The following is a 144,179-nucleotide window of genomic DNA, read 5'->3' on the forward strand; positions in this document are numbered from 1 at the left end:
AGATATTACCCACAGTCTGTTGCTAACAACATGCATATGTCACGAATAGGAGGACACTGCAAGCGTAGGGACCCAATAGAATTTGGTGTTTCTCCGTTCCAGACTTGTGCAGTGAGACTTGCAGGGTGATTGGCCTAATCTTACGATTTTCAACCTATCGGAATGTTTTGAACAATGACATGGGCGGCCACCCTTTGCAAGCCACACAGCAGTGAGCGGACGTTACTAAGCGAGGCTAAATGCTTAAATTTTAAGGTAAACTTTAAAAAATCTATTATTCACTAATGCATATTATACGGACTAAAGTGTCCCTCCTAAATGAATAAAATACTAGGCGTTTTCACACACAGCTGGAGCGATCGGCAAGTTTAGTAACTACTTGAACACAGCTATAATAGTTATAGCATGCATACAATCACAGCATGTATAAATGCATATTCAGACACAACATCAGAACAAAGATCAACATTATTTGAAACTCTAAGAGTGTAAAGGTGCATTTGTTTGGTTTTGTATATTTGCATGCTTTTTTTCAGAACTATGTACCGTAGAGATTCAGGTGTCATTTAATGATTATTTAATTGAATGAAGCTGAAAATTTTGGGGCGTGTGCCCCTGAACCAATGGTAACTCAGATGAGGGTTTTTAAGGCAGTAACTGCCAATCTGTTTTAAGCAGGCTAGGAGTAAGGCAACAGCCGAAACCGGTCAGCCATTGTTCATCTGTTTGTTGGTTCAAACTTTTTTCTTTTTTTGTGTGTTCTTACCCGGGGTATATACCCTTTTGCATTTAATAAAATTTATATTTTTATCACTTCACCTGGTGCTCCTGTTACACATTTTTTCTGCAACTTTAAAACAAACCGTAATAATAATACTGAATAAAATACATTACCAAACGCTGCATCACTAGTTCTGCTACTAATGAGGTTTATTAGCATGTCCATTAAAGTATTTGTTTTTACAGACAAATGTTTTAATAAGAAATAAGCTATGAAAATAAAACTTTAGGCACCAATATCAGAATATATATATATATATATATATATATATATATATATATATATATAGTGTATATGTACATATTTCCCCTTCTATAAATAAAAATTTTGATGCATTGAAATCAACAGCTTTAAGAACTATTAACAAGAACTCAAAAGTTCCATTTCATGCCTCCCAGCCCATTCTTTCTATTGCAGAATTATTTTTTTTTAAAATGAAACAATATTCACCACAGTAATATATATACACACACACACATGTATACAAGAGGGGAGGCAATCAAAATCCCTAAACTCAAAATCCCAAATACCATAAAACAGAATCTTGAAATCCAGAAAGATCATAATCCTGAATGTCTTAAATCCAGAGAATCAAAATGCAGAAAGAACAAAATCCCGAAATTATAATCCCTAAATTTAAAAATACCCTATAGATACCGTGTGCTGTGATGTCCCCATCTTTTTGCCACCCACTTGGGGTGGATGCCAGAGGATTGGCAGGGTGCCCCCTTGAACCCCCCCAGGCAGAAGCTGCTCAGCCAGTCTAACCAGTGATCGCTTTTGGATTGTGGTTTTAAAAGTGTTTTTGTTGTTACGGGATTCTGGTTTTCGGTATTTTACAAGTCAGGGATTTGATTTTTCTGCATTTTAATATTAAAGATTATGTTGTGTCGGCATTTTTAAGTATCGGTATTTAGAACTTCGGGATTGCTGCGTTCTGTCTTGTGTACTTGGGTCTTTTGATATAGACACATACAAGATACCATGCAGTATAAATATTTAAAATCTACATAAAGCTTTTTTTTTTTTTTTTTTTTTATAAAGGTAAAGCTTTATAAAAGCAAAAAGCATGTTTTTTTTTTATTTGTGTAATAGAATTTCATACATTTTACATAGTTAGTATGTAGAACAACAATTATACCCCCCCCCCCGCAAAAAAACACAACAAAATGTGGTTTATTGTTCCCGAACTCTAATTTATGATATATATATATATTGTTTCCAGCTTTTTCACTACAAAATAAACCAAATTCTGTAAAAAAAATGAGTTCTGCTAAACACATACATACTTTACTGACTACTGCCAATTTAAATAAACAATGACATGGTAAAAGACAAGGAAACTAAACAGTGTATGTAATGGTTACAGGCATTTTTTTAACCGCTTTAGGTCACAAGTAAAGTAAATACAAAAGGCAGCTTGGTTCCCACATTTACACCCAAAGGAGAAGAGATATACAGAACATATTGTTTCAAATAAAATAGAGGTGGTGTCCAATTTGTTTCTGTAATTATCACTTTCTATAGATGTTTTATCACTACGTGCTCAAAGGCTCCCACTACCAGTAAGCATCCAGAGGAATTAGCCATTGTGCTATTTTATAACTACAAACCCTACATTGTATAGCTCTCTATACACTCTCCCAGGTACCCATTTAACAAAAGATACAAGTTATTTTGATTGCTTAAATTATATGGCTACACCATTATATACAATATTTTTGTGAAAGATTATTTATATTTCATCATTAAAAGGGACATGAAACCCAAAAATTTTAAACAACTTTCCAATTTATTTCTATTATTTAATTTGCTTCCTTCTCTTGTTATCCTTTGCTGAAAGGTTTATCTAGGCAAGCTCATGAGCAGCAGATAAACTAAGTTCTAGATGTTGATTGGTGGCTGCATTTATATACCGATTGTCATTGACTCACCCATGTGTTCAGTTAGAAACCAGTAGTGCACCAGTAGTGCATTTCTGCTCCTTCATTAAAGCATACCAAGAGGGTAAAACAAATTAGATAATATAAATTATTCTCTATCTGAATCATGAAAGAATGTTTTGGGGTTATTATGTCCCTTTAATGCTTCATTTGTCAATTTATGTTTTATGAAAGCAACACCAGATATTAAAGGGGTGTTCAAGTCGTTATATAACATGCTATTAAATAAAGTATTAGTAGTATCTCAATTTGTTTAAAGGGACAGTAAAATCAAACTTTCATGATTTGTAATGCAATTATAAACAACTTTCCAGGAGTGTGCATGTGTCTTTAGTACTCTACGGCAGTAGTGTTTTGCAGCAAAACTACAAATAATGTTGCAAAAAAACTGCTGCCATAGAATACTAAGGGCACGTGCACACTGCTGAGCTCTTATAAGCCTACCTAGTTTTACTTTTCAATAAAGGATAGCAAAAGAACAAAAACATTTGATAACAGAAGTAAATTGAAAAGTTGTTTAAAATGGCATGCTCTATCTAAATGATGAAAGTTTAATTTTGACTTTACTGTCCCTTTAAATGCTGCATTTTATTATACAGCAAACACAATTTGCAAAAGTATAAGAAAAGTAATCCAGGAGCAACTGGGCACCTAGTATTCTTTGTTTTTCATTTACTTGCAACAGAAAGTGTTTAACCCTTTGAGTGCTAAGCACTTTCCCACCTGGGTGCTAAGCCCCCTTTCCCTATACTTGTTATTGTAATTTTTAAATAAAGTTTAAATAAAGTTGTACAGTGACGTCATCACGTCATTGCACGTGACATCACTGTGCAAAATATATACAGGCCCGATCACCGGGGTAGGAGCGCGTGGAAGCCCCCAGATCTCCCTAAAGCTCTCTAGGTGTTAAGTAAATTGGATATTTGTAACAGTGGTCAATAAAGCTTAAACATTTTACAATTCATAGGGAGAATGTGTCTATTCATCCTACAAAGATATATATAGTAAAATATACAACTAATGTGTACAAAAGTGTTTTCTTATGTATGGAGATTCAGCCTTTATGAACATACAGATAACAGTAACAAGGTTTAATTAACTGTTCACCAGGTTATATTTTCATGGCTATTAAATCAAATAAAAACAATTTATACAGCAGTTCCTCTTTCCAGGTTCTGTTTGATTTCGGCTGTGTATTTTCCATAAAACCGCTCTGCCTTCTTGTTGAATTTTGCATTCCTCTCATTGATGTAATCGATATCGGCATCATCATTGTAAGCTCGTCTTCGGCTATATTTCTCACGCTTTTCAATCCTGTAATAAAAGGCTTATGATGAGGAAATCTTAAAAGTAAAAACGGCGCAAACCAAATACAGACAGCTAAAAGTCTAAGTGTACTATAAACCTGTTTTAGTAGCTTTGGTTAAAAAATATAAAAAAAAATTTTTTTTAATGAGAATTACCTATGCTAAAAATTGTAGAATGTATGAAGATTATGTGCTCTAAATATTATAAAAAAAAGAAACTGGACATAAAATTATTTTTCAGAAGAGCATTCACAGTGCAATTCCCAAAATCTTTTAAGATAAATGTCACAATGTGTAGTAAGGTGCAGGGCCTAAGACACAAAAAACAGAATTTATGTTTACCTGATAAATTTCTTTCTCCAACGGTGTGTCCGGTCCACGGCGTCATCCTTACTTGTGGGATATTCTCTTCCCCAACAGGAAATGGCAAAGAGCCCAGCAAAGCTGGTCACATGATCCCTCCTAGGCTCCGCCTACCCCAGTCATTCGACCGACGTAAAGGAGGAATATTTGCATAGGAGAAACCATATGATACCGTGGTGACTGTAGTTAAAGAAAATAAATTATCAGACCTGATTAAAAAACCAGGGCGGGCCGTGGACCGGACACACCGTTGGAGAAAGTAATTTATCAGGTAAACATAAATTCTGTTTTCTCCAACATAGGTGTGTCCGGTCCACGGCGTCATCCTTACTTGTGGGAACCAATACCAAAGCTTTAGGACACGGATGAAGGGAGGGAGCAAATCAGGTCACCTAAATGGAAGGCACCACGGTTTGCAAAACCTTTCTCCCAAAAATAGCCTCAGAAGAAGCAAAAGTATCAAACTTGTAAAATTTGGTAAAAGTGTGCAGTGAAGACCAAGTCGCTGCCCTACATATCTGATCAACAGAAGCCTCGTTCTTGAAGGCCCATATGGAAGCCACAGCCCTAGTGGAATGAGCTGTGATTCTTTCAGGAGGCTGCCGTCCGGCAGTCTCATAAGCCAATCTGATGATGCTTTTAATCCAAAAAGAGAGAGAGGTAGAAGTTGCTTTTTGACCTCTCCTTTTACCAGAATAAACAACAAACAAGGAAGATGTTTGTCTAAAATCCTTTGTAGCATCTAAATAGAATTTTAGAGCGCGAACAACATCCAAATTGTGCAACAAACGTTCCTTCTTTGAAACTGGTTGAGAAGGCACGACTATCTCCTGGTTAATGTTTTTGTTAGAAACAACTTTCGGAAGAAAACCAGGTTTAGTACGTAAAACCACCTTATCTGCATGGAAAACCAGATAAGGAGGAGAACACTGCAGAGCAGATAATTCTGAAACTCTTCTAGCAGAAGAAATTGCAACCAAAAACAAAACTTTCCAAGATAATAACTTAATATCAATGGAATGCAAGGGTTCAAACGGAACCCCCTGAAGAACTGAAAGAACTAAGTTGAGACTCCAAGGAGGAGTCAAAGGTTTGTAAACAGGCTTGATTCTAACCAGAGCCTGAACAAAGGCTTGAACATCTGGCACAGCTGCCAGCTTTTTGTGAAGTAACACAGACAAGGCAGAAATCTGTCCCTTCAAGGAACTTGCCGATAATCCTTTCTCCAATCCTTCTTGAAGAAAGGATAGAATCTTAGGAATCTTTACCTTGTTCCAAGGGAATCCTTTAGATTCACACCAACAGATATATTTTTTCCATATTTTGTGGTAAATTTTTCTAGTTACAGGCTTTCTGGCCTGAACAAGAGTATCAATAACAGAATCTGAGAACCCTCGCTTTGATAAGATCAAGCGTTCAATCTCCAAGCAGTCAGCTGGAGTAGGACCAGATTCGGATGTTCGAACGGACCTTGAACAAGAAGGTCTCATCTCAAAGGTAGCTTCCATGGTGAAGCCGATGACATATTCACCAGATCTGCCTACCAAGTCCTGCGTGGTTACGCAGGAGCTATCAAGATCACCTACGTCCTCTCCTGATTGATCCTGGCTACCAGCCTGGGGATGAGAGGAAACGGCGGGAATACATAAGCTAGTTTGAAGGTCCAAGGTGCTACTAGTGCATCTACTAGAGTCGCCTTGGGATCCCTGGATCTGGACCCGTAGCAAGGAACCTTGAAGTTCTGACGAGAGGCCATCAGATCCATGTCTGGAATGCCCCACAATTGAGTAATTTGGGCAAAGATTTCCGGATGGAGTTCCCACTCCCCCGGATGTAATGTCTGACGACTCAGAAAATCCGCTTCCCAATTTTCCAGTCCTGGAATGTGGATTGCAGACAGGTGGCAGGAGTGAGTCTCCGCCCATTGAATGATTTTGGTCACTTCTTCCATCGCCAGGGAACTCCTTGTTCCCCCCTGATGGTTGATGTACGCAACAGTCGTCATGTTGTCTGATTGAAACCGTATGAACTTGGCCTTTGCTAGCTGAGGCCAAGCCTTGAGAGCATTGAATATCGCTCTCAGTTCCAGAATATTTATCGGTAGAAGAGATTCTTCCCGAGACCAAAGACCCTGAGCTTTCAGGGGTCCCCAGACCGCGCCCCAGCCCATCAGACTGGCGTCGGTCGTGACAATGACCCACTCTGGTCTGCGGAAGGTCATCCCTTGTGACAGGTTGTCCAGGGACAGCCACCAACGGAGTGAGTCTCTGGTCCTCTGATTTACTTGAATCGTCGGAGACAAGTCTGTATAGTCCCCATTCCACTGACTGAGCATGCACAGTTGTAATGGTCTTAGATGAATGCGCGCAAAAGGAACTATGTCCATTGCCGCTACCATCAAACCTATTACTTCCATGCACTGCGCTATGGAAGGAAGAGGAACGGAGTGAAGTGTTTGACAAGAGTTTAGAAGTTTTGTTTTTCTGGCCTCTGTCAGAAAAATCCTCATTTCTAAGGAGTCTATTATTGTTCCCAAGAAGGGAACCCTTGTTGACGGAGATAGAGAACTCTTTTCTATGTTCACTTTCCATCCGTGAGATCTGAGAAAGGCCAGGACTATGTCAGTGTGAGCCTTTGCTTGAGGAAGGGACGACGCTTGAATCAGAATGTCGTCCAAGTAAGGTACTACTGCAATGCCCCTTGGTCTTAGTACCGCTAGAAGGGACCCTAGTACCTTTGTGAAAATCCTTGGAGCAGTGGCTAATCCGAAAGGAAGTGCCACGAACTGGTAATGCTTGTCCAGGAATGCGAACCTTAGGAACCGATGATGTTCCTTGTGGATAGGAATATGTAGATACGCATCCTTTAAATCCACCGTGGTCATGAATTGACCTTCCTGGATGGAAGGAAGAATTGTTCGAATAGTTTCCATTTTGAACGATGGAACCTTGAGAAACTTGTTTAGGATCTTGAGATCCAAGATTGGTCTGAACGTTCCCTCTTTTTTGGGAACTACGAACAGATTGGAGTAGAACCCCATCCCTTGTTCTCCTAATGGAACAGGATGAATCACTCCCATTTTTAACAGGTCTTCTACAAAATGTAAGAATGCCTGTCTCTTTATGTGGTCTGAAGACAATTGAGACCTGTGGAACCTCCCCCTTGGGGGAAGCCCCTTGAATTCCAGAAGATAACCTTGGGAGACTATTTCTAGTGCCCAAGGATCCAGAACATCTCTTGCCCAAGCCTGAGCGAAGAGAGAGAGTCTGCCCCCCACCAGATCCGGTCCCGGATCGGGGGCCAACATTTCATGCTGTCTTGGTAGCAGTGGCAGGTTTCTTGGCCTGCTTTCCCTTGTTCCAGCCTTGCATTGGTCTCCAGGCTGGCTTGGCTTGAGAAGTATTACCCTCTTGCTTAGAGGACGTAGCACTTGGGGCTGGTCCGTTTCTACGAAAGGGACGAAAATTAGGTTTATTTTTGGCCTTGAAAGACCTATCCTGAGGAAGGGCGTGGCCCTTACCCCCAGTGATATCAGAGATAATCTCTTTCAAGTCAGGGCCAAACAGCGTTTTCCCCTTGAAAGGAATGTTAAGCAATTTGTTCTTGGAAGACGCATCCGCTGACCAAGATTTCAACCAAAGCGCTCTGCGCGCCACAATAGCAAACCCAGAATTTTTTGCCGCTAACCTAGCCAATTGCAAAGTGGCGTCTAGGGTGAAAGAATTAGCCAATTTGAGAGCACGGATTCTGTCCATAATCTCCTCATAAGGAGGAGAATCACTATCGATCGCCTTTTCTAGCTCATCGAACCAGAAACACGCGGCTGTAGTGACAGGGACAATGCATGAAATTGGTTGTAGAAGGTAACCTTGCTGAACAAACATCTTTTTAAGCAAACCTTCTAATTTTTTATCCATAGGATCTTTGAAAGCACAACTATCTTCTATGGGTATAGTGGTGCGTTTGTTTAAAGTAGAAACCGCCCCCTCGACCTTGGGGACTGTCTGCCATAAGTCCTTTCTGGGGTCGACCATGGGAAACAATTTTTTAAATATGGGGGAAGGGACGAAAGGTATACCGGGCCTTTCCCATTCTTTATTTACAATGTCCGCCACCCGCTTGGGTATAGGAAAAGCTTCTGGGGGCCCCGGGACCTCTAGGAACTTGTCCATTTTACATAGTTTCTCTGGGATGATCAAATTCTCACAATCATCCAGAGTGGATAACACCTCCTTAAGCAGAGCGCGGAGATGTTCCAACTTAAATTTAAATGTAATCACATCGGGTTCAGCTTGTTGAGAAATTTTCCCTGAATCTGAAATTTCTCCCTCAGACAAAACCTCCCTGGCCCCCTCAGCCTGGTATAGGGGCATATCAGAACCATTATCATCAGCGTCCTCATGCTCTTCAGTATCTAAAACAGAGCAGTCGCGCTTACGCTGATAAGTGGGCATTTTGGCTAAAATGTTTTTGATAGAATTATCCATTACAGCCGTTAATTGTTGCATAGTAAGGAGTATTGGCGCGCTAGATGTACTAGGGGCCTCCTGAGTGGGCAAGACTGGTGTAGACGAAGGAGGGAATGATGCAGTACCATGCTTACTCCCCTCACTTGAGGAATCATCTTGGGCATCATTTTCAGTGTCACATAAATCACATCTATTTAAATGAGAAGGAACCTTGGCTTCCCCACATTCAGAACACAGTCTATCTGGTAGTTCAGACATGTTAAACAGGCATAAACTTGATAACAAAGTACAAAAAACGTTTTAAAATAAAACCGTTACTGTCACTTTAAATTTTAAACTGAACACACTTTATTACTGCAATTGCGAAAAAGTATGAAGGAATTGTTCAAAATTCACCAAAATTTCACCACAGTGTCTTAAAGCCTTAAAAGTATTGCACACCAAATTTGGAAGCTTTAACCCTTAAAATAACGGAACCGGAGCCGTTTTTATCTTTAACCCCTTTACAGTCCCTGGTATCTGCTTTGCTGAGACCCAACCAAGCCCAAAGGGGAATACGATACCAAATGACGCCTTCAGAAAGTCTTTTTTATGTATCAGAGCTCCTCACACATGCGACTGCATGTCATGCTTCTCAAAAACAAGTGCGCAATACCGGCGCGAAAATGAGGCTCTGTCTATGATTCGGGAAAGCCCCTAGAGAATAAGGTGTCTAAAACAGTGCCTGCCGATATTATTTTACAAAAATACCCAGATTAAATGATTCCTCAAGGCTAAATATGTTTATATATGAATCGATTTAGCCCAGAAAATGTCTACAGTCTTAACAAGCCCTTGTGAAGCCCTTATTTACTCTGTAATAAAAATGGCTTACCGGATCCCATAGGGAAAATGACAGCTTCCAGCATTACATCGTCTTGTTAGAATGTGTCATACCTCAAGCAGCAAAAGTCTGCTCACTGTTCCCCCAACTGAAGTTAATTCCTCTCAACAGTCCTGTGTGGAACAGCCATCGATTTTAGTAACGGTTGCTAAAATCATTTTCCTCTTACAAACAGAAATCTTCATCTCTTTTCTGTTTCAGAGTAAATAGTACATACCAGCACTATTTTAAAATAACAAACTCTTGATTGAATAATAAAAACTACAGTTAAACACTAAAAAACTCTAAGCCATCTCCGTGGAGATGTTGCCTGTACAACGGCAAAGAGAATGACTGGGGTAGGCGGAGCCTAGGAGGGATCATGTGACCAGCTTTGCTGGGCTCTTTGCCATTTCCTGTTGGGGAAGAGAATATCCCACAAGTAAGGATGACGCCGTGGACCGGACACACCTATGTTGGAGAAATAGGGAGTTGACACCACAAATCTTACTGCAAATATGTTTAAATTCCATTATTTTAAAAGGGACAGTCAAGTCCAATATAAACTTTCATGATTCAGATATGGCATGAAATTTTAAACAACTTTTAAATGTGCTTTTATCACCAATTTTGCTTTGTTCTCTTGGTATTCTTAGTTGAAAGCTAAACCTAGGCAGGCTCATATTCTAATTTCTTAGACCTTGAAGGCAGCCTCTAATCTGAGTGCATTTTGACAATTTTCATCACTAGAGGGTATTGGTTCATGTGTGTCATATACATAACACTACGCTCACGGACATGATATTACCTAGGAATCAGCATGGATTGGCTAGAATGCAAATCTGACAAAAGAACTGAAATAAGAGGGCAGTTTGCAGAAGCTTAGATACAAGGTAATCACAGAGGTAAAACATTATTATAACTGTGTTTGTTATGCAAAACTAGGGAATGAGTAATAATGGGATTATCTATCTTTTAAAACAATAAGAATTCTGGTGTAGCCTGTCCCTTTAAACAACTGTCCCTTTAAGTACGAGAGAATATGTGGAACTTCGCTAAATGACCAGTCGTCAAAACATTTGGTTAACACAGAAATTCCTTAAGATAACATGGAAGCCAAAATTAAAATTAAAACTCATGCAACCTACCTAGGTATGATTTTATTGAATGGAGCTATGTTTCAATAAAGGATACCAAGAGAAAGAAGTAAAAATTGACAACAGAAATAAACTGGAATTTATTTTTTTTTAAATTGTACGCTCTTACATAAAATTTTGATTTTGACTTCCATGTCCCTTAAAGGCATCAAGAGAAATAAAAATATAGATCCAAAAACCACCCAAGACATCTTGTAAAATCAGGAATAAATAACTGTTAAACATAGGAAAGGTAAAGAAAACTTACTGTTTATCAAGATCTGCAACCATTCTGTCAACCCCCTCTTTGGAAGGTACATGAGTACCATGGTACAAACTGTTTGATGTTGGGTAGAAATTTTCACCACTAGAAATATATATGCAGGAAATAAAAATAAATTAAAAAAAGTGTTATAAATATGTGTTTACTAAGAGAAGCAAACTATTACAGTTATAATTTACATATTTATAAAACAAAAGTACAATTTACAATCAAGACTATATATATATATATATATATATATATATATATATATATATATATATATATATATATATATATATATATATATATATATATATATATATATATATATATATATACACACAAGGGAGATTACTTTTTATTTGTAATCTCCCTTGGTTCTTGCACCCATTCCGGACTGGGGTTAACTGCCTGTGGCTCTGGTGACATCACAGCTTTTTTGGAGTGCTATTTAGCACCCAGGGCTGGATGTTGCCGAGTCACAGGATGTGTACCTGATCCGGTCTTGGAGTGCAGTTCCCTTCCATGTTTTGTATTTTCTATGGGTGATTACAGCCACCTGTGCACCCTTTCTTTGTTCTCAGTTTGTTTGGCTCTGTGAGCTCGCATGATGGTGTGCCTGTGTTAGGGACTCAGGCTATGGAAAGGACCTTGACGTGGTGCCTGAGCTTTCCCATTTGGCCAGATGCGGTGACTAACCTTTCCAGTTGTGATTTTATCTTAGCTGTGAGCTAGCTGGTGAGTGCTGGGTGTTTCTATGTGTTGTATTACTTTTTATTTGTAATCTCCCTTGGTTCTTGCACCCATTCCGGACTGGGGTTAACTGCCTGTGGCTCTGGTGACATCACAGCTCTTTTGGAGTGCTATTTAGCACCCAAGGCTGGATGTTGCTGAGTCACAGGATGTGTACCTGATCCGGTCTTGGAGTGCAGTTCCCTTCCATGTTTTATATATATATATATAGATATCAAAATAACAAGAGTATTGCATTGAGCAATGATACTTTTTTTATTGGACTAACTATACATTTATAAGATGACAAGCTTTCGGAAGAGTTCCTTCCTTTATCAAGTCTGAAGCAATACTAACCAATTCAATGGAATTTACAGATTGTATCTTAAAACACAGAATAGCTAAGAAGACAGTGCAGGGAGAGGAGGAGGTGTCGTAAAAATCATGAGGGGGGCTTAGGTAACAGACAGACAGTGTCCAGTGTAGGAGAACAGACAGGGGAAATATATAGCTTTACATAGAGCATATACTGACATAAAGTTATATATCAACATTGAATCAATATCTATAGAGATGTGAAATTGTATATACAGGGGGAATACAAAAGTTAAGAAAAGACAAAAGTGTGGACATAGGCTTACCTGTGTACCTATGTATAAAGAATGTGGAATATACAATGTAATGGACTAAATGAAAGTACATTACAAAAAATTTTGATAATGTGTTAAGAATCCAGAGTCCACATTTAGTCCAGAATTAAACAGGTTGAAGTGCATTATCATTTTCATTTCAAAGGTTTTTCTTTCCATGGTGTTATTGAAGTTGCCTCTGAGAATTTTGATTTTGAGGTTTCCAACTGTACTCAGACTTAGAAGAATTCTTCAGGAGATTGCGGCTAAAAGAATTCTTCTATGACAAAGAAAATACCAGCACTATGGAGGACTACAATGGAAGAAAAAAGAACACAATCTTTACACCTGCACCAGGACGCAACACAAAATTGGACAGCTATATTGAAAGCTTCCGGTTGAGAACTGCATCTCTGCTCAACACACAGCAGAAAAATATAATGTATAACCTCTCACACTTAGAAAAAAACGCTATAAAAAACTTAAGAAATAATGAAAACATTACCATTAAGCCTGCGGACAAGGGAGGAGCAGTGGTGATCATGAATACACAGGACTACATCACAGAGGGAAATAGACAATTATCAGATCAAACTTATTACAAAAAACTGGAAAAGGACCCCACCCAGGAATACACTTTGCAACTTAGAAAACTAATTAAAACATTCCCTAAACACACGCAACATAAACTGGACAAACTGGTGCCCTCTAACCCAAGCATAGGGACATTCTACATGCTCCCAAAAATCCACAAACCAGGGAACCCAGGAAGACCAATAATAACAGGCATGGACACTCTGACTGAGCAACTATCGGGCATAGTGGAGAATATTCTTAAGCCCTTAGTTATTAACACCACTAGCTTTATAAAAGACACCACTGATTTTCTTAACAAAATCAGCCAGATAACAGAATTGCCAGAGGATACTATAATTGTGACAATGGATGTGGAATCCCTGTACAGCAATATTCCACATAAAGATGGTATTGATGCCTGCTTAAACTTTCTTTCCTGCAACAGCCTTAACCAGACATATAGTGCTTCTACAGTCAGTAAACTTACAGAATTTATACTTACTCACAATTATTTCATCTTCAACCACTCCATCTACTTACAAATCATGGGAACAGCCATGGGCACCAAAATGGCACCACAGTACGCAAACCTCTTCATGGCTGACTTAGAACAGAGATTCCTAGCCACTCACCCTCACAAACCATTCAAATACTTTCGCTACATCGATGATATTTTCATCATATGGACAGAAGGAGAAAAAAACCTTGAACATTTTCATAAATCATTTAATCTATTTCATGCATCAATCAAGCTTAAAATGAACTTTTCTAGAGACTGTGTCAGCTTCCTGGATACAACAATATCCATCACAAATGGCAAACTGCACTCATCTGTATACAGGAAACCAACAGATAGATGCAGCTACCTCCACAGCTCCAGCTCCCACCCCAATCACATTAAAAAAATCCATAATCTACAGTCAGGCTACAAGATACCACAGAATTTGTTCAGATACCAAGGACCGTGACAAACACCTCATCACATTGTCCCAATCATTCAGAGAAAAGGGTTACAAAACAAGGATTATAAATAAAAAAATTAACTCTGCCCTCAATACCCCACGTGAACACTTACTACAATACAGGGAGAAGAAAAACATATCACGTATACCACTAGTAGTCAAATACAACCCTGCTGTGGAAGGGATACGAAAAATCATAAAAGACTTACAGCCACTACTCTTAGAGGATCCCACACTCAAAAAAATCTTTCCAAAACCCCCAATCCTGGCATACAGACAAGCACCTAACCTAAAGCAGAAACTGGTACATAGGAAGCTACCCCTTGAGAAAAAGAACACTCAGAATGGAACCAAGTGCTGCTATAAAGCTCGCTGCAAACTGTGTCAACACGTTTGTGAAAGCAGCACAGCAAATCACAATAATAAATCTTACAACATTAAAGGGGCATATTCATGTATATCTGCAAATGTGGTATACATGATACATTGCACTGCATGTGAAATGGGATGCTATATTGGAGAAACAAGCCAAAAACTGCACCTTCGAATGAACTTACACAGACACTCAATCAAAAACCACTGTGAATCAAAATACTGCACCCCTGTTGGTCACCATTTCACCCAACCTGACCACTCCATCCAAAACCTAAAAATCAAAATTCTCAGAGGCAACTTCAATAACACCATGGAAAGAAAAACCTTTGAAATGAAAATGATAATGCACTTCAACCTGTTTAATTCTGGACTAAATGTGGACTCTGGATTCTTAACACATTATCAAAATTTTTTGTAATGTACTTTCATTTAGTCAATTACATTGTATATTCCACATTCTTTATACATAGGTACACAGGTAAGCCTATGTCCACACTTTTGTCTTTTCTTAACTTTTGTATTCCCCCTGTATATACAATTTCACATCTCTATAGATATTGATTCAATGTTGATATATAACTTTATGTCAGTATATACTCTATGTAAAGCTATATATTTCCCCTGTCTGTTCTCCTACACTGGACACTGTCTGTCTGTTACCTAAGCCCCCCTCATGATTTTTACGACACCTCCTCCTCTCCCTGCACTGTCTTCTTAGCTATTCTGTGTTTTAAGATACAATCTGTAAATTCCATTGAATTGGTTAGTATTGCTTCAGACTTGATAAAGGAAGGAACTCTTCCGAAAGCTTGTCATCTTATAAATGTATAGTTAGTCCAATAAAAAAAAAGTATCATTGCTCAATGCAATACTCTTGTTATTTTGATATCTAAATCTCTGGACTAACATGGCTACTCCAATCAACATACATATATATATATATATATATATATATATTTTTTTTTATTATCTGAGGAAGTGGTGAAAACCTTGAAACGTCATGGAATAAAGCTTGTTGAATTTATAAATCCAGAGAGTGCATTTTCTTCATTTATCTATATTACTGCACCCTGGCATTAACACTATTGAAAATTTGTGAGAGTGCTGCATCTTCCAACTAAAAAAATAAAAATTATATATAGACCATCACCCTTGAGGCTGCGAATGCCATAGAAATCAATGGGAGACTGAAAACCCAGAAAGGTTATGTTAGATGCTGCAAGAGAATGAAGCTTATTACATATTTATGTAAATTAGAAAGTTGATTACAATTGTATACACTTTCTAAATCACACAGACAACAAAGATGCATGCTCAGTATCTAAATAATATGTTAAATAATATTATAATAACATGTAATTTCAAGGGACAAATTTATTTCAAAAGTAGTTTTAATGACAGGTAATGTCTGTCTGGCAGCAGGACTAGTATATATAGGGATAAAAACGAAATAAATACATTACATACTATAGATAACTTCCTTTTTTGATCAATCTAATTTCACCATGTTTAACACATGTAATACAAGTCCCACTGCATTTCGCAACAAATTTGATGCAATACGCGAACTCCTAAACAACCCACAAACTAGTGACATTCTCTACCATTTGATTCGGAAATGCATAATCACATGATATCTGCCAACCTGATTTAAATATATATTTTATACTATCACTAATGAATCAAATTGCTCGATACTTGTGTCATTGATCACTCAATCAACAGTGCCATTTGTTACATTGTGTATTATACTTTGAAAGTATGTATATGTGAAATTAGTATTAAAGTTAAACATTGATGATAACATTAGGACACCCAGTGTACTATTTTTGACAATGATTTTAAAAATCGAATGATGTTTGATTCAATATAATCTTAAGCTCAAAGGGATAGTCCACCTAACATTAAACTGCCATGAATAATATACAGCAGAAATAAAAATCACCTATTTACTGTCATGATATTTTCAGTGTTTTTCTTCCTTCTCTTGAATTTCATTTTCATTAAGAAATGTCATTTTATATGCCAGCCCCCTTTTTAACACCTGTGTGGGGGTGGTGTTTAAAACTAGACTGCAATCAGGAAGGGTTACACAGGTGCAGAGAGCAAACTGTCCCAGCTCTTAAAATATCCATTGTTTGCAAATAAATGCCTACGATACTCTGATTACATGTGATATTCCCAATTATTCTTCCTCAGAATAATAATTTACACTATATATATATATATATATATATATATATATATATATATATATATATATATATATATATATATATATATATATATATATATATATATATACATACACACACATACATACAGTGGATATACAAAGTCTACACACCCCTGTTAAAATGTCAGGTTTCTGTGATGTAAAAAAAAAAAATGACACAAAGATAAATCATTTCAGAACTTTTTCCAACTTTAATGTGACCTATAAACTGTACAACTCAATTGAAAAACAAACTGAAATCTTTTAGGTAAAGGGAAATAAAAATAAACTAAAATAATAATATGGTTGCATAAGTGTGAACACCCTTAAACTAATACTTTATTGAAGCACCTTTTGATTTTATTACAGCACTCAGCCTTTTTGGGTATGAGTTTTTGGGCATGGCACATCTCGACTTGGCAAGATTTGCCCACTCTTCTTTGCAAAAACACTCTAAATCTGTCAGAATGCGAGGGCATCTCCTGTGCACAGCCCTCTTCAGATCACCCCACAGATTTTGAATTGGATTCAGGTCTGGGCTCTGGCTGGGCCATCCCAAAACTTTAATCTTCTTCTGGTGAAGCCATTCCTTTGTTGATTTGGATGTATGCTTTGGGTCGTTGTCATGCTGAAAGATGAAGTTCCTCTTCATGTTCAGCTTTCTAGCAGAAGCCTGAAGGTTTTGTGCCAATATTGTCTGGTATTTGGAACTGTTCATTATTCCCTCTACCTTGACTAAGGCCCCAGTTCCAGCTGAAGAAAAACAGCCCCAAAGCATGATGATGCCACCACCATGCTGTGGGTATGGTGTTCTTTTGGTGATATGCAGTGTTGTTTTTGCGCCAAACATATCTTTTGGAATTATGGCCATAATGGTCTCTTTTTTTTACATCACAGAAACCTGACATTTTAACAGGAGTGTGTAGACTTTTTATATTATATATATATATATATATATATATATATATATATATATATATATATATATATATATATATATATATATATATATATATATATATATATATATATATATATATATACAAGTTGTGAAGGATCCAAACGGATGGGTTCCGTATCCAGCAAAAACTTCACACAGCAGGCACAGAAGGAAAAATAAATTCTGTTTAATGTGTAAATAACCAAACGTTTCAGCCCTCACATGGGCTTTTGTCAATGGTAAAAATAAGCCAGGACAGACATGTCTGTCCTGGCTTATGTTTACCATTGACAAAAGCCCATGTGAGGGCTGAAACATTTGGTTATTTACACATTAAACAGATTAAATATTCCTGCTGTGCGAAGTTTTTGCTGGATACGGAACCCATCCGTTTGGATCCTTCACAACTTGCTATTGTTTGTTTATTTAGCAGTGCACCAGGTTGTTGCTGTTCTGAGGAGTGCCGTTTCCACTACGATAGATATATATATATATATATAGAGATATATATATATATATATATATATATATATATATATATATATATATATATATATATATATATATACATACACACACATACATACACACACAGAGAGATATGAAAAGACAACATTGTTTAAAACAAAATCAAATTTAGGGACATGTAAATATGTTTGGAAAAGATTTCTGATATGAGAAAAGCGCCAACCGGCATGAAACGCGTCAGATGACGTCACTCCTTCCCTTGTCTTCCAGATATCCGTGAGTGTGTATGTACACAGATTCTGTGTGAACTTTTTAATGCATAATATCCAAATAAATTTTCTACAATTGTTTTACCAAGGTGCTTGTGCATAGTGCTTCATCTCAGCCAACACTGTGTGTTACAATTTTGACATTCAAGGCTAATGATACTTATACTTGTGGGAGTTTTTCCTGATATATATGTTTAGAGCGGACTGCTCAGAGTGGAAATCCTCACGCTGCGTTTCGGATCCCGGATGCACAACAGCGTCTAAACCCCCAAGCTAAGTAAACAAGTAACTGTACCTTGCCAAAATTGTTTTTTGTATGTGTGTATGTGTGTATATATATATATATATATATATATATATATATATATATATATATATATATATATAGGGACAGATATCTGCTCTGTCTATCCTGTTACACAAGCGTCTGGCAGCTGTACCAGATGTTCAGGTGTTTGCGCAGGCCTTAGTTAGAATCAAGCCTGTTTACAAACCAGTGGCTCCTCCATGGAGTCTAAACTTAGTTCTTTCAGTTCTTCAAGGGGTTCCGTTTGAACCTTTACATTCCATAGATATTAAGTTATTATCTTGGAAAGTTTTGTTTTTGGTAGCTATTTCTTCTGCTCGAAGAGTTTCAGAATTGTCTGCTTTGCAGTGTAATTCACCCTATCTGGTGTTCCATGCAGATAAGGTTGTTTTGCGTACCAAACCTGGTTTCCTTCCAAAAGTGGTTTCTAATAAGAATATTAACCAGGAAATTATTGTTCCTTCTCTGTGTCCTAATCCAGTTTCTAAGAAGGAACGACTGTTACACAATCTTGATGTGGTTCGGGCCTTAAAATTCTATTTAAAGGCAACTAAAGATTTCAGACAAACATCATCTTTGTTTGTTGTCTATTCTGGTAAGAGGAGAGGTCAGAAAGCGACTGCTACCTCTCTTTCCTTCTGGCTGAAAAGCATCATCCGATTGGCTTATGAGACTGCTGGACAGCAGCCTCCTGAACGAATTACAGCTCATTCCACTAGGGCTGTGGCTTCCACATGGGCTTTCAAGAATGAGGCTTCTGTTGAACAGATTTGTAAGGCAGCGACTTGGTCTTCACTGCATACATTTGCCAAATTTTACAAATTCGATACTTTTGCTTCTTCGGAGGCTATTTTTGGGAGAAAGGTTTTGCAAGCAGTGGTGCCTTCCGTTTAGGTTACCTGACTTGTTCCCTCCCTTCATCCGCGTCCTAAAGCTTTGGTATTGGTATCCCACAAGTAAGGATGAATCCGTGGACTGGATACACCATGTAAGAGAAAACAGAATTTATGCTTACCTGATAAATTACTTTCTCTTACGGTGTATCCAGTCCACGGCCCGCCCTGGCAATTAAGTCAGATTCAAATTTATTTTTGTAAAACTACAGTCACCACTGCACCCTATAGTTTCTCCTTTTTCTCCTAACCGTCGGTCGAATGACTGGGGGGGTGGAGCCTGAGGGGAGCTATATGGACAGCTCTGCTGCGTGCTCTCTTTGCCACTTCCTATATCCTATCCCTCGGTTTACGCCGGTTCATTTTGCGCCGTTTCAGAATAACAACCTTTTTTTCCAGTCATGTGACTACTATTGAAAAGCGTTGGAAAGCAAAACTGCAGTAATTAAAATAGCCAGTAGGTGGAGCTGTCCGCTTGTTTTGCAGCAAAGTTTTGCAACTTAACAGCCTGAAATTGATCTGATGTGTCTGATCTACACAGAGCAGACATCTGCTATCGAGCAACAAGATTTAGCAGGCACTTCCCTATTATCTTCCTGTCCAGCTGCTTGAGATGAGGGTGCCTAACTGCTTAATCACTGCAGATTGAAATGCATAGAATAGGTGCGGAGCCAATATTATCTAACATGCTAACAATGCAGAGAACTGATTGCAGAAAAATGCAAGTAAATGTAAATTTATGCTTACCTGATAAATTGATTTCTTCTATGATACGACGAGTCCACGGATTCATCCTTTACTTGTGGGATATTATCCTCCTGCTAACAGGAAGTGGCAAAGAGCGCCACAGCAGAGCTGTCTATATAGCTCCTCTCTTGACTCCACCCCCCAGTCATTCAACGAAGGTACAGGAAGAAAAAGGAGAAACTAAAAGGTGCAGAGGTGACTGAAGTTTTAAATAAAAAAAATATAATCTGTCTTAAATTGACAGGGCGGGCCGTGGGCTTGTCGTATAATAGAAGAAATCAATTTATCAGGTAAGCATAAATTTACTTTTCTTCTATAAGATACGAGTCCACAGATTCATCCTTTACTTGTGGGATACAATACCAAAGCTACAGGACACGGATGAACGGGAGGGACAAGATAGATGGCTAAACAGAAGGCACCACTGCTTGAAGAACTTTTCTCCAAAAAATAGCCTCCGAAGAAGCAAAAGTATCAAATGTGTAAAATTTGGAAAAGGTATTAAGTAAATACCAAGTCGCAGCCTTACAAATCTGTTTAACTGTTCAGGAGGCTGCTGTCCAGGAGTCTTGTATGCCAAACGGATGATGCTTTTCAGCCAAAAAGAAAGAGAGAGGTAGCCGTAGCTTTTTGACCTCTACGTTTTCCAGAATAGAGAACAAACAGAGAAGATGTTTGACGGAAATCTTTGGTCGCTTGCAAGTAAAACTTCAAAGCACGAACCACATCCAAGTTGTGCAACAGACGCTCCTTCTTAGAGGAAGGATTAGGACACAGGGAAGGAACAACAATTTCCTGATTAATATTCTTATTAGTAACAACCTTAGGAAGGAATCCAGGTTTGGTACGCAACACCACCTTATCAGCATGGAAAACAAGATAAGGCGAGTCGAATTGCAATGCAGATAGTTCAGAAACTCTTCGAGCCGAAGAGATAGCAACCAAAAACAGAACTTTCCAAGATAGAAGCGTAATATCTATGGAATGCATAGGTTCAAACGGAACCCCTTGAAGAACTTTAAGAACTAAAATCAAACTCCATGGCGGAGCAACAGGTTTAAACACAGGCTTGATTCTAACTAAAGCCTGACAGAACGACTGAACGTCTGGAACATCTGCCAGACGTTTGTGCAGTAAAATTGATAAAAGCAGATATCTGTCCCTTTAGGGAACTAGCTGATTGCCCCTTCTCCAATCCTTCTTGGAGAAAGGAAAAAATCCTAGGAATCCTGATCTTACTCCATGAGTAGCCTTTGGATTCGCACCAATAAAGATATTTACGCCATATCTTATGATAAATTTTCCTAGCGACAGGCTTTCGAGCCTGAATCAAGGTATCTATGACCGACTCAGAGAATCCCCGCTTGGATAAAATCAAGCGTTCAATCTCCAGGCAGTCAGCCACAGAGAAACTAGATTTGGATGCTGAAACGGACCTTGAATAAGAAGGTCCTGTCTCAGTGGCAGAGTCCACGGTGGTAGAGATGACATGTCCACCAGGTCTGCATACCAAGTCCTGCGTGGCCACGCAGGTGCTATCAAAATCACAGAAGCTCTCTCCTGTTTGATTCTGGTAATCAGACGAGGAAGGAGAGGAAATGGTGGAAACACATAAGCCAGGTTGAATGACCAAGGTACTGTTAGAGCATCTATGAGTACTGCTTGAGGATCCCTTGATCTGGACCAGTAACAAGGAAGTTTGGCATTCTGACGAGATGTCATCAGATCCAATTCTGGTTTGCCCCATTGATGAATCAATTGTGCAAACACCTCCGGATGGAGTTCCCACTCCCCGGATGAAAAGTCTGACGACTTAGAAAATCCGCTTCCCAGTTCTCCACTCCTGGGATATATATTGCTGATAGATGGCAAGAGTGAGTCTCTGCCCATCGAATTATTTTGGAAACCTCTATCATCGCTAGAGAACTCTTTGCTCCCCCCTGATGATTGATATATGCTACAGTCGTGATATTGTCCGACTGGAATCTTATGAATCTGGCCAAAGCCAGCTGAGGCCATGCCTGAAGCGCGTTGCATATCGCTCTCAGTTCTAGAATATTTATCGGGAGGAGAGCCTCCTCCTGAGTCCACACACCCTGTGCTTTCAGGGAATTCCAGACTGCACCCCAGCCTAATAGGCTGGCGTCCGTCGTCACTATGACCCATGCTGGCCTGCAGAAACACATTCCCTGGGACAGATGATCCTGTGACAACCACCAAAGAAGAGAGTCTCTGGTCTCTTGATCCAGATTTATCCGAGGAGATAAATTTGCATAGTCCCCATTCTACCGTCTGAGCATGCATAGTTGCAGTGGTCCGAGATGCAAGCGAGCAAACTGAACTATGTCCATTGCCGCTACCATTAGTCCAATTACCTCCATACACTGAGCCACTGACGGCCGAGGAATGGAATGAAGTGCTCGGCAGGTGGTTAAGATCTTTGATTTTCTGACCTCTGTCAGAAAAATTCTCATGTCTACCGAGTCTATCAGAGTTCCCAGAAATGGAACTCTTGGGAGAGGGACAAGTGAACTCTTCTTTATGTTCACCTTCCACCCGTGAGATCTTAGAAAAGCCAACACGATGTCAGTGTGAGATTTGGCTAGTTGGTAAGTTGACACCTGAATCAGGATATCGTCCAGATAGGGCGCCACTGCTATGCCCCGCGGCCTTAGAACCGCCAGAAGGGACCCTAGCACCTTTGTGAAAATTCTGGGAGCTGTGGCCAACCCGAAGGGAAGAGCCACAAACTGGTAATGCTTGTCCAGAAAGGCGAACCTGAGGAACTGGTAATGATCTTTGTAGATAGGGATGTGTAGATAGATATCCTTTAAATCCACGGTGGTCATATATTGACCCTCCTGGATCATTGGTAAAATAGTCCGAATGGTCTCCATCTTGAAGGATGGGACTCTGAGGAATTTGTTTAGGATCTTGAGATCTAAAATTGGTCTGAAGGTTCCCTCTTTTTTGGGAACCACAAACAGATTGGAGTAAAAGCCCTACCCCTGTTCTGCTTTTGGAACTGGGCAGATTACACCCATGGTATATAGGTCTTCTACACAGCGCAAGAACGCCTCTCTTTTTGTTTGGTTTACAGACAATCGAAAAAGATGGAATCTCCCCCTTGGAGGAGAATCTTTGAAGTCTAGAAGATACCCCGGGTCACGATTTCTAAAGCCCAGGAGTCCTGAACGTCTTTTGCCCAAGCATGAGCAAAGAGAGAAAGTCTGCCCGGATCGGGGGCTGCCCCTTCATGCTGTCTTGGTGGAAGCAGCGGGTTTCTTGGCCGGTTTACCCTTATTCCAAGTCTGGTAAGATCTCCAGACTGACTTGGATTGAGCAAAATTCCCCTCCTGCTTAGCAGCAGGGGAGGAGGTAGAGGGACCACCTTTGAAGTTTCGAAAGGAACGAAAATTATTTTGTTTGGTCCTCATCTTATTTGTCTTATCCTGAGGAAGGGCATGGCCTTTTCCTCCAGTGATGTCTGAAATGATCTCTTTCAGTTCAGGCCCGAATAGGGTCTTACCCTTGAAAGGAATGGCTAAAAGCTTAGATTTTGATGACACGTCAGCAGACCAGAACTTAAGCCATAACTCTCTACGCGCTAAAATGGCAAAACCTGAACTCTTTGCCGCTAATTTAGCCAGTTGAAAAGCGGCATCTGTAATAAAAGAATTAGCTAGCTTGAGAGCCCTAATTCTATCCAGAATATCATCTAATGGGGTCTCAACCTTAAGAGCCTCCTCTAGAGCATCAAACCAAAAAGCAGCTACAGTAGTTACAGGAACAATGCACGCTATAGGTTGCAGAAGAAAACCCTGATGAATAAAAAATTTCTTTAGAAGCCCTTCTAATTTTTTATCCATAGGATCTTTGAAAGCACAACTGTCCTCAATAGGTATAGTTGTACGCTTAGCCAGGGTAGAAATAGCTCCCTCTACCTTAGGGACCATCTGCCACGAATCCCGAATGGGGTCTGATATGGGAAACATTTTCTTAAAAGTAGGAGGGGGAGAGAACGGACTACCTGGTCTATCCAACTCCTTAGTAACAATGTCCGAAATCCTCTTAGGGACCGGAAAAACATTAGTGTAAGCAGGAACCTCTAGATATCTATCTATTTTACACAATTTCTCTGGTGGAATTACAATAGGGTCACAATCATCCAGAGTTGCTAAAACAAGGATGAATCCGTGGACTCGTCGTATCTTATAGAAGAAAAAAACGTTTGTTTATCTGTTGTGTGATTATTTAAATAGGTGCTGTAAGCAAATGTTTTTGTTCATTAAACAGTTTGATGATGATACAATCTATATTATTAGGTTTATAATGCTGTTTAGCATTTAAAGTCTTCATTTCAAAGCTTTAAAAATAATGTATTAGGCGTTACTTATGACAATTTTGAGAGGGGCCTGAAACCTAACCCCCTCACTTCCCATTGACTTACATTATAAACTGGATTTCAATTTACAACCATTCCTCCTGGAACCTAACCCCGTTGAAAACTGAGGGTGTTGTTATGTTAAGGTATGTATGTATGTATGTATGTATGTATGTATGTATGTATGTATGTATGTATATATATATATATATATATATATATATATATATATATATATATATATATATATATATATATATATATATATATATATACACACACACACACACACACAAAGTATGTGCAAAGATATATGTACAAATTCTAGCATTAATAATCATTTAAAAAAAAAAAAAAAATCATGATAGTCATATCATGATTTCTAGAAACACAAATACACATTAATTTATGTGAAAATATCAATCAATATGAATTTTTGTATAACAAATACATTTAAAAATTACTCAAGATATTCTTGTTTGGTTAGGTATAAATATAGCTATTTCTTGGACATTAACAGATAAAAAATAAAAGATTAGCTTTAGAGAAATGTGCTTTTTCATGGACAGTAATGATATGGTATAAATAAAGTTGTAAAAAACAGAATATCCGCAACATCGATAAGTCTTATTTATCAACAGACTGATGCTCATCGCTCCATACTTGACAGACTTTTTAATAAATAAGGGTGTCGTATGTGGATTCGTGGCAGCGATGTCTGGCGAGCATATTGACTCCAGCGAATGCACCAAGATTGATGCTTTGATAAATAACACCTTTACTACCCATTCCCCAGCTTTGCACAACCAACATTGTTATATTAATATACTTTATAACATTCAAAACTTCAAATGTCTGCCTGTTTCTAAGACACTATAGGCAGCCTCTTATCACATGCTTTTTTATTAGCTTTTCACAAGAGACTGCTATGGTGGGCCATATAGATAACATTGTGCTCACGCCCGTGGGTTCTGCACAACAGCTAAAATGCAACTCAATAGATAATAAATAAAAAGTCATGTGATCAAGGGGCTGTCAGAAGAGGCTTAGATACAAGGTAATCACAGAGGTTAAAAGTATATTAATATAACCATGTTGGCTGTACAAAACTGGGGAATGGGCAATAAAGGGATTATCTATCTTTATAAACAATAACACATTTTGACTGTCTCTTTAATACTAATAATCACTAACCCCACCACCATAAAGTGTGTTCCAGTGTACTGACACTGTATAATGGCAGCAGTGCAAACCTAGTTGGTCATTACGATAAAGCATAAAATATATAACATACTGAACAATGCAGTACATGGTGACTGGTCATTATTCAGTATAAATGCAGCATACAAATTGTATGAATGCGGAAGAAAAACTGTACACACACATAACCTAGCATATTTTAGAGAAAATTGTAGCTTAAAACATAAGCTACAACCAATGTGGATCATCAGTTGGATAAGAGAAGGATATTTTAGGTCATCTGACACTGGGATATTCGGTATATATCTAATAGGAAGAAAGGGGTAGGCAAGTGCTAAGCTCATATTTACTTTTAAGATAAACTATACAAATATTATATATACAAATCAGTACATTTTTTAAATTAAAAATCCCGTTATGTACATATAATGCCCATCATTGTGTGCTATAATATTGCTTTGTCAGAGTTCTAGGGCGTGATATAAAGAACAATTAATTGCATAGGTCATGTTAATAACAGCAATAACTACACCTGCCATCAAATGCAGTTCGCTTAATATGAGGAAGGAAACTGACACACATAAAACAAAAAGCATCTTACTTACTGTTGTTCTTTCTGCGTCTCATATTCCTCCATGTCTGGTTTAATTTGTCTAGTCAGTCTCTGGTACTGACGCAGTTGTGCAGCTGCATAATCTTTAAAACAATAATGAAAATTTTTGACATTTTGCATTACATTTTATTGAACTGTTAGAAATTCAATTTAAGCTTTTTAGAGGATAAAGTAGTACTAAACTAAAAAAAAAATGTATATTATCTATATAAAACAACATCATTTAAACAGGTTTATAAATATAACTGCCTTATAGGCTGATGTAAACACTGTCTAAACTGAAACTAATACAACAGCATCAGTTGCTATCATATTGACTCTTACAGCATAAAGTGTATTGCTACATGTGCACTGAAAAATTGTAGTGATATTGTGCTCCCAAGTTTCATGATTTAAAGGAAAAGTCAAAATTAAAAAATCATAATTCAAATAGAGCACACAATCTTAAACAACTTTCCAGTTTACTTCCATTATCTAAATGTGTACAATCTCTTTATATGCACACTTTCAGAGGCACCAGCTACTACTGAGCATGTGTAAGATTTACAGGAAATACATATATGCATTTCGTAATTGGCTAATGGCTGTCACATGGTGTATTAGGAAGGAAAATTTAACTAACATTTGCCAAAATATATTTTACTAATTTGAAAATAAAACTAAGGCTTTTGAATTTTCTTTATTTAGTTTAGTAGCCTCTAATACAGGAAACCTTAATATTTAAAGGAATACTAAAATCAAAATTAAAAATGTAATGATTCAGATAGAGCATGCAATAAATAAAAGTAAAGTTTCAATTTACTTTTATTGTTAAATTGTACACAAACTTTTGATATGCAGACTTTTTGAAGCATCAGTTCCTACTGAGCATGTGCAAGGGTTTACAATGTATATATGTATAAATCTGCCATAAACTGATGGCTGTCACATGATACAGGGTTCAGGGAAATAGTAAATATTTTGAAATTTGTCAGAAATAAAAAAAATAAATAAAAAAAATAAAAAATCTACGGCTCATTACTGCATTGCAATGGTCCTTTAAAAAGGGCGAAAAAGTCTGAATACAAATAATGGACCTGTTTTTATTACTTGTAAATAGATAAAATGAAGATGTCTGGGATTCATGTGCACCATCTAAATCGGAGTGAAGATGTTATGACCATATAGTGAGGGTTAAATGACATGACAGTAAAAATATAAGCTGGAATGAAAAGAATGTGCTTGCATGTTTTGTATACTATTAAAGTGATGGTAAATGTAACTATACTTGGCGTTAATATTTTGGAAGTATTACTCAATATAAGCACAGTGATGCTTTTTGTTTTCTTTAAACAAACGTTTTTTCTTAAAAAATATCTTCATTTATAATTTTGCTCCGTTACTTGCTCCCCGACTGCCTCCCTGTGAGAATTTCAGAAATCTCTTTTTGATTGGCAGGTGCATCATCCAATCGGGACTGCACCATACGCCCTATGTAAATCTGTTATTAGCACGCTCCCCTGCTCAGCATTTTAAATGGCATCAGCAGAACTTCAACTGCGCAAGCACAGTTGCAGCCACGATCTCGCCGCTGCTTATAGTAAACAGTGAATTTCCCTGTCACTGTTTACAGCAGTGGTGAAAAAGGCGCGGTAATAATTTTTTAAGTATAAGCACATATGCCACTACTTGGATTATAAGCATGTTTGGGGAGGGGGGTGGCGGCCCATGGGGTGATTCTTTAGCACTGTCTTCTGTGCTGCTGTCAACAGTGAATTGCTACTGACAGGGAAGTTCACTGTTTACTAAGGCTGCAACTAACGATTATTTTCATAATCGATTAATCGGCCGATTATCTATTCGATTAATCGAATAAAACATTTTTATTTTTTCGATATTTAAAATACTGAGTGTTATAAATATAAACTTCCGACTAAAACTTTGCATTAAAACAACTGTTGGTCCAATTTTTTAAGCAGCAGAACACATTTTTATAATTAAGCAAAACAAAACCAAAAACTGTTTGAAAGGAGGTAGAACTAGTAATAGGTAGACTACCACTGTTTATAACATTCTGTTATTCACTCTTTCAGAAACTTTGCATTCAAATGCAAAAATTTAAACATGTCCACATGTTCCTGGCTGAGGCTAGCTCTCTTTTTTGCAAGCTATTTTGCCTGCAGCAGAGAAGAGGCGCTCAGATGGTGTTGAGGTGCCTGAGATGCATAAATAGGGTTTTGCCAATTTCACCAAGGTGGGCTATTTATCTTTGTTAGTTCTCCACCAATGCAAGGGGCCTCTCAACAAAGTAAGCCTGGACTTCATTTTAACATAAAAATATCTTGAATATCTTTATGCAGTGGTAAATAACCATCTATAAGGTTAGGGGGAAAAATATCTAGTCCACTCTTAAAATAGCAGATATATACTTACAGTGGTTGAATTTGGTACATATTCCAATTAATTAAAAATAGAAAAAAAAGGCAAAGGGACTAAAGACTATAAATATATCTGTAAAAGGACACAGCCTTGCACATTTATCTATAGAGTACATATATCAGCAATAGCAAGGAATCTGCTAAAAATGACATTCATATAACAAATGTCATCAATCTAGGGCTAGGTGTAAATAACAAGCTCGGCACTATATCATGCAAAGCATAGCCCCAAATCACCTGATTTAATATAAATACAAATTATGACTCCTATTTTATTTCTTTTGTGCATAAGACAGGGGTAGCTGTAAACTTAAAAAGAAACTTATAGTGTCCTAAAAAGGTGAAAAGTAAATGTCTGTAGACGTCCTTTAGGCCAAGGGCATAACCATAAAACACAATACCATGTGCAGGAGCTCATTGGAGTAAAGCAGCTGGTGCTGTTCACAGACCAACTAATTGCCAACCAACCAATCGATTATGAGATTCTTTGACAACTATTTTCATAATCAATTATTATCGATTATGCCGATTAGTTGTTGCAGCTCTACTGTTGACTATAAGCAGTGACTAGATCGTGGCTGCAACTGCGCTTGCGCAGTTGAAGTTCTGCTGATGCCACTTAAAACTCTCAGCACGGGAGCGTGCTAATAACAGATTTACATAGGGCGTATGGTGCAGTCCCGATTGGATGATGCACCTGTCAATCAAATAGAGATTTCTGAAATTCTCACAGGGAGGCAGTCGGGGAGCAGATAAGGGAGCAAATTTATAAATGAAGATTTTGTAAGAAAAAACGTTTATTTAAAAAAAACAAAAAAGCATCACTGTGCTTATATTGAGCAATGCTTCCAAAATATAAACTCAAGTATAGTTACATTTACCATCACTTTAAATCAAGAAAACACTAAGAAAAGAAAACACAAAAAAGGTATATGAATATATATCATTTATTTAAAAAATGCAAACTACATACCTGAGAATCCTAGATCAGGGTTCTTTCTTTTCTTTTTCCTCTCCCATCTTTCTGCATCTTCAGCACTTATTTCAAGTAACTTTGCTCTGTGGTAATCGATTCCTTTTGCGGCACATTCCTAAAACAAATATTAAGTAGTCAAGATCCATTCACAAACAATACAGAGAAGTGGAACTTCAAAAACATAAAAAAAACAAAACAATGGATCTATTATTCTTACCTTTTTCTTTTCCTCTTCCTTTAGCTCCCACTCTAAACGAGCTTTTCGAGCTTCCCAGTTTGACGGTAGCTTCTGCCGTTTGTCTTCTTCCACTACTTCTTGGTGATTTAATTTGCGAGCTTCATTCTATGAAAGATGTGTGGCAAGAATCTTTAATTTATTCAATCAGAAATTTAAAAGGACACTAAACACAAATTGTAAACTACATGATTATAAACCTTCCTATATGAGAATAATTTTGCAACGAAAACTGCAGCGTTATTTTGTAAAATGGAGTATATTATTTTAGGTTTATTCTTTTCACTGATTTCCCTGTCCCCGAGAACAAAAGAATCCCTGCTAACCAATCAAAATATAATATTCAGATATAGCACAAACTCTGTTTGCACATGTGCAGACTAGGGTAGTCTTCACGCTTGTATTTGTTTAACCCCTTAAGAAACAAGGACGTACAGGATACGTCCTACAAAAATGTCACTTAAAGGGACACTGTACCCAAATTTTTTCTTTTGTAATTCAGAAAGAGCATGCAATTTTAAGCATCTTTCTAATTTACTCCTATTATCAATTTGTCGTCGATCTCTTACTATCATTATTTCAAAAAGAAGGCATCTAAGCTTTTTTTGTTTAAGTACTCTGGACAGCACTTTATTATTGGTGGATGAATTTATCCACCAATCAGCAAGGACAACCCAGGTTGTTCAACAAAAATGGGCCGGCATCTAAACTTACATTTCAAATAAAGATACCAAGAGAATGAAGACAATTTGATAATAGGAGTAAATTAGAAAGTTGCTTAAAATTTCATGCTCAATGTGAATCATGAAAGAAAATTTTTGGGTATAGTGTCCCTTTAACCCCTTAATGACCACAGCACTTTTCCATTTTCTGTCCGTTTGGGACCAAGGCTATTTTTACATTTCTGTGGTGTTTGTGTTTAGCTGTAATTTTCCTCTTACTCATTTACTGTACCCACACATATTATATACCGTTTTTCTCGCCATTAAATGGACTTTCTAAAGATACCATTATTTTCATCATATCTTATAATTTACTATAAAATTTTTTATAAAATATGAGGAAAAAATTGAAAAAAAAAAAAAAACACACTTTTTCTAACTATGACCCCCAAAATCTGTTACACATCTACAACTACCAAAAAACACCCATGCTAAATAGTTTCTAAATTTTGTCCTGAGTTTAGAAATACCCATTGTTAACATGTTCTTTGCTTTTTTGTAAGTTATAGGGCCATAAATACAAGTAGCACTTTGCTATTTCCAAACCATTATTTTTCAAAATTAGCGCTAGTTACATTAGAACACTAATATCTTTCAGGAATCTCTGAATATCCATTGACATGTATATATTTTTTTTTTTTAGTAGACATCCCAAAGTATTCATCTAGGCCCATTTTGGTATATTTCATGCCACCATTTCACCGCCAAATGCGATTAAATACAAAAAATCGTTCACTTTTTTACTAATTTTTTCACAAACTTTTGGTTTCTCACTGAAATTATTTACAAACAGCTTGTGTAATTATGGCTTAAATGGTTGTAAATGCTTCTCTGGGATCCCCTTTGTTCAGAAATAGCAGACATAGATGGCTTTGGCGTTGCTTTTTAGTAATTAGAAGGCTGCTAAATGCCACTGCGCACTACACATGTATTATGCCCAGCAGTGAAGGGGTTAATTATGGAGCATGTAGGGAGCTTTTAGGGATAATTTTAGCTTTAGTGTAGTGTAGTAGACAACCCCAAGTATTGATCTAGGCCCATTTTGGTATATTTCATGCCACCATTTCACCGCCAAATGCGATCAAATTAAAAAAAAAACGTTAAATTTTTCACAATTTTAGGTTTCTCACTGAAATTATTTACAAACAGCTTATGCAATTATGGCACAAATGGTTGTAAATGCTTCTCTGGGATCCCCTTTGTTCAGAAATAGCAGACATATATGGCTTTGGCGTTGCTTTTTGGTAATTAGAAGGCCGCCAAATGCCGCTGAATTTCACACGTGTATTATGGCTAGCAGTGAAGGGGTTAATTATGTAGCTTGTAGGGAGCTTGCAGGGTTAATTTTAGCTTTAGTGTAGAGCTCAGCCTCCCACCTGAAACATGAGACCCCCTGATCCCTCCCAAACAGCTCTCTTCCCTCCCCCACCCCACAATTGTCCGCCATCTTAAGTACTGGCAGAAACTCTGCCAGTACTAAAATAAAAGCTATATTTGGGCTTTTTTTGTGTGTTTTTTTTAGCATATTTACATATGCTGCTGTGTAGGATCCCCCTTAGCTCCCCCTCTGCCTTAATGGGCGCCATCTTGGGTACTGGCAGCTGTCTGCCAGTACCCAGTTTAGTAAAAAAATGTGCCTTTTTATTAAAAAAAATGCCCTTTTCTGTAGTGTAGCTTCCTCCCCCCCCCCCCCAAGATCAACCCCCCACCCCTTCCAGGTCCCTTAGCTGTTTATTTACAGCTTTTAAAACTTTTTTTTTTTTACTTTTCCCAGTTTATTTTTCTGTATTGCAGCGGTTCCCTCCCGCTCCGTGCACGCACCCGCCCGCCGCCCCCCGTGCACGCGCGCGCTCCCATGCACGCTCCCGCCCCCCTCCACTCCATTCGGCACATCGATGGCCGCCCACCCGCCTCCCAGACTTACTCCCACCCACCAACGTTACCGGCCACCGATGTCCGGTGCAGAGAGGGCCACAGAGTGGCTCTCTCTGCATCGGATGGCCAAGGGGGGTTATTGCAGGATGCCTCGATATCGAGGCATCACTGCAATAACCGGAAAGCAGCTGGAAGCGTGAAGGATCGCTTCCAGCTGCTTTCCAGACCAAGGACGTACGCCACACGTCCTCTGTCATTAACTGTATTTTTTTTGAGGACGTGTGGCGTACGTCCTTGGTCATTAAGGGGTTAAGGACCAAGCACGTACCCTGTACATCCTCAGGGGTTTCAAGCAATGGAAGCGATCATGATCGCTTCCAGCTGCTTTCATGTTATTGCAGCGATGCCTCGATATTGAGGCATCCTGCAAAAACATTTTTTAAGCATCCGATGCAGAGAGAGCCACTCTGTGGACCTCTCTGCATTGGCCAGCGATGGTGCCGATCGTTGGTGGGTGAGAGCCATAGCAGGGAGGCGGCCCATCGCTGTTGTCTTCTCCAGATCCTGAGTGTCCGGTATTGCGCGGGAGGCGAGGCTCGCACAGACGCAAACTATTACAGTGTGTAAGGAGGGAGTGGGGGAGCGGGAGGGTGAATAAAACATTTGTAAATGGATCAGGGAGAGCTACACTACAGAAAATGGGGTGTTTGCTAAAAAAATTGCATTTTTTCTCTAAAACTGGGTACTGGCAGACAGCGGCCATTAGGTCAAGGGGGGGAGGCTGAGAGAGCTGTTTGGGGGGGGGGGGGGATGGGGGATCCCACACACATACATATCTCTCTCTCATATATATATATATATATATATATATATATATATATAAAAAAAAAATTTAAATAAAAAAGCACCTTCATTTTTATACTGGCAGACTTTCTGTCAGTACTTAAGATGGCGGTTACAATTGTGGAGTGGGGGAGGGAAGGCAGCTTTTTGAGGGGGGTTAGGGGGTGGGATGCGTCAGGTGGGAGGATGATCACTACACTAAAGCTAAAATTAACCCCTGCTGGGCATAATACATGTGTGGTGCGCACAGCATTTTGCAGCCTTCTAATTACCAAAAAGTAATGCCAAAGCCATATACACCTGCTATTTCTGAACAAAGGGAATCCTAGAGAATAATGTACAACCTAAAATTGTGAAAAAGGTTATCTATATTTCTTTTATTTGATCACATTTGGCGGTATGAAATATACCAAAATGGGCCTAGATCAATACTTTGGGTTGTCTACTAAAAATAAAATATATACATGTCAAGGGATATTCAGGGATTCCTGACAGATATCAGTGTTCCAATGTAACTATCGCTAATTTTGAAACAAAATGGTTTGAAAAAAAGCAAAGTGCTACTTGTATTTATTGCCCTATAACTTGCACAAAAAGCAAAGAACATGTAAACATTGAGCATTTCTAAACTCGGGACAAAATTTAGAAACTATTTTGCATGGGTGTTTTTTGGTGGTTGTAGATGTGCAACAGATTTTGGGGGGTCAAAGTTAGAAAAAGTGTGTTTTTTCCATTTTTTCCTCATATTTTATAATTTTTTAATAGTAAATTATAAAATATGATGAGAATAATGGTATGTTTAGAAAGTCCATTTAATGGCGAAAAAACTGTATATAATGTGTAGGTACAGTAAATGAGTAAGAGGAAAATTATAGCTAAACACAAAAACACTAAAGAAATGTAAAAATAGCCCTGGTCCCAAATGGTCAACAAATGAAAAAGTGGTCTGGTCACAAAAGGGTTAAGGTGGTTTAACACTGATTAAACTTGGTTACTATTGCAAAGAATGATTTGACTATCATGACTGTTGATGCAAAACTGATAATCCACCTTTTAACCCTTTCCGCCCTTAGGACGCTCTATGCCGTTTAAACCGCACTGGGCTTTAACGCCCTTTAGGACGGCATAGAACATCCTAGCCTTTTGGCTATATTGAAGCCAAAGGTGCTTCCTGAATGGGATTGCGGGCTGGAGGGCATGTCATGTGTCACAGTCACTCCCTTCCAGACACGATCCCATCATTGAAATCACAGGATTTCACTTTTTAACTTGTTTACATCAGAACTTTGTTCTGATGTAGACAAATAAGTCCGGGAGGGATGGGGTTAAAAGCATGCAACACTATAGAAGCTTAGGGAGGTAGGGTAAAGTTAAAAAAAAGGCTTGCATAAATTGCCTTAAAGTGAAGGTAAACTTTGGTGAATGAAAGCCCGTTTTTAAAAAATACTATTAAAAACAGGGGCACTTTCATTCATCAAAGTTTACAAAGCAGCTGAGCTTCCCCCTCCTGGAAATCCTCTCTTCACACGTCAGCAATGACTAATCCGGCTTCCTCCAATCACAGCATGGCCTCAGGCAATGACTATCCTGGGGTGAAAGCCGTGATTGGAGGAAGCCGGATTAGTCATTGCTGACTTGTGAAGAGAGGAATTCCAAGTGGGGGGAAGCTGCTCTGGCTGTGAAAAAAAAAAAAAAAAAAAAAAAAAAAGGTAAGTTTTTAATCAAAATGGCTGATTTGTAAACGATGAATGAAAGTCCCCTGTTTTTAATAGTATTTTTTAAAAAACGGTTTTTCATTCACCAGTTTACCTTCACTTTAATGTATTAACCAAAGCCTCACTGGGAGAATGTGAAACAAACACATTGATATAAAGAATGTACATCGCAATATTACTTCACTTGAAATAACAAAACATTTTATGCGTTGATATGTCAAGTTTAATGGTCCTTAAAAGAGCCATATAAATGATTTTATTCTATGGTGATCTATAGCGATTCTATTGCAATGCCCAACTTTTCTTTCACGGTTCAGATAGAGCATACAATATTTACCCCTTGCGCCAAACGGATGCAGGTACTATATCAGACAGTACTGTTCACATAGTATCTACATCCAACACAGAAGTGCATACTGCAGGTTAAACCGGTTTCTTGCATGTTTTGTAAACTAGAATTTTTACCTTCATTCTATTGGTGTCTTATGTTGAAGTAGCAGCAATGTACTACTGGGAGCTTACTGAAAACACCTGCTAAGCCAATGACAAGAGGCATATGTGTGTAGCCACCAATCAGAAGCTAGCTTTCAGTAGTGCATTGATGCTCTGGAGCCTACCTAGGTAAGCTTTTCAAAGGATATCAAGATAGATAACGAAGCAAATTAGATAATAGAAGTGAACTGGAAAGGTGTTTAAAATTGTATGTCCTATCTGAATTGTGAGTTTCATTTTTACTTTAAAGGGACAGTCTACTCCAAAATTGTTATTGTTTAAAAACAAAGATAATCCCTTTATTACCCATTCCACAGTTTTGCATAACCAACACAGATATATTAATATAATTTTAACCTCTGATAACCTTGTATCTAAGCCCCCTGATCACATGGCTAGTTATTATCTATTGACTTGCATTTTAGCCAAATAGTGCTGTGTCCTGCACAACTCCATGTGAGTGAGCACAATGTTATCTATATGGCCCACATGAACTAGCAGTCTTGTTGTGAAAATCTAATAAATCATGTGATAAGAGGCTGCATGTGGTGACTTAGAAACAGGCAAAAATGTAGAGGTTTAAATGTTATAAAGTTTATTAATATAACAATGTTGGCTGTGTAAAGCTAGGGAATGGGTGGTAAAGGCATTATCTATCTTTTTAAACCATAACAATTTTGGTGTTTACTGTCCCTTTAAGAAATAAACACGCAAGATTAGTAATTAAAATATTTTGAAACTGTAGACTTGCGCAAAGCTTTAGTCACTTTATTCCTGCAATATTTTTTAATTTACCCTTGGTCATTTCTTGAGTTTTCTTCTAGCACAACTATTATCAACAATGGCATTACTTTTCTGTTAGAAAGGAGGGGCGACCTCAAGTTTTCATTAGAACTATGGGAAAGATTACATTCCAGTTTAAAGTCCAAGGAATTTTTTTTTAGATGAATACCAATTCACAAAGTTTGCAACTACAATGTAAACTAGCCCCAAGACTGTCAGACACTTATGGTGACACAAAGCAGTACGTAAATCTATCCTAGATGGAAAAAAGCAATATTTATAGAAAACATCCAGAACAAAATGTAAGTATTTTAAAGGAAGCCTAAGCTGCCTTAGTTGTCAAATTAGTGATAATATAGATATAACCAAATAAAACAAGATGCATTTTCATTGTTGGAAAGTAAAATTAAAACAACTGAATAATTCACATCTGTTGGAAATAATATCCAGTTAATTGTGTAACCCAACTCAAAATGTCTTTAGAACAGGAATCAAAAACAGATGTCCTATTCGGAGTTATGAAGCATTTGAAAATAATAAACATATAGAATTATTTTTCAAAAATTATCACTAATGCTTCTGATGTAAGGTGTATAATTCCACAATGTTTTAACGCAAATGAACATAACCATGAAAGAAGATTAACTGAAAAGAAAAAACGTACTAGATTAATTAAATGTGTCAATAAAAAAAAGATACCCAACGCTGAGCTTGATAAACCCACTGGTCAGTATCACCGTATTACACACATGTTTTGCAGCTGCCATCAAACTCATTTGTGCACAGCATGATGGCAATTGTAGTTCCCTTGCCCTGCATAAGACAACAGCTGGCACAGAATAACACACTGCCCTGTGCAGCTACAATCTGAATGAAGTAGATTTTGAACAAAATGTGTCAAAGTCCTAACCTAATGAATATTTTAACATTAAAAATTATAAATAAAATGCAACAATTTTAATGCTTTGTCCGTACTGCAGTAACTGAACACACTAACTTATATGGGCCTGCTCAACTGAAATATTGTGATTAGTGAGCAGTTCCTGGCCAGATTAGGTATGGCAAAATAACAGAAGCCACAAAACTACATATTCTAGATTTTTTCCATTGGATCATACTTTATTATTATAATTCTACATTTATCTATACAGAAACATTGTCTGGCTATATTGCTACATTAGTAAATATATTTTGTTGTACGATATCATGAACAAAGTAAGGGTGGTGTTTTATATTGCTCAGTTTTCAGGATTCTATGGAATGTAATGCTTTTAATGCCCAGTAATGTTTACTAGGAATGTGCATATTTTCAGAATTCATTTGAAAAACAAATGCCAAATATGGCTGTGGGCAGCAATGTTCAGCACCAGATATACTAGTGTTAAAGTGCAACAAACAAATATCTGTGCAAATACAGATATTTGTGTGTTGCACTTTAAAAGGGATAAGAAAATTAAACTAAAACTTGCATGATTCAGATAGAGCATGTAATTTTAAGCCACTTTGAAACACTTGTATTTTTCAAATCCGCTTCGTTCTCTTTGTATCCCTTGCTGAAAAAGAATACGCACATATCGTACACTAGTGGGAACTATCTGCTGATTGGTGCCTGCATATATTTGTCTCTTGTGATTAAATAACTAGATGTTTCCAGCTAGCTGCCACTAGTGCAATGCTGTTCCTTCAGCAAAGGATAAGAAGATAATTAAGCAAAATTGATAATAGAAGCAAATTGAAAAAGTTGTTTAAAATTCTACGTACTATCACAATCATGAAAGAAAATTGAGATTTCCCATCTCTTTAATGCTGATATATCTGACACAGAAAATAGGGAAATGCCACTGCCCACGGCTATATTCGACATTCATTTGTCAAATGCATGCCAAATTCCAAATGTATGCTCATGCCAAATGTTTACATCTCTTTTTAGGATGTGATAGGTCTATGGTTTTGTCATTTTCATCAACTTGTTTCTTCTTAAACAGAATACATTATTCATATTAATGCTTTAAATTATACAGATAGAAAACAGTGTAGTTACACACTGCTGATCACTTTTAAATTGTATTTGCCTCAGCAAAGCACATGAATAATCTCACAAATATTTTAGCCCTTCATGACGTTGTCAGTTTGCACACATTCACCAAAGATTATTTATGAAAAAGAAAAAAAGGATGTGTGAAAAGGCATTTATCAACTGCAATTTTTAGTGGTAAATAGACACTAACATCAAAACTAAACTTCATAATACAGACAGAGCAGGACATTTAAAAAGAACTTTCACATTTATTTCCATTATCAAATTGTGTACAGTCTTTATAAATGCACACGTTCTGAGGAACCAGTACTATGTGTAAGAATTCACACAAACATGAGTCTATGATTGGCTGATAACTGTCAGAAGATACAGGGACAGAGAAAAAATAAAAATTATATATATATATATATATATATATATATATATATATATATATATATATCTATCTCACATCTGAAATTCAAAACTATTTGTTATTGGATTGTCTTTTTATTATGCATCTGCTGATTGTGACATTTTAATGGTCCTTATATAATACCTAGTTTAGAAAGAGTAACTGATTAGAACTTAGAATTTGTTAGATCATAAACAGCTGGTTATCAATGACAGCAAAATAACCAGATAAAGGGGTCTTTCTTTACAGAGTTATTGTGATGGTTAAACAATTAATAATAAAACATAATGAATAAAACAATGATTGTCGTCTCTTACCCTTTTCAAGTGGAGTTCTCTAAATTTCCTTAATCGTTCCTCTCTTTTTTGTGCTGCCGAATCCTCTGCAGAGACAGAAGACTCTTCTTCTGAGGACACCTAAGCCAATACATTTTACATCAGCATTTGTCTCACGTTATTTTATTGCTAAATGGTCTGCAATTGGTTGTCTCCAGCAAAGAAAAGACAGCATGTATTACCATTTTTATTTTTTTTTGTAAAAAAATAAATCCATACTTTAACAAAGAGCCTTTTTTCCTTGGGTGTGTAAAAAATAAATACCACAGGAACACAAAATTATAGTCCATACTGAGAAAACATCCAAAAAAAAAAAGGTTTTTGTTATTTTAAAGAAGACAAAATCTCTATAAACTCATCAGTGTAAAAGCTCTCTTCAGTATGAACTAACACAGTGGTGCAATACTGCTAATTCTGCAGTGGTGTTGTATCATCAGAAGAAGGCTATTTATATAAAGGGACATTGGACACTAGATTTTTATTTGATTTGCATAAATGCTTTGTAGAATAGATTATCTATTTATAAAGCCCATCTGGGAGTGTTTTTGTAACAATGTATAGTTTTGCTTATTTTTTTTTTTTAATAACATTGTGATGATTTTTTTCAGACTCCTAACCAAGCCATACAGAGTCAGATGTAGACAGAGGTCTACAGATTTATCCTGCTCTTATTTATGTTATATGTCTTTTCATATGCAGCAAAGGGGGTCTGCTCTTCCTGCTTTCCCAGCTCCTTTCACTTGGTGTCCCAGTCTAACCTCATCAACATTGCTAAATTGGGAGCTTCTAAGGAAGATTTAAAAAGGTTTATACTGGATTTATAGAGCAGTAGTAGTATCTGTGTGCATACACTTATTTATAGTAGTGTCTATTACATGCAGTTATATAAAATTGCTGTAAAGTGTCCCTTTAATTAGATGGGGGTACAGCACAGTTAAAATAGCCATATAATCCACTCTGTAGGTTGGGCTGGGACAGTGGGTCATACTGGTATGTAACAGCTTCACAGGCAGATTTATAGTCAATCACACCCTGCTCTTTCTCTACATGTAACAGAAGAGCAATGGGTCGATCGTTCTATTGATAGTGTTTAGCATTGCAGCCAATCATCGCAATATGCTGTTTAGTATGTCCCCATTCCAGTTGCTGACACAATTAACAAGTTCCATAAGTGAGTGGGTGATACAAATACTTAATTTAGTACAGAAATAAACAGTTAAAACAATTCCACTATGTGTTAATGCTTTATGTTTACAATCAATGAAGATAAACCCTTGAAAGCCTAAACCAAAGGAAATGGATACTGCATAAATAAAAGAGGGGGCCTCACATTAACCAACGCTGGCATCTAATAATCATGTTAATAGTAAAATGTGACCTTTCATGTCATAAAACAATACAGAATCCATTTTAAAGAAGAACAACACCGAACATAATACCCATCTCACCTCTTCGTCGTCCTCTATATTCCCTACTGAGTCTTTAATTTCAGTCGCCATCTTCAAAAGCAAAACTTCCGCCCTCAGTAACTCCAGCTACCTCAGCAACCCTTATTGCGTGTGACGTAATTTTGCGAGTAACCCGGAAATATTACCTTTGTTTAGATTTTCAGTGCACGAGCAGCCAGTTGCTACAGATGCACGCACTGAAGTTGTGCGCCTGCCTGCGGCCGCGCGTCCCAGTGGTCTCCTAGCAACAGAGGAAGCTAAGATGGCGGCCACTGTGAGTAATGAAGTCTTTATATGGCATATAAGTCATTATTATTATTACACGGATCTCTAAACGTGGGTTTAGCTATAATCTGTTTTTACAGAGGGGCTCTCACACATTTTTTTGTTACAAATTACCTTCATTATTATTATTAGTCATGCCACCATCATTAATTTTATGGGGCTGTCCCTCTCCCTATTTTAAGGGCAACCTATTTGCCTCCTTCAATTCGATCTGTTATTAACCCCTTCGCTTCTAAGCTCCTATGCTAAGCCTATTTTGAGTTTTTGGTGCTTACATTTAAACAGTATTTTTAAGACATAATTGTGACCCACAAAAAATGTATATTCCTTTTAAGCTGACCCAGTCCCCTCAAAATATGCTATTATTATATTTATATTTTATGACATGTCAGAAGACTGCAACAAAAATGTAACAATCTTTCGCCTAGATTTAGAGTTCTGCTGCCAAAGGGGTGCGTTAGCTACGCATGCTTTCCCCCCGCACCTTTTAAATACCGCTGGTATTTAGAGTTCACAGAAGGGCTGCGTTAGGCTCCAAAAAGGGAGCGTATAGCATAATTTACCGCCACTGCAACTCTCAATACCAGCGTGCTTACGGACATGACCAGCTTCAAAAACGTGCACGATTCCCCCATAGGAAACAATGGGGCCGTTTGAGCTTAAAAAAAACCTAACACCTGCAAAAAAGCAGCGTTCAGCTCCTAACGCAGCCCCATTGTTTCCTATGGGGAAACGCTTCCTAAGTCTGCACCTAACACCCTAAAATGTACCCCGAGTCTAAACACCCCTAACCTTACACTTATTAACCCCTAATCTGCCGCCCCCGCTATCGCTGACCCCTGCATATTATTATTAACCCCTAATCTGCCGCTCCATACACCGCCGCAACCTACGTTATCCCTATTTACCCCTAATCTGCTGCCCCTAACACCGCCGACCCCTATATTATATTTATTAACCCCTAATCTGCTGCCCCCAACGTCGCCGCCACCTACCTACACTTATTAACCCCTAATCTGCCGACCGGACCTCACCGCTACTATAATAAAGTTATTAACCCCTAATCCGCCTCACTCTTGCCTCAAAAACCCTATAATAAATAGTATTAACCCCTAATCTGCCCTCCCTAACATCACCAACACCTAACTTCAAGTATTAACCCCTAATCTGCCGACCAGACCTCGCCGCTAATCTAATAAATGTATTAACCCCTAAAGCTAAGTCTAACCCTAACACCCCCCTAAATATAATTTTTATCTAACAAAATAAATTATTTCTTATTAAATAAATTATTCCTATTTAAAGCTAAATACTTACCTGTAAAATAAACCCTAATATAGCTACAATATAAATTATAATTATATTGTAGCTATTTTAGGATTAATATTTATTTTACAGGCAACTTTGTATTTATTTTAACCAGGTACAATAGCTATTAAATAGTTAATAACTATTTAATAGCTACCTAGTTAAAATAATTACAAAATTACCTGTAAAATAAATCCTAACCTAAGTTACAATTAAACCTAACACTACACTATCAATAAATAAATTAAATAAACTACCTACAATTATCTACAATTAAACCTAACACTACACTATCAATAAATTAATTACATACAAATACCTACAAATAAATACAATTAAATAAACTAACTAAAGTACAAAAAATAAAAAAAGAACTAAGTTACAAAAAATAAAAAAATAATTTACAAACATTATAAAAATATTACAACAATTTTAAGCTAATTACACCTACTCTAAGCCCCCTAATAAAATAACAAAGCCCCCCAAAATAAAAAAATGCCCTACCCTATTCTAAAATAAAAATTTAACAGCTCTTTTACCTTACCAGCCCTTAAAAGGGCCTTTTGCGGGGCATGCCCCAAAGAATTCTGCTCTTTTGCCTGTAAAAAAAAACATACAATACACCCCCCAACATTACAACCCACCACCCACATACCCCTAATCTAACCCAACCCCTTAAATAAACCTAACACTAAGCCCCTGAAGATCTCCCTACCTTGTCTTCACCACGCCGGGTATCGCCGATCCGTCCAGAAGAGGGTCCGAAGTCTTCATCCAAGCCCAAGCGGGGGCTGAAGAGGTCCATCATCCGGCTGAAGTCTTGATCCAAGCGGGGGCTGAAGAGGTCCATCGTCCGGCTGAAGTCTTGATCCAAGCAGGGGCTGAAGAGGTCCATCATCCGGCTGAAGTCTTCTATCAAGCAGCATCTTCAATCTTCTTTCTTCCGGCTCCATCTTCATCCCGCCAATGCGGAACATCCATCCTGGCCGACGACTTCCCGACGAATGACGGTTCCTTTAAGGGACGTCATCCAAGATGGCGTCCATCGAATTCCGATTGGCTGATAGGATTCTATCAGCCAATCGGAATTAAGGTAGGAAAATTCTGATTGGCTGATGGAATCAGCCAATCAGATTCAAGTTCAATCCGATTGGCTGATCCAATCAGCCAATCAGATTGAGCTCACATTCTATTGGCTGTTCCGGATTGAACTTGAATCCAGCGGTAGCCCAAAACCAGCGTTAGAAGCCCCTAACGCTGGTTTTGACGGCTAACGCAGAACTCTAAATCTAGGCGTTTGTAAATAACATTGAAAATAGGCAGGTGACTACTGTTGCTGCCTACTGTGATCTCCATACTAAATTGCCATTAAAGGCTTTTGGGGATTATAATGAATTTGAGGGGCCCCTTTGTGCCCTTGTAGAAATAAAAGTGCATTTTTTTATTTTGTCAGATGATCACTGTTACAACCGTGAAAGTTCACTGAAAAATACAAAATTGCAATAGACAGAAAATTTTAAATACTGATGTCCTTGTGCTGAAATAAAAAAAATTAGTGTGACTGGATTAGTGCACCTATTACAAGTTGAATGTAAAAAGTTAACCTGATAGCGAAAGATTCAAGTGTGCTAACTTCAGGATCGCAACTGCACTAACTCCCTTTTCCATAGACTTCTATGGGGCATTACTAGACATTGTGCTAGATCAACTGTGCTAAAGCCGAAGGTGCATTAGTAATACTTTAAATTCCTATGTTCAATAGAAGAAAATGTTCTTTTTATTCTTAAATATATATTTCTATATACATCTGAATATGTTTTTGTAAAATATATACAGTATCTATAGTCTATACCTTTATATCTTGATGTATGAATGTCCACAGCACATAAAATGATCAATTTCTTTTATTAGGACATCAAAGTTGTGCTTTAATGTTAGCTCAGTTCAGCGATATTGTTTATTGCATCCCGCGCTATCATTTGCACGCCATTTGTAATCTGACCAATGCTGTCAAGCTACTTCTGTAAAGAGCAATCTGTCTGTAGGTATGAGTTATGTTTCCGTATAGTTTCAAGCCCATTTTAAAATAACTAAACCTTTTTTTTAATGCAAAATATTTTTACATGTTTAAATAGAGTTGTTTGGTATTCATGCAGTTGTGTCCCTTTAATCAACACCAATAAAATAGATGATTTTGTTGCTGGCGTTGCCAAACAATAGCAAAAAACAGTTAGCTGTGATAAGTGCTATGTATTTGTAAGTAGTCAAAACGTGTTTAACTGGGAAATGACCTTATATGCGAAATGTATTGACACAGGCAATAGAAAGACAGCTTCAGAAATGTGGCTACAAGACAGATTCTGATGTATGTGAACTTTACCTTGGTAGAAAGTAAGTATATGGGTTACTTGCATAGAGAAATACTGCCATTTGTTCTGTTCATTGTTGAGTACTTCTATGTTTCTGTATTAAATATTCCTATTTTCTGTAATGAAATAAGGTAAAACATGTACTGCAAGCACAAAATAAAATGTGTATATACATACTGTATATAAAATTATATATATATATTTATTTAATTACTTTGTCTGTTGATATACCCATCCAAAGCAGCTCAAGTAGTTGCTTTTACATATAGAACATACAACAGAAAAGGAAAAAAACAACAAAAGTAATTCAAATCCACAAACATTGATATGAACTCAGAATTGAACCAGCAATCATTGATTCTTTCTGTCACCTACTAAGGGATTAGCAAAACTTTTTTCCAAGTATAAATAGCAGGGAAATAAATGAGTGTTAGTAGGATAATTGGCAGATATAAAATACTGACTAATACAGGGCCAGATTATTTGCGCTCCACTCAGTTATACCAGCATTTGCATTGCATGAAAGCTTTGCGCTCACAAGATCGCGCTTCCATAGGTTCTAATGGGAGCTTCATTCTCATGATGGAAGACACGGCATGAGAACTTAGCGCAGCGAAGGGGGAAAGTCACGCAGCGATAGGCAGCACAGTGTAAATATATATGACTATGTACATATATATTTATGTGTTTATATGTGTATATACACATATTAACGCATAAATATATATGTATATAAGCATATACACATATATTTACACGGAACACACAGTCCCTATACACCGCTATGTAAAGACACTTTTCAGTGTGTTTTCTTTCTTCTAACACGTCACATTTCCTAACTTTAACCCCTAAAAACTGCTTTGTGCAGTCATTTAAACCATAATCCCTTGGAGTGCTAAGCTGGATTTCATTTTTTTCCTATTTAAAAAAAAAAAAATTTGACCCCCCCAGATCCCCAAAACTTATACCGTTAGAAAGGTTAGACAATTACCTTTCCAATTACAGAGTGATGTCACCTCACGTAACGGGAAGCCCCGGCGAAAAGGTGGTTGAGTGCTAGTGACGGCTCTGAGCCTTCGTTAGCATTTAAGGGGTTTGCTCATATCAGGAGCCATGCAGTTTATTTTGGGGGCAATTTGGGGACATTTTTAAAATTAACCAGAGATCTGATCTCTTGTGAGAACCTGCAGTCGTAGGCAGGCAAAGCCTTTGATAAATCAATCCCTTAATCAACTCCCTCTAGGAGTACAAGACAACACATTGCTAAACACTCTTTTAAATGATGCATTAAAACAAATGAAATGTATGTTACATATTCAATGTCAGTGTTTATTCAATATGTCGTTCTAAAAAGACAAGAGCAGAGTAAGAGGTGCCATATGTGGGTATCAGTAGCAAAATACCATGGGAAGGAGCAGTTGAGTTCAGGGTACTTACATGTAAAATTACACCTATAGAGAGTATATCCCCCAGCCTATGCCACAACAGATACACCAAATTGAGACAACGTGAGATCTATTAGATTTATAGATTTCAATCTCTATTTCCTTTAGGTTTCAATGAAGTTATTGACTCTGCTGTGTTTAGTTAGTAGTCCGTTTTTGCTGTTGAATTACATTATGCTTATATTATGGTATATTAGCATTTTATCTGTGTATATGTTGTATAGATTGTTTGTAGATGTAACCCTCCAATACCCTCCAATTAAGTTTTTATAATGTTTTTAATAGGGGCTTACTTTTAATATTTTATGTCTTATTTTTGTAAACCCCCCCTCTTATTTTTATTATGGTGCATATTAGCATTTCACTATGTTTCAATAACATAGTAGTTATCCCCCTCAAGGACCTTAACACTTTCATTCACGTTCACACATTATTTTCCTATGTGCTATATAGCACTGATTCACATTCTTTTCTGTTTGTTCTTTGACATTACTTTTTGATATAACATTAGTATATCCCAATTACTCAAGTTTTAAAAAGCTATCACTTTTATCTGCAAATAATCTATTTATAGTCCAGTTCTTGTTAGTTACATTATATATTACTTTTTATTTTTAGTGATACATCTTAAATGTTTTTTTCTTATATATTAGCACTTTGGCTAACACTTGACAGCCATTTGGTCTTTGGTATTCACTTATTTACTATCGTTACCATTCCATTCTTATATTCTTTTCCCTTTTCCATCTTAATATGGGAAGAGTCCACAGCTGCATTCCTTACTTGTGAAAAATACTGAACCTGGCCACCAGGAGGAGGCAAAGACACCCCAGCCAAAGGCTTAAATACCCCTCCCCCACTTCCTCATAACCCCAGTTATTCTTTGCCTTTTATTACAGGAGGTTGGCAGAGAAGTGTTAGAAGATTTCAGGAGTAGTCTCTTATGGAGGTTGAAGTGCCATGTTCCTGTTCCACGGCGTAGATACTGGTAAGATCGTTTCATTTTTTATACATGTATGATAACGCAAGGGTTAATATCTCCTTAGGGGGATTATTTAGCAGGGGGGAATAATCTTATATGTTTATTTGATTTTATGCTGCTTTTATGTGTGAGATGTTATGGGCTCATAGGCTGTTATAGAATATACAGGTTTCACTTTCACTTTGAGAGCCATGCAGCTTACAAGCTTGGCACGCTTTCTCATAGCAGGGATGGTCCTGCATTGTGCACCATGTGATTCATTCCCTTTTTCCTGACCGAGTGTCTATCAGAGAGGAGTCATAAATCTCAGTACTGTCTGGGTCATAGGAGGTGGTGAGTGCCCCAGCCATCAGGGTATAAGGGTGCTGTTTTTTTGAATAAAATAAGATGTTTTATTTCTCTAGTCCGGTTATTGCACTAGCAATGGAGGATTCTGTTACTTTAGAGGGCACTCCCCTATTCCTAATGAGTAATTCGTGTTTTATATGGTGAGGAGGCATTAGTTCCGCCCTCTCAATTATGTTCCATATGCCTTGATAATGTGATAATATCAAATATGTTTGATACCACAGAGCCATCCACCTCTGAGGAGTTGTCATCCAGTGATTTGCGTACCCTACATTCTTATATCTCTACACAGTTTTCCCGTAGCATTGCTGATCCTCCATCTGGAGGGGGCCTTTTTTCACCAGACGTTACTGCGCAGTTCAGACGGCCTTTAATGCTCTACCTCGCCCTGCTAAGCGCAAGCGAAAGGTTACATATTGCACTCTTTCCTAGAGTACATCAGATAATTTATTGGATTTAACTGAGTGTTATCTGTGGATGAAGTTCTTTCTGAGACTTCAGAGTATGAACATTCTGGGTCAGAGTCTACTGCCTCTAAACCTCCTGCTGTGGAGGAACCAGACTTTAGTTTAGGAATTTGCGCTTTCTTCTAAAGGAAGTTTTTGGCGAATTCAGAGGTCCCAGAGGCCAAAATGCCTGATGAACCTTTAATTCCTAAATTGGATAGAGTCTGAGGACAGGGTGGTACCTTATCCTTCCCTGCTCCTGTTAGATGGCGAACATTATTATGAATGAATGGGACAGGATTGGATTCCTTTCCCCCCTTTTCTGCCTTTAACAAATTGTCCCTGGTCCTGGACTCTCAACAGAGTTGTGAGGTTCCGTCCCTAAATGGGATGGCATTATCTTCACCCTTGCCAAACGTACTACTATCCCGCTTGAGGATAGTTCTTCATTTGAAGAGCTCTTGGATAAAAGATGGAAACTCTCTTAAGAAGGATGTTTCAACATATGGAATATTTGTTTCAACCGGCGGCGGTTGTTGCCGCGGTTACTGCAGAAACTACCTTCAGGCGTGACTCCAAATAGGATTGATCGGGGTGGAGGGTCCCCTCGACGTTACTCAGAAAATATTTAAGGCCTTGAGGGTTGTTAATTTTTTTATCTGTGCTGCTATTAGGCAGTTTATTCACTTGAATGATATGGATTCAGCTTTTCCTGTTCAGGCCCATCAGGCTCTGGCTGGAGTCATGGTCTGTGGATATGACTTCTAAGTCTAGACTTCTTCCCTCTCTTTAAAGGAATGATTTTGTCTGGTCCAGGCCTGGACTCAATTATCTCAATGGTCTCAGGGGACAAGGGTGCCCTTCTACCGCAAGAGTATATGAACTAATCTAAGGGACAATTTTCGTTCTTTTTTGTTCTGATAAAGCCCATGTCAGCAGTCCTCCGCTAAGCCGGAGCAAACCAAGAGCTCTTGGAAGCCGGCTCAGTCCTGGAATAAATCCAAGCAGAGCAAGAAGTCCGCTGAGTCGACGTCAGCATGAATGGACGGTCCCTGGTCATCTTCTGCATCGTGTAGGGGGCAGTATGTCACTCTTTTCAGTCGCTTGGTTCAGGGACGTGCAGGATCCATGGGTCCTGGAGGTCATAGCTAAGGGTTACAAGATAGGTTTTAAGTCTCAGCCACCCAAGGGCAGATTCCTCCTGTCTTCCTAACCAGAAAGGAGGGAAGCCTTTCTGGGGTGTGTACGGGATCTGTCCTTTAGGAGTTATTGTCCCGGTGCCTATCGCAGTGAGAGGTTTGGGATACTATTCAAACCATTTGTGGTCCCTAAGAAGGAGGGAACTTTCTGTCCGATTCTGGACCTAAAGTGCCTAAGCAAGTTTTTCAATGTCCCCTCGTTTAAGATGGAGACAATAAGTTCCAGTCTTCCCCTCATTTGAGAGGGGTAGTTTATGACCACGATAGATCTGAAGGATGCTCCCTTCACGTACCAATCCTCAAGGACCACTTCCAGTTCCTAAGGTTTGCATTCCTGGACCAACACTTCCAGTTTATTGCCCTTCCGTTTGGTCTAGCTAAAGAAATTTTTCGAAGAGTGGACCATTCAAAATATCTCCTCTGCCTTCTTCGATTCCATGAATGGCAGATAATCTAGAGAGTTCTCTTGTATCAAGTACCAGGGTAGAATTCTCGGTTACTATAATAGGCTCCATAGACATGAGAATATTTCTAACAGACCAGAGATGTTGCAAGCTAGCTTCAACATGTCTTGCCCTCCAGATCTCCTTAAGGCCATCTGTGGCTCTGTCAGGGTGCCAAGAATTAGACTGAGACGAGAAATGCAAAAATAATCACACCTTTATTAATAACAAAAAAATAATAAAAAGTCCACAAGTCAAACAACAAGCCAGGAGTCAAAGCCAGAGCTGGAAGTCAGGCGAGCCGAGTTGGAGCCAATGCGAATAGTCAGACGAGCCGAGTCAGGAGCCAAAGCGAGTAGTCAGACGAGCCGGAATCAGGAACAAGGAGAACAGCAGAGTCAGGAACAAGCCAGGGATCAGGAACCAGGAGGGACGTCAGACAGCCAGGTAATACACAGGAACTGGAACTCACAAACAGGTCTGAGACAACGCAAGAGCAAAGCATACTAAACAGAGGCCCTTTAAATAATAAGTGATGACATCACAATTCTGAGACTGCAACCTGTCTCACATGGATGATGTACACCAGTCTGGCCATAAGAGTGCGTGCAGGAAATTAGCAGCATCACACACTCTGCACCAGACTCAGCAAGAGGGGTGAGTAAAATGGCTGCCAGTAGCACGTGGCAAATAAACAGGAAAAAAAAAACTGACAGTCTCGGTGTATGGAGGTGATTGTTCTCATGGTGTCTAGCTTGGACATCACAAGTAGTGGAACGGCGATCATTCGGATCTGTCTCAACAGATTTCTCTGGACAACCAATCGGGATAATCGCTCTCTTGATGGTTTTGTCCGGACCACTTGTCCTGAGGGACGTCTGTCTCAAGACCATCCTGGGTGATTGTGACTTTGGTTGCGAGTCTGTCAGGATGGGGGGCTGTTTGGGGTGCCAGGAAGGCACAGGTCCTCTGGTTTCAGAAGGTAAAGCATTTTGGATCTTTGGGCAATATAGAATGCTCTGAAGGCTTGGCCTCTGCTGGGTTTGTCCCAGTTAATCAGATTCCAATCAAGCAATATATCCTCAGTGGCTTACATCAACCATCAGGAGGGAACGAGAAGCTCCCTAGTGTTGAGGGAAGTATCTCGGATTATGGTGTGGGGGAGACCCGCATTTGTTCGCTGTCAGCGACCCACATTCCGGGTGTGGACAACTGGGAAGCGGATTTCCTCAGCAGACAATCCTTCCATCAGGGAGAATGGTCTCTCCATCCCAAGTGTTGCAGAGATTTGCAAGAGGAAGATCTTATAACGTCTCAATACCAAGCTACCCAGATAGGGGTCGAGGTACAGGGATCCTAGGGCGGAGCTAACAGATGCATTAGCGGTGCCTTGGAGGTTCAATCTGATTTATCCTTTCCAACCATTACCATTACTTCCTAGTGTAGTGGCTCGAGTCAAGCAGGCGTCAGTGATACTGACCGCTCCGCCTTTGCCACAAAGGATATGGTTCGCGGATCTAGTGGGGATGTCATCATCTCCTCTATGGAAGTTACCTTGTCGCAGTGATCTGCTGACCAAGGTCTCTTTGTTCATCAATGTCTAGATTCTCTGAGGCTGACTGCGTGGAGATTAAACGCTTAGTCCTAGCCAAGAGAGGGTTTTCTGAGAGAGTTATTATTACTCTCATTCAAGCTTGTAAGCTGGTTGCTTGTTGCATCTATCAATAAGGTGTGGAGGACCTACTTATTCTGTTCTCCAGGATGAACTGGAGAAGGGCTTTTCTGCTAAGTCCCCTGAAGGGACAGTTTTCGGCCCTGTCTGTGTTACTGCACAAGAGGTTTGCAGAGCTTCCAGATGTGCAGTCATTTGTTGAGGCTCTGCTGGGATCAGACCTGTGTTTAGATCTAAGGCTCCTCCTTGGAGTTGAAATCTTGTCCTTAAGGTTTTGCAAAAGGGTTCAGTTGGAGCCTATGCATGAAGTGGACATTAAATTGTTGTCTTGGAAGGTTCCTTTTCTACTGGCTATTGCTTCTGCTCGCAGAGTATCTGTGATTGCTGCCTTGCAATGCATCCTTCCTTATCTGGCTTTTCATGCCGATAAGGCTGTTCTACAAACCAAGTTAGGTTTTTTCCTAAGGTTGTGTCAATTCGCAACATCAATCAAGAGATTGTGGTTTCTTTCTTATGTCCTAATCCTTCTTCGTCGAAGGAACGTTTACAATGTATTCTGGATGTAGTTTATGCCTTGAAGTTCTATCTTTGGGCCACAAAGGAATTTAGATAAACCTCTTTCTCTGTTTGTTCTCCTTTCTGGGAAGCATAGGGGTCGAGGGCCTCTTCGACTTCCTTATCTTTTTGTCTGATGGCTGTCATCCGTTTAGCATAGAAACGTCGGGACATAAGCCTCCTCTGAGGATTATGGCTCATTCTACGAGAGCAGTGGTTTCCTCTTGGGCCTTCAAAAATGAGGCCTCTATGGATCAGATTTGTAAGTCGACTATCTGGTTCTCCTTACATACTTTTTCCAAAAATTTTCCAAGTTTGATGTTTTTGTTTCTGCTGAAGCAGCCTTCGGGAGAAAGGTTTTGCAGGCTGTGGTGCCCTCAGAATAGGGTCCGCCTCTCTTTTTTCCCTCCCATTAGCATCCCGTGTACTCTATAGCTTGGGTATATGTTTCCCACAACTAAGGAATGTTCTCCGATGGGCGGCCCTAAATTTTAACTTTTTTCTTCTGGCACCTTTTTCACCCGGATATTTCTCCTACTGTTCTTTGTTCCCTCGGCAGAATGACCGGGGTTATTATGAAGTGGGGGAGGTATTTAAGCCTTTGGCTTGGGGTGTCTTTGCCTTCTCCTGGTGGCCAGGTTCAGTATTTCCCACAAGTAAGGAATGTAGCTGTGGACTCTTCCCATACAGATGGAAATTAAATTATCAGGTATAAGCATAATTTATGTTTTTTTGTTATACATTTGCACAGATCTACTTGTCATACTTCTTTTTATTACACAGAAGCGCCTGGTTGTGCTCAGTACCTTGGCATAGTTACGCCCACCACATTATCTTATTCCATGCCATTGGTTGGGGATCCATGGGATTTAGCGCCTACCATTATAGACACGTAAACTCCAATATTATTGACTTTAGACACACGCAACGTCATAGAACTCACGCTCACTTACTCGGACGCCTCAAACTAAAGATCAACATTGAGTAAGATACAATAGCAGTTTTAATGAGGTTACAAGTCCGCTTTATAGTAAGTACTGCTTTATGTATAACATATCCTAAATGAGTCTTATTCGATACAACATATCACTACACTAGACCCATGAATAAAATCACAGTAGTGAATGTTTGTGTCTGAGAGGTTGGGTCACAATCTGACATACTCTTGATATTATGTCTGTGTTTGCATGTGTCAAACTTCCTTTGGTAACAACAATTTGTTTTATATATAAAAGGAAATTTGATACATATTCAACGTTCCTATGGGTACTAATAGACTTCAGATGTACACATTATTTACCTATAGAGACAAAGGGCTGGGTTTGGCCTTCTTAGTCATGTGTTGAGGGGAGGAGTTTTCTCTACTTACAGGTAGCATAGCCTTATTTAAGGATGTACTTTGTATCAGTTAGATATGCCTTATGAAACAGCCCTAGAGCTAAGAAACGCGTCGCATATTGTCCCATTATTGGAGGTCTGCACACTCAGATGGTACTCTTTGTGTTTTTATACTTTTTTTTTATCTTGCTGTTTGAATTTTGTTTTTTAATAAACACCTTAAGATTTTTTATATATACATATTGGAGCCACTGTGTGGATTTTTTGTTGTTGAGTCGGCGCTACCTGGCTTAGTCCTTTTACCTATATCCTGAGACATCATAGAAGATTCGCCATTTGCTCAGTCAGAGCTCAGCGAGCTGGGCTGCTGTCAAAGGCCCAGCCTGCCCTACTTGGCACATTTTGAGTGCCGCCATCTTTGTGAGTATCCTGTACTTGTATACTTCTTATATAATCTACTTGATTGATACACACATGTGGCGTTTGTTTTTGTGTTTCCTCCTTATTATATTTATATTTGGCATAGGAAGATTGGGAGCACACCTCACAAGTAATCAGCGAGCTGGGCTGCTGTTAAAGGTCCAGCCTGCATCTATTGGCACATTAGGGTGCCTCTGGCACATGTGAGTACCCTGCACTCAACTGCTCCTTCCCATGGTATTTTGCTACTTATACACACATATGGCGCCTTTTTCTCTGCTCTTGTCGTTTTAGAACCACCTGTTTTCCTGTGTCTAAAGAGTGCTGCCTTTCGGTGTTTTTGGCCATCTGCTATTCATTACAAGGAACCTGTTTTGAAATTCCACGAAGATTTTGCAACACCATAATTGGAGACATTTTATATTTAAGATTGGGACTTTCTAATATTTTGGACATTTAAGTATTATATTTATCTTATTTTTTGATTCCTGTTTTCACTGAGAATAGAACCCTTATGCATGACTACTTGACCTTATCTACTCAGTATATCATATTTTCTTTTTGCATTTGAACACTTTTTATTATTTTGTTTTCGTATAGCGCCTCCATTTGTTTATTCAATATGTTATGTGTTATCCACAAAATGCTGCTTACGTCTAAATAAACTTCTGGGGAGCATATATTTTGAAAACGCTTAATAACTAATAGACCTATTTAATCTGATTTGTTCTGTCTAGATCAAAGATTTTGTTGCAACTTTGTTGTACAGTAAAATTTATGCCAGGAATTCTTAAAGGGCCATTATAGTTTTATAATTACACGCTCTAATTTTCTATAGCATATTATTCTATCCCTTGCAACACTGCAAACGGTATATGTTAACATAACCTCAAAATAGTTAAACACATAGTTAAAGTACTGCTCGAAAGCCACAGATCACTGCTGGTCCAGAGCGGAAATTGCCTCAGGCCCAAACAGCAGCATTAGTCGCACAGCTGGGTTGTGCGACTAGTGTTGCTGATTGGATCAGCTGCAGGTTCCTATTGGGACCCGCAGTGCTCTGCAGCTCCTGAGCAGTACTTTAACTAAGTGGTTAACCCCTTTGTAGAGGTTTAACACATAGCATTATAATTAGAGCATGTCATTTTATCTCTATAATTTCGCTTTAACCATAGTGCACTTGTTATTCTAAGTAATATGTGTAATCTTCCAATGAAAACATTTTGTAGTGAAACAGCTATACTGTTAAATTATTTATTGACTTTGTTTAATATTACATTTTCTCTTTCATTTGGAACAAACCTAATAGTTAAACTATATAGCATTATAAACATGAATTAATGATGTGCCTGTAACACCCTCTCCTATAAATGAGAGAGAAATCATAACATCACTATTATTTAGCTTAATGAGAAAAACTGTACAATGTGATATCCAATGAATTAAATCTTTTGTGGCTGAAAATGAAGTTATCTATTTATTCTGCTGTATTTACTATATCAGATATCAAATATAATATCAAATATAATGCACAAATAAACAGATGTTTTCTCCTCACATAGAGGACTGGAAGAAGTCACTGAGCTATCAAGGTTTCGAATGCTAAAATATTTATGGCTTAACCACAACAAGGTAACACAAAATCACTTCACTAAATATTACCTAAAATTATATTAACATTAGACTTACCTTTTGCTTTATGTTGCAAATTTATTTTGGCCCAAAATATTAAATGGACAGTGTACTGTATATATTTCTCCCCTTTAATGTGTTCACAAATATCTATTTTACTTGCTGGAGTGTATTAAAATGTTTACTCCTTTTCAGAAAAGCTGTGTACACAAGAGGGTTTAGATTAAATCATGCTCCACACAATGAGGGGTGATCTGACATAGAGGCACTAAAATGATCTAAAGCTCTCCACTCAGGCAAGATGATCTAAGAAGTATCATTAGTACTGTTAGATCCCTTTGTCGTGGTTAAATACATAACTTTGTTGATGAATTAGAGCATTTAATTATATCTCTATTAATAACCCTTTTACACAAGATTGTCATTTTAAAATCATTTTAATAGAGAGCAATATTGAACTATTTACATCCCACTTTTGGAATGCAAATATACCAAAGAGCTGTAAATATTATTAATTTAAAATCAGTACCAAATAATTAGCCATACTAAAATTAGATATGGGCAAGATTTATCATCATTGCAGGTAGACAGGTTCGCAAGCAGTGAACCTCTCCACCTGCAATCGCCACTTGTGATGCAGCATCGCATAGCTAAATTTAACATTCAGTCAAGAGGTTTCTCTTGTAATGCTGCCCTCTGCTGCACAAGAGGTTTCTTGTGCAATGCTGCCCCCTGCTCTTGCACAACCAATTGCACAAGAGCAGGGCATGACAACCACCCAGAATGAGTGAGTGTTGGGGTGACTGATCTTGCCCCATTTGAGGTGGTGGAGAAAAAGAAGCAGTTTTTGCTATCTGTGGCTGAAGGCTCACTCAAATAGCCTCAAAAGCTGCAAATACAGCTTTATAAATGTACCCCTATAGATAGCTTTTGCTATATGTCTGTCTGTCAGTATATCTATCTATCTGTCTATCACATTGTATTTAAGGAATCATTTTAAATAAACTGTTTGCTTTTTTAAAACACCCTGAAACAGTTATGGGAACTTTGCTTTCTTTTGTTTCAGATCACAAGAGTAACATTTTTAACCAATAATTACAGATTATCTGAACTATATCTTAACAACAATGAAATTGGCGACATAACAGGTAATAATTAGCTTGCTACTAATACGTTTAGTTGCACATCTTACAGTCCATTTAAAGGCACATGGAAGTCAAAGTAAAATGTTCATGATTTAGACAACAAAAAATAAAACTTCAGTTATTAAATTGAACCCTGGGTGAAAACTTGTCTCCTTTTTTTAAGGCACAGTGAAGAAGGCTCTGGCTTTTTCTTGTATCTAGAGCACCATGGAGCAGCAGTGTGTGGCGATTTTATGCAAGCAACCTGTAGAGGGAGCCTGCAGCAGGTTGTGCTGAGTGACAGCGGGAAATCCCCACATTTCTCTCTTCACTGTGCTTGCACACAGTGTTTAAATTGCATCTTTCCAAAGATATACGCCCCCTTAGTTTGTGTTCAGTCTTCTTTATTAAATGGTCCTTCTAGCTATTTAAGCACTAGTTTAGTTGATACAAATGTTTCTGCCACATAGCACTCCAGATATGCTTCTGAGCCTACTTCATTATAATTCCGATTATCTAGCTTTGTGAAGGAATAATCTAGATTTTATTAAAGAGACAGAGACAAGTATTTTGCTATATATCTTTTCACTTTACTGCAGACAGCATTTTAAAGAACAGTAAACTTACATAAAAACAAAGATAACAAAGAATATAACATAGAAACCAATGAAAATAAGGCTTTAGATGTTATAGAGAAAAATGACCAATGAGAGAAGTCCAAGAATCCATAAAATGACCAGTAACTGTAAACTCCTCCTCTTTGATCTTTGATGTGAAAAAGGCCGGAGATATTCCACGAACAATAAAGTAAAAGTCCCAAAAACATCAAAATGAAGAAATACAGCTGAACTGAAGTAAACAAATCTTGATTGGAGAAAAACAATCTTTTGCAACTTGAAAAAGATGAAAACTTGCTTGAAGATGATTTAAGACCTGAAGAACTTGATTGAAGAACACTAATGGACTCAAAAGGTTCCTTGAAATCCTGAAGAGGAATTTTGCACTACAAAAAAATAAAACATGAAAGATTAGTAATTGAATAAAATACATTAAAAAATAGGGAGGGTAAAAAACATAATAAAACAATATGTGGGGGGAAAATACTCGTCTCTGTCTCTTTAATAAAATATAAATTATTCCTTCACAAACCTTGGATAATCGGAATTTTATTACAAGGACAGAGACTCCTATTTTGCTAGTTCAAAGCAACAAATTATGAAACTAAATTAAATGGAATAGAATGAATAGGTTTAAAATTGTCTAAAAACTTTATCTGAAGACCAATCGGCAGCATTAAGGATGTCTTGAAGAGAGGCCGATTTAGAAAATGCTTTAGAAGCAGAAGATCCTCTAATACAGGGGTGTCAAACTCAAATTCATCGGGGGCCGCATCAGCAGTTTGGTCACCCTCAAAGGGCCTGCTGCCCCCCCCCCCCCCCAACCCCCCACCCCCTTTGTTTTTAGGCTGTTTTTCAGCCACAATAATTTTTGGTCATGGTATAATGTGACTTTTTTAAGATTAGGACACAAGGAAGGAACAATTATTTCTAATGTTGTTAAAGTTCACAACTTTTTCACATTCACACACATATGTACGCACACACACAAACATACATTCACACATTTACACACACACAAAAAACATACATTCACACTGTCACATTAACACACACACACACACACATACACATATTTTCACACACAAACATACCTTTACACACAAACACACATATTTACACACACAGACATATAAATTCACAGATACACACACAAACATACATTCACACATTTACACACAAACATACATTCACACATTTACACACACACACACACACAAACATACATTCACAGATTTACACACAAACATACATTCACACATTTACACACAAACACACATTTACACACAAACACACATACACATATTTACACACACATACTTACACACACAAACATACATTTACACACACACAAAAACTTTATTACTGCTCTGATTTAGGTGGGCAATAAACTAATGATAATGCAGTGTGAATATGTTTTCCCATGCATGCAAGCATAACAGGCAGGGATAAAGTTAATAAAATCTGTGCAGACTACAAATCAGTCACAGACAGTACAAGTGTAGGAGCAGACTCCCGAGATAAAGATTTGATTTATTACCTGGGGAAGGCTGAGAGCAGAATAAGACAATCTGCAGAGACAGAGCCTCAGAACGGCTGTTTACTTAGAATTGTCCTGCTGACATATTATTTAAAAAAAACATGTTTTCCTTACCAGCCTCGCTGTGTGCCTGCTGCTGCCTCTCTGGTCTCTGCTGCTAGCCCTTTTCCCGCACGTGCAGATACATAGGGAAGCTGGGAGGAAGTGATGAGGGAGCAGGAGGTCAGTGTCTTGTTCTCACTCAGTCACTTCCTCCCAGCCATAAGTTTTCCATAAGTTTTCCATAAGGTAAATATGTATGTGAAGGCTGGCGGCCGGCGGCGGCTACACGGGCCACATGACGAGGTCTGGTGGGCCGGATTCGGCCCGCGGGCCTTGTGTTTGACACCCGTGCTCTAATAGAATGGGAAGAGAAAACACTATCCACACCTGCTTGGCTCTTAATTTATTTAACCCATCTACTAATGGTAGGTGAAGAAACAGGTAAGTGGGGAAAAGCATAAGAAATTAGAAGTTGTTTATGAGAAGATGATCTAAAAGATAAGGTTCTTTGTTCATATTCTTTAAGACAAAGAACTACACAAAGTTTAAGGTGATCAGAAAAATAAGGATAAAAAATAGAAGATGATAATGTTTTGGTTCTACGAGAAATAGAGAAAATTACTCCTTGGGGAGAAAAACATTTAGAATCAAAGTCAATAGCTTTGACGTCCGAAACTCATTTACAAAATAAAATACATAAAAGAGTAGCTAATTTAACAGTAAGCTGTTTGAGAGAAAGGTAACGTTTAAGACAAATAGATTTTAAGAGTCTACAAATAGTAGGATGTTGACCTACAGGAACATTATTAAGTAATTCATGTCCAGCAGAAATAGCTGATCTAGCTACATTAATAGACCTGTAAGCCAAGCCAGCTTGAAAGAGAGAAGACACAAAATTTATACCTTCACTCAAAGGAGCTGAAACGGGATCCAGGTGTCTAGGACTGCACCAGCCAGACCATTTAAGCCAGGCAGATAAATAACATTTCTTGGTTCCAGGGGACCAAGAGTCTTGAAGGAGGAGTCTAGCTTCTTCCGATAATCCCTCGCCAGACCAAGATCCCCTGAAACCATCCAAGCAACAAGTTGTAATTTGTCTTGAAGCACTAGAGGATTTAATTGACCTGAAGGGTCTGTTAGAAGATCCAATTGAGATGGTAATAGAATTGGATGAAGGAATGACAATTCCAGAAGAAGAGGGTACCAAACCTGAGACTGCCAAAACGGAGTTATTATTAGAAGGGAAATCTGTTGATGTTTGACAAAAAGAAGAGTTTGAAGAATCATCGAAAATGGAGGGAATGCATATGCTCCCGAAATTGGCCACTGTTGAAGAAAAGCATCTATTGCTAGAGCTTGAGGATCCGGTCTCCAACTGAAATAGGGAAAAATCTGATGATTCAGACGAGAGGCAAACAGATCTATTGAAAAGGGACCCCTTAGAGATTGGATTCTCATAAAAATTTATGAATTCAACTTTCAATTGCTGAAGTCTGTGAGGTATCTTGAACCCCAATCTGCCATCTGATTGTTTAGTCCCGGAATATATTCTGCTTGAATAGATATATTCTGAGATAAACAATCGTGAATAAAAAATTTTGTTAAATCTGATAACATTTTTGTTAATTCTGATATGGAGATGTCTTTCCGAAAATAAATAAATGAAACCTAAAATAAAAATAAAATGAAACCTAAAATGAATAAAATAAAATTAATAAAATAATATGACAAAGAAACTAAACCAATTAAAATAAACTAAAATAGAGATCAAATAATAATACAAATAAAATAGAATTAAAATAATAAAATACAATATAAAACTCAAATATCAATTTATTAAAATATATCATATACAGTACTTAACTCTGAGAGCAGCAAATAGAAACGAGGAGGAGTTTACAGTTACTGGTCATTTTATGGATTTTTGGACTTCTCTCATTGGTCATTTTTCTCTATAACATCTCAAGCATTATTTTCATTGGTTTCTATGTTATATTCTTTGTTATCTTTGTTTTTTATGTAAGTTTACTGTTCCTTAAACAAAGGTGATTAAGAAAAAAACAGCACATTTTATATCATAAGTGGATTGGAAAGTTTATTTTTATTTTTAATTGTACTCTCTATTTACAGCCTTTTTTTTAAAAAATTACCTTCTGAAATAGCTGATAGGGCATCCCTGCGTATCTGTTTTCCATGTGCATCCATAGCCAATATAGAGATATATGGGTGTAGTGCACAAGAGTGCAAAACAAACAAGGATGTGTGTATTTTTTTTAAGATTAAACTGTTATATTCTTTTTGTTGCCTTTTAAGTTCAATATAGGCTTTTATGTTTCTTTAATGTGTGGTATATTTATTTTATGATAAAAGAGACCCACTGTGAGTAGATGTTGCTTTAAGATTCATTTTAATTGGTGTTAAATCACAAAAAAATCAGAACATGTTTTATGTTGAATCTTTACATTGTATAATGAGGAGAGTTCATGTGTGTCCATAACATGTGGGATATACTTCCTGCCAGCAGGTGGAGGTCAAGAACCCTCACAAGAGCTTTCAATCCCTCCCAAGTCTACTCCTCTCCAGTTAGTTCTTGGCCTCTGCGGTGAGAGGTTGTGTGAAGTGTTGTTAGTATCATTATCTATCTTTATCATCTACCTTATGCCATTATCGATATTTTAACAGTAATTTTTTACACCATAATACATATATATATAAAATCATTTTTTACATCCTGCATCCTTATATTACCATCCCTTGATAGTATCTTAGATATTAGCGGTACTAATCCACTTTTAGACTTATCTGAGCACCCTTCCTGCTAGGATAATCAGTTATAGGCGCAACCACGCTTCCTTCTTTTTCGAAGTGTTCTGCAATCAAGATTTTATTATTTTCTCATTTATCTGGTAGCTCAGCCCTGACTTGAGACCCTATCCCCCTCTTTCAGTTTCTCTAAGAAGATTGAAAATATATACTGAAACAGGAGTTGAGGATTACCCCTCTTATGGCATTGTCAGTACCCTCACGGGTAAATCTCTCAGCCATTACTGCCCTTTGGCGTCACAAGGACCCTGTCCCTCAGCCTCCGCCAAAGGATTTACAGGTATATCCGATTATATCCTCTGCTGTAGAGAAGTAGAGTTGGGAAGGATTGAAGCTCTTGTGAGGGTTCTTGACGTCCACTGGACACCCATGGACTCTCCTCATACTGAAATAAATAAATTTATTGGCAAGTATAAATTCTGTTTTTCAGGTGGCGGCCTTGGGTGTTTTAATTGTATACTAGAATTTAATTAATTTATTTTATTGTGATGTGCAGCATATCAGTGACACATATAATGTGTAATAATATACAATGTGTATGTTAATTTGCAGGTTTACTGAAGCATTTAACATCTTTGCACACATTGCTGCTAAATAATAACCAACTCGCAAAGCTGCAAGCAACTGTAAAGGAGCTGAAGGCAATGACTAATCTTCGAATTTTAAGTAATTTTTATAGCACTAATTATACAAATGATCAGTTTATATCTGTGTGTAATAAATTCTCCGTCAGTGATTAGACACAACAAAATGTATGCTTACCTGATACATTTCTTTCATGGTGTTGATAGTCCACAAGCCATTACATATGGGATTAAACTCCACTGTACTAGGAGGCAGGCAAAAATTACATAACACAACCAGATCTTTAACCCCTTCCACTTCCTGATTCCCCTCAGTCTACCGTATAGCCAAACAAAAGGAGAAAACCAGAAAATAGGGGGCGGAGCTAGCTACCAAAGGAGTCAGACGTGCATGGCAAGAGTTCCTGGCTTCAATATGCTATAAATGATGTTAATCCACATTTAAAACAATTCTTTTTATTCTGCCTGGGGTCTCATCTTTACTCAGCACCTCCAAAGATAGCCTTTTCTAACCCTGTGACAAAAGCAGAGGATTTGCCATGTCGGAGGCCCTGGATGAATGGGGGTTAGCTGTGACGCAGCTCCTGAATAATCATTATGCCAGCCTAACACTATTATTGATTGAATGTTGCTCTGGTGCAGTGGTAGCTGATGTCAAGCCTATGCAACCAGCAGATCAACATATTGCTTGCAGTGAGCTCCTAACTTCCGCTTTCATTCACCAGGGTAACCTTATTGATGTTCCAGTTCTTGTGTCTGCGCACTGCCATCTTGACCCCACGCAGCAGGGAGATGCTTATACTTACCGGTCTAGTGGAGTGACGGACTATGCTGCTGGAGATGGGAGCGGTGTTGTTGCAGAGCCTGGTGTGGGATCGCAGGCGAGATCGTTGTGTTGTGCAGGAGGTCAGATCCAGTCACAGGCGTTTCCTTTGAGCGCTGGGCGTGCGGCCTCTGTTGATGCCTGCAAGGTTGTGGCCGTTCTCCCTTTGCTGCGTGATACTGGTGTTGGGCCGGGTGTGACAAGGGCACAAACGCTAGTGGTTATTATACTGCTGTGTGGACGCAGCGCTCTTTATCCCTGTTGGGGCATTTGTATTCAAGCTCCTGGTTCTTGGTGCAGCACACTTTTGTCTCTTACTTGGGACCCAGGAGGTATACTTTTATTAGTGGTGCCACAATCTAGGCAGCCTTACAATCTGACATGAGTCTCCTAACCCAAGAACACTATCTTGTTAACCAAGGTGGATTTAACACTTCATCACTTAAGGGTCTTGGCTAGTCATATCTGACTAAAAGGATGCTATTACGGTGGGAGCTACTGCAACTATGAATCCCTCTATTAGATCTCAGGACTCAAAAACACCTATGCCGAGGTTGAACACACCAACATGTCACAAAGGAAATTTTGATTGGGACTCTAGAGGTGCGTTTTTACTCGTGGAGATATTTTTCAGCCGCTTTATAACTAGAACTGGGACCCTTATTTTGAGTTTTCAGTGTATTGCCCTGAGCTTTCAGTGTATTTTCTTGATAAACGAAGTGGGCTAAATACCTCCCTGCTCAGGTGACTCTGCTGGCCCTGTAAGACTGTTGCTGCGACACATACCGACACCATGTTTCTTTAACTATTCTCATGGGACTTAACTATTCCAAGATGTATGCAGGACTTATTGTGCTTTTCACTACAAGAACTGAAGGGGTGCCAGAATCCCTGAATTACTATTAGCTTTGCTTAAGCTACTGGCAGTTCATTTTGCTTGCACTGTGTTTTATATTCTTTGTATGACCTCCTAGTAATAAGTATACAGTCTCTGAATATTATTGCTGAAATAGCACTGGGTTAAACGGCTTCTGTTTTTTTGTGAGTCTAGATAGGTTTGAAGGTTATGTGGTCTAGAGGTTTACATTACAGATATATATTACATTAGGTACACCTATCTAACATGAGCTACTTCAATAATACCCACTCATACTGTAGGAAGTGGCTTTAAAGTAATATTTATTGATAGATGATGTAAATGTCATTCCCCACTACTACAATATTTTGATGTACATGTATAAGTCAAAAGTGCCTCTCTTATAGTATTATATATAGGGATTCTGGCTTGTTCAAGGCTCAAGACTACATAAAGCTACTCATATTTTATTCAAAAGAAGCTATGTTTGTGCGGTTTCCTAAATATAACTAAACATATATAGTTTTTGCACCAGGGGAACCTTCAGCGTAACAAACACGGTTTCACATGTCAGCACTGCAATAAACCCACTTTATGTGTAGTAGATGGATATTTACATCTTTTAGTGTGAGTGTGCTCTACCCTTATTGTAACGCCCTGGATATTTGGATGCAGACGAGATTATACTGAGGCCTATTGTCTCAACCTTTTTGTCCTTTTCAGGTTATAGCTGGGACTGTGTACACTTTTCTGCATCTCTTGATTAGCCAGGAGTCACAGGTGTCATAGCATTTTACGCATTAGATTCCACTAAAGTAACTCTTATGGTACTCTTGTGCTAGCTATAGGGCCCATACCTGGCCAACGGGATCTGCCTAGAATTATGATTCTTCCTATTTCAGTAAAGATGCTTATATCTTTTGTCCCTAGCTAACAAAGGTCATATATTAATTATTTTATTATAGAAACAGTTTTAGCTTTAAAGTACACTTCTGGGACATCTTTATTTTGGGTTGTCTGCACTAGTTATTGGGCGGTGTCACACTTAACATACTGAAACTATGGGCAATCTTGGTTGCTTATAAATGTGATTTTAATTCCCACTTCTTAATATCTACTAATATTTGTGTATGCTGTTAGCTTTTTGTAATCCCGGTGGTGATGGTTTAGTAGAGGGCTAACTGTTTCCATATCTGGTGATTCTCTTATGTGTTTAGCTACACTCCCACCAATAAATTAATGACCCCTATTCTTTCAGTAACTATAGGAAAGATACTGCTCTGCCGTGGGAGCGGCCTCTGCCTCCCCCCCCCCCTAAAGTATTCTGGTGTTCTCCAGAAGTTCTTTTTGCGGTTTCCCTTGATATATACTGCATTTACCTATGTATACTAAATTACTACATTTATATATATTTTCAGAATTTATTACCTAAATTACTACATTTTATACATAGTTTCAGAATTTATTACAGTACCTCCTATGTTTCATTATTCTTTTTAGATATCCTTTTCCAGAAGGCCTTGAAGTTTACAGTTGTGTATTTGACGGTTCCTTTTTACCATAAGCCTTAATTTGATATTTGTTATTTGTGTTTTTTTTTTCTTTTAGTTATATTCTTACTCTTGTTGAACATTTGAATTGGAGGTTACCTATATATATATATTTATCTATATTCTGTGTTCTTTATGCAATAAAATAGAAAACGTGAGGTTTATTTTTACCACTATATCTGTGATGTAACAGGATTGTTTATTTTATGAATGATATGCTCTCCCTTAAAAGTTGCATATGACTTTTGCAGCTCAGTTGTGTCTAGATTTAGGTCTGACGGTTTCTTTCTTTCTGTTATGAGGCCTCAATTCAACACTTATGCTCTATAGTATTTTAAGCTAATTTTTATTCCCTATGCAATAAGACTGCATGCGTGAGGTTTCTCTTTACTATTTTGGCACATCTGTGTTGCAACAGAACTGTTCATTTTGTGAGCGATATGGTTTTTTTTCTTCATGTCTGTATATGATTCTTGCAATTTATTTTGTCTGTTACTTTATTTTTTACCTCAATAAAAATTATTCAAAAAAAAAAAAAACCCAGAAAATAAAGAACAAGCAGGGTTAATTAGGTATATGTGAAGTGGTAGAAGAAAGAAGGTGCCAAAATAGTGCAATATCAATGATGTTTAAACTTCATGCACATAATAAATTGTACTTACTAAAAGCAGGGCACTTGAGAAGTGCCACAAAAGCACTCTGGACTATTAATAGCTGTCCAGATAGCTATCCTCTCGCTGCAAAGGTTCCAAAGTCAGGATCACGATGATATATCCCAATACAGCATAAGGAAGCCAAATAATGAGGTGGAAAATACACAATTTGATAGTGTGTTCCCAACGATTCCAAAAGTGAATTAACTCTCCTTAGAATACATAAAAGTCGTGATGAACAGTTTTAAAAACAACTGGGGTTTTATTTAAAACAAAAGAAAGCACACAACACGTTTCCCGGTCCACTGACCGCTTCATCAGGTGTGTGTGAATTAGGTATATGCTAGAACCGTCAAGTAATATGTCTCAACAATAATAGTAAGGGTTTCATGGACACTTACCACCATGAAAAAAATGAATTTATCTGGTAAGCATAAATTTTGTTTTCTTTCATAAGGTGTGAGAGTCCATGAGCTATAACATATGGGATCTAATACCCAAGCTGTGGAGTCCACAATACTATAAAAAGATAAAAACTTGTAAAAGAATGAAAAGAAGACCAACAAGAAACCTTGCAAATTTGTTAAATTGAAACCTTATTTTGAAAAGCCCTAATACATTGAGCCGAAGTATTAGGTGTAGGAGATTGTTCTGCCAACAAGAAAGTCTTGTGAAATAATTGCTATAGCCAAGAAGGCAAGGAACTGCAGTAGTCTTAACCGCAATGTAGACCAGTAAAAAAGAACAAACAAAGCCGAAGAATTATGGAACTCCTTATTGGCTTTGAGATAAAACTTCAAAACCCTTACTACATGCAAGTTATGTCTAAGTCTGTCCTTATTATTCTTTAGAGAAGGACACGCAAAAAGGAATGTTAACTTAAATAGAAAATAAGTTTCTGAATCCTGTTTCAAGAAGTATTCTTGATCCTAGGTCAAAATTTCCCCCTCTGAAGAAGGATCCGAGTTAGAAGTATCTGACACACTAGGAGCTGTAAAATTATTTTCTTTTTTAGCAATCCAGAAGAAGGATCTGCTACTGCAGAAACATTACTCTCTGGTATTATTAATTAAAAAAAATATGTATTTAATATTTACATAACGCACCTTAAGATAACTAATTCTTCATGTGCGATAACTCGGCACCGCGTTAGACCTAAATGATGAAACCTGAAGCCTTACGCATAATTTTCATTCCAATTTTCAATATGCATGCAAATTAATGTTCCCACGATATTCTGATATTGCTCGTGTGCAAACATTAGTGCGCCACTTGTAACCTATCCCATAATGTTTAACTCTAACTTATATAAACATTGCATTCAGAGATAGGCCAAGCTCTTGTAGTTTTAAGAACAATATTTTTACCTACTCAATTCACTTATTTTATTTAATGCCTTTCATTTTTAGGTCTGTATCATAACCCTCTGGCTCAAGATTCAGTTTATCGTTTTTATGTAATATTCCATCTTCCGTCAGTGCAACACCTTGATCTAAAATGTACGTATTTAAGGTTTACATTTATATATATTTCAGACACTCAGCACAGACAAGGAAAAACAGGCAAAATAAATAATGAAAGTATATTTCAAAGTGTTTTTAATATGCATAATTAAACATGTTGACTGGATTACAAGTGGAGAGCAAAAATGTTAGTGGTATTGTGCATTAAGATTGATTGAGCGCAATCTATACCACTTCCATTTTTACACTCATATTACAAGTCTATAGTTTGATTTTTTATTACTCGAGTGCTAATCTAGTGCACGCTTACGTCTGTATTTCTGATAGTTTGGGAACATTAAATCCCTTACATAATAGACATCTATGGAGCACTCCTTAAATATACAGTATATATACGCACACTCATACATCTTTGACCCCTTGTTATATACCATATCCCTTTAATTCTGCCACAAAACCTTTTTACATTAATAAATCTTGTTTCCAAAATATTGTCTAAATATAACTTAAATAATTTATTTTCATAACATTTTTAGGTGTTTTGTTATGCAAACTAGCACATGATAATTGTTTACTTTAGGTCTCAAAAAGCGCTACATTTTAAACCTGCTGTGATTTGAGATTTCATTCCAGAAAATGCAGCATGTCTGCAGAAAGAATGTGACACATGCAGTAACTGTTACGGGTAGATTACGAGTTTTGTCGGTAAAGCTGTGCGGGGGTAAAAGTGAGCGGAGAGCAAAATTTAGCTCCACATCTCACCTCAATACCAGCGCTGCTTACGGTAGCGGTGAGTTGGCTAAACATGCTCGTGCACGATTTCCCCATAGGAATCAATTGGGGAGAGCCGGCTGAAAAAAAAACTAACACCTGCAAAAAAGCAGCGTTCAGCTCCATTGATTCCTATGGGGAAATACATTTTATGTCTAAACCTAACACCCTAACATGAACCCCGAGTCTAAACACCCCTAATCTTACACTTATTAACCCCTAATCTGCCGCCCCGACATTGCCGACACCTGCATTATATTATTAACCCCTAATCAGCCGCTCCGGACATCGCCGCCACCTACATTATACTTATGAACCCCTAATCTGCTTCCCCTAACATCGCCGACACCTACATTATATTTATTAACCCCTAATCTGCCGCCCCCAATGTCGCCGTAACCTAACTACATTTATTAACCCCTAATCTGCCGCCCAGAACGTTGCCACCACTATAATAAAGTTATTAACCCCTAAATCTAAGTCTAACCCTAACCCCCCCTAACTTGAATATAATTTAAATAAATCTAAATAAAATAACTACAATTAACTAAATTATTCCTATTTAAAACTAAATACTTACCTATAAAATAAACCCTAAAATAGCTACAATTTAACTAATAGTTACATTGTAGCTAGCTTAGGTTTTATTTTTATTTTACAGGCAACTTTGTATTTATTTTAACTAGGTACAATAGTTATTAAATAGTTATTAAGTATTTAATAGCTACCTAGTTAAAATAAAGACAAATTTACCTGTAAAATAAAACTCAACCTAAGTTACAATTACACCTAACACTACACTATAATTAAATAAATTCCCTAAACTAAATACAATTAATTACAATTCAATAAAATTATGTAAAGTACGAACCCCTCCACACTAAATTACAGAAAATAATAAAATAATTACAAGTTTTTTTAAACTAATTACACCTAATCTAATCCCCCTAATAAAATAAAAAGCCCCCCAAAATAATAAAAAGCCCTACCTTATACTAAATTAAAAATAGCCCTTAAAAGGGCTTTTTGCGGGGCATTGCCCCAAAGTAATCAGCTCTTTTACCTGTAAAAAAAAGTACAATACCCCCCTCCCAACATTAAAACCCACCACCCACTCACCCAACCCTACTCTAAAACCCACCCAATCCCCCCTTAATAAAACCTAACACTAACCCCTTGAAGATCAGCCTACCTTGAGAAGTCTTCACCCAACCGGGCTGAAGTCCTCAACGAAGCCGGGCAAAGTGGTCCTCCAGACGGGCAGAAGTCTTCATCCAGGCGGCATCTTCTATCTTCATCCATCCGGCGCGGAGCGGCTCCATCTTCAAGACATCCGACACGGAGCATCCTCTTCAAACGACGTCCAACTGAAGAATGAAGGTTCCTTTAAATTACGTCATCCAAAATGGCGTCCTTTCAATTCCGATTGGCTGGTAGAATTCTATCAGCCAATCGGAATTAAGGTAGAAAAAATCCTATTGGCTGATGCAATCAGCCAATAGGATTGAAGTTCAATCCTATTGGCTGATCCAATCAGCCAACAGGATTGAGCTGGCATTCTATTGGCTGATTGAATCAGCCAATAGAATGCGAGCTCAATCCTATTGCTGATTGCATCAGCCAATAGGATATTTGGATGACGTCATTTTAAAGAACCTTCATTCTTCAATTGGACGTCGTTTGAAGAGGATGCTCCGCGTCGGATGTCTTGAAGATGGAGCCGCTCCGCGCCAGATGGATGAAGATAGAAGATGCCGTCTGGATGAAGACTTCTGCCTGTCTGGAGGACCTCTTCTTCCCGGCTTGGATGAAGACTTCTGCCTGTCTGGAGGACCACTTCGCCCGGCTTCGTTGAGGACTTCGGCCCGGTTGGGTGAAGACTTCTTAAGGTAGGGTGATCTTCAAGGGGTTAGTGTTAGGTTTTATTAAGGGGGGATTGGGTGGGTTTTAGAGTAGGGTTGGGTGTGTGGGTGGTGGGTTTTAATGTTGGGGGGGTATTGTACTTTTTTCTTACAGGCAAAAGAGCTGATTACTTTGGGGCAATGCCCCGCAAAAAGCCCTTTTAAGGGCTATTTGTAATTTAGTGTAGGGTAGGGCTTTTTATTATTTTGGGGGCTTTTTTATTTTATTAGGGGGATAGGGTGTAATTAGTTTAAAAATCTTGTAATTATTTTATTATTTTCTGTAATTTAGTGTTTGTTTTTTTCGTAATTTAGATAATTTTATTTAATTATATTTAATTGTAGTTAATTTAGGGAATTAATTTAGGTTAGGTTTTATTTTACAGGTAAATTTGTATTTATTTTAACTAGGTAGCTATTAAATAGTTAATAACTATTTAATAACTATTGTACCTAGTTAAAATAAATACAAAGTTGCCTGTAAAATAAAAATAAATCCTAAACTAGCTACAATGTAACTATTAGTTATATTGTAGCTATCTTAGGGTTTATTTTATAGGTAAGTATTTAGTTTTAAATAGGAATAATTTAGTTAATGATAGTAATTTTATTTAGATTTATTTAAATTATATTTAAGAGTTAGGGGGGTGTTAGGGTTAGACTTAGGTTTAGTGGTTAATACATTTAATATAGTGGCGGCGACATTGAGGGTGGCAGATTAGGGGTTAATAAATGTAGGTAGGTGGCGGCGATGTTAGGGACAGCAGATTAGGGGTTAATAAAATGTAACTAGTGTATTCGAGGCGGGAGTGCAGCGGTTTAGGGATTAATATATTTATTAAAGTGGCGGCGATGTCAGGTTCGGCAGATTAGGGGTTAAATTTTTTATTTAACTGTCTATGATGTGGGGGGGGCCTCAGTTTATGGGTTAATAGGTAGTTTATGGGTGTTAGTGTACTTTTTAGCACTTTAGTTAAGAGTTTTATACTACGGCATTAGCCCATAAAACTCTTAACTACTGACTTTCAAATGCGTTAGGGATCTTGGAGGTAAAGGGTGTACCGCTCACTTTTAGGAAGACTTGTAATACCGGCATTAGGAAAATCCCATTAAAAACATAGGATACGCAATTGACGTAAGTGGATTTGCGGTATTTTCGAGTCTGGCCAAAAAAGTGAGAGGTACACCTGTACCTGCAAGACTCATAATACCAGCGGGCGTTAAAAATCAGCGTTGGGACCTCTCAACGTTGCTTTTTAACCCTAACGCAAGACTCGTAATCTAGCCGTTAGTGTTTTTCACTTTACAGTGCTGCTCCACATCAGGCTTTTTCAGCAAACATCACTGTACCCTGGCTGCATTGTGTAAGTTTGCCTTAACATAGTTCAGTCTGAGTGAAGCTCTGATTGAAGAGAACAATCAAATACCGAGCAGTCATACAAAGTGGTGGCACATTCATTGAAGACTGACTCTCAGAGATTCTTTCAACCCCGCCCCCTAGCCTTTCCTGGCCTGCCAAGCTGTGACACGTGTGAGCAATGCACCTTTATTAAAAGCTAGCATCAAGGCCAGAGCACAAGCAGAATTAACAGGAAAAGTAAAAAGTACACTGGAGAATAGCTTTGCAGCTAAGAGTGTAGAGGTGACAGCAAGATTAAAATTGCTCTGTTATCCCACCCCCCCCTAGAATTTTACTTTGTACATACAAAAGATATGCATCCACTTGAGTCATTTTTTTATGCTAGTGAACCACCATTTTATTTTTATTTTATTTTTTTGCCCCCCCCCCCCTTTATTGTGTAAATAACAACCAGCAATGAAGATGTCTATGACCTTTTTTTTTTTTTTTTTTTTGGGGGGGGGGGATGTTTTAAGGTTCCAATAGAGTAATTAAGACACCAAGAGTGAGTTTAAGTACAAACATGCAAAGGTCTTGTCCTCCTATGGATCAGGTTGTAGTTTTTCTCAGCAGCCTCCTGGATTGGGAGGGGCAGGAGTTTTAGACTTCCTATGTCACCTGGTAACTAGTGATCATACAAAGATCAAGCATACTTTTTGTGAGGTTTTGCATCTGATCTAAAGTTATATTTCATAGATGTGTGGATTTATTTGTCAAATCTATGTCTCTCATATATATATATATGTATCATTTTTTTTTTATATCTGAGCTACTAGGGTCGTATAAAGTTTGTACATTTCTCACACTTGATAAAGATGTTCAGTATTCCCTGCTACTGGCTAAAATTAAAAATTCTGTAAATAGTAATTTGAGTAATTTAGTGTTTACATAATGGTATCCCAGTCATTATTACTTTTGTGCAAGTCATTCTTTTAGATGTGACGCTATACTTAGCTTCAGTCAGCAAATCAGTCTGTGTTAATTTCAAATACAGTATTATCTAATAACATAGGGTTATATGAGCTTTGTTTGAATTTGTTTGCCTTAATTGTACTTTCCTCTTTACCATGTCAAAGTATGTTGCTTGGGATTGTATTGATGATACCATTTGGATATTTACTCCTGGCCTGTTTCTAGGATTTTGACAGTTTTGGCACAGTATTGTATGGCAAACTCAGATAAAATCTCTATCATACATGCGTGTCCACTCCCATTTCTTATTAGTCTAGGACTATAGTGTATATATATCCTAAGAACTAGGTAAGCTTATACTTTTAGGAAATATTGGGCAGACTTGTTTGGGCCTATGGTTCTTATCTGCTGTCAAAATCTATGTTTATATATATATATATATATATATATATATATATATATATATATATATATATACACTATATTTTTCTAAAGTTGCAGTTCAAAATATTCAAAATTTGTTAAATACAATTTAACTTTACAGAATTAATTCAAAGTTACATATTATGCCAGTACTACTTGCATCTCATGTACAAGTATATAAAATAACACACACAACAGATAATATTAATTTACACTATTAGAACATTTATGGCATTTTAAACAAATTGTCTCGCAGGTGTTAAACAGAGAGAAAGAGAAGATGCCTTTAAGCTATTCAACCATGAAAGGACTGCTGTGATGCAATCATTAGGATTTGGCAGAAGAACAGATTCGGTGGTTGCTTCTAGAAGACCATGTGTACCTCACTCTACAGAAAATAGAAGCTCAATAAGCTCAAGTATGTATAAGTCTAATGTTCCTTTCAAATACTTAGAGAAAAAAATGTAACAAAGCTTTGTTTTTGTTGTTATTTAGTCTTGGAAGAGTGCCCAGATAGTATTTATTGCAGAAGATCCTTTTAAGCGCATTTTCTCTTTTGCAGCCCAATATTAAACAAATAATAGTGGTGTATAAAATCACTCAACACTTGGAGAGATAAAGATATTCTGCTTCTCTCAGTACAGAATCCTTATTACTACAAGATTCCAAATCTACAACTGACATCAGGGTTGCTTGTGGACATTTTTGTCTCACCGTGCAGACCCTGCAGATGTGTGAGAAGGCTGTCTGGGGATACCCCCAGGGATAAATAGACTGTAGTAATGATTTGAAGGGTTCACACTATTTATAGCTAACTGGTTTTCAGCACAACCTTGGAAGATCATGTTGGGGAGGATCTATGGATTGTGATATTTTCAGCCCAACATGATCTAAAACAGCGGTCGCCAACCAGTGGTCCATGGATGTTGGTGGTCCTTGACACCATCAAGCAGGAATTAATCTCCTCTGATGGTGTCACCCCTGTTGTGCCACAACTCCCTACAGTGCCTGGCTGGACATCAGTGAAAACCGATGGAGGAGTCAAATTACAATCTCCCTACGCACATTGCGTAGTACTGCGCAACTTGCGTAGCTAGATTGTATTTTTAACTTCTTCCACCCGGCACGCTGTTCAGAGGAAGATACTTCCATTCTAAAGCCAGCAGAGGTTGGTATAGTCTTGGCTTGAAATAGTGGAATTAAAGTATATAAAAAAAGAAAATACTACTTTTTTTTTCTTCATATTTCATTTATTTTCTTCCCTGAGTCCCAAAAGGTTGGCGACCCCTGCACTAAATAATGCGGTGGAAATTGAGCAATGCGAGCTAATTCGACACCGCTATGTTGCACGGAGGGGAAAGACAACTAACTGAAAATGTGCAAACAGTCCAGGCACGCTATCTAAAAAACACATGTGCACAAAGAAACTAAACAGGCAAGATGCATAAGCAAGAAAAATCCTAAAGCATATGCTCTACAACATATAAAGACTGAACAGAAAGTCAGGAGGAGGCTAGGGACCAATCGCCGCAACACCTATAGCAGGCCTGTGACTAACTCCCACTGGGTGTAATTGTGCCACTACCAAATACTCCATAAATCCCCTCTGTACAGGCAGTAGCTCTCTGAGGGGAATATGGGCCTCAGATTTGTCTGAGAACCCCTCTGTTATGTGATTCTTTTTTCAGGATATGATGTTATCATATATCACTTTTCAGCAAGGAAATGACTGACACATTACACAGGTTTTCACAATCTTATAATAACAATGATGGTTTATTCTGCAACATAATCATGGAAACAAAATACCACAAACCACTATTCAATTCCTTATAACACTCTATGCAATTGCAATGCTTATATAAACAATTCTAGATACAATTATCTATACAGTTTTCAGTTACATTTAGTTGCCTGCGCAACGACTGATAACAATCTTATGTTGTATTACCACTAAAACAAGTCTAGCTAGTTTTAAACAATCAAATTAATACATCACCGTGATCTCTGGTTGCTTCATCCTATCCTGCCGCTTCTGGGGCGCAATGGGAGGGGACATCTGGGCAATCTTTGGAACAGGAGACAAACAGGCGATCAGCGGGAAACAACACTGAAGATGCGTCCATCCACAGGTCCCAAAAAATACACTCAAATACACACACCAAAAATACACAGACACTCGGACACTCAGACTCTCAGACTCAGACATCAGACATGATCAGATTGCCTAGATGTACCCCTCTTTATACTGTTCACTTGTGTAACAGTTTTGGCGCAACTCCACAGATCCTGAGACCCCTCCCTCTGAGGTTGGCTATGGCCCAAGACATCTGGCCAGTCTGTCTTAGCCTCAACCAAGCTTATCAGGGCATGCCCAGGTACTATCTCTGACGTATTACTAAACTGCGATGCCGTCATCTTTAGTTTCAAACAAACATGTTTTTCTGCTTAACATTATATATCTGATTATGTGGTCTTATGCAGTTACTTCTGTCAAATACATCAATAATAGTTTTAACAATCTTTCCATAGATATAATTAATAGCTAAACATCATAATGACTTTATTACTTAGCCTATTGCAATTGATATTACTCAGCCTATTGCAATTAATAATAATTCATCGTTTAACAATATTACTAGGCATTAGCCCCTATACCAATGTGTTATCAAGATGTTCCTGAATGTCAGTAAGTAACTCCTGCCAAGGTTGCACCCTTGTTCTGTCTGGGTTTTGACTTCTTATCATCAGCCTCCATCGGTTGTTTACCACTTGTAGAATGACTTAGCGAAATTCACTGTCATCTACTTGAAGTTGATTAATGTCTTTTACTCTGTTAAAGGCACACTCTCTTAAAGGCAAAGTCACACAAGTTAGTGCAAGTGTTTTATGCTTTCACTCTCTTAAAGGCAAAGTCACACAAGTTTAAGCAAGTGTTATATGAGCAATTACTGCAACCACTTTCCTTACATTCCACCCCTTGGTCATGTGACACCTTGCTTGTTTCTAAACACATACCTTAATAATTAAAACACTCAAGTAATATTGTCTTTTGGTTTAAAACACATCCTACCTAATGTATTACAGAAACATCCAAACATTTTTACTATAATGAATATCCCACACAAGCAAGCCAGACTTATTAATAGCCATTTAACTATAGTTTTGCCTAAGCTTCCAAGCCATCCCCCCAGTCCAAAAGTCCAGTCAAAGTCTTTAAGCCATTTGCTAAATGAATCATCATGTACCTCACGTATGTGCTTTTGCACTTCTTCTAGTCTGTGTAGGTCATGTTTGATTTTACCTGTATTGTCTTCTATGTACACACAGCATTGCTGGTGGATTCTTTGGCAAACTCCTCCTTCTGCAGCTAGGAGGTAGTCTAGAGCCATTCTATTCTGTAATGCCACCATCCTAATTTGTTCCTGTTCCAATGCTAAAAGCTTTATTGCATCCCCAGTTACGTTAAAAGCTTCATCTACTAAATCAGCTAGCGTGTTTAATCTAGTGAGGGCTGTAGCAGCCCCATAATGAGGGACAAATATTGCAAGCAGGCGCATACCTTCACTAATTTTAACTCCATTGTGTATTTTGTCCAGGTCAAGGTATCTTCGTGTTCTATGCAATATAGGTGGTGGAAGCGTGGTGGTTATGTTAAAAGCAGGGAATATATATCCTAAAAAGCATGGGCCATAATGGGTGCAAGGTATTACCTTTACCGCCCACCTCCCACACAACCAATAATATCCCACTGGCAGTTTAACAAAAGGAGGACATATCCTATTCAGTCGCTTCCTCCCATCCTTAGTCCGTGTGTTACCTGCTAGTGTTTCCCTATTGAGTTGGTACCAGTCTTTAATAAGGTCTCTGGGCTCACCAAACTTAGTCTTCCATTTCTCATGGGCATATGTCAAATATGAGAAGTCATAGAATTTCAGTTTAATGTTGAATACCCCTGTCCTATTTTTAACTAGCCGTCCTATGTTATACATTAACATTATCATGTCAGGTAGCTGGGTTAGGTTATTAGTACTATATATATCCCAATCTAGATTTTGAAACATAATAGCACCTGCAGTCACATTATTAGCTAGATGCAACTTATCCAGCAAGTCATCCCTGCCTGGTGTGTTAAGACCTGTAAAATTCCACACAGTCTTATTCCCAATCATATCGGCAAGCATACTCATGGTTAAAGGTACACCTAGATAAGGGTAACCCCTAGTCTGCCCGTGAGGCACAAACCCACATACCCAACATGGTCCCTGAAAATTTGTCACATTAAACACATCTTTGGCAGTTTTTACAAAGGTATTATCAAGTTCCCATGAGGAGGCATGCAGGGAGCCTAAATGGCGCCGTGCATGGTCCCTTTTTCCCTTGTGTCGGTTGTTTAATAATTTCCCATCCATTAAAGGTCTCCTGATATACATTAAAAGAGGTTCAGATGACTCTTTTCCTGTATATTTACACACATATGTCAGTCCCTCTGGTTCCCCATCAGTGTATGATATGTTTAACATTACAGCACGAACCTGTGTATCAATGGATGTTTTACAACCTAAAATGCGTTCCTGAATCCCCACTGTTAGTTTTGGGGAAGTGGAAGGCATACTGGGATTTTCACAAATCAACCCAACCCCCTCTTGCAGTTCAAATATTAAGTTCTCATCCTGTAAAACAATTGTCCAGCTCTCATCCTCCTTAGACTCCTTACAGTCTTCCCTGGTCACTGCAGCAGAACAAAAATCTTTAGTTACACAATGTACAGTGGAGGAAGGGATGTCACAGGTAATTGTCTCTTCTTCTGATAGTTCAAATACCACCCTTTCCCGCTTGGTAAGGAACATCCAACTTCCATATTCATTTTTGGTCAAACAGGTTACGTCGTCATCAAAGGTAAATGGGATGGAGCAGGATGCCCATGTTGTGCAATACGGAACGGTCATGCTTCCCTCATAGAAGGTGTGATAGCTGGCACCGGACACCTCACGTTTCATCCTCTGGCTCATCAGTGCTTGGCTTACGCATGCGGCCAAAAGGAGTCCCAACAGAGCACCGGTTACAATAGCAGCCATGCCAACAAGAATCTAGGCAGGAAACATACTTCAAATGAATTCCGTAAATAGAACTTGCCCGCAGGCACATGCAGCCAATCATTGCTCCCTATCCTTGACTTCATTCACTACATTGTAACTTCCCTTTTAATACATCTATGCTAATTAAATACTCTGGGATGGGTACAATTAAAACAAAAAATCACTGCTTAGGGAGACTTCCTACTTTCAATGCCACCCCTGCTTGTTTTTCCTCTATAGTCTCCCCCCCCCTAATAAATCTAAGTTGCCTCCACTTCAGTATCAATCAAAGCCTGCTTAAAATAGACCATACTGATACTGGGAGCTTGGCCTGTTTCGTATGGGCCCTGGAAATATTACTCCAGGTCCTCCAACGAAAGCAAGTCCAACCCTGGCCCTGGGGCTTCAGGGGCACTGGCCCTTTTTGTCCCATCCAGGTATTGGTATCCTTTTCCAGTGGACTTTGTTTGGGAATCAACTAGGGACATTTTCCCCTCAGGGCTAGTTTCCCAAAACGTTACCACAGCATGTTGAGCATGATGCTCAATGTACTCCTGTGTGCCTATCATTCTGGACAGTGAGATTTCACTGTCAGTGATGGATCTGTCATTCAGTACATTTACTGCTTTTCCCAAATGGACCTTCCATTTCTGCAAAGTTTTATCCCACCCCCCAGGGTCCCATCTGGCCCTGCTCTGTAATACTGATTGTAACTTACTTTTGCTCAACCTACCACCCTTCCGCTTTACTTTGGCCCTGGCTACCTTAACCACAGCCTGTTGAGCTACATCTCCATAACACTGGCTCTTTTTTAATAGCAATTTATTCTGACTCTTCAGGCACACCGTCTGCTCTACAGCTTCCTCTAACTGCTCGTGTGTCTTTCTGTATGCCTGTAATAACACCCATAATTTCTTATGTAACCTTTCTGTGTCTGAATCTGTCTTAACTTTTACATTCTGTAATTTATTCAACACTTCACAAGGTTCTGTTTTGTCAAAAAATTCAGCGTTATCTATGAGGTCAGTCCCAGACAAGACTTCCCCTGCTAATTCCTGATATGGGGTCCCCTCCCAAGCCGCAATATTTTGAGGCCGTGAAGGGGGAACCGTTTGTGCTTTCTTCCTAAACATTTTCATAATACCTTCAATTATTGCTCACATCAATCAATAAATTCACCATAACAGTAACAATATACGTTAATATGTATATACCTGTGCAATATCAATTAATTTCATTCCAAGGTGACAATTGTGACTATGTCCATGAAATATCTGTTTATTTACACAGCTTTCATGGCTCATTTGAGGAATTAACAATTCAATTCTAACTAATCCAGAAACATATATATTTATACTCCTGACCGTGCAAGATACAACTATATATTTTTCTGGCTTATTATTTTATCTACAAAGGGGTTTCACTTTCGCTCGGAGCTGCGTCTATCAGCTCTGCACATTCAGTAAGAAAACTGTCAGTTTTCTTTGCTCAAGTGATAAACAATTATGCATCCTGCCGACCGACTACGCCAATAATGTTATGTGATTCTTTTTTCAGGATATGATGTTATCATATATCACTTTTCAGCAAGGAAATGACTGACACATTACACAGGTTTTCACAATCTTATAATAACAATGATGGTTTATTCTGCAACATAATCATGGAAACAAAATACCACAAACCACTATTCAATTCCTTATAACACTCTATGCAATTGCAATGCTTATATAAACAATTCTAGATACAATTATCTATACAGTTTTCAGTTACATTTAGTTGCCTGCGCAACGACTGATAACAATCTTATGTTGTATTACCACTAAAACAAGTCTAGCTAGTTTTAAACAATCAAATTAATACATCACCGTGATCTCTGGTTGCATCATCCTATCCTGCCGCTTCTGGGGCGCAATGGGAGGGGACATCTGGGCAATCTTTGGAACAGGAGACAAACAGGCGATCAGCGGGAAACAACACTGAAGATGCGTCCATCCACAGGTCCCAAAAAATACACTCAAATACACACACCAAAAATACACAGACACTCGGACACTCAGACTCTCAGACTCAGACATCAGACATGATCAGATTGCCTAGATGTACCCCTCTTTATACTGTTCACTTGTGTAACAGTTTTGGCACAACTCCACAGATCCTGAGACCCCTCCCTCTGAGGTTGGCTATGGCCCAAGACATCTGGCCAGTCTGTCTTAGCCTCAACCAAGCTTATCAGGGCATGCCCAGGTACTATCTCTGACGTATTACTAAACTGCGATGCCGTCATCTTTAGTTTCAAACAAACATGTTTTTCTGCTTAACATTATATATCTGATTATGTGGTCTTATGCAGTTACTTCTGTCAAATACATCAATAATAGTTTTAACAATCTTTCCATAGATATAATTAATAGCTAAACATCATAATGGCTTTATTACTTAGCCTATTGCAATTGATATTACTCAGCCTATTGCAATTAATAATAATTCATCGTTTAACAATATTACTAGGCATTAGCCCCTATACCAATGTGTTATCAAGATGTTCCTGAATGTCAGTAAGTAACCCCTGCCAAGGTTGCACCCTTGTTCTGTCTGGGTTTTGACTTCTTATCATCAGCCTCCATCGGTTGTTTACCACTTGTAGCATGACTTAGCGAAATTCACTGTCATCTACTTGAAGTTGATTAATGTCTTTTACTCTGTTAAAGGCACACTCTCTTAAAGGCAAAGTCACACAAGTTAGTGCAAGTGTCTTATGCTTTCACTCTCTTAAAGGCAAAGTCACACAAGTTTAAGCAAGTGTTATATGAGCAATTACTGCAACCACTTTCCTTACACCCTCTCACAGAACTCCTGGAGCACCTCACTTCTTCACCTTCCTCTTGTGGAGGCAAAGATAAGACTGGTTTACCAGTGAGGTGTGAGGGTTTTAAAGGGTTTTTGGAATCTTTGCCTTCTACTAGTGGCCAGGAATGGAATTCCCAGGAGTAATGTGTTTGTGGACTCTCATGACCTTTATGAAAGAAAACAAATTAAAGGTGAAACCCTTTTAAACTGATGAATACTATATATTGCAATGTTGCCTATTAAGTATATCTCACGAACATCTAAAAGAGAACAACTCCAATTTAGCAAATAGCACCTTCAAATTAGATGGAAATGTGACCCCTCATTCGCAAGAAGACAATCCCCTTTTTCAAATGAAAGGCCTCATCCTCCTCTAATTACAGGCTAGATTACGAGTGTAGTAGCGCACCTCGTGGTCAGTAGGGCAGTATTTATAATTCTGATTACATCTATCCATAAGGGGTCACATGCTAATAAGGGACATTTTACCCTTTAGTGCTAACAGGGCCAAGATAATGGCTCAATAACAGAATCTTCCGCGTCAGCTAATGCAGCATTTTAACTACTACTCATGTGATTACATTTACTGTATTACAGCAATCATCTGCATTATACAGGGGCATGAGACCTCTCATTTTTAAATGATAGGTCTTTTTGTCTCAAGTTTTTTTCTTTATAGTCTCTGTACGTTACCCTAAAAATTATGCTTTTTGAATGTAAGAAAAGCACCTTGTGGTTCCAAAAGTAAGAGAACAAGTTAATTTAGACAAATATGTTATTTTTTGGTCAGGCAGCAAACAAGCAAACAGTAATTATAAGTGCTGCACAGGCTGGCAATAACTAGCTCATAGTTTTTTTTTCTTTACGCACTTTAAAAATATTATCCTGAATTTTTCTTCCTGAGGCAGCTATTCCAAAGTATCCACTACCACCAATGGAATGTAAATTCATTATAAAAAGTGGTAGGAAAGCACACAAAGCGAGAGAGAAAGAGAAAAGCATCTGATAATGTAGCATATCTTAATAAAGTGTGATAGACACTCAGTCCCTTCAAATCTCACCTTATTATATCACAGATATAAGGTATAGAAAGCATATGTTGGAGATATACAGTATATTTGTTGTACAGGTGTCACTCGGTCAGTGTTAGAGAAAGGCCTCCACTTGAAAATACCCCCTGGCTTAACCCCTTAAGGAACTAGGCATTTCTGACTAAGACTTGCCCAAAACACCAGAGCATTTTAGCATTTTTGCCATTACTACATTTAAACAGAAATAGAGCCATGTTTTTTTTATTTCCCTATCAAAACTATATATTTTTTTTTAGTAGACAACTCAAAGTATTGATCTAGGCTCATTTATATTTCATGCCACCATTTTACCACCAATTGCGATCAAATAAAAAAAATCGTTACATTTTTCACAATCTTTGGGTTTCTCACTGAAATTATTTATATACCGCCTGTGCAATCATGGCACAAATGGTTATAAAAGTTTCTCTGGGATCCCCTTTGTTCAGAATTAGCAGACATATATGGCTTTGCCATTGCTTTTTGGTAATTAGAAGGCCGCTAATTGCAGCTGCGTGCCACATTTCTATTATTCCCGGCAGTGAAGGGGTAAATCAGGTGTCGTAAAAGGTTAATTTTAGCTTTAGTGTAGAGATTAGCCTCCCACCTCACACTTCCCACCCCCTGATCCCTACCTGATCTCTCTCAAGCAGATCTCTTTCCTTCCCCACCCCCCACTGGTCATCCCCATCTTATGTACTGGCAGATAGTCTGCCAAAAAAAAAAAAAAAAACAACCTCCCTGATCCCCCACCCCCCAAATAGCTCTCTTACCCTCCCCCTTCTAACTATTGCCGTCATCTTAGGTAATGGCAGCTTTCTGCCAGTACCAATAAACCTGTTTTTTAATTTATTACAATTTTTCTGTAGTGTAGATGCCCCCCCTCTTAGATCGATATCCCCCTCCACTATAGGAGCCACTCTCTCCCTCCCTGCCTCTCTCCGGAGATATTCTCAGTAGTGTAGCGGTTAGGGTTGCCACCTCTGCCATGTTTTCCTGGACACTTATAAGTTACACATGCTGCAGGGTGTGCAGGGAGAAACATGTATTCCTCCCTGCGCACCCTGCTGCATGTGTAACTTATAAGTGTTTTGTATTTTAAAACAGGTGGCAACCCTAGTAGCGGTCCAACCCGCTCCAGCTCCCACCCCCCTTCAGCGATGGGCCGCCCACCCGCCTCCCTCCTAACCCTCCCACGCCACCAACGATCGGCACCACCGATGCAAAGAGGGCCATAGAGTGGCCCTCTCTGCATCAGTAACTCTATAACTCTATTTCTGTAGCGCTCCACTCGTGGGGCATGCAGAAATAGCGCAATCTTGCTAATTTTAGCGAGATCGCAGCAGAGAGAAGCCCAGTACTGCAGCGTCATACAGGGTACGACGCTGGTCCCTAAGGGCTTAACGACCAGCATCGTACAGGGTATGGCGCTGGTTGTTAAGGGGTTAAAGGGATATGAAACCCACATTTTTTTCTTCCATGATTCAGACAGAGCATGCAATGTTAAGCAACTTTCTAATTTACTCCTATTATCAATTTGTATTCTTTCTCTTGGTATCTTTATTTGAAAAGCAGGAATGTAAGCTTAGGAGCTGTTCCATTTTTGGTTCATTTAGCCACCAATCAGCAAGCGCCACCCAGGTACCGAACCAAAAGTGGTTTCCAAATAAAGATACGAAGAGATCGAAGAAAAGTTGATGATAGGAGTACATTAGAAAGTTGCTTAAAATTGCATGCTCTATCTGAATCATGAAAGAAAAAGTTTGGGTTTCATATCCCTTTAATGTGAGAGTAGTTTGTTGGGGTTAATTTTTATAGTATAAAAACAAAATTTATGCTTACCTGATAAATGTATTTCTTTCCAGATATGGAGAGTCCACAACGTCATTCAATTACTAGCGGGAATATCACTCCTGGCCAGCAGTAGGAGGCAAAGAGCACCACAGCAAAGCTGTTGAGTGTTACTCCCCTACCCATAAACCCCAGTCATTCGACCTAAGGGAAATGGAAAAAGAACAACACAAAGGTGTAGAGGTGCCTGAGGTTTAGTGAAAAATAACTGTCTTAATAAAGGGTGGGGTCATGGACTCTCCATATCTGGAAAGAAAGAAATTTATCAGGTAAGCATACATTTTGTTTTCTTTCCTAAAATATGGAGAGTCCACAGTGTCATTCAATTACTAGTGGGAACCAATACCCAAGCTAGAGGACACAGAATGAAAAGGGAGGGAGAACAAGACAGGCAGACCTAAACAGAAGGCACCACCGCTTGAAGAACCTTTCTCCCAAAAGAGACCTCAGCCGAGGCAAAAGTATCAAATTTGGAAAAAGTATGCAGAGAGGACCAAGTTGCAGCCTGGCAAAGCTGTTCCACAGAAGCTTCATCTTTGAAAGCCCAAGAAGAGGAGACAGCCCTAGTGAAATGAGCTGTAATTCTCTCAGGAGGCTGCTGTCCAGCAGTCTCATAAGCAAAACAAATCATACTTCTCAACCAGAGGGAAAGAGAAGTAGAAGTAGCCTTCTGATCCTTACACTTTCCTGAGAAACCAACAATCAGGGCAGAAGACTGGCGAAAATCCTTAGTCACCTGTATGTAGAATTTTAGAGGACGCACAACATCCAAGTTGTGCAACAGACGTTCTTTATAAAAAGAAGAATTGGGACATAGAGAAGGAACAACAATTTCCTGATTAATATTTCTATTCGAAACCACTTTAGGAAGAAACCTCAATTTAGTATGAAGAACCGCCTTATCCCCATGAAAGATAAGGTAAGGCGAATCACACTGCAAAGCCAAGAGTTCCGAGCAGAAGAGTTAGCAATAAGAAACAAAACGTTCCAAGATAGCAACTTAATATATATGGGGTGCATTGGCTCAAACGGAGCCTGCTGCAAAAAATTAAGAACAAGATTAAGGCTCCAAGGAGAAGCAACAGGTTTAAACACAGGCCTGATTCTGACCAGGGCCTGACAAAAAGATTGAACATCTGGCACATCCGCCAGACGCTTGTGTAACAAAATAGATAATGCAGAAATCTGACTTTTCAGAGAACTGATTGACAACCCTTTCTCCAGAACTTCCTGGAAAAAAGACAAAATTCTAGGAATCCTGACCCTACTCCAAGAGTAGCCCTTAGATTCACACCAATAAAGGTATTTACGCCATACCTTATGGTAAATTTTTCGAGTAACAGGCTTGCGAGCCTGGATCATGGTTTCAATGACCGACTCAGAAAATCCACGCTTAGACAGAACTAAGGGTTCAATCTCCAAGCAGTGAGCTTCAGAGAAACGAGATTTGGATGGAGGAATGGACCCTGAGTGTCAGGAACCTGTTTCGTCACTTATGTAAATATGCTTCCCCTTTAAGTATCATCACATGTGACTGCAACAAGCTATTTAAGCATTTCTCACCCTCCTACCTTTGATAGGTAATTTGATCCTTTGGGATATCCTCTGAGCTTCTCATTGCTCTCTTAGCCAGAATTGCAGCAATTACCAAGGAGATTCATTTGGAACTCGAAACCTGTGTACCTCTCATTATATGCCTGCCTGTTTGTCTTCTTACAGGACTTTCTTACTAAGAATCGGCTACCTCCACACAACTGTATTCCCTAGCTACCAAGTACACGCCGGAGCGTGTGATGTCACTCGGGAGAGCGACGGCTGCTATCCACACACGGAGCCCAACAGCGTGTGTAACCATCAGCAGCCCACGGAGCCTTTGGGATTGTAGACACTGCAGTCAGTTAAAGTACGGTACGGTGTCTAATCCTTGTTATACACCATCCTGAAATGACTTGTTTGTTTTTGCATGCTAAAAGTCTATACGCTGTGCTCTTGTAAAAATAATTTGAACTGCCTATGTGTCACGCACTATTATAGAAGGCTCACAGTGCAGTTACTTCAGCCTTAAATTTGCTAATCTCCCGGAAGCATACTCTGCTATGTGAGATCTATCTTGAGCATACTAGTCCTTATTTCTACTATTGGATGAGACCCTATCAGAGATAACTGCATGTTATTAACTACAGTATTCTACAGACTGAAGACTAAGCTTTAATTAACAGGTTCTACATTTAATTCTGAACTGACTAAACTAGATCCATTTCTAACCTACACAGGCTTATTCTAAATAAAACCCAGTCCGGGTTCTCATGTTATATTTGTTTATTTAATTGACCTGTTTAAGGTCACCCTCAGTTCTATGAGCAAACCAGGGTTTGTCATACAAGACATTACCCGCAGTGGGGTGTGAGACTGAGTGGAAAATATATATATATACTAGGGTATCCATATAATATCCTTACATATTACCTAGCCGAAAAACCTACATATATATTTCAGATTGAAATGGATATAACTGAATTGACCAATGGTGTCGGAGCCCTGGCTCAAAATATGGATCTCATGATCCAGGTCATAAAGCTGCATTATCAGACATCCCTGCACCTGAACCTCAAATATGCCCTCCAGAAAAGTTCTCTGGGGACAGGTCACAATTTCGTGAATTTAAAAATTCATGTACTCATTATTTTTCACTTAAACCACGTAGTTACCCAAACGAAAGAATAAAAGTCCTACCGGTCATCTCTTATCTAAGAGGTGAGCCTAAATGTTGGGCCAATGCTTATTATGAAAATGACGACCCCATATTGAATTCACTTGATTCATTCTTCAGTGCCATGTCGCTGCTATATGAGGATCATGACAAGCAGAATACCGCTGAGACAGCTATCAGATCCCTCAAACAAGCAAGACGTCCAGTGGAGGAGTACATCACTGAGTTCAAAAGATGGGCACCAGACACTCTGTGGAATACCCCAGCTCTCAGAAACCAGTTTCGTATCGGCTTATCCTATTCCCTGAAGGACGGGCTTGCACGTACTGAGATCCCTGAGAATCTGGAGACCCTGATGACACTAACGATATCCATAGACCGCCGCCTCAGGGAGAGGAAACATGAAAGAGGAGTGACTGACCACATATATAAAAAAAAACTATACTTCTAGTGCATCCTTCCCTACCAAGTCCCAGGATTAGCCTATGGACATAGCCTTTGTACGTGGTCCACTCAAACCTGAGGAAAGAACTTGGCGAAGATTGAACAACCTCTGTCTCTATTGTGCCGCCAAGGAACATACTGTAAAAGAATGTCCTAGTCTGCTCAAATCAAAGAGGGGTAAGCAACATAAGTTTTTGCATGATAAACAACCTACCATCCAAACTTTCTCACATTTTATCCTCTCTGTTTCTCTACAGTGGGACCATCAACAAGTGTCCACGTAAGTCGTGATTGACTCAGGAGCCACGAACAATTTAATCGATTCCACTTTTGCTCACATTTATAAGCTACCTCTAATAAAAAAGCACGTTTCACTAGCAATTTGTGTAGTGGATGGTTCTTTAATTATTTCCGGACCTATAACGCACCACACAGCTCCTATAGGATTATACTTTCCAAGTGGTCACTTTGAGATCTGTACCTTATCTGTCATACACTCCCCTCTATTCCCTATTATTCTTGGGTTTATCTGGTTAAAACAGCATCAGCCCACTATACAATGGCACCAGGGTTCTATTTCTTTTGACAAAGACTATTGTTCCGCAAATTGTATACCCACACGTTCCCTTTTACACATTAACAGCATATCCCCGACACATACTCTGATTTCACAGACGTGTTTGATAAAAAACAGGCACAATCTTTACCCCCTCATAGGCCATTTGATTGCCCTATAGATCTCATACCTGGTTCAAAAATACCATTTGGACATGTTTACCCTTTGTCTGAACCCAAACTCACTCACCTCAAACAATACCTTGACGAAAACCTGGAAAAGGGTTTCATTCGTCCTTCCACCTCACCAGCTGGTGCTGGTATCTTTTTTGTCAGGAATAAAGACAATACTCTCAGACCAATTATTGACTATAGAGAGCTGAACAAATGTACGATCAAAAACAGGTATCCCCTGCCTCTTATACCGGAATTAATCGAACGCCTACAGGGCGCTAAGATTTATACTAAGCTAGATTTGAGAGGCGCATATAATCTTATAAGAATCAGGGAAGGGGATGAGTGGCTCACGGCATTTCGCACCCGCTATGGCCTCTATGAATCTTTTGTGATGCCATTCGGGTTATGCAATGCCCCAGCCACCTTTCAGTACTTTATCAATAACCTGTTTAGTGATCTTCTTGACTCATGCATCGTCATTTATCTAGATGACATCCTCATTTATTCTGATACCATGGATAATCATATCAGACATGTAAGAAAAATCTTGCTAAGACTTAGACAGAACCACTTATATGCCAAACCAGAAAAATTTATTTTTCATACAGAATCAGAATCTCATTTCTTGGTTATCATATTTCCCCCTTGGGTATTGGTATGGAAACCAATAAAGTAGAAGCCATAACCAATTGGCCTATACCTACTTCTAAAAAAGATGTACAGAGGTTCCTAGGCTTTTCGAATTTCTACAGTAAATTTCTACAGGACTTTTCAACCATAGTCAAACCGCTTTTCTGTCTTACTAGGAAGTCAACCAAATTCGATTGGTCTTCACAAGCCAACCATTCTTTCAACATCCTTAAACAAATGTTCGTCACTGCTCCTATTCTGACCCTAATAAACAGTTTTTCCTTGAGGTTGATGCCTCCGACTACGCTCTTGGAGCTGTACTCTCACAGAAAAAGTCTGCCGATGAACTCCTCCACCCAGTAGCTTATTTCTCCAAAACTATGAATTCAGCCGAACTCACTTATCTTATAGGAGAAAAGGGGTTACTAGCCATCAAGGCAGCTCTCGAATTTTGGAGACACCTCTTAGAAGGTGCAAAACACCCAATCATCATTTACACTGACCACAGAAATTTACAGTACCTGAAGACCAACAAATCATTATCAGCTCGACAAGTGCGCTGGAGTCTTTTCTTTACTAGATTTGATTTCATAATCACTTACCGTCCAGCCTCAAAAAACATAAAAGCCGATGCCTTATCCAGATACGGACCCAGGCCCCATCATAGACCTGTTTTGGATACTGTTATACCACCTCATAAATTTATTGGTCTCACGGTTGATAAAACAACACTCTTCTGTAACCATCAAGCGAATGATCCTGTAGTTAAAGACCTAAAATTTAAAAAAAAAGGTCAAATGGTCTATTCTACTTCGGAAATAAGTTATATGTCCCTATTACTCTCAGAGATTAGATACTCCGTAATGCTCATGATTCACCCTTATCTGGACATCCAGGATTTCATAAAACTCTACATCTCATACAAAGGGTTTACTGGTGGCCCAGTCTAGCACACAGTGTTAGACAATATATACAAACCTGTTCTTGTCAGGTTAGGAAATATACAGAAGTAGACCCAAATGCAAGGGCGAACTTAAACAACACCCTTGCACTCTGAGTTTAATCCAGGACGTGACCCCACGACAACCTCCAAAAAACAAAGTACTCACGATATGGAGCAGGGTTAGCCTGTGCCAAAGTAATTCATGATATCAGCCAGATAGACTTCTGAATAAGGAACTGGTTTCAGGAAATGCCTTCCACAGAATCAGGAGAGCAGGGAAAGTCACTTATACTCAGACAGAAGAAGGGTAAAACAGGAAACAGTTAATAATGCAGGAGTAGGTCATTTGTTATCAGGCAGTCTGAAGGTTAACACTGTGTAGACAGTCTTTGCAGAGTATGCAACAGGTAATCAGGCAGTTTGAGGGTTAACACTGAGTAGACAGTCTTTGCAGAGTATGCAACAGGTAATCAGGCAGTTTGAGAGTTAACACTGAGTAGACAGTCTTTGCAGAGTATGCAACAGGTAATCAGGCAGTTTGAGAGTTAACACTGTGTAGACAGTCTTTGCAGAGTATGCAACAGGTAATCAGGCAGTTTGAGGGTAAACACTGTGTAGTCAGAACTTGCAGAATTAACAACATGTAATCAGGTAGTTTGAAGGTTAACACTGTGTTGTCAGAACTTGCAGTGATAGCAACAGGTAAGCTGGTAGTTTGAAGGTTAACACAGATTAATCAGTACTTGTGGAGACTGGCAACAGGATATCAAGCAGTTTGAAGGTTTACACTGAATAATTGTATTTGCAGAGTTTAGAAACAGGTAAACATGCAGATTGAAGGATTCACAGAAATAACAGTATTTGAATAGTTTGCACTACACAGAGTAGTCTGAATATGCAGGGATTGCAGCAGGTAAACAGGAAGATTGAAAGTTTCACAAAACAAACAGTACTTGCATTGTTTGGAGACAGGTATTCAGGAGGTTGAAGGTTAATCCAGCATAGTAAGTCCTTGAAGAGATTGGCAACAGAAAAGCAGCAGTTAGAGAGATTCCTCAGCGAAATCCTAACAGAAGCCTCAAAGTTAACAAACAAACGGACACTGGAGAAACAGGAAGCCAGAATAAAAAGCCTGGTTGTGACATCATCAGAAAGGGGTGGCTCAGACACCTGTCAATCAAGCACACAGAGAGGACTGCAGAGCTTCCCAGCAGCTGAGCGTGACAGTTCTACTTGTGCCACATGCAAGTCTTCTCATTCTCACCCTTATGGTTATCTCCTTTCCCTTCCTATTGCTGATAGACCTTGGCGACACCATCCTCGTCAAACAACAATACTATATTAGTTGTTGTAGATCAATTCTCCAAAATGGCTCACTTTATACCGCACCATGGTCTCCCGAACGCTTCAGAAACAGCTGATCTATTCTTGAAAAACATTGTGCACCTACATGGACTTCCTGACTCCATTACAACCAATATGGGTTCCCAGTTTACCTCTAAGTTTTGGGTCCAACTCTGCAAAAGTTTGAGTATTGAAAGACATCTATCCTCAGCATACCAAACTCAGTCTAATGGGCAGACTGAGAGGACGAACCAAACATTGGAACAGTATCTACGTTGCTTTTGCAACTACCAGCAAGATAATTAGGATACCCTTCTTCCTACTGCAGAATTCTCCTTCAATAATACTGTAAATACCTCAACTAATTTAACACCCTTTTTTGTAAATTACGGATACCACCCCTCTTATCATCTCCTACAAAGAGATGACTGCGTTTCACCTCTAGTAACTGATACTGCCAACACTCTCAGCCAAACTTTCACACTACTTCAAGATATCCTAAGGACAGCACAGGCTAAGCAAAAACATTACTATGATCTGAGAAGATCTAAGCCCCCAGATTACAAACCTGGGGATTCGATGTGGCTTTCATCAAAGCATCTCAGACTTCAGATTCCGAGTAAAAAACTTGGCAGTCTATTCATCGGTCCATTCAAGATCCTCAGGATCGTAAACACCAACGCTGTTACTCTGGATCTGCCGCCTTCATATCGAATACATCCCACCTTCCATGTATCCTTACTCAAGCCATTTCGCAAAGTCAGACCCTCATCAGACTCAAAATCGGCTCCCGTACCACTACCAGATGATACTAGTTTTGAGGTCGCTGACATCCTTGATTCTAGGATCTACCGGCGAATCTTACAATACCTCGTCCGCTGGAAAGGCTATGGACCTGAGGAGGACTATTGGGAACCTTTTTCTAATATATCGGCTCCCAGATTAGTGATTAGTCTCCTTATTCCATCATCGGCAACCCGGACCGACCTAATCCCTGAACAAGAGGGAAGGCCTTTTGGAGGGGGTATACTGTCAGGAACCTGTTTTGTCACTTATGCATATCTCACCCTCCTACCTTTGCTAGGTAATTTGATCCTTTGGGATATCCTCTGAGCTTCTCATTGCTCTCTTAGCCAGAATTGCAGCAATTACCAAGGAGATTCATATGGAACTCGATACCTGTGTACCTCTCATTATATGCCTGCCTGTTTGTCTTCTTACAGGACTTTCTTACTAAGAATCGGCTACCTCCGCACAACTGTATTCCCTAGCTACCAAGTACACGCCGGAGCGTGTGAAGTCATCCGGGAGAGCGACGGCTGCTATTCACACACGGAGCCCAACAGCGTGTGTAACCATCAGCAGCCCACGGAGCCTTTGGGATTGTAGACACCGCGGTCAGTTAAAGTACGGTACTGTGTCTAATCCTTGTTATACACCATCCTGAAATTACTTGTTTGTTTTTGCATGCTAAAAGTCTATACGCTGTGCTCTTATAAAAATCATTTGAACTGCCTATGTGTCACGCACTATTATACAAGGCACACAGTGCAGTTACTTCAGCCTTAAGTTTGCTAATCTCCCGGAAGCATACTCTGCTATGTGAGATCTATCTTGAGCATACTAGTCCTTACTTCTACTATTGGATGAGACCCTATCAGAGATAACTGCATGTTATGAACTACAGTATTCTACAGACTGAAGACTAAGCTTTAATTAACAGGTTCTACATTTAATTCTGAACTGACTAAACTAGATCCATTTCTAGCCTACACAGGCTTATTCTAAATAAAACCAAGTCCGGGTTCTCATGTTATATTTGTTTATTTAATTGACCTATTTAAGGTCACCCTCAGTTCTATGAGCAAACCAGGGTTTGTCAAACAAGACATTACCCACAGTGGGGTGTGAAACTGAGTGGAATATATATATATATATATATATATATATATATACTAGGGTATCCATATAATATCCTTACACTTAGTTAGAAGGTCCTTCCTCAAAGGCAACCTCCAAGGCGGCCGAGAAGGCATCTTCACTAGGTCTGCATACCAGATCCTGCGAGACCATGCAGAGCTATTAGAATTACCAATGCTCTCTCTTGTTTGATACGAGCAATAACTCATGGAAGGAACGCAAATGGAGGAAACAGGTATGCTAGACCGAAATCTCAAGGAACTGCCAGAGCATCTATCAGAGTGGCCTGAGGATCTCTTGACCTTGAACCGTACCTTAGAAGCTTGGTGTTCTGTCGAGACACCATCATATCCAATTCCGGCACCCCCCATTTGAGAGTTAACTTGGAGAACACCTCTGGATGGAGAGCTCACTCCCCGGGATGAAATGTCTGTCTGCTCAGGAAATCCGCTTCCCAGTTGGCCACTTCAGGATTGTGGATGGGAGATGGACAACAATTGTGAGCTTCCACCCACTGAATAATTCATGCCACCTCCTTCATGGCTAAGGAACTCCGAGTTCCTCACTGGTGGTTGATGTTAGCCACTGAGGTGATGTTGTCCGACTGAAAACTGATAAACCGGGCTAAGGACAATTGAGGCCAAGCCATCAGAGCATTGTAAATCTCTCTCAACTTTAAGATGTTTATGGGGAGAGCAGACTCCGTTTATGGGGAGAGCAGACCATAGTCCCTGTGCCTTTAACGAGTCCCAGACTGCTCCCCAGCCTTGCAGGCTGGCGCCTGTGGTCACAATCACCCAGGAAGGTCTCCGGAAGCATGTGCCCTGAGAAAGATGGTCCTGTGAAAGCCACCATGGGAGAGAGTCTCTTGTCGACTGGTCTAGATCTATCCTCTGAGACAGATCCAAATGCATAATTGCAGAGCTCTCAAATGGAATCTAGCAAAGGGAATTATGTCCATGGAAGCGAACATCAGACCAATTACCTCCATACATTGAGGCACTGATGGCCGAACAGTAGCTTGAAGAGAGAGGCAAGAGGAGAGAATTTTGGATTTTCTGACCTCCATCAGAAACATTTTCATAGATAGGGAAACCAGGGGCATATTAACGCATAGGCCATCAAGGCTGGTGCCTAGAGTGACATATTTTGGGGGGCGGCACTTGGCCGCTGCTGCACTGAATATGTGGGGCCAGGCTTTAAAAAAAAATTAATTTTTTTTTACAAGGCACATTATTTTATATTTAAAAAAATAAGGTATTTTTTTTTGACCCGGGAACTTTTCTGGGGGGCGGGGCAGGTGCGCGCTCAAATGTGCAGTACTGTGGAGGGCTGGAGATATGAGTGGTGAGTGCTCTGTCCGCAGATACAGAGAGACAGTCAGTTATGAAGTGGAACTTGTCTTAATTGAAGGTAACATAACGTGGCCGTGCACTTTAGCAATCCAGCCTGGGGTTGTTTAGCTCTGACTGCAGTACAGTAATCAGCACACACAGTGAAGGAGCCTGCTGTGGAGTTGTTTTTTTAAAATTCCCCTCCCGGAATGCCTCTTCTTATCCAGCCTCTGTCTGCTTGTAGTTGCCAGCCACATAACTTTCATTATGTGTGTGTGCTGTGTTAGTTAAACTTTTTACGGCACAGCCACCACCGCTATCTAACTAATAAATCAAGTGCTGCAGAGACACTGGCAGCTGCAATTTACATTCTCCCTGCTACGGGAACTTAATCCTACAAGCTCTGCACATAAAACAACATGCAGAGCTTTTAGGGTTAAGTTGACTGAACAGAGAGTATAAATTGCAGCTGCCAGTGTCACAGTACAGCATCTGATTTATTACTAGTTAATAGCCGAGTGGAAGCAAAGATGTTTTGTACAAAGAATTTTGTGGTATCAAACTGTAAAATTAAAATGCTTTTTCAGTAATTAATTTAACTTTTGATTTCCTATGAAACTTTTTATTTTGATTCCTTACTCTCCTCCCTTTATTTTTTTAAAAACAATTTTAAATTGAAGTGTTCTAGCTAAGCATGTAGCACAGAATTGCATAGGCAAGTCTTGCAGTCTTGGTTCATGTCCATAATACTAAATAAAAAATTCCCCAAATTGTAGAATTTTTTTATATACACTGTCACTTTTTTAATACCTTTGGCTGCCAGAAGTCTCTAAAACGATTGTATAGTAGATCGACACTGAAGAGACTGAAATTCAATGATGCTGCTCCGCTCTGTGAATATCCGACAGCAGAGAGAAGTCACATGACCGGCAGAGAGAAGAAATTATGTAGCAAGTAAAAGGCACGCGTTTCCCTCTGCCTACAACATAAGATGCAAGTAGCTGCGGCTGGTTTCAAACTCAAGCAGTTTGTCAGTTAGCCTGTTCTAGCTAAGCAAGCAAAGAAAACCAACTGCCAAATTTTAAGTTTATACATAAATCCCTGTATAAAACATAAGCCACACACACACTTATAAAGTATTTCAACAAAATTAGCCCAAAGAGGAAAAATGTGCCAATAAACGGAAGATTAACCTGCCCACTGCCAATATAAAGGATTTTAAAAATGTCCCCATCTACTGCATAGACCTATAAGACAAAAGCACTTACCTTTAGTCTAGCTGTCCGGCAGGAAGACAGCTCACAAGGCATGAAAGGACACATACTCCTTACAGAGACCTGTAGAAAAAGAAAGAACAGAGTAACCATGCGGTATAAACAAAAAAGCGGGTCTCAGGTGGAAGAAACAAAAAAGCACCTTTATTGTGGTCAAACATGGAAAGACATAAAAAATTAATAAAACAAACTACATGTAGAGAGGAATTGTCCGACGCGTTTCGGCTCACGCCTTCATCTGTAACCTGTGTACAATATATTACTAAACATGTATATACCCTAAGGGCAAAGCTGATAGGATGATCCATTGATTGGACAATTCCTGACAGGTTGTAAATGTTCTCCCTCTAAATCTTTAACCCCTACTGAGATAAACTAAAAGGGGTTAACATGTTGATAGGAGTTAGATATAAATTCTGAACCTTCTAAAAAAGAAAAAAATATAATAATAATAAGTAATGACAAAAAACAGTATAACTATAAACTAATTAGAATTACCTTTAACTGTATACATATTATAGCTTTGATTTGTGTTTTTATCACGAAAAACAACAAAGAGAAGTAAAAGAAAGATAAACAGACAAATATTCTATATCCAGGTGTTTTGTAAAGAAAAACTTTCTGATTCAAAGCTCTTGTTACACTGTGTGGGGAAGGGGGAAAGCTAGGTCCCAATATTTTAATGAAGTGACAATGAAACAGACAATCAAATATTGTACTGAACATTGCCTCATAATCTATAACAAAATTTAGACTTTTAAAGCAGCCCCCCCCCCTTCTCCAAAAAACAGCCAAGAATCTTGAAACAAAACTAAGAATATATATATATTACCTGTTGTTCCTAAACCAACATATACTAGGTGAAATCTCTATGTTATAATTATGTAACATGAATTTATCTAAACAGTAAAACCTTATTTATTTATAAGGCTGTCAACTTATGATGTTTCTAAAAGAAAAAAAGGGGAAAAAGAAAAGAAAGCAATTATCTAATGATATGAACTAATTATAATGATGTCAATCCAATAATTTTAATAATGTTGTCAATGTACTCTAAGTCCAAACATTGATAATATCAGAATCAATGTTGAAACCTGAAAGTACCCTTGTTCTCAACACAAAAATCCAAAAGGCTTCCCTCTTGGAAAGGATAACATCCAAATTGCCTCCTCTCTGAGGACGGCGGATTTGCTCAATGACAAGCCATTTAAATGTATCCACCTTACAGTCATGTTTTTCAATAAAATGTTCTGCTAAAGCTGAACAGGGAATGATGTTGGAAATATCGTTTAGGTGTTCCCTGATCCTCACACGGACTTTCCTAGTGGTCATACCTACATATTGTAGGTTACAAGATTGACACGTGACCAGATAAACAACATATTTATTCCTACAATTTGAAAAATGTTCCAAATTATACATTCTTTGTGTGACATAAGATTGAAACTGCCTAGTGACCATAGCATGACCGCAAGCCTTGCAATTGGTTTTACCACATTTAAAGTGACCTTTGGTCATCAACCAATTGTCTTTTTGGACCCGGTTGCGGATCATGCTTGGTGATAAGCGGTTTCCTAACGTTTAATTGCGTCGTGAGATGAAGCGAAAGCCCCTTTTAACAATGGGATTCAAAATTTCGCCTCCCAAAAGTATAGGTAAGTTTTGTTTAACAATTTTAATTATGGAATCATCTTGTCTGCTAAACTTTGTACTAAAGATTATTTTATCCTCTTTAGTAGTATCTTTGTTAAACCCAGGTTTATCTTTCAAGAGGGCTAATCTGTCCAAGCCTTGTACCTGTGATATCGCTTTTACAATCGTAGACATGTCATATCCTCATTCAATAAATTTTTGTTTAAAGAGACAGTATACACTCATTTTCATATAACTGCATGTAAAAGACACTACTATAAAGAATAAGATGCACAGATACTGATATAAAAATCCAGTATAAAACTGTTTCTAAACTTACTTAGAAGCTGTCAGTTTAGCTCTGTTGAAAAGGTAGCTGGAAAGCCCACTGCAAGTGGGAAATAAGACCCTCCCCCTTCTTTTGCATATGAAAAGACCCTTTACACAAACAGGAACAATCTGGAGAAGGTAGCTGATGGTATTCACATAAAACTTAGGGGCTTGGTAAGGAGTCTGAAAATCAGAGCAATGTTATTTAAAAATAGGCAAAACTATACATTTAAAAAAAAAAAAAAAAACTTTGTGGGCTATATAAATAGATCATCTACAAAACATTTATGCAAAGAAAATATGAGTGTATAATGTCCCTTTAAGCAAGACACCTTCTGAAAAGAAGGTGTCCTTACTAGAACAATTTCGTTTTAACCTAATGAATTCCCCCTTTATCATACCAAAACCTGTACTCTTCGGATGCAAGCTTTTTGCATGCAAAAGAGTATTAGATTTAATTGGTTTGGAATAGAGCTCAGTAATGATGGTATTGTTGCATGAATCACCTATCAGTGTAAGATCAAGAATAGGGTATTTTAAAGGAATCACAAACATGTGTGAGTCTCAAACCACAGCTATTTACATTGAGTGATGCAACAAACTCATCTGCTTCTTGAGCTATACCTATCCAAATAAAGAGTAAATCGTTGATATAACGTCTGTAAAATGTAATGTGTTGACGAAAAGAGTTTTCTTGTCCATAAACGTGGAACAGCTCCCACCAACCCATGTAGAGGTTGGCGTAGGAGGGGGCAAATTTTGCCCCCATAGCTGTTCTACGTTTCTGGATAAAAAACTCGTTTTCAAAAAATAAATAATTGTGATTGAGTAAAAACTCTATCACATCAATAACATATCTCTTGAACTCCATTGAATAATTACTAAACTTGTCTAGGAAAAATCTTATAGATTGTAGGCCTGAATCATGAGGAATGGCTGAATATAGCCCCACAACATCCACAGTAAGCCACATGTTATCTTGAGACCAGTTTTCTTTATCCAATAGATTCAAGAGATGTTTGGTATCTTTAAGGAAGCTTGGGACAAGTTGAACTAGGGGCTGGAGGATACTGTCAATCCATCTCTGGCTTTCTGTACCATGGGCAGCAATGTGTTAGGAAACAAAGTAAAGACTACCTCACAACTTTCTAACTGCTTAAAAGCCACCACTACTCTACTGAAGAGATTAACGTGGACTCAGCTAAATCCAAATCCTTGCTTGCAGGGAAAAGTACCCGAAAAAGGAATTCATTTCTTCAGACACCAAACTTCACCTCCTCTATTGACAGAGCCAAAGAGAATGACTGGGGATTATGGGTAGGGGAGTGACACTTAACAGCTTTGCTGTGGTGCTCTTTGCCTTCTCCGGCTGGCCAGGAGTGATATCCCCACTAGTAATTGAATGACGTTGTGGATTCTACATATCTTAGGTAAAAAACTTCTCTTTTCCAAACTTTAATGGTTATTGCCACTTCATTATCAAAAGAAATATTTAGAACACAGACTATTTTGTTTCCATGCAAATCCTTAGTGTAACATTATTCGCATAATGTATATCATTAGCAAATCTTCAGTGCTCAGGTCAGTAAAATCAAAGTCCTTACAACTGTTTCTGATTTAAGGCAACATTTTGTAAAGTCACATAAACTTTGAAGTTTTCATAAAATAAAATGGGGGGGAAAAGAATGGTGCTTTTAGACAAAGGCTGATAGATGTGATTTTGAATATAAAATTCTGGTTGATTTCTTAAAGACAACTAGTTTACTTGAATACCTCCATGTTAACTGTGATAATCCAAAATTATTTAGTCATACAGGGAGTGCAGAATTATTAGGCAAGTTGTATTTTTGAGGATTAATTTTATTATTGAACAACAACCATGTTCTCAATGAACCCCAAAAACTCATTAATATCAAAGCTGAATAGTTTTGGAAGTAGTTTTTAGTTTGTTTTTAGTTATAGCTATTTTAGGGGGATATCTGTGTGTGCAGGTGACTATTACTGTGCATAATTATTAGGCAACTTAACAAAAAACAAATATATACCCATTTCAATTATTTATTTTTACCAGTGAAACCAATATAACATCTCAACATTCACAAATATACATTTCTGACATTCAAAAACAAAACAAAAACAAATCAGTGACCAATATAGCCACCTTTCTTTGCAAGGACACTCAAAAGCCTGCCATCCATGGATTCTGTCAGTGTTTTGATCTGTTCACCATCAACATTGCGGGCAGCAGCAACCACAGCCTCCCAGACACTGTTCAGAGAGGTGTACTGTTTTCCCTCCTTGTAAATCTCACATTTGATGATGGACCACAGGTTCTCAATGGGGTTCAGATCAGGTGAACAAGGAGGCCATGTCATTAGATTTTCTTCTTTTATACCCTGTCTTGCCAGCCACGCTGTGGAGTACTTGGACGCGTGTGATGGAGCATTGTCCTGCATGAAAATCATGTTTTTCTTGAAGGATGCAGACTTCTTCCTGTACCACTGCTTGAAGAAGGTGTCTTCCAGAAACTGGCAGTAGGACTGGGAGTTGAGCTTGACTCCATCCTCAACCCGAAAAGGCCCCACAAGCTCATCTTTGATGATACCAGCCCAAACCAGTACTCCACCTCCACCTTGCTGGCATCTGAGTCGGACTGGAGCTCTCTGCCCTTTACCAATCCAGCCACGGGCCCATCCATCTGGCCCATCAAGACTCACTCTCATTTCATCAGTCCATAAAACTTTAGAAAAATCAGTCTTGAGATATTTCTTGGCCCAGTCTTGACGTTTCAGCTTGTGTGTCTTGTTCAGTGGTGGTCGTCTTTCAGCCTTTCTTACCTTGGCCATGTCTCTGAGTATTGCACACCTTGTGCTTTTGGGCACTCCAGTGATGTTGCAGCTCTGAAATATGGCCAAACTGGTGGCAAGTGGCATCTTGGCAGCTGCACGCTTGACTTTTCTCAGTTCATGGGCAGTTATTTTGCGCCTTGGTTTTTCCACACGCTTCTTGCAACCCTGTTGACTATTTTGAATGAAACGATTGATTGTTCGATGATCACGCTTCAGAAGCTTTGCAATTTTAAGAGTGCTGCATCCCTCTGCAAGATATCTCACTATTTTTGACTTTTCTGAGCCCGTCAAGTCCTTCTTTTGACCCATTTTGCCAAAGAAAGGAAGTTGCCTAATAATTATGCACACCTGATATAGGGTGTTGATGTCATTAGACCACACCCCTTCTCATTACAGAGATGCACATCACCTAATATGCTTAATTGGTAGTAGGCTTTCGAGCCTATACAGCTTGGAGTAAGACAACATGCATAAAGAGGATGATGTGGTCAAAATACTCATTTGCCTAATAATTCTGCACTCCCTGTATTTGATTTTAGAGTTAGGCGGTCATATGATATTAAAGCTAATAAGAGAAGCTTATTGTGACCAATAATAGCAAGTAAATATTGCTTGTCCTGGATGTATTTTTTATTTTTTTATTAAATTTTTATTGAGAACATAAGAAAATACATACAGATAAGCAGCGAGGATACATGTTACACTTTACAACAATATGTTAGCTCTGATACAAACCCTCAGAAATAATAAAGTCCTCATTTTTCTCCCCAAAATATAACAGTATTGGTCGCTCTTGGACCAGAGATAAATTCAATACACAAACATTGGGGTATTATGGAGAACAAACAAAAGAAAAAAAAGAAGGGTAACAAAAAGCTGTAACAATCTGAGTGGTATGAGAGTTTATTACCCTTGGCCCTAATTGTACTGGGTATTGTTTAGCTAGGTAAAACACATTTAGCACAATATACTTGATATAAATTATGTAGATCTAGTGGTCGTCTATGGGGAATATCAAAAATGGAAAAAAGAAAAAGTGTACATGGGATTATAAAATTAAATCTAAAGTTGTGAGGTCAGGGTAGTATAATTAATCTCCGGGTCATTGCGGGATAGGTAGCATGCTTTACTAAATTGATATACTTGTCTTACTGTTATGCTGAAGGAGAAATGTACATATATGGATTTGGAAAGAGTATGCCTGTGTTAGTGACCTAGAAACAGAGCAGGCCAACTATTACTTGTCTGTGTCCCATCCGAAGTCCCGGCCGTTAGACCCAGGGAGGGAACCCACAATATATCCTGATTCTACACACTGTATTTCCATCAGTTTAGTAATCGCTATGGTATTCTAGAAGATATGAGGTAACTCTCTAGGGCCCTATATATCCTCCCTTTGAATTATAAAAATGCAATATGAAACAAACAATATATTTACAGTAAAAAGGCACGTATCAATTGCATACCTCTAATGATCAAATTAATAAAGTTAATATAAGTGGGAAAAGGTGTTTGTGGTATGCCTAGTCAGATAGAGCCATCCACGTTTACTTTTTTATTATTTCTGTCCCGGTATTGTGGGGTCACTCCTTATACCGCTATGCTTAATTTGGCTAAAAGCGTGCATTAACATACAGGCACACTATTTCAATAGGTTACATTGCTTTCTCTAACTAATACAGAGTAAATGAAACTGTGTCACCACTTTTCTTCAGGCTATGAAGCGTTATTAACTCAATGGGGACATCTTATTGAACAGGTGAACAGACGTTATCATACAACAATATTAAACCCATCAACTCAAAAAGCAAACAAACTGTCTCAACTGGGGTTTACCGCCATCCGTATTCATTTGGCAATGGCTATAGGAAACATTAATCAGTCCCCTGGTCTTTTCGGTCGACGAGCGGAAGCCATGAAAAACTCCAGAGAATTACTTTTTTGTGATTGAGTATGGCTAGAAAATTGAGGTAATAGTCTTACTTGCGAGTCCATTTGCCATATGACTCTGTTACTCCCATCCGTTAGCATACCGTGTGCAATGGAGTGATCACTGCCATGGGTATCCAGCAGCCTGGAAGTGTCCTTCTTTTTATCGCCTTTCAGAGCAGTGATCGTAGCCATTCGGGACTCAGAGCTCCCACCTATCTCCCCCATAAGCGCAGCTTGTTCTGGGGTCTGGTCTGGATTTGGTGGCCAGGCTGAAGTTGTCGTTGGTGCCGGTAAGTGAGTGGCGTTGATCATCGGGTGACTTTTTCCCTTATCAAAGCATTTAAGGGCTATGCTGCTTATTGCTGTGTCCAGCGTATTACCCTGGTCCGGTATAATTGCTTTTGTGTGCCATAACTTTCCGTGTGCTTGGATGCTGCTCTGCTGCTTTACAGGGATCTTAGGATTTCCATCCTCTGTTATATACGTCATAGGATTGGCGCCATTTTGCATGCAGGGATCTGTAGATTCTTCCCGGAGAGGGCAAAACATCTTGCTGGCACAAAGTTTGTTCATCAGGTAATCAAATGGGGCTTTTTCCATTAGTTTCTCTAACAGTCTCTCTATTTTCTCAAGTGGTGATGTAGAGTGATTTTGCCGCTCAATTTCTACCATGTCTCGCTATTAGGTGCTCAATCCCACAAATAGTTGTCCCCCTTTTCAAGCGTAGACTTCTTAGTATATGCTAGTTAGGTAGGTATGGGTGCTATGACCTGTTGTCTTTCTGGGATATACAATTAGGGCTGAATACCTTGGCGCACCGAGGGGGGGGTGCGCTACCTGCGTGATAGCCATCGCTGCAGGTCTTCTTAGTCTGATCTCGAGCAAAAACTTCAAGAATACAGTTCAAATTTTGATATAGTTTGCACTGCAGAGCTCTGCAATTGTATAACAAGCAGAGTCTGTGATAAAACTGTAGAAAGCCTCCTGATTTTGGAGGTATATCCAGAGATCAGTTAGAGCTCTTGAGAGTTGTGACCGCTCAGGATCGCTGTATGGACACGCCCCCCTGGATGTATTTTTTAGGGCCTGATCCATAACAGATTTTGTTTATCCTTTTGTGAACATAGTTGAGTTAGAGTCTCAGGCACTTAGAGAGACGTTAAAAATCTAATTAGCCTTCAACCCTAGGATATAAAAGATGGACAACCCTGCGCATGTCTACTACTAGCTCAAACATTTGAAGGCACTCATTACTGCACATGTATTAGTTTCGGTGCTAAGGAACTCACTTAGGCGGGGCCAACTGCCGAAGCAACAAGATGTGCTGACTTGGAGCTCCTACAATCTGACTACCAAAACACTCCTTTGCGACACCCTAAGGCTTTATATATTTTCATATTCGACTTTTATCACACCCTGGGATATGGTTCACAAAGATTGGGACTAAAACTGACATGGATTGACAAAATAATGGTGCTGAGGCCTATTAGCCAGCTGAGACCGTTACAAAGCTCCTGCCATCATATCTGAAACTACCCACGCACTGCTCCAACGGATGGAAATATATTATTATACTAATTATACTTATACTGGTAGTATAATAATGGAGCAACAACTTCATCTAACGATTCACTCTTTAATGCGCTCCATGGACTTACACCAGCAAGCTCTAGTTGCTAAATTGAGAGCTGTGATGGACCCATTGAAAAACACAACAATGGCTAGAGAAGAGAGGGCGGAGGTAGACCGTCAGGAACCACGCCTGACACAAAACCACATAGATCTGTCCCAGGACAATGCCGACTTGTTTACAGTTAATCAGAGGGAGCAAGAGCCGAGGTCAACGACACTGCCTGAAATCCCTTTTATCTCGCAGCACTCCCTCACAGGGCTCGGGTGACAGCATGCTCCATACCTTGAGACGTTGCAGACTCCGCCGCTCAGAGTGACCGGAGTATGCAGTCCCCAGCTGACGCTTCATAATTCCTGTGGGCCTGAGGCAGCTGATTCATCTGGAGCTCCCGCTGCCGACGTTCAGAAACAGTGCGGTCTGTGGAGCTCTCCCTTGCAGGCGACCCGATCCTCTGGTGAGGATTGCTCAGAAGCCCTTAACTACTCTACCTATCTTAAAGCTCTCATCCAGGGGGATCGTGGATTGTCTGACCATCTGATTCCAAGTAAGGATGATTCAGGGATACTCGTCTTCACCTCAGCTCTGCTCACTCAAAGTACATTGCCATTTGGATTACACAGAGTGGATGCCATACATCGCATCAATTTATTGAAAGGCTCCTTTGATCCGGGAGGCCACATTCAGTCCCTGTCAGTTTGACCTGCATAGCTCAATAGGAGGTCTATAACACAGTCGGACTGTTTTTCTCACTGCAGTCAGCGTTATTATAGAGATGGCTTGGAACTCTGTGTTTTGCTACTAATTAACTCTCCCCATTTAGCCTATCAGAAGCTGGGAATAGGCTAAGGCCGAGTATTAATAGTATCAACTGGGACATTACCTAGGTTAAAAGTTGTCTGTTTGTATACAGCATATTGTTCCTATTTTGAGTATGCAGATATATATACATCGGAATACATATTGTTTTTATATAAAATGTCTTGAATAACATTAGTGCATAGTTTATTTTGATGCTCAGTTTTACATGTTATCTTACCTAATGAAGATTGGTCTCTCCTGCTATCTCTCACATACTTGTCGTTTTGTCTGAGGTCATATTCACTGTTCCGGACAACCCCTCAACTAGAATTTTTAAGTATATACTTTGCTCCTGTCATTATACCTATTTGAAGCAGACAAAGCCTCTGCAGATATTGAGGGTCCTGGAAGATATTTATGATGGCTACAACGCCAGATACTTTACTCTTCCCAGACAGCTTGAGACTTTTATGTTGAAATGACAGAGTCAGCATTAAATTAGGAATGAACGATGTGCCGATGTAAACGGACAACTAAGCAGTATCTTCTGGCTAACCATTTCTAGGTTTTACAAAAACTAGTTTGATGCTGCTCGTATAATACATTATAAGTTTTCAGTTTCGATTATACATAGGCATAGGGTAACACACTGTCAGGTTAGGAAATATCCAGAAGTAGACCCAAATGCAAGGGCGAACTTAAACAACACCCTTGCACTCTCAGTTTAATCCAGGACGTGACCCCACGAAAACCTCCAAAAAACAAAGTACTCACGATATGGAGCAGGGTTAGCCTGTGCCAAAGTAATTCATGATATCAGCCAGATAGACTTCTGAATAAGGAACTGGTTTCAAGAAATGCCTTCCACAGAATCAGGAGAGCAGGGATAGTCACTTATACTCAGACAGAAGAAGGGTAAAACAGGAAACAGTTAATAATGCAGGAGTAGGTCATTTGTTATCAGGCAGTCTGAAGGTTAACACTGTGTAGACAGTCTTTGCAGAATATGCAACAGGTAATCAGGCAGTTTGAGGGTTAACACTGAGTAGACAGTCTTTGCAGAGTATGCAACAGGTAATCAGGCAGTTTGAGAGTTAACACTGTGTAGACAGTCTTTGCAGAGTATGCAACAGGTAATCAGGCAGTTTGAGAGTTAACACTGTGTAGACAGTCTTTGCAGAGTATGCAACAGGTAATCAGGCAGTTTGAGGGTAAACACTGTGTAGTCAGAACTTGCAGAATTAATAACATGTAATCAGGTAGTTTGAAGGTTAACACTGTGTTGTCAGAACTTGCAGTGATAGCAACAGGTAAGCTGGTAGTTTGAAGGTTAACACAGATAATCAGTACTTGTGGAGATTGGCAACAGGATATCCAGCAGTTTGAAGGTTTACACTGAATAATAGTATTTGCAGAGTTTGGAAACAGGTAAACATGCAGATTGAAGGATTCACAGAAATAACAGTATTTGAATAGTTTGCACTACACAGAGTAGTCTGAATATGCAGGGTTTGCAGCAGGTAAACAGGAAGTTTGAAAGTTTCACAAAACAAACAGTACTTGCATTGTTTGGAGACAGGTATTCATGAGGTTGAAGGTTAATCCAGCATAGTAAATCCTTGAAGAGATTGGCAACAGAAAAGCAGCAGTTAGAGAGATTCCTCAGCGAAATCCTAACAGAAGCCTCAAAGTTAACAAACAAACGGACACTGGAGAAACAGGAAGCCAGAATAAAAAGCCTGGTTGTGACATCATCAGGAAGGGGTGGCTCAGACACCTGTCAATCAAGCACACAGAGAGGACTGCAGAGCTTCCCAGCAGCTGAGCGTGACACACACATGTTTTGTTTTCAGCTAACAACTGTTACTGAGCATCAAGAAGGTTTGTAATACATTACCATGTTCTGACCATATTTTTGATTTTAATTTCTAATTAACTTTAAGATATAGGTTTGCTTCCTAATGCTATCACCTTCTCACATTGTTTTCCTATTCACTCCATATAGAATAATATACAATGAAGACAGTTCATTATCGTAAAGTTCTCATACTGCTCCCTGGAGATATCACATTAGCTAGTCTGTAGTTGAAATATTGCTCCTCCTTATAAATACCTAGAAACCACAATCACTTGACTGCAGGCTGAAAATTATGTTTAGGAGCTCAAGTATTATCTCAAGTCCTAGTTAAACTAGACTGTTATTCCACCCAGCTGGCCTGGTTCCTAGCTTAAAAAATATATGTTTCTAGAATACTCTAGCTACAAATGTTTAAATAATGTCCTCTTTTGTATATACTGCTGGAACCCCTTATTTGTCCATCTATGGTCTAATAGAAGCAATATCTAGCCCTATGGTTGAATGCATCTGTTTGATTAGAGGTGGTCCTTGTATTCTACTATGATGCTCTGTTATAGATATTCATCTGACTTATATGCAGGTTCTACCATGATATGTAATTTATTCTCTTAGTTCTCTTGCTCCCCACAGTTATTATGTATGTAGGAGTCTCCTTATGCTAGAACAGATTTCTCTAAGTAACTAGGAAATTCTTATATATGCTGAGCTATGTATATATTATAGCGTAATAGTGCAATTCTACACTACCATTTTATCTATGTTTCCCTGTAGGACTGTATTCATGCGAGAATGTTTGGTATCACAGTGATTGTTGCACACCTCCTTGTTACAGAAGCAGTAGGATAATTATAAATTTAATTAATTACACTCCCGGAGTGGAAATAATTGGACAAATTACTAGTCCTTGTTGAGTCCCTCTTCTCCCTTTCCCGCCGGTACTTGTTGCCTGCGGGTCATATCCATTTTCCTTTTACCTACATCGTGGCATTTCCCCCAGGAGAGGGACTCATTCAGTAACCCCCTACATCGTATTATATATATCTTTCGTAAAATAGTCTACCACTGTAATCGCACAATTTTTTTTTTTTATACAGTCTTCACTGCTACCTTTCATATGGCTGTAAGCAGCCTATACCCTATTATTTAGTATATTCAAATTGCTTTATATTTACGTTGCATAAGTGAGACTCCTGCCCCCCCAGGACTAGTTTAATGTTGCCAAAATGGTACCTCTTCATGACAGTTAGCCCAGGGGTACGTTCCCCCGTTTTGCATAGGTACTGACCCCAACACTCTTAACATTAAACCGCCATCTTGGAGCTCTGTACTCTATAAAATTAAATAGCCCTGTAGTCCGTTCCTTCCTAACATCCTACCTGGCTCCGCCCTCCCCTCTCCCCTTTCCCCTCCATTACAAGCGGCTCTTGCCTGCTGCATCCCCCCCCCTCCCATATACTTAGGCCTACGGGAGGCCTGACAAAAGCCAACTCCCCACCTCTCACTATTTTCAGTTTATAGAGCATCTCTTATCTCGAGGTAGGGACCATTAGCTATTTATTTAAAAAATCGAGGTTTCACTCCTTTATGTTCCAGTCACACATGTTTTGTGCATACAGTTTTACATTTTATATTTATAGTTTCAAAGGCGATACTATAGCTTATGTCAACTGTTTTTTTGTTGTTGCTGTTATTGATCTAGCCGTATTCCATGACACTGGCCCTTATTTCTATATAAATACTACACTATTATGGATCAGATATTAAGCTAACAAATGCTGTATTAGAGCACCAATTTTCTAATCCATGTATACTTTTCATATGTGACATGTATAAGTGTCTTTGTTCCTCATGTTCCGTGTCGGGACACATCCTCTGTTGTATTGTTTTTTTACTCAATGCCTCAATAAAAAATTTATTTTAAAAGGAACTCACTTAGGGCCCAATGATCTAAAGCGCTCCTCTCTGGTGAGATTATCTCATTACTGCTGTGAGGTCCCTCAAATAAATTTAGAAAGGCAAACTTTAGCTTGAGAACTGTTTATCTAGCTATGTAGAGTTCTAGATGTGAAGGAGAGACACCTCTAACACAATTTAATGGTCAAAAAATCTCCCAAAGATTTTGCGAGCTTTCTCTGTATACCGACGGCGAGTTTGTGATCATCAGTCCCTAAATCACTTTTAACCTGCTTTCTTACTGTATTGCAAAAAACACCTTGCCAGAGCTTTAATGTAAAGCCTATAGTACAGCATCATCTACTGTATCCTTCCTTGCAAAGTCACACAGTATAATACCAGTATTCAGCTTCAACATGTATAATGTCCATCTACTCAAATCTCCAGCTTCACTGCCTGGGGGTCAAGTCCAAAGCTATATCTAGAAGTTATTGTTGCTGTAATTCTATCGTAGTGTCTGGGATCAACTCTAGGACTGACAATAACTTCTGCTGATTTTCGATAAGTCACTGAGATTTATCTGACATTTATCAGCGACTGTGATTCCAACGCACAAATACAACCTTGCAATGGCTGAATATGCCGCTTCTTTAACTGTTCCTCAGATTTCAGTATTACATATTTGTTTTATTTAAACTTATATTTAAAAATTGTATCACCTGTTTTTTTTATATATAGTTTATACTAAAACAGCTGTAGAAATTAAGAGGATATGAAATATCTTTCTTAACTCTTATGATAGGACATGCAATTTTTTACAACTTTCCACTACAGTTCATTATAAAATTGTCTTCATTTATTTGGGTATTCTTTATTGAAGGAGCAGGAAAGCACTACTGGGATGTAGCTAAGTACACCAGGTGAGCCAGTTTTCGAGAGGCGTATATGTGCTGCCATTAATCAGCAAAGGTTGTGAAGAGAACAAAACAAATTAGATAATATAAGTAAATTGCATGCTCTGTGCAAATCATGAAAGTTTAGTTTTGACTTAACTGTCTCTTTAAAATGTGTAATTGCTCAAAGTCATAACTCTCAAGCCATATGTTAATATATCCTGTGTAACTATATACGTATAGCGGATATTTTTGAATAAGATGAATGTAATAACTAAATGATTTTATGTATTGCAGGAAAACATGCGGCTGGACACAATATAGATAGGTAAATAATAATAGTACCAATTTCAGAGCCTATTTAAATTATTATACATTTAAAGGGGCATGAAACCAAAATATTTGTTTTATGATTCAGATAAAGCACGTTTGTAAATAACTTTCCAATTTACTTTTATTATCTCATTATCTTCATTCTCTCACTTAAACCTGACCACTAAAGTCTCTTCTATACTTATGTAGTCAATACCCATTTATGTATATATTTATTTACAGAATGCATTTTTTTGGAGTAGAAGATGCTGTTTTACTGAGAAACTCACAAAGATCCGTTATGCAGTTTTCAGTTCTGGACTGGAACAAGATACCATCCTCTCAACAAAAACGTATTGACCATCAGCCTTTTGATCCACCTCAGTTAAAAACCTTTTTGTTCAGGTAGTTTCATCATGTGTCCAATTAAGATGGGTCATCCTGTCATTTCATCTTATGCATGTTATGTTGCAGTGTATTGTCTTTTGCTTTTGTGTTACACATACCTGAACATTATCTTTTTAATTAAATCTAAATAAATATATTTTAAGGAAAGCCTGTATTGTCTGAGTTATTTAACATAAGCAAATTAAGAGCATTCTTGTTTTTAAAGTCCTGAAGTATGGTTCCTTAGTTGGCTTTTTGGCTTCTTGTTGAGGGCTGATGCTGGATCCTTTGAAGATATATACGTAATACAGTAAATACTGGAGATAAAACAGAGCTTGTGGCACCACACACACCAGCATTTTTGTTGTTTAAAAAGAAAGATAATCCCTTTATTACCCATTCCCCAGTTTTGCATAACCAACACTGTTATAATAATACACATTTTCTTCTTAAATGGAAAGAGTCCACAGCTGCATGCATTACGTTTGGGAAATAAGAACCTAGCCACCAGGAGGTGGCGAAGACACCCCAGCCAAAGGCTTAAATACTCCTCCCACTTCCCTCATCCCCCAGTCATTCTTTGCCTTTCGTCCCAGGAGGTTGGCAGAGAAGTGTCAGAAGTTTGTTTTGTCTCTTATAGAGGGTAGTACTCTTCGACAAGAGACAGGAGTTTTAAGTAATACTGTCAGTCTCTCAGTGAGGGCCTGGATGAAAGTTAGAGTCTGGAGATGCAGGAAGAGTCTTTCTGCGAAACCATCCAGACTCATTTTAACAGCTCCACAACCAATCGGCTTTGTCGAACTTCGCTTTGCTGCCGGCTTTCTTCTCTCAAGTTCGTGGCGGAGGTGATGCTGCTATCTGTCACACTTGAAGGGCTGTGTTCCTGTTTCCATGGAATAGATTCCGGTAAGATTGTTTCATTTGACTTCTTCATGAGTGTACTGTCCTACAAATGTTTCCGGTGAGGTGCCTACCTTGCAGGATTTACTAGACTTTAGGGTCTCAGTGGGACTCCTTTTGTATCTTGGAATCAAGGGTTAATATCTCCTGAGGGGGATTATTTAACAGGGTTTTTTTTAATCATGTTTATTATGCGATTCAATCTGCTTATGTGTAGTGTTAACTGGGCTCATGGCTTGGAACATAAAGGCCCTTGGAAGTGACGCGGACTCATGGTTGGGCGCACTTTTTTTGACTGTAGGGTTCACCTTGTGACTGGGCGTGATTATGTTCTGGTCTCCATTTCCGCATTCCTGACCGTGTGGCGACAGAGAAATTCTGGTCCGCAGGGGTCTGGTTCATAGGAGTTGGTGAGTGCCCCAGCCATCGTGGGTGTCAGGTGTCGTTTAGTTTTTGTTTTTCTTATAGTCTATATTTGCATATTTTGATTCTGATGCTGAGACTGTTCAAATTTCAGATTCAGATTCTTCGTCCTGTCAACAAGTTCAGCTAAGCATTCTAGAGGAACTGTGGGTCCGTGTGGCAGGAAGGATTGTTTCAGTCCTTATTAGCCCTCAATCTGGTTGACTGGATCAGTGGCGTTTCGCTGCTTCACTCTCTCTTGCATCTGATATAATCGGGACCTAGACTTTCCTCCCCCATTTTGCGGAGGGTTGGAGGGCTTAGCGCCCTCTTGCCGCCGATTTGGGTGGTTTGGCCTTCTGAGGCTCTGGGATTGTCCTTTTTGGACTGGGTCCTTCAGCAGCTAGTAGCCTTATGGGTAGCTTAGCTGCCTAGCTGCGGAGGGTTTGCAAACTGTAACCAGCTGCGGCTATTTGCACATGGACTGTGTAATATCAAGCTGTTTTCATGAGACCTTTTTGGTTCTCCGCTTTCTCCATGTGGGTTAAGTCTCCTTTTAGGGACCTGGTTTTCCCTCTGGGAGATGGTAGTTCCCTTTTTAGGGACTCTGGGCGTGGTCTCCTTTGGGCTCTGCTTAGGGTTCTTTCCCGGAGCTGGGGATGCTCTGCATCCTTTTCTCTCTGTGATCCTCTGATTGTATGGAGGTGATGTGGAGACCAGCCTTTGCTCGAGTGTTTTTGGCCTTGAGGTATCCCCTTGCTTGTGGTCCTGTGGCTGTTTGAGCGTTTATGGGCTCTAGTGTTGTTGTACGACTTTTTTTTTTTTTTTTTTTTTTGTAAATAAATTTTTTATTGAAGTTGGAGTAAAGAGTAACAAACAAGATTCACCTTTGAGACAATATTACATTAAAGAAAGTCTTACATTGTCTATAAGCTAAAGTTAGTGACACAACAGTATTCACATGTAATAAGAGAGTTACGTATCAAGTTTTAACATGGTGCTAGACAAAAGTTTAGGCGAAATGAAATAGAACTTCATTTTATATTATAATACTGGCAAGTGATCTCCACAACATAATAGAAAACACTTCATAACATATCTGAATCAGGGTATCAGCCTGTGGAGAGTTAGCATATGTGTCGGACACTCTTGGACCGACGTATATAGGGGGGAAGGGGATATCAGCGGGCAAGAGCCACTCAGATAGAAGGGGGGAAAATGGAGGGGCGGAGCCTTCTAACCAATGTGGTAGGACTTATAATATAATTAAGTATGGGTTGGTTTCCTCGTCAGTTAAGTAGAAACTAAAAATAATACTCAGGTTATTAAATTCCTATTTCGGAAACGTCGGCCAAACTTCTCTCTGCCTGTGTAGAGTAAGATTATATACCGTAGTGTGATGGCATATTAGGGGATTAGCATATTGTGTAGTTATACAGCCTATAGGCCAAATAAAAGTCAAATACAGCACCTATAAGCATAAATATGTTTAACCCATTAGGGGTACCCAGAGTATAGATGATCATATTTATGCGCAAACAAGGGAGTCATAAGGTTTACTTATAATACATCATATGTCCCTATATGGGGCTTATAGTTAAGGCTTCTATTCCACTGTTTGGATACTAAGTTAATATGTTAATGACTCTGAGAGTATGGTGGCTTAGTGGGTGTACCACTATATTAGTACTTCCTCTGACAGGGCTCATTGAAGGAAAAACCCTCTATATCTCCTAATGATTAGGTCTGAAGATATAAGACAGATAAGTAATAATGCTGGCCTCTGCCCATAGTAGATAAGGAGGTCAATAAAACATTACAAAATTTGCTATAATAATTTAACCTAGATCGTGGAGCTGTTTGGGGAGAAGATAAGCTATAGTAATGCCATATTAAACAATCCTAGAATACTCACATATTAAAATCGTTGGAAGCCAAAGCATATATTATGCGAAATAATGAAAGCATTTTATAGGGGCGTCGACAGCTAAGGTGATTATTGAATATTATGTGGAGAGGAGGACAATAGAATGTTTGGAGCAGAGGGGATTTCTGGACGAGCCCCTCTCCTAGGGGAGTGCCACCTATAGGCGATGTGGGAGAGGGAGAAGGGATATGACCCGCAGGCATTAAGCACCGGCGGGAAAGGGAGGAGAGAGGCTTAACAGGGACAGTTAATATTTACTAATAAGGTGGACAAAACTATAGAGAAGCTAGGGATGACAGTCCTATAGTCACAAATAATGATAGCAGATAACATATGGTATTAAAATAACCCAATATCTAGGTAACATTAACAAATACTTAAACAATTGAATATCTGTATATATCGGCTCATTATAAATAAGCTTAGAGACAAATAGGGTGCGTTGGCATGATAGGCATTAGGTGTCTATAGAAATCTACATAAGAGTATATTGAGGTGTGCCACTGGTCCTAACCTAGCTAATTCTAGAGTGTCTAAAGGCAAATCAACCAACCTCTATAAAGATCAGAGGGGGTTGAGATAGATATAAAAGAATTCCACTATAGGGGTATTTTCCTAGATGCACAAAGAGGGTATTGATCTGAAGGGGCTATATATCACATAAGAGCAAGCGTACGAAACACCAGTAGAGACCTAAAATATCTAACAGTAATTAGGATAGATTGTAGTAGTAGGTTTAGCCCTAATATATAGTGTAGATAGGAGCGAATATAACTTCCATAGTAGCAACATACATAAAAGCATAAAATACATATGAGCTATACAAGCAGATACACATATCCCACAATCCTTACACTAAACTTTCCATACCGTCCACAGGGGGCACATCTATATAAACGCTGGGTACAGCAGAGTACAAAAGGAATATATGATTGATGAGAGAATGTATTCCACTGTTTGAGGATCAAACTGTATCAGTCAAGCTAAGTAACCTTTAATGTAATATAACAACTCCTAGCTAAAACAGAAACCTGTAAATAATATCTATGATTAGTGATTAAATAGAACATTACTGCATAAGTATTTAGAACACAGGAGGGAGAGGGATGCAGCTATACATAAACTTGGCGACCCAGAGAAGGGGTGGATCCCTCTCTAAGAGGGGCTGAATAAGGAACTTAGTAATATACAGAGGTCTGTGGGTTTAGTCACTGCAGGGGCATTAATAACAGGAAAAAGAAAAAATGAATAAGTAAAACATGTCTAGCCAGTAGGACACATAAGTTACAGAATTATCATAAATGCTTAACCCAATTAACAAACTTTGAAAAGAAAAGAAAAAGGTTGCCAAGGTTAAACAAAGCTTGGTCAGCACAAAACCGTTAAACTTAAATGTACATATGCATGGAGGAAAATATCAGGTTTAACTTAACAGAAATGGAGTAAATAGCATGGGTAATTCTAGGACTAGTCACAGAAGTGCCATAGGTGTTATAGTGTCGTGTGGCCACTTATCGAACATTAAATGGGTTCCCTTATAAAAGGGAGCAGAGGGAGCAGGGTACTCTGAAGTAGGGACACTCTGAGGCTAACCTCCACAAAGTCAGCTATAACATAAACATTGCAACCTCCTTAAATAGAGGGACAAACAAAATTAAACAGAGAGGGAGTGAACATTACAGGTTATTAAATTGTTGAGCAACTTGAGTGTTTCATGTTTAACCCATAACTCTAAAGAACGAAGGCATAGTGATACACGTGTGCAGGGGATTCTTACTGTGGGCTGCAAGTAAAGCTAACTTGACTGATAATGATAGCCATTAAAAAGATTAACTAAAATTGGGGGACAGAGAGCTATAAAGCAGGACTATTGATATAATCCTCAAATAAAACATTTGTGCCACTAACTGCGCATCAAGCACATGAACTGTTGCATGGAGCATAAGGAAAGTGGTAAAGAGGCCTATAAATCAAAGGGTTTTCTCTGTGTTGAAAAAAAAAAAGAAAAAAAAAAAAAGGAAAGAAAATAAATAAATAAGTAAATAAATAATAAACACAATCAATGAGCACAAACATAGTAATTCCATAAAAAACAAACTTAATATAAGACTAACTCAGTCTCCAATACCTCTGCACTAGTATTTATACATAGACATAAAACATAGGTCCAAGGTGCATATCTGGGTTATCAGGTATGTTGATCTCTAAACAGATTGTAGCTCTATCTTGGAGTATTATAGCACCTCTGACTAACTAAAGAGGTGGAAAATTGGAATAATATAACCATGAAAACAGGGTTGCTAAAGAGGGTATGTGTGGCCATAACATAAACAGAGCACTTAGACACGTAACTTCAGATAACCATAGCCTAGTAACTTAGAATTGCTTATTCACCCTGCTGGATGGATTCAGTCTAAAGACCCAATATTTATTTAAAGCTGTCCATAAGGTTGCTTAAGTCTCATAGCTGTAACTTCAGAAGCAGTGTGATATTAACCCACCCTGGGTCTGAGCGGAGGCAATATGGTAGCAGATTCATGAAAGTTAGCAATCCTGGCAGCATTCCAGCCATAAAGTCACAGAAACAATGTACAGTAATATCATGTGTCCCTGTACAGTACATATGACTCTTGACCGCGTGTAATAGGTTTCAATGACATGCTTTAAGGTAACGCAATAGGTGCGGGTGTGTGTAGCGATCTAGTTGTGTGGCATCAAAAGCGTGATCGCAGCATACACAAAGAGGTCACAGCACGTAAGCCCTCAAACTCATTCTATGCTGTCAACCATTGTTTTGTACTTTAACCAATGCCCGCAGCCGGTTCAACTCCCACTCTGGACGGACTTACTGTTGTGAGGAACTCATAGAGCCTGCAACCAAAGGTCCAGATTGCGCTCCTATTATGCAGGCTAGAGAGGTAGTGGATATCCCTCTCTACATGTGATAGTAGACCGAGGGCAGCTCCGTGGGTCAGTTGGTGTAGATTCGCTCCCCTGGATCCATCCGCGTAATCGTTCCGCTTGTCTTCTGTAGATAAGTCCGGTAAGGCAGGCTGGAACTTCGGCATACTTATATTGGTGTAGGGCTTTTCAACATCTGGGTCACAGTAGAGCTCGTATAGACCTGTCGGTGCGGGACTCTCCGGAACTCTCAGAGGTTGCGACCCAGTCTCCAAACAGAATTCAAGTCGGTAGTTGCCATCTTGTCTGTCATGCAGGGCACAGCACTGCTCACGGAATTGCGCCAGTAGCCGGCCCATTGTGGAAAAATGATCCTCCAGGATTCTAGAGGCATTATCTTCAAATCTGTGCAATGCTGCCTCCAGGTCCATCTTAGAATGCAAAAGTAGGAGAGAGCTCCACAAACGTTAGGAGGGGTCCTAATCTCGTTGCCTAGTTATACAGGGAAGGCCCCAGAACGTGGTGCTCCTTCAATAATTTCACAGCTCAAAGTTCAAAGTTTTGCTTCTCCCAGGGCTAGCAGATGTAGAGGTCATTAATTTCTGTATATTTTAAGCAATAAATCTGGTCCAGGATAGATATTTGTAAACCTTTAATCAGATATAGCAGGAGAGCTCCTAGCTTACACACTTCTGCTCCCTTTGGTGTCAGGCTTCGCCCCTGTTGTACGACTTTTAACGCCTTAGTTCCTTTGGAGCGTCGGACTTCGGCAAGGGGTGGTCTATTCCTTGGGTCGGGACTTGTGAGTTATTCTCGTTATCTGGGTTGATCTGGATATTGCATTGATATCTCCCTGTGGGTCTGTTTTTTATTTCAGATGGGATGTTAAGTTCTCGGTTATTGTTTGTTTAAACAATTGGGGGCTCGGACCTATCTTCACACTGGTGCTTCCGGGTGCTGAGGCTTCACTCAGCGTTTTCCCTTGTGCACCCGTTGCAGGTGTTACTGGACTTTTAGGCTCTAGGGCTGGTTCGGGGTTCCCCAGTTCTAGGGAACTTGGGCTTTGACCTTTACTCTGACTAATTGACCTGGTCATGGTTGGCCAGGTTTTCTGATTGCCAATGCCCACTGGGCTTGACTTTATGGTCATTTTCTCTTGGTCAGCTTGTAGTAACCTTATGGATTCACTGCTCTGCAGGTGAATGGGTTTGCAGTGTCTCGGCTGCAACTATTGCACATTGGATGTGTGTTAGCAAGCTACATTTTTTAGGGGGATTCCTTCCATGTTCGTTTGCATTGGAGATTTGATCTCTCCTTTAACCTGTGGCTTCGGGTCTTGTGGGCAGGTGCTCTGCCTATCTGGCACTATTCCTTTTCTTAGGGTGGGGGCTTATTCTCCTTCTTATGGAGGTGTGGTTCCCTTCTTAGGGCTTCTCCTGGACTCAGGAGGTTGGAACTGAGAGTTAACATTTCAGAGAGGGGTAGTCTCTCTGGGTTGTTACGTTCCATCTGGAGTCTTGCTGGCTCCGTGTCGAGACTATGTTGGGCCCTTTGCTAGATTCCTTTGGGTCTACAGCCTTGTCGTCTGTTCCTAACGAGTCGGGTTGGCACCCGTGCTCTGTTGGGATGGCTGTGGCCATTCTTCCACTCGTTTTTGAGCTGGTGTTGGGGTTCTTCTGTTCCCCTGTTCAGACTGCTGACACTTGGGCTGGACCGGCAGGGAGTAGGTTCTGAGATGCGTTGTCATCTTCAGGATCTAGGTTCTCATAGTGGCTAGCTCCCTGGGCTTGCAAGCAGAAGGTCCAGGGTTCCAATCCACCTTCTTCTACTTCTGGTTGTAACCTCATCTTGGGGGTGCAGTGGGCCTTGTTAAGGTTAGGGGCTTCCCCCTTTTGGAGACCTATGTGTAGGTCTGGCAGCTTAGATTGCCTAGAGTGTGCTCTCTGGGAGGTTTTTTTTGCAATCTGTTCTATTGCTGGCCACTTTTTACTTCTCAGCAAGTATTCTTCTGTGTCATCCTGATAATGGCTGCGTGTTCTTGACTCAGGATTTTTCGTCTGGGTCTGTTACACGTTTTTTGTGTCGGAATACTTCAGTATTCTATGTTCGGACGATGTGAGGACTCCGTCTTCAGTTGTCTTTCGGTGCTTTGCACGATGTTGAGAGAAAAGTTTCTCTGTTCCGATGCCTGGTTCAAAACCTCTGGTTTCTGCTTGGTCTGGGGGTAGCCTCCCTTTGTTTGTCAGGACCCATTTGGGTCTTTGTGAGCTGAGCTCGCTATTGGGGGTTTTCCTCCTATGAATTTTGTGGTGACCTTTCGGTTTCCCTTCGGTTCTTCATTGCCCTATCCATTTGGGAGTTTAGGCTGGTGTTCCCTTTGTTAGTGAGGGGTGAGTGGTGAGGGACCGACTCTTGGGCGACGGTGTTTCCTGGAGGACTGTTGGCTCAGTTGAGTCCGATTTTGCGGTCTCTAGCTAGGCTTCTGGACTATATGCGGGTCAGTGTACTTGGGGCTTTTTCCTTTTCAAGGTTTTCTCGGCTTCGGACGAAGCAGGGTTTTTGTTGGGTAGTGGTTCAGGCCTGGTGCCCTCAGAATGGGCTGCCTATGTTCCCGCCCAGCTTGGCATTCAGTGTCCTCTGTGGCTTGGATATTGTTTTCCCAAAAGTAATGAATGCAGCTGTGGACTCTTTCCATTTAAGAAGAAAAACTTAAATTACGCTTACCTTTTCTTCTGATGGAAAGGGTCCACAGCTCCCCACCCGTATTTTTTATGTGGGGCATCATATTTATTCTTCTGGCACCTTTCACCCTGATATTTCTTCTACTTCTCCTTGTTCCTCGGCAGAATAACTGGGGGATGAGGGAAGTGGGAGGAGTATTTAAGCCTTTTGCTGGGGTGTCTTTGCCTCCTCCTGGTGGCCAGGTTCTTATTTCCCAAAAGTAATGAATGCTGCTGTGGACTCTTTCCATCAGAAGAAAAGAAAATGATCAGGTAAGCATAATTTAAGTTTTTACCTCTGTAATTACCTTGTATCTAAGCTTCTGCTGACTGCCCCCTTATTTCAGTTCTTTTAACAGACTTGCATTTTAGTGCTCGCTCCTAGGTCACTTTACGTGCATGAGCTCAATGCTATTTATATAAAACACATGAACTAATGCCCTCTAGTGGTCAAAATGCCTTTAGATTAGAGGCAGTCTCTAAGGTCTAAGAAATTAGCATATTAACCTCCTAGGTTTAACTTTTAACTAAGAATACCAAGAGAACAAAGCAAAATTGGTGATAAAAGTAAATTGGGAAGTTTTTTTAAATTACATGAAAGTTTTTTTTGGACTTGACTGTCCCTTTAATCAATATGTCCTCTAGTATTTAATGGAGTAACACAGGATAGAATCTGCCCGCTCTAACCACGTATTTAGAGATAAACTACAGATGTTCCAGGTTTTTCTTCTTAATTCCTGTTTTTGTTAAAGGTACAGTACACCTTATAATTATTAGATTTCTTTCCACTTTTGCAATAAACCAACACACTGGGGAAGCTTGACTTTATTTGGAAAGTGAAAACACTTTTTTTTCTGCAACTTTTTTTTCAATAGCCAAACGCCACCCACCATCTGCCTTATTTGGAGGAGCCAATCCGGACTAGTTACTAAAGGTTACCCATGGTTAATTTGCTTGAAGCCAACTAGGGGCATATATGGAGCAGGGTTAGGCTTCTGAAAAATTAGAAATCTAATGTCCCTTTTAAGATTTATCCTTGGTATACTAACCTGGATGGAAGACACTAGGGGGTCAATTTATTAAAGGCTTTGCAAGCTTTTCGACCCACTACGGCTGCAGGTTCTCACGAGAAACTGCACGCCATATTTAACAGATGACCGCTGCTTCCCTAATCTTTTGCCAACCTTTAAAGTGGCGAAATTCAATCTCTGTGGTCTAGTCTGACCGGGGAGACTGACAGCTCCTGCCCGCGCGTGATTGAGGCGGCGGTATTGCGCGGGAGCGCAAAATAGTGCTTGTGTGCAATACTGAATTCCACAAGGGGAATTCAGCCCACCAGAGGCAAGCTGCAGCAGACAAGGGCGCATATGTGTGCCCCTGTCCGCCTCAGCTTGATAAATCGCCCCCTATGGGCTCTGTTTTCATCCACTAGAACAGCAGTGTTTACAGTCATTCCAGACCATCATTAATCTTATTTATTACATGGTTTATACAAGGCTTTATGGCCATAAAAATAGATTATAAAGCCTGGCTACTGTATGGGATATGAGTAGTGCCACTAATACTTTGCATTAAGATAATTCATAACTGGAATTACAATCCACGAGAAGGTTTTGAGCAGCTTTTCACTTTTTTTTTCTATTCAACAGCCTTGTCTTTTAGAAAACCCATTTGAGCTCTGTTAATTTCTTTTTTTTTTTTTTTTTTTTTGGCTTAATTTTTTTTTTTTTTTTATTGAGGTTTAAAGCAAGGCATACATGGGACAATAAGAAACCCAAACAGAATAACAGTGTCATGTAAACTTCACACAGTATAAACCATAGATACATAGTATGTTTCAAAAATACATTTGAAAAATATAATATGCAGGTAGAATGCCTAGAATTCATAGGTGTCTCCCAATTGATACCAGAGGCCACTCTTGGACCCCAGATGTGTGTATAAGAAAAAACATAGGAGACTTTTGTTAATGGAGGAAACCACTTTTGGGTCTCCAAACAGGAACCTCGGTTTTAATTTTATAAGACTAGATTAATGCTTTAGTGAGTATGTTGATATTCTAATGTCACTAATTACATCGCTTTATTGTAAAAATAAGCTAAAGGGACAGGATTGATGGTATATGAAGCCGCTGTTAAAGGTTAAGGGCTTAAGACAAGGGAAGGATTGCAGGGAATAATCTTATGATTTGTCTAGTCTATCAGTGTAGCTATTGAAGTAATCCCTACTGTTTTAGATATAGAGCAGTGGAGAATTGCTTATTCAGAGTATAGAGGGAGCAAACCGGGTATTTTCATATAAAGATAAAAGGCAGCTGCATAGATTCTAGAACAGCATTTGATATGGGCAAATAAGTCTTATAGCATCCCTTTAACACATAAGCCTATAGCAGTTAGATGGGTTACAGGGAATAACCCTTAGGCTATACAATCTATCTGCTCAGGAGTCACAGCAATCCCCTCCAATATGGAAATAGAGCAGTGGAAAAATCACAGTTTAAAGGGAGCAAACTGGGTAATAGCATATATAAACAAAAGCTTTATGAATTTTAGAACGCTATTTGATATGTGTACACCAGTCCTATGACACCCCTTTAACATATAAACCTGTAACTGTAAAATCTATCTGGTCAAGTCATCAGGAAGTGTAAGGATATCCCCACAGCCTCTAAAAAGATTATGGGACAGTGCAACTAGGAAAACTGATGGGAGAATAGATAAATTAGGGTATAATCTGCAAAGGTTAGGTTGCAGCTCGCTGACTATAAACATGCCGACTTAGCATAGCGCACATACATGTATTAATATGAGAGTAGTTCCCCGGAGGAGGAAATAACAAAAAGTGAGCTCCCACCTCGATCTTATTTTAGGATATACATAGTGCCCTGCCTCGTCTCGGCCGCCGACAAGACAGCACACCAAACAGCAACCCTATAGGGTAAAAATCATATAATAGGGAGCCACTAAGAGCATTCTGAACTATAAACTGTACAGTCATATGGCCGCGCAGCAGGGAGAAAGGAGAAGTGTGATTACTGTAATTGTGGGGCAGCAAGGTAAATATTAACTATATCGGTATAACACTGACAAACATAATGTTTAACAAGTCTGAACTTAAATAACATTGGCAATGCTATTAAAAATACACACACATATATATAAGTCTTGCGATCAGCCTGCCAAGATGGAAAAAAATAAAGAAAACATGAGCAAATAGCCAGTAATGGCAACACAGGGCTGGCGAACGCAGATATCAGAAGGGAAATCCCCTGTTGGGTGCAAGGGAGATGAACAGTCACAGTTCCTTTGTATTTTTTTATTTCCCCCCCCCTCCTCTCTCTCCGCCAACGAAGCTCACCATCGCCATAAAAGTTAAAGCAGAGGATGGTAAGAGCACTTGGTTAAAAGTCCTATTTACCCAACTCCTGTTTTCAAATGATAGGCTCCAAGGTGAGGTGGTAAAGTCTGGTAATAGGGACTAGAAGGTAGTAACTTGCCAGCGTCTCCAGCGATTTCTGATGTCCCCAAGTCAACAAAATTAGCTGCCCTTAGACCAGTCACGGAGGCTGGAGTCTTCAAAACAAAAAGGGTATCACTCCATGAAATGGGGAGAGTGCTGCGTCTTACTTCAAGAGCCTTCGTTAGCGCTGTTGTAATCTCAAAGAGATCTAAAACAGGGTAAGTCTCTGAGACAGGAGCGTGATCTCCAGTATTGCTTGTCTGCAGCTTTGAGTGCGTTAGCTCCTTTCCTCCTCGAGATGGGTGAACGTTCATGCATAGCTCTTTTGAGCTTTTGAGCTCTTTTGAGTGGTCTAGCTTACTGCAATCTTTTACGGTCACCTGGATCTGTTTGTTTATCCGACCTGGTAGCTCCTCTCTTTGTGGCTTGCACACAGTTATGGTATTCAGAGCTGTAGATACGCTGTCCGCAAGACTCTGAAAATGTTGATCTAGTAAGTGCGCCATGGCATCAACTAAATCTCTTGCGAAGGGCTCCATATTGTAGAAGATGGTGGGGAAACCCCCCAATCCTTCAAGAAATATAGCGGCAATAAGTAACGAGATATATGTTTAAAGCACACACAGTGCTGCCTAACGACAGGGCCAAGACGCCCTGCCGGGGGGTATAGTTGAGGCCAAGGTCTTGAAATGGCTCCGGGCGCCGATGCTAGCAGCTATTCCAATATTTATGTGTATAAAAGTTGCGGCTTTCAGAGTATAGAACAACTTCTATAAAAAGTCATATAAATTAAGGAGCTAAAAGGAGATGTTTCAAGATAAGTAAAGAAAAGCTGTGGGAGCATGCAGCTATGCGACTGATCATGGCCGCTGCCCGGAAGTTCCCCCAGCTCTGTTAATTTCAACTTTTGTCTGTGTGCACAGATTTTTCAGTGATATATTTTTGCATGTACTTGACCTATTAAAAACATAATTTTCTGGTTTAAAAGATAAAACTAGAGCCCACCTTTTTACTATTAATCTTGTACACTACTAAAATAAGAATACAAATATTAATGTGTTTTTAGTGTTCCACTGTTTAACTCCTGAGCTGCTGTTCCAGAATGGTTACACCAGCAGTAGTCAAAGTAATATCTAAAGGAAGAACAAGAGATAGGAAAGCGCACAAAGAGAAACAAGAACATTATATAGCGTAGAATGTTCTGTGATGCGAATACATCACATTTTGGCAAACAAGGATCCTTTCACCTAGTTATAACTCATGGAGGGGAGATTATTTCCTATCTGTGTTGGAGATTATATTGATGAGAGCTCCACCTTTAATTCTGTGTCCTCAGTTCCACTTCTGTGTCTTTTGGTATGTCAACTGAGTCCCTGGTATGTGATTGTAGGCTGTAAAATAAGCCCTTTACTGTGGTGAATATTTTAATGCCATTTGTGATTTTCAAGCCTTGTCAATACTTGCTATAATTTCTTGTATAAATTGACTAAAGGCATAACTTCAGCCTCCTCCAAATTCTATTGTATGTTTATTTTAACTTATATCACCCTGACCTGGCCTGAATCAAACTTCCACAAATGGCCTTTTCGACTGTCTGTGATCCTATCATTAAAAGGGACAGCCTAGTCAAAATTTAACTTTCATGATTCAGATAGGGCATGCAATTTTTTTTTTATAAATTTTTATTATATTTCAACAGGTTTATACATTTTCATATAATTTCAAGGAAAAAAAATAGACAAACCACTAACATTAAACATCAATAGACAATCCACAAATGTTTCCCTGTTGGAATATATTTTTCCCCTTTTTTGTCCCACCCTTGTTGTTTTCCCTGAACAACCATACAAGAACCACAAGAGAAAAAAAAAAAAAAAAAAAAAGGGGAAGAAGGGAAGAGCCCCCCACACCTTACACAGGAGAAGGGGAGAAATCAGAATACATCTTCCTTTACCATATTCCCAAAAGTACCATCTCTGAGTTTTGGAAGGGGAATATTATTTGATCAGTTTCTGTCTCTGTAAGTGATTTGATGAATGGTGCCCATTTTTTTAAAAAAAAGCTTAATGTCAGATTCCTTATCAATGTTAGTATCTCGCTGCTCTAGAATACATTGTTTCTTAAGAAAGTTCTTAATTTCTGATACTGTCAGCAAATTTCTTGACTTCCACTTTTTAAAAATTAAGTATCTAACTGCTAAGATAATTGAGATAATTAAATTCCCATTGTACCTATACTCTTCTTGATTATTTAAGCAGAATATAACCTGGGTTAGAGAGAGATCCAGAGGAGAGATTTTAAGTGACGTCTTTGCCCAGAATTCTATTTTATACCAACACTGTCTGATCAGTGGACAGTCCCAGATCATATGTTTCAGATCTGCAGCCATCCTGGAGCATTTGGGACACTTGTCAAAGTTTGAATTCTTAAGCTTAAATGCTTTTTCAGGGGTATAATAGTATCTATGTATAAGTTTTAAATGAGCCTCCCTCCAGGTGGCAGAAATTGTAGCCTGAGACACTCTGCCAATAGAGGTTTTTATAAACTGACTATCGATATAATCTTGCGCCAAGTCTAGGTTCCAATCCTGCGCTAATTTTTCAAGAAGGTGTTTCCCTTTGCCAACTCCCAATAAGTGGTAACATGGGGTGATAGACATCAGCCCATTCTTAACCAATGTAAGCCAGTCCTCTAAACTACCTAAGTCCCATTGCCATTTAGATATCCGCATCATATCTGTAATATAATGCCTTGTCTGTAAGTATGCAAAGAACTCCTTGTTGGAGAGATTGAAGTTGTTTTTGAGTTCATCAAAAGATTTAATACATTTTCTTTCTTGATCCACAAAATATATAGGTTTGTCCAATCCCAATGTGTACCAGTTTTTAATCACAGGTGAATCTAAGCCTGCCTGAAATTTGGGGTTGCCTATTAGAGGTAGGTATTGTGAGACCTGACAATTTATATCTATAAGCTTTCCGATTCTTCTCCAGGCCCTCAAGGGGTTAAGAAACATTTTAAGTGATCTAATATTCACTGGATAGTCTTTAGGTTCACAGTGTAGCAGGGCTGTTGGTAGATATGGATAACAAATTTTCTCTTCCAAGTTATTATTCAGCACGTAATCCTTGGAGAAGATCCAGTCGGCTGCAATTCGCGCTAGGAAAGCCAAGTTATACAACCTTATGTCTGGCAAGGCAAAGCCTCCATAAACTTTATCAGATGACAATTTATTCAAAGAAATCCTAGGTCTAGCTTTTTGCCAGATAAATCTTCTGAGCATACTATTTATTAATCGTATATCTCTTTCTAGGAGCATTATTGCTGTATTCTGTAAGACATAGAGCAATTTAGGGAAAAGAACCATCTTAAATAATGCTATCCGTCCAGAGATAGAGAGTGGCAGACTCTCCCAGTTTCTAAGCTTTTCTCTAAAAATTGAGATGACTGGTAGAATGTTAAACTTATATAGATCTTTTGGTTCACTTGGGATATTGATACCTAGATATTTAAACGAATCTTTAACTAGACGAAAAGGAACATTGCTAGGCGAAGAGTTATTTTTCCTAAGCCAGAATAGTTCTGACTTGGTAGTATTTACTTTGTAGCCCGAGAAAGAGCCAAATTGGCCTATAATTTGTAATAATTTAGGGAGATTGACTTTGCTGTTTGATAAATATATAAGGATATCGTCTGCATATAGAGCCAATTTTATTTCATACTCCCCTATTTTAATGCCTTCAAGTTGTTGCCTAATCGCAATTGCCAGGGGTTCAATACAGAGGTTGAAGAGGAGAGGGGAGAGGGGGCATCCCTGATGAGTTCCTCTGCCCAATACAATTTGGGGGGAGAGTAGATTATTTACAATTAGACTCGTATGAGGCTGATTATATAAATTTTTAATAAAGTCAAGGAACCCTCCTATGAACCCAAACTTTTCTAAGGAGAAAAAAAGATGATCATATTGAACAGAGTCGAAGGCTTTCTCGGCGTCAACTGAAATAACCGCTAGGTCTGGCGGGGCCCTATCCCCCCTCCTCCCCCCTTCCCCCCCGTAGAAGAAGTATTCTGATGTTACCAATATTTCTCTGATTTTTGCTGAGGAGTTTCGAGAGTTTAAGAATCCGGCTTGATCTTTATGAATGATATCACCTAATATTTTTTGTAGCCTTTGGGCAAGAATTGATGTAAAGATCTTGTAGTCGGAATTTAATAGAGCAATTGGCCTATATGACTCCCTTAAAGTTGGGTCCTTCCCGCTTTTGAGTATTAAAGTTGTGTAGGAGGATGAAAAAGATTTCGTCATCTCTTCTCCATCTATATACATGGAGTTGTATAGTTTACAGAGGTGTACTGATATTTCTGGGGATAAGATTTTAAAAAATTCATTAGGCAGCCCATCCGGCCCAGAGGCTTTGTTAAGGGCAAGGTCAGAGATAGTTTTCTTAATTTCTTCCTCTGTGATTTGAGCGTTAAGAGTTTCAGATATATCACTAGAAATTTTAGGAACTGGGATTTTACTCCAGAAGTCTTCCGCTTGAGCTAAGTCAGAGGGTCTAGAAGAGTACAATTCTTGATAGTATTTTTTCAATTCTTCCGCAATTTCCTCGTATTTAAGTATTACATTCTCACCTAAAACTAGTTTCTCAATTAACGGGGTTTTTTTTCGCTTTTAACCAGTTTAGCTAATAATTTCCCAGATTTATTACCATATTTGTATAATTTAGATTGTAATTTTAATTCTTTCTGGGTTTCTCTATATAGTAAAAAAGCATCTTTATTGCTTTTTGCACTATTATATTTATCCCAGTTAACTGAGTTTTGGTCAAGGAGGAATCGATTGTATGCATTTGTTATTGCATTTGTTAATTCCTTTTCTCTTTGTTGCATTTTTCTATTTAGTATAGCCAGATAGGCTATAATTTCGCCTCTCAACACAGCCTTTGCTGCCTCCCAGAATATGGCAGGACGATCTCTATATTCTGAATTGCGGAGGGCATACTCATTAAACTTAACTCTGAGCCAGTTCTTAAATTTCATATCGGACGCTAAGTAGGAAGGGAAGAAAAAACGATTTGACTTAAATTTATGCTGCTTATCCTGGAGGTCTAGGATGATCGGCCCATGATCAGACAAACATATAGGGAGTATTTTTGTTTTAATCTCATATGTACACAATCTTTCATCAATCAGAAAGAGGTCGATTCTTGATAACGTTTTATGAGCTTTGGATAAGCAGGTATACTCTCTAACATCAGGATTTTGCATCCTCCATATGTCCCTAATGCCCAGATTTTGCATCAGCTTCGTGAGTAGTTTAGTTTCCAAATTATCTTTTTTATGCTTTTTTTGTTTTGTATTTTGTCTCAGCCTATCAAGTGGGCACTGTGGAGCCATATTAAAGTCTCCTGCAAGAATAAGGTTACCTTCTATTTTAGAGAGTATCTCAGTCTGCAATTGGTTCCAAAATTCTGGGTCAAGAGTATTAGGCGCATATACGTTACATAGTGTGTACACACGATTACTAATCTTTATTTTTATAATCACTGATCTCCCCTCCGGATCCACCCCAACATACAGTATTTCTGCATTAATCCTTTTCCCCACTAAAATGGCTACCCCTCTCTTTCTCCCCTGTCCCGGCGCAGCAAATATCTCCTTAACCCATGATGTCTTTAGTTTCGAACTTTCCTCTAAATTGAGGTGCGTTTCCTGGAGGAAAGCTATATCCGTATTCAGTTTCTTTAATTGGGTAATAATTAATTTCCTCTTTATAGGGGTGGTAATACCTCCTACGTTCCAGGATACTATTTTAAAATTGATCATTTATTTCAATGGGTAGGTAAGTGAGATTGGTGTGGGAGGCAAGGGGGAGGGGATAAACAAACCGAACAAAACAGAGGGAGGGAGAAAGGAAGAGAGAAAAAAAAAAAAAAAAAAAAGGGGAACAACGTTCCCCTTCCTTATCCAAATCTTTATTATTCTCAACTATTTTCCTTTCCATTCTTCACTAAAAAAAATAAAATAAAAATAAAATAATGACCAGGTACAATGAATCCTTGGTACCCACTCAGTTTACTCACTGACATTTAACTGACTCAATAATTTTTCTGCGTCTTGCGCATTTTCAAACATAAAAACTTCTCCCTTAACAAAAACCTTAAGTTTAGCAGGGTAGTTAATTAGAGCCTGGTACCCCTGCTGGATAAATTTGGAGCAGATTGGGGCTAGATTTCTCCTCTTAAGTGATGTTTCTACAGAGTAGTCCTGGAATAGGAGAATCCTGCTCTCTTTAAACATGATAGGCTGATTCTTGCGAAAGTGTTGGAGAAGGGTCACTTTGTCGTTAAAGTTAAGTAGTTTGGCTATTACTGGCCTGGGTCTAGTGTTACCTCTGTTGTCAACCTGTTGCTTCCCTATTCTATGAACCCTTTCTACCACTATTTGAGGATAACTGGAAGGAATTTTAAGTAACTGTACTAGGGTATCTGAGATAAATGAGTTTAGATTCTCAGGTTGTTTTGCTTCAGGTACCCCAATAATGCGGATATTATTTCTTCTGGCCCTGTTTTCTATATCTTCGATTTTGCTTTGCATTTTGGACAAGGCAGCTACAGTAGATTCTATGCTTTTACTATGAATGACAGTGAGGTCCTCGAGATCAGACACCCTTTGTTCTACTTCGTTAATTCTACTGGTGAAATGTCTCAATTCTTGGGACAACAGTGTTTAATCTCTGCCCTAAGGGCATCAAATTTAGGGTTTAGGGCTTCCGCAATATTTGATACTAGGGCCTGCATGTTGAAGGTTTCATTAGTAAATGGAGTATTAACAGGAGTTAACTGTGTCTCGGCAGCTGCCTCTATAGTGTTTTTATTCCTTTTCTCTCTTGGTTTTGCTGTCATGGCTGGTGGGGGAGTCCGGGAGTGACTGTGAAGAAATTTATCCATATATTGTGCAATTAGCCTAAGTAGTGATCCACTTGTGCCGTATTCAGAAAAAGGAAAGAAAATAAGTGTTCAATAAATTCCGTGAGGGGAAGGGTGAGGAAGTGAGAGTGAGGGGGGGGGGGGGTGAGAATGTGAGGATAGGAGGGGTGGGAGCAGTGAGGGAGGGGAGGAGAAGGAGAGAAAAAAACAAAATCCTTAATTTAGTGGGGTGTAGATTCCTATGTAAGAGAGTCCCCACACCAGCCAGAGGGCCCAAAAAGTTTTACTTTAAAAGGGGCTTATCTAAAATATAGGTTCCAGCTAACCCCTTGCTTATGTTATGGCTAATTACTTAGCAGTTTCCATATACAGATCAAACGTACTTAAAGGAGTAGACAGTTAATAACAGGGTACACCTGCGAATCCCCTCCAATACAAATATAGTGGATATATCCAAACAGGTGAAAAGATACTCCAATGCTTTCCTAGCTAGCAACAATAGTATAGGGACACAGAAACACCCTTTTAATTAAAAAAATAAGTTACAACCAGTTCTAAGATGTAGGTTCCAGCTCACCCCTTACTTATATTGCAGCTAAGTTCTTAGCATTTTTCATATACAAATCAAACCAAGAAATCCCTATGTAAGCAGTACTCAAAGGAGTAGATATATAATGATAGAGTGCATTTGTAAATCCACTTTGGGTTAAATGTAGTGGGTATAACAGAACAGGTATAGAGATATTTTGATACCTTCTTAACTAGCAGCAATAAGATAGGGACACAGATACGTGCTCTTAATTAAGAGTTAAATTACACCTTATTTCAGATAGCTGGGGCAGAATGCTTTAGCTGAGAATGTCAGAGTTCAGTTGTTTCAAAATACTGTATCTTACCCTTAGATAAGAATTAAGAAATGAGATCATACAGTAGTATGCTTTCAGGGTGATATCGATGTTATCTGTAAATTATAGGTTGTATTTTTCCTCCTTTTTTTTCCTCTTTTCCTTTCCCCAAGCACTTAACTATCACATAGCTTAATTTCAAAATACAACAATTCCTAAGACACAATTGACATATGAATCTATATTTATCTTTTAGGTTAATAGGTTAATAGGCCCTAAGAAAAAGAATAAATAAATCAGTTACTTCTTTATATCACATAGAATGAGTTATGATAGCTATTTGTGTGACTGAACATCTATTTTAGTTCAAGGTTGGCCCATATTTTGTACACCATCAATATAAGTCCCCTTCAAATAGCTCCAGCAGTTCTTTATGTGAATGGTATATATCAGTTTTCAGAGCAAAGATTTTCCAATCAGGGACAGCCTGTAGTTAACACTTAATGCAGCCACCGGCCGAAAATAAAGAAATAAATGCAAGGAGGTTCCAGAATAGAGAGAAGAGCAAAGTCAGCAAGGTCCCATTTAGAATATAGTCCTAATACAGGGAGCGTTGTGTTATTTTTAAAGAGAGAGCCTGAGCTATTGATATGAGCAAAGACAGAGCAGTTTATGCCTTCTTACCCCTGCTTGTATTCGGACTGATGTTGCAGCGGGATCTCAGCCAGGGTGATTCACCGCACAGCGACTTTCAAACTCCACGGTTCTTGCCTCCGTACCCCGCCTGCAGATATTCTGCAGATGTCGTTTCACAGTCGCGGGTGTAGCTCTGAGATGTCCCGGCTGATTCACCTAGCTCCGGTACTCCTCCGCCTGTTGAGCTCATCCGCGTAGTTCCGGCGGGAAGTGAGAAGCCGGTTCCGTGGTCCCCCAAACCAGGAGGAGGACTCTATCAGCTCTCCACACGCATCATCGGTGGGTGGAGGCGGTCACGGCAGCGCTGGTTCTTAATCGGTGATCGGTAAGTTTTGCGGGGGGTAGTCGTCAGTCTTCTGCTCAAAGGAAACTGCTCAGGCTTCTCAGATATACTCAGTAGCTCCTTTTTTTATACCCTCTCGCTCCAGCCCGGTGAAGGGGGAGATGAATTTTCAGCTGTTTCAGTCTTTTTGGGTATTGTTCTCACTTCCAGTGAGATTAGATAGAGTGCTGAACAGGGACAATGTTAGGTTCTCCGGTAGAGTTCTGTAAAAGCATATGATCAATGTATACGCTGTGGAGGATAGCTGGGCTGATGGCTTAGGCCAGCTGCAGTAAATCCCTCCAACATGAGTGTTCCAGGCACGAATTACCGCCAAGGTGTGTCTGCATGGGAGAGATACCTGCACAGGTGCAAGGTGCAGTCTATGCACAGGCTCCTCCTCTTCCTCCCACTAGCAAGAGCATCAGGGCATGTCCAGGGCATGCAATTTTAAACAACTTTTCAATTTACTTTTATCATCAACTTTGCTTTGTTCTCTTGGTATTCTTTGTTGAAAGCTAAACCTAGGTAGGCTCATATGCTAATTTCTAATCCCTTGAAAGCCACCTCTTATCTCGGTGCATTTTGACAGTTTTCACAGCTAGACATCGCTAGTTCATGTGTGTCATATCGATAACATTGTGCTCACTCCCATGGAGTTATTTATGAGTCAGTACTGATTGGCTAAAATTCAAGTCTGTCAAAAGAACTGAAATAAGGGGGCAGTCTGCAGAGGCTTAGATACAAGGCAATCACAAAGGTAAAAAGTGTATTAATATAACCATGTTGGTTATGCAACATTGTTGAATGGGAAATAAAGGGATTATTTATCTTTTTACACAATAAATGTTCATGTTCCTTTTTGCTACCTCTTGTCTCTATAACAAACTATATTATATATTTACTGCTTATCACCTGCTACATTAATTGCCCATCTCTTTTACCATCACCTCACTTTTGCGCTCATGGACTTCACACATTCTTAAACTCTCTCTCCTCCCTACACCTCACCCCAAAGACGCTAAATATTGCAAAACGGTGTTTCATCTTATGTCACGCTCTCTATTGCTAATACTAACTGGTGGTAAAATCTTCCCCAATCCTGGTCCCCCATAACTTCCTAAACTCTCCCACCCTAGGTCTTTCCATAGACCTAGAAATCAGAACTCTGGAAAACACAATTTATTATTACATGATAAATGTATTTCTTTCTTGACACGGTGAATCCACGGATCATCAGAATTACTGTTAGGAATATCACTCCTGACTAGCAAGAGGAGGCAAAGAGCACCACAGCAAAAGCTGTTAAATAACACTCCCCTACCTACAATTTGGTCATTCGACGAAAGGGAAAGGAGAAAGGGAGTAATCTAAGGTGCAGTGGTGCCTGAGGTTTATAGAAAAACAAGGGCGGGCCGTGGACTCACCGTGTCAAGAAAGAAATACATTTATCAGGTAAGAATAAATTACATTTTCTTTCTAATGACACAGTGAGTCCACGGATCATCATAATTACTGTTGGGAACCAATACCCAAGCCAGAAGACACAGATGATAAGGGAGTGACAAGACAGGAAACCGAAAACAGAAGGCACCACTGCTTGATGAACCTTTCTCCCAAAAGAAGCCTCCGCTGAAGCAAAAGTATCAAATTGGTAAAATTTAGAAAAAGTATGCAAAGATGACCAAGTCGCAGCCTTGCAAAGCTGATCTACAGTAGTTCCATTTTTGAAGGCCCAAAAAGATGAAACAGCCCTCGTGGAATGAGCCGTGATTCTCTCAGGAGGCTGCTGTCCAGCAGTCTCATACGCCAAGCGAATAATACTCCTCAACCAACAAGAAAGAGAAGTAGCCGTAGCTTTCTGACCCTTACGCTTCCCAGAAAAAACAACAAATAAAGAAGAAGACTGGCGAAAATCCTGTCGCCTGCAAATAATTTTTTAATGCACGAATCACATCCAGATTGTGCAACAAAAGATTCTTATGAGAAGAAGGATTAGGATACAAAGAAGGAACAACGATCTCTTGTTTAATATTCGTATCAGAAACAACCTTGGGAAGAAAACCTAGACCAGTACGCAATACTACCTTAGAGTGAAAAAGAAGAAAAGGAGATTCATACTGTAAAGCTAAAAGCTCCGAAACTCTTTGAGCCGAAGAGGTAGCAACTAGAAACAAAACCTTCCAGGATAACATCTTAATATACAAAGAATGCATAGGTTCAAACTGAGCCTGTTGAAGGACTCTAAGAACCAAATTAAAACTCCAAGGAGGAGTAGCAAACTTAAACATGGGCCGAATTCTAACCCAGGCCTGACAAAAAGACTGAACATTTGGCACATCTGCCAGGTGCTTGTGCAATAAAATAAATCAAGCAGAAATTTGAACCTTCAGGGTACTAGCAGATAAACCTTTCTCCAAACTTTCCAGGAGAAAAGACAAAATCCTAGGAATCCTAACTCTACTCCACGAGTAGCCTCTGGATTCACACCAATACAGATATTTGCACCAAATCTTATAATAAATCTTTCTAGTCACAGGCTTACGTGCCTGAATCATAGTCTCACTGACTTACTCAGAAAAACCATGCTTGGAAAGAATCAAGCGTTCAATCTCCAAGCAGTCAGTTTCAGAGAAACTAGATTTGGATGAAGGAAGGGTCCCTGAAGAAGAAGGTCCTTCCTTAATGGAAGATGCCAAGGTGGAAAAGAAGACATCTCCACCAGATCTGCAAACCAAATTCTGCGAGGTCACGTCGGAGCGATGAGAATCACTGATGCTCTCTACTGTCTGATCCGAGCAATGACCCGAGGAAGAAGAGCAAACAGAGGGAAAACATATGTCAGACTGTAATTCCAAGGAACTGCCAGAGCATCTATCAGAACAGCCTGAGGGTCCCTTGACCTCGACCCATACCTCGGGAGCTTGGCATTCTGACGAGATGCCATGAGATTCAACTCCGGCTGCCCCCAACAGAGAATCAAGCTGGAAAACACTTCTGGATGAAGTTCCCACTCCCCGAATGAAAAGTCTGTCTGCTCAGAAAATCTGCTTCCCAATTGTCCACCCCTGGAATGTGGATCACAGACAGACAGCAGTTGTGAGTCTCCACCCACTAAATAATCTTGGCTACCTCTGTCATGGCTAAGGAACTTTTAGTACCTCCCTTGTGATTGATGTAAGCCACTGACGTAATGTTGTCCGACTGAAAACTGATAAACTGGGTTGAAGCTAGCTGAGGCCAGGCCAGAAGAGAATTGAAGATTGCCCTCAGCTCCAAAATATTTATTGGAAGAACCGACTCCTCCCAAGTCCATAGACCCTGAGTCTTTAATGAACCCCAGACAGCTCCCCAACCCAGCAAACTGGCATCCATGGTCACAATCACCCAGGTAGGTCTGCGAAAGCAGGTTCCCTGAGAGAGAAGATCCAGAGACTACCACCATGGAAGAGAATCTCTTGACATCTGTTTTAGAACAATCTTTGGAGACGGATCCGCATAATCCCTGTTCCATTGCCTGAGCAAGCATAACTGCAGAAGTCTGAGATGAAACTGAGCAAACGGAATGATGTCCATGACTGAAACCATCAGACCAATAACCTCCATGCACTGGGCCACTGATGGCTGAGGAAAGGACTGAAGAACAAGACACCTATTGAAGATCTTTGATCTTCTTGCTTCTGTCAGAAAGATCTTCATCTCTAGAGAATCTATAATGGTCCCCAAAAATACCACTCTTGTAGCCGGAATCAAGGAACTTTTTCCTAAATTCACCTTCCAACCATGGGAGCACCGAAAAGACAACAACAACTCCATGTGGGAGCCTGCTTGTTGAAAAGACGGTGCCTGAACTAGATAAGAAGCCACTGCAACACCCCTCAACCGAAGCACCGCCAACAATGCTCCCAGGACCTTTGAAAAAATTTGGGGTGCTGTTGCCAGACCAAATGGAAGAGCTACAAACTGAAAATGTTTGTCTAGAAATGCAAATCTTAGGAACCTGTGATGGTCCCTGTGGATGGGAATATGCAGATATGCATCCTTTAAATCCACTGTGGTCATGAACTGGCCCTCCTGAACCAAAGGAAGAATGGAACGAATAGTTTCCATCTTGAAAGACGGAACTCTGAGAAACTTGTTTGCGCTCTTGAGATCTAAAATAGGTCTGAAAGTTCTCTTCTTTTTGGGAACGATGAACAGATTGGAACAAAATCCTAGACCCTGTTCCTGAACCGGAACTATCACTCCCATGTCAGAAAGATCCTGAACACAATGTAAGAATGCCTCTCTTTTTATCTGGTCTACAGATAACCTGGTGAGAAGAAACCTGCCCCTGGGAGGAAAAGTCTTTAACTCTAGTTTTTAGCCCTGAGACACTATATCTACTGCCCAGGGATCTGGAACATCCTGAACCCAAGCTTGAGCGAAGAAAGAAAGTCTGCCCCCCACAAGATCCACTCCCGGATCGGGGGGCAGACCCTTCATGCTGACTTTGAGTCAGCAACAGGCTTCTTGGACTGCTTTCCCTTACTACAAGACTGATTGGACTTCCAAGAGGGCTTGGACTGTTCTTGCTTGGAGAAAGAAGAGGAAGACTTACCAGAGAAGTTACAAAAGGAACGAAAATTACTCTGCCGACCCTTCTGTTTATTTCTCTTATCCTGAGGGAGAGAATGCCCCTTCCCTCCTGTAATATCAGAAATAATCTCAGCCAAACCTGGCCCAAACAAGGTTTTACCCTTGTAAGGAATAGACAAAAGCTTAGACTTAGTGGACACATCCGCAGACCAGGACTTTAACCATAAAGCTCTGCGAGCCAAAACAGCAAAGCCAGAAATCTTTGCTCCCAACTTGATGACCTGTTGGGACAGCATCTGCAATAAAGGAATTAGCCAACTTCAGAGCCTTGATTCTATCCTGAATTTCCTCAAGAGGAGTATCTTGCTGAATAGAATCAGACAACGCATCAAACCAATATGCTGCCGCTCTAGTAACGGTAGCAGTACACGCAGCCGGCTGCCATTGATACCCTTTGTGAACATACATCCTTTTAAGCAAAGCTTCCAATTTCTTATCCATAGGATCCTTAAAGGAACAGCTGTCCTCAATAGGAATAGTGGTTTACTTAGTCAGGGTGGAAACTGCTCCCTCCACCTTGGGAACCATCTGCCAAGATTCCTTAATAGAATCAGCAATAGGAAACATCTTTCTAAAAATTCTAGAAGGGTAAAAAGGAATCCCAGGCTTCTCCCATTCTGGTGCAATAATATCTGAAACACGATCTGGTACAGGAAAAACTTCCACCGAGGAAGGAACATCAAAAAACCTATTAAAGTGAAGATAAACTTTGATGAATGAAAGCCCATTTTTTAAAAATACTATTAAAAACAGGGGCACTTTCATTCATCAAAGTTTACAAAGCAGCCATTTTGATTAAAAACTTACTTTTTTTTTCTTATCACAGCCAGAGCAGCTTCCCCCTCCTGGAAATCCTCTCTTCACACGTCATCAATGACTAATCCGGTTTCCTCCCATCACAGCATGGCCTCAGGCAATGACTACCCTGGGGGGAAAGACGTGATTGGAGGAAGCCGGATTAGTCATTGCTGACGTGTGAAGAGAGGATTTCCAGGAGGGGGAAGCTGCTCTGGTTGTGAAAAAAACAAAGGTAAGTTTTTAATCAAAACGGCTGCTTTGTAAACTTTGATGAATGAAAGTGCCCCTGTTTTTAATAGTATTTTTTAAAAAATGAGCTTTCATTCACCAAAGTTTACCTTCACTTTAAGTTTACTAGACTTCTTAGGAATAACAATGACTGAAGCATCAGAGTCATCCAAGGTAGCCAAAACCTCCTTAAGTAACAAACAGAGGTGCTCTAGCTTAAACCTAAAGGAAAAAACATCAGGTTCAGAAGAAGGATTTACACTATCAGAATCTCAAATCTCACCCTCAGATGCTACTGAAGTAACTTCCTCTTCAGACATGTGAGAAGAAACATTAGACATAACTGCAACAGAATCAGAAACCTTATACTTCCTTTTGCGCTTCGCCTGTAACATAGGAAAAGCAGACAAAGCCTCAGATACTGCAGAGGATATATGGGTAGCCATATCCTGCAAAGAAAAAACTACCTGAGACGAAACGCAGGGCAGTGCATGAGAAGAAGATTGGGATGTTTGAGGCGAAAGCTGCGGATTTGCCTGAACAGGAGACTCCTGAACAACATCCGCCTTAGACAATGATGGCTCAGAATCAAAAAGTCTATCCCTGTAATGTAATGTTCTCTCAATACAGAAGGAACAAAAAGGGATAGGAGGTTCTACATTAGCATTAAAACAGAGTACAAGCGGGGGGCGTGTCCGGGCAGCGGCCATACTAAGTCGCATTAATAAGAGCTCCTAATTGAACTCTCACTACCCAGCTGTTTTCTGAGATATACATACAGTTTTGGGTAGAAAATATTTGACCATTGGATAGAGGAAGTAATTCTAAAACGTCCGATACCCATGGAGCCAGATTTATGACTGTTAGGCCCAACCCGGACCACAATAATATCAGGCGGCGGCATAGTGCTGCGACTTTCAGCTTTTATTCCCCCGCAAACCAAGCAACGTCAAGTTACCAGCTGCCGTAACAGAGAGATCACTCAGCATGGAGGTGCCGGGCAAAATATTGCACGGTTTACTGTTAAAATTAGAAACCAAACTAGATGCCGGTATGTTAGACCTCATAGCACTGGCACAGAGCACAAGAGGAGATACGCAGACAGCCCTCTGGCCTACTTCAGACACACACATGATCCCACAGCAAAGACTTATGATATCTAGCCCTGAGGTTACCACTACGGGGGCGTCATCCATCAGCTCAAACCCCGATGAGACAAAGGAATCTTCCCACTTTATCAGCTCACCTGCTGGGGTTACCAGAGCCCAAGATCCTGACCACCCAAGGCCTGCATCGCGGCTCAGTGTGGAGCCGATTGCGCATCATTTGTCTGTGGCGCCGGGTCGGGGGAGAGCGGCCGACTCTCTTGGCCCAGGAATAGCAAAGCATGGCTTTCCGCGCGAGGTGCGACTGCAGGAGGAAGCGCAGATGCGAGCCCAAGTTTTACTTATCACACGGCAACGGATGCAGAGAGATGGGCTCTCCTTCAGTGTCATTATACCGGTGACAGTGGAGCAATTTCACAGAAGAGGCATAGGATGAGACATAATGGGATAGTAGATTGCACAGGGGGCCTTGAATATCCTTTCCCTACACACGTTTCAGTTATATTGGGGAGTAGATGTGACAGCCCAAGGAGTACTATATTATTTTTGATTTGACTATAAATGTTATTGATCCCAGAGTTGAATAGGACACTTTATAAATATGTGCTTAACTGTTATTCTCAGCTATGTGGTAGTTTAATGTACAGATAGACACTGGGGGATAGTTTACAAGTCTCTCACCGGAGCACTATACGCCTTTTTAATGATCTATTAGCTTAAATCATCCACTCTCTCAAATTGATATTATTCAGCACATCTATACTTTTAGTGACCACTAGAAAGATGACAACTAAGCCCCTGGTTTCTTTGTAGAGATATAACATTGGTATAACACTAACCCTTGAGTGGGAATTTTAATGTATATAATCTTATACCTGCATTATCACACTGATTTTGGAAGCGAATAGCCTCATATTTTCTGGGTTCTGTTGTGTCTGTATAACTAGTTACAAGATGTTTAGCAACAAGTCTACAATGCCTATCTCTCATTAAGCCAAGTTAATATAAAAACTCTGATGCTTCATTCTATTCAGTATATTCACATATAGACCTGAAGTCATGTTATTTTACTAAACAACTATATGCGCGGCTATATGATGTAGATACAGTCAAATTATAAACTTTACTTTGCATCTACAAGAGACTGCACTTGCTCCCTAAGATCCCAATGGCAGTTCTAGATCTAGTTTAATATAACTCAAAATACTAATACTAATATTATACGGTATATGATTTCAGAAGGTTTGTGTACTTATTTCTATATTCACCCGGCTGAATTTATCTCGGCGGTATTAATCCGCCACCTTTCATTTAGGAAGTTTGTTATATGATTATAAAGTATTGTACCTACCATATTATTTGCCACTATTCTAAATATTCCAGTTTAAATTATCTTTCTACTAGGCAGTCCATTCTAGTAAAGAGGTACATCAGTAATTCTGAAAATATACAAAAACTTTAAGGTATCAAACTGGCCCATCACTCTTGTATTAGTTATGACTATTGTAGCACTCCTATATGTTATGATATATTATATACGTTTATCTATTTTCTGAAATGATGCCTTGAAACTTAGGTGAATCATCTCTGAGGCGTATTGTATACAGAGGAGTGTTGTTCTTCTATGTTTTTTTTTATTGTTTTCTCCTTTTTCTGTCATAGAGTTGATGCGCCTGTTGTACTGACATATAGTTTGTATTGCCAAATATCTTAAATAAAAAACTTTGATTTAAAAAAACCCCAAAAGAAAACAGAGTACAAGCAACAGCTAGCAGGGCCTCTTGGTCCATCTTTATCCAAAAGCAAATCCCCAATCAATAAAAAACTCTTAAATCAATTTAGAATTTTATTGAAACAAAAAAAACGTTACTGTCCCTTTAAATTTTAAACAGACATTTTATTTCTTGAACCGCAGGGCAGCAAAAAAAAATAAAAAAATACACAAATATCTGCACAAAAAAACATTCTCAGAATACAAAAGTGACACAAACGTTACTGGCCCTGTAATTCAGACAGACATTTAATACTTTAACAGCAAAGCATCGGCCCTACAAAAACAACAGGCAACCTCCACACCTCAGCAAGCTCTGCTGAGGTGCCTACCTGACCTCCTGGCTGCCGGAAAAAAAAGTAGAAAACAATCCGGACTCCCACACAGCCGCACCAGCCGACATAAGAGAATGCTGAACCACCTCTGAGGAGCTACGCAACAGAGCTGCAACACAGGAAATGGAAAAAAGGGCATGCAGAACGACCTTGCCGCCTCAGAGAAGCCCATCTATCGTGGGCGTGGCCAATAGAACCTCCTGGTCGCCATTAATACACAAAGTACCTAAACACATGAAAATAATGTACACTAAAGTGAAACAAAATAATCTAATAAACTGAGCCTCCATAACATCCCCAGTGCCTGCAAAACTGCCATACAATAACCCATTAACCCCTAATAGGCTAATTGTATATCCCAAAGAGAATAAACTGTCAAAGTGCCAGGATTCCCCTCTTTCAGTCAGAGAATAAAAAATAGGCACTTACCTCATTGAAAATCTGTCCGGCAGCATGACAGCTCACTTGGTATGAGAGGGGCTTCCTACCTCACATGGACCTGTGGAAAAAAGAAAAGGCTGTGTAAACCTACTCAGGCTTTCAAACAAGGGCAGCATCAAACGATTATACCCCACAAGTTCCCAAATGCTTAAAAGCCCCCACCGTTCTACTGAAGACTGACATGGACTATGGCTAAACCCCAAAAAAACAGAGCAAACTTGCTCTGCTTTAAAAAATAAACTCTTGATTGAAGAATCAGACACCTAACTTTACCCCTCCTTGCAACTGATACAAGCAAAGAGAATGACTGGGGATTGTGGGTAGGGGAGTGGTATTTAACAGCTTTTGCTGTGGTGTCCTATGCCTCCTTCTGCTGGTCAGGAGTAATATTCCCAACAGTAATTATGATGATCCGTGGACTCACTGTGTCATTAGAAAGAAATCTTACTCAAATTCCTTTTGTATCTAAAGTCAACACTCCCTTCACTTGTGCACTCGGGAACTCTCGCTCTGTTTGAAGTAAGCTCAATTATATCCATGACCTCTTCATCACCCATTTCTTCAACCTTCTATCTCTCACACAAACCTGGCTCTCTCCTTCAGACACAGCTTCCACTGCTGTATTGTCACATGGGGAGTCTCCACTTCAGCCACACCCCTAGGTATGGAAACAGACAAGGAGGTGGTGTAGGTATTTTCTCTCGCCGTACTTTCAACAAATAATATCCATCTCTCCCCTCACATTTTCTTCCTTCAAAACCCACAATTTGCTTATTCTCTCCCCCTCTCTATACATGTTGCGGTTATATATTCCTACCCACCCCCTCAACTCAATTTCTTGATCATTTTGCTGCCTTGCTTCCTCTCTTCTTCAGACACCCCTGCCCTCATTCTTGGGTATTTCAAGTTGACAATCTCAATGTCCCTGCTGCAAAAACATCTCCAGCTCACTTCCTGTTACAGTCTGTCAAAATGGACTGACTCTCTACCTTAACAAATTCTCCTTTTCCTCTTTCTGACCATCATCTCCTCACTTGCAGCATTACAGCACTTCCTACAACCCTCACACCAATCTCCAGTAACTAGATCAACAACATCTCTCAAATCTCTGCTCTTTTACATCTTTCTTTTCCTTCCCTAACCAATCTGTCACTATATGTACACTCTTACATCGGTCCTTGACAATTTGGCCCCTCCTACCATAGCTGCCAAGTCACGCACTCATCCTCAGGCATACTTCTCTGACATGCTACCTATGCAGATGTTCCCACACTGCTGAGTGACACTTGAGTAAATCTCGGTATTCAGCTGCCTTTCTTTAGTACAAGTTCATCTTATTCTGTCCTTAACCTCTCTAAGCAGGATTACTTCTCTACTCTCTTCAAATCCAAAACATCTGTTATCCACTTTCAATACCCTTCTCTGCCCACCCGCACCTCCTACAACAACATTTTCACCCAGCTCAAGATTTTTCCAGCCACTTTAACAACAAAATAGATTCCATCAGAAAATAAATCATCTCTTAATGTACTACCAGCCTCCAACACTCTCAACAGCTTGCAATCATCCAAAACCCACAAAGCCACAAATTCAGCTCTTTTGCCTGTTACTGAGGAATAGGTTTCTGCCCTTATAATTGTCTTCTGACCTAACTACCTGGCCCCTCGAACCCACTCCCTTACAGCTACTCATCTTCCTATCTCCTACCCTTACTGCTATCCTCACACACATTTCCTATCTCTCCCTTAGATCTAGTATATTTCCCTCATCTCTTAAACATGCACTAATCACACCTATCCTCAAAAACTCTTCTCTAGATTCAACGTCCCAATCCAATTACCACCCTGTTTCCCTACTTCCCCTTGCCTCCAAACTTCTGAAAAGGCTAGTATATAAACGTTTGCACTTGTGCCAACAGAAGCAGGCTGGACCTTTTACAGCAGCCCAGCTCGCTGAACACTTGGACAGGTGGCTTTTGATCATTGTGTATTAGCGGTACATAGAGAAGGAACACAAACAAAAACGCCCCAGAAGGCGGCCCTCTTTGGCTCAGTTTGAGCATAGCGAGCTGGGCTGCTGTTTAAAGGACCAGCCTGCACTACTAGGCACATTTGGGTGCCGCTTCTCTTGTGAGTACCCAGCTTTCATTTCCATATTGTATACATCTCTTATTATACTGATATATACATGTTTTTTTTTGTTTGTGTTCCTTCTCCATGTACAGCTAATACACAAGGATGGAAAGCCCCCTGTTTAAGTGTTCAGCAAGCTGGGCTGCTGTAAAAGGTCCAGCCTGCTTCTATTGGCACAAGTGAGTGCCTTTGGCACATGTGAGTACCCTGCCTCTAGTATCTTTTTCCTGCAAATTTATATTACTGATCCATACATGTGGCGCCTCTTTTTTTGCTCTTATATTTTCTAGAACCATCCGAATTATTGTGTTAAAGAGTGCTTCCTTCCGTGCGACTGTTACTTTTCCTTTATGATTTCCCTGAAATCACGAAGATTGCTTGGGATCCTTTGAAGATTGGGACTTTTTTCCAGCATTTGGGACTTTCTGGTCATATCTTTATACATTTATATTTACATATATTTTACTTAGTACACTGTGTTTTTTTATTGGGGAACACCATTATTTTCTCTTTTTCATATATCAACTGCATTTATCCCCACCTCCTCAAATCTGTACCATAGTACCATTTGTATAGCGCCTCCTATTGGTTAGCTTAGAGATAACCATTGTTGGAGTATATAAACGTTTATCACATTTCCTGATATTAAACTCCCTCATTGATCCATTGCAATCTGGATTAACCCCTAACACTTTACAAAGACAGCAATTGTTAAGGTTACTAATGACCTACTTACAGCACAATTAAAAGGCCAATTCTCCCTGTTAATTCTTCTCAATCTGCCTGCAGCCTTTGATACTGTTGACCATCCTATCTTGCTCCAAACCCTCCAATCCTTTGGTTTGCGACACAGCCCTCTCGTGTTTCTCTTTCTACCTGTCTAACCGTACCTTTAGTGTAGCCTTCTCTGGTGCATCTTCTGCCCCTTTACCGCTTTCAGTTGGGGTATCACAAGGCTCTGTCCTTGGCTCCTTCTCTTCTCAAACTATACGTCATCATTAGGTTTCTTAATAAAGTCCCACGGGTTTCAATATCATTTGTATGCAGGTGACACCTAAATCTACTTCTCTGCACCAGACCTATGCCTTTCCTTGCTAACTCGTGTCACTAACTGTCTTTCTAAAATGTAATCTTGGATGTCCTCTCACTACCTTAAAGAGACAGTCTAGTCAAAATTAAACTTCTATGATTCAGATAGGGCATGCAATGTTAAACAAATTTCCAATTTACTTTTATCATCAAATTTGCTTTGTTTTCTTAATATTCTTTGATGAAAGCTAAACCTAGTTGAGCTCATATGCTAATTACTAAGCTCTTGAAGGTCGTCTCTCATCTCAGTGCATTTGACAGTTTTTCACAGTTAAACAGCTATAGTTCATGTAAACCATATAGATAACATTGTGCTAACTCCTATGGAGTTACTTATGAGACAGCACTAGATGGCTAAAATACAAGTTTGTCAAAAGAACTGAAATAAGGGGTCAGACTGCAGGGGCTTAGATACAAGGTAATTACAGAGGTAAACATTATATTAATATTTCAGTGTTAGTTATGCAAAACTGGGGAATAGGAATAACATAATTTATGTAAGAACTTACCTGATAAATTCATTTCTTTCATATTAGCAAGAGTCCATGAGCTAGTGACGTATGGGATATACATTCCTACCAGGAGGGGCAAAGTTTCCCAAACCTCAAAATGCCTATAAATACACCCCTCACCACACCCACAATTCAGTTTAACGAATAGCCAAGAAGTGGGGTGATAAGAAAGGAGCGAAAGCATCAAAATAAGGAATTGGAATAATTGTGCTTTATAAAAAAAATCATAATCACCACAAAAAAGGGTGGGCCTCAAGGACTCTTGCTAATATGAAAGAAATTAATTTATCAGGTAAGTTCTTACATAAATTATGTTTTCTTTCATGTAATTAGCAAGAGTCCATGAGCTAGTGACGTATGGGATGATAAATACCCAAGATGTGGAACTTCCACGCAAGAGTCACTAGAGAGGGAGGGATAAAATAAAGACAGCCAATTCCGCTGAAAAATAATCCACACCCAAAACAAAAGTTTTAATCTCAATAATGAAAAAAACTGAAATTATAAGCAGAAGAATCAAACTGAAACAGCTGCCTGAAGTACTTTTCTACCAAAAACTGCTTTAGAAGAAGTAAACACATAAAAATGGTAGAATTTAGTAAAAGTATGCAAAGAAGACCAAGTTGCTGCTTTGCAAATCTGATCAACAGAAGCTTCATTCCTAAACGCCCAGGAAGTAGAAACTGACCTAGTAGAATG

General features: G+C 39.2%; 2 protein-coding genes across 2 annotated transcripts; one reads left to right on the forward strand and one right to left on the reverse strand.

Moving 5' to 3' along the window:
• Window positions 1-1,956: 1,956 nt before the first annotated feature.
• LOC128660324 (pre-mRNA-splicing factor syf2) lies at window positions 1,957-40,821 on the reverse strand. The gene is made up of 7 exons (XM_053714117.1): window positions 40,710-40,821; window positions 39,244-39,342; window positions 30,047-30,172; window positions 29,827-29,944; window positions 26,429-26,519; window positions 11,130-11,228; window positions 1,957-4,038 (listed from the first exon to the last, which is right to left on the reverse strand). Exons 1-7 carry the CDS (start codon window positions 40,758-40,760, stop codon window positions 3,873-3,875), a joined length of 750 nt encoding a protein of 249 aa, XP_053570092.1. The 5' UTR covers window positions 40,761-40,821; the 3' UTR covers window positions 1,957-3,872.
• A 150-nt stretch (window positions 40,822-40,971) lies between these two features.
• Window positions 40,972-109,497, forward strand: LRRC72 (leucine rich repeat containing 72). Its single transcript, XM_053712986.1, has 9 exons — window positions 40,972-40,983; window positions 44,620-44,693; window positions 55,082-55,151; window positions 56,218-56,299; window positions 61,850-61,963; window positions 67,173-67,262; window positions 72,889-73,050; window positions 108,928-108,958; window positions 109,186-109,497. Exons 1-9 carry the CDS (start codon window positions 40,972-40,974, stop codon window positions 109,349-109,351), a joined length of 801 nt encoding a protein of 266 aa, XP_053568961.1. The 3' UTR covers window positions 109,352-109,497.
• The last annotated feature ends 34,682 nt before the right edge of the window (window positions 109,498-144,179 follow it).

The sequence above is a fragment of the Bombina bombina genome, chromosome 5 (assembly GCF_027579735.1).
Source record: "Bombina bombina isolate aBomBom1 chromosome 5, aBomBom1.pri, whole genome shotgun sequence".
NCBI classification, from domain to species: Eukaryota; Metazoa; Chordata; class Amphibia; order Anura; family Bombinatoridae; genus Bombina; species Bombina bombina.

Excerpts from the sequence above, each read along its gene's own strand:
- LOC128660324 (XM_053714117.1), bottom strand. The coding sequence starts at position 40,760 with ATGGCGACTGAAATTAAAGACTCAGTAGGGAATATAGAGGACGACGAA. Across the intron at positions 11,229-26,428 it reads GAGACGCAGAAAGAACAACA|TGGTGAAAATTTCTACCCAA; the intron begins GTAAGTAAGATG and ends ATATATTTCTAG. Across the intron at positions 4,039-11,129 it reads GTTGCAGATCTTGATAAACA|GATTGAAAAGCGTGAGAAAT; the intron begins GTAAGTTTTCTT and ends CTTTTATTACAG.
- LRRC72 (XM_053712986.1), top strand. Across the intron at positions 56,300-61,849 it reads TGAAATTGGCGACATAACAG|GTTTACTGAAGCATTTAACA; the intron begins GTAATAATTAGC and ends GTTAATTTGCAG. Across the intron at positions 73,051-108,927 it reads TAGAAGCTCAATAAGCTCAA|GAAAACATGCGGCTGGACAC; the intron begins GTATGTATAAGT and ends TATGTATTGCAG.